The following is a 136,026-nucleotide window of genomic DNA, read 5'->3' on the forward strand; positions in this document are numbered from 1 at the left end:
TGCCCAGAGCCTTCAGCTGGTGACAGAAGGGGAGCACAGAGGAGAAGGCCACCCTCTCCTCACCATCATGGCCTCCAGCACCGTGAGGTGTGGCAGAAGCATGTCGTCTTGCATGATGTAACAGGACATCTTGCGGAAGGTCCTCAGATCTCGTGGCTTCCCATTAACCAGGATCTGCCCCTTCATCCCCGACTCCCTGTGGGGAGAATGGTTGATGATCAGCACCGAAACCTCTTAGAACACCTTCTACACCCCTCCGTCAAGAGGTTCCCCCTCCTGAGTCCTGCTCCACTCCCATTCCTCATGCTCACCTATACCCTGCCAAGATGTTCATGAGCGTGGACTTGCCAGCCCCGGAGGGGCCCATGATGCCAATCAACTCTCGGCGGCAGAACTTACCAGACAGGCACTTGAGGAGGGTCTTGTAACCTGCAGCAAGAACAGGAAGGGGTCACCGGTGAGGGCTAATGATCTCACGCATCCTCAAAACATTTAAAGAGGAGGCCTGGGGAGATAGCTCAGTCAGTAAAAGGCTTGCCACACAAGCACAAGGAAGGACCCTCGTTCCATTCCCAGAACTCTCTTAAGCTGCCTGCCTCAGTCTGTGCATAGTGATCCCTGCATGTCATCCCAGGACTTGGGAAGCTGGGACAAGGAGATTGTTGTGAGTTCAAAGCCAGTCTGGACCAGAATCTGAAACCCTGTCTAAAGCAAAACAAACCAAACAAACAAGCAAAAGTGCAGAAGATATGGCTCAGCAGCTGAGAGTGGACATTGCTCATGTAGGGGACCCTAGTTCTGTTCCCAGCACCCACTCTCAGTGGCTCACAACTCCCTGTAACTCAGACTCCAGGGGATATAGTGCCCTCTTCTGGATTCTGCAGCCACCTGCACTCACATATCAGCGCCCCACCACCACCACGCATACGTGTTTTAAAATGAAACTTTATTTTGACAACAGTAAGCAAAAGGTTGGAACTGAGGTTCACACTTGTAATCCCAGTGCCGAGAAGGCTAAACCAGGTAGCTCCCCAGACCTCACAGGCCAGCCAGAGACCCTGCCTCAGAGAGCAAGGTGGATGGCTTTTGGGAAATGACATCTGAGGTTGACCTCTGCCCCACACACACACGTGCAAGCACACACACACACATAGAGGTGGAGAGAGAGAGAGAGAGAGAGAGAGAGAGAGAGAGAGCTCGTAGAGGAGGGTCAGTCATAGATGAGACAGCCATTGCTGAGTGGAATTGTTAGGATGGGCAGACAGGGCTTACACAGACGTTCCCACCCTCTCACCCTGTCCCCCTAGAAATGACTGCCACTAGCATTAGAGTCCAGGGGCGCCACAGTCTCTTGAAGGCTGCGGGAAAGCTGGCGCCCTCCTGAATGACTATAGCGAGAGCACTGGTCCTAGAAAACCAGGCTCTCTCCTCACCAGAGTGCACGCCGGCTTACACACACCGAGGACACCTCCCCGGAGCAGCCCAAGCTGCTGCCTGTCCTGTGTTCCTACAGAATCTGTGTTCAGATGCCAGCATGTTTGTCACTCAGTGTGCCTGTGCTCACCCCCTCCCCCAGCCTCTGAGTCAGGGAACATCTTGGGGGAGGGTCTGTGTCTTATTCATCTTTCTTGTCTGTCTGGAATGTAATAGGTGCTCAGTAAGTGTGTTTCGCGGAGCTTTTGCTCTATTCTGGAGAGGGGGGGGGGGAAATGCCTTCTTTCTATTGTCTCTGCCCCACAAGCTTGTCTCTCCAACCCCAATGGCCAGAAAAACCTCACCTGTCCTTCGCTCGCTCACTGGAAAGTAGCCTGTGCATAAGGCATAGCAGAAGGAGTCCGGTGGATCTGGGTCAAACTCTGGTTCCACATTACCAGCTGTGTGACCTGAGGCGAGTCGCTTAACCTCTCTGAGCTCCAGGTCCCTCCTCTGTGAGATGGGGATGATGGTGCCTAGCCCACGGAGTTGTCGAAAGAGTCACTCGGCTAACATATGTAAAGCATACGGCTTGGCACATACCATGCATTTCACAAGGCAGATTGCGTTACAATTCTATCTGACAAACGCTTGTTGAGATCTATGCTGTGCTAAGCTCGGTACCAGACACTAGACAACAACTAAAACGAGGGAGGACGTGGTTTCTGCATCCAAGAAAGTTACAGACTAGGTAAGACGGACGGACGAGAAAACCCCTGCGGTGGGAATGGAAGAGAGAAGAGCGGACTGCAGAGATGGGGCGACAGCCATGCACCCTCAGAGGGAGACTTCATGCAAGATGTGGCATTGGAGCTGAGGAGGAACAACAGACGCCTCCAGGCTTTAGGAGAGAAAGCACAGCTATAGCATAATCCAGGGGACTGGGACAGGCAACTGATGAGCAGGGGAGTGGAGCCGGGAGGTGAGGCCAAGAGCCAGGGCCTTGCCTGCTAAGCGGGCAGATCTGCTGTGCTGAGGAGAACTCAGGCCTTCGTCCCTCGCCTAGTCCTTAGCGGAGACAAGGGAAGTTTCGCTCAGGTAACTGCTGTCCTGCCACACCCCCTGTTGGACCGGAGCACACCAGCTGCCTGCTCAAGGTCTAATCGTCCTCAGCTGTTCCTCCCAAGGCCACACAGCCAGGTCTTCACTGGGAGACGAGGTCTTGGGGCTCAGACCTCTCCTAAGCTCTCCTCCTGGCCAATTAGAAAAAAGATCCTGGCGCGCGCACACACCCTCTCCAGCACATACTCCTCAGAACAACCACAGGAAGTGACTTCTTGTGCAAGGGGAAGAAACTGCAGCTGTGAACCTTCCCCTCGTCTGATGCCAGAGCCGATGCCAGCAAAGCCAAGACCTAGCACAAATATCATCTTACGCTTGTTTGTCTTTAAAGCACTTTCGGAATACCAACTCGGCTGAGCTCCCCGAGAAGCCCATGAGGAGAGTTAGGCCAAGAAAGGACATTTGGCCTACCAAAGGCCACACAGCTTCCCAAGGGCTGCAAATAATTGTTTCTTAACTCCCCCTGTATCACAACTGTTTGACGCCTGAGGGACCTGCAGACCTCGCCCTGGAGAGACATCGATGTTCTAGTCTTACTTCAGTCAATAGCTCTGCAATCTTGTCAAATCACTAAATCTTTTCATTTATTTATTTAGGTTTTTGGAGATGAGGTCTTTCCTATGTACTCCAGGCTAGCCTTGAACTAACGATCCTCCTGGGAGCCTCTACTGTGTTGAGCTTACTGGTGTGTGCCCTTATGACTGGCATTAGGGTCTGTGATTCCTCATCTAGAAAAGAGCAATAGTGGCGGGGAAGAGACAGAAATCTTTAATAAATAAATAAATTAAAAAAAAGAAAAGAAAAGAGCAATAGTGGGCTGGGATGTAGCTCCGTGGTAGAGTGCTTGCCTAGCATACGGAAGGCCCTGGCTTCCGTCCCCAACACCATTAGAAAACACACAGTAGTGTTCCCTCCCAAAGACTTAATAGGGTTCTTACGTTATTAAGTGGGATCACTAATAATTAATTGAATGTATTTGAAAAAAATATAAATGTCATACACAGAGGAGACTGGTGACAGATCCTCACCCAGGGAAGGCAGTGCTCTCTCCCAGATCTCCTACACTTCCTGTCTCTGCCACCCTTAATCAGGTTCTGCCCTCTCCAGAGGGGAGAAAGAGCCAAAGAATGAAGTAGCCAGGCAAAGGAGGGCAGAGGGCAGAAAAGGGACCAGGACTAAAAGATAGCAAAACGGATGGATAAGAGGGTAGCTGAGGCTGGCAAGGTCGAAAGGGAGGAGTCCCTAGCCAGGGCTTCCACCACCCTGATAAGGTGAAGTACCTAATCTAGCCACATTTCTTCTTGCCGTAAAGTTCTGAAGGCCAAGGAAATAACAAGGACCTCATCGTCCCACCCGGGGCCTGGTCTGAGAACTGAAAGAGACTGCTTAGGCCTAGGGTATTGGCTAGGGAGCCCAGACGCCACGAGCTCAAACCCCCATGACCACTTGGGTCACCCATGGAAGTGAGCCAACATGTAGAGACAGCTCACACCGAGCCCTGTTCTGAAGCACCTCAAAGCTATGACACGGTCTCAGCTCCACCCCTAGCCCACACCCAGCTCTGGGAAACAAACCCAGCCTCTAGGTTCCCAGCCCAGCTAGGACAGCTCTGGGAAACCTGTCCTGACAGGGAGGAGAGGGAAGGAGGTGGGGCTGCGAGGCTAGGCTTTGGACCCTGCTCTTCTTCTTACTAGCAGGGGACACTTGCCAGGTTTTCAACTTCCCAAGCCTCAGTTTCCTTATGGGTAACCATCTCTCCTGACCAACCTCCACCCTTCCAGCGACTGTGGCGGGAGTGAGAGAGCAGGAATGGTACCGTCTTTAAAAATAGGAGTAAGGATGCTGTTGGACATTGAAAAGAGCCTCCATAGATAGAGCATGCCCCTTCCCCAAAGCAACCTTCATAGGTGCGAATACAGAGAGAGAGAGAGAGAGAGAGAGAGAGAGAGAGAGAGAGAGATTGACTAAGAGGAAGACTGAGAGACTAACTCAAGGACCAGAGGTCATAGGGTCTATTTCAGAAGAGAAAACTTCAATATTCAATTGAACTTAGCTTCCTAGTGCTGCAGATGTGGGGAGCAAGGATCTTGTACCCCAACAGCATGCAGTAAACGAGGGTTAGGGCCTACAAAGCTCACAGCGGGGGCCTTATGATACTGAAGAGGCAATTCAGGGAGAACCCCCAGGTCCCCATGGGACTGCCACATACCCCGTTTGCGCCAGCAGGACCCCTCCCGCACGGAATAGGACAGTTCCACAAACTCGATGTCCACAGCAGAGCGCTTGGGCAGGTGAGAGAAACGTTGTGCTTCTGTAATGTGGTTCTCCACCTTCTTTAGATGCGTGGGCAGCACGGGGGGCTCTGTCCCGTCCTCCAGCGCCACAGCCATGGCCACAGCCCCAGGCCCCAGTCCACAGCCCACGGCTTCCAGTGCCTTCTCCGCCATCACACAGCTGGCCTGCAGGAAGAGGGCCTGCTTAACTCCCGGCAGACCCTCCAGCCCTTGTTCAAAGCGCCTTAGCTTTCCGATGCTGCCCCGCCTCCACTCCCCCTAACCCTGCCTCCTTTTCAGGGCAGATCCCCAACTGTCAGCACCCCTCTTCCCGCCGGGTCTTCTGCAGCAGGCAGCACACTCCCAGGGCAGTGACACTCAGTCGCGACCTCTCCTCGGTCCTGGGCAGTTCCAGCCTGGCCTGGCCTTGCCTGCTCCTCCCTCCCCGCCGCGGCCTTAATCTCCTTATCCCGCAGACCGGCAGTCCCTGGGGGCCGGCGAGGGCGGCCACCGGCTCGGAGATCGGGGAAACTGAGCAGCACAGTCTGGGCCCCGGGAGGCCTTGGCTCCGCGCCCCCCTCTGCACGGACTGGCGCCACTCCTCGGCCGGCCTCCCCATCCCGCGCCGGTGACCGTGTGCCTCCGGACAGTCACAGACCCCATACCCTCCATGTCGACCCTCTTGTCCCCCACTCGCCTGGTCACCTTGACGCGCCTCCGGCTCGCGAGACGCAAGGATGCTCAGCAGAGATGCTCAACCGGGATGCTCGACCCGGATGCTCAGAGCCGCAGAGCGGGAGGTGGACACTCCCGGCTCTCCTCACCTGCCTCCGGTGCGGCACCGGCGCCCCGGCTCCCCTGTCCCGGTAGCCCGGGCCGGGGCGGGGCCAGGTCGGGGCGGGCAGTAGAGGAAGGCCGGGCTCAGGTCAGAAAGGATGACACGGTTGCAGAGGGTTGGTTGAGGTTTCGCCCTGACTTCTCTTGGATGAATCCGCCCGGTCCTCGTAGTCTGGTCCCGAGCGCTTGTCCTCCGGAGCTATTCGAGCAGCGACAGCGTTCTCTTCCAAGCTTCTGCTCGCCGCCGGTCCTGCTGCTCTTAAAGGGCCCGTGCCTCCCCACATCCGATGGATGGCAAGGATGGAGGTGTCGAGAGCAACGCCTGCAGCGCGGGGGCCAAAAGGGGCGCTTTTGTGAACCCGGGACTAAGAGTTAGCTACAAAAGGTCAACCGGAGGTCGCTAAGGGAAGGAGACTTGAAGTCACTCAGAGGAGCAGATCCTCGGGCAGTAGGGTGCAGAATTCATCATGCCCAGGGGGTTGGGAAGCTGTCCGTCTATCTGCACGCACAAACCTCTCATTGCTTATCTCTTCCAGTTCAGCTTTGGAGCTCAACCCCACCCAGTCCTAAACTACAAAGGACTTCGATGTTTAAGACTGAGGGTATAATTCTTGGGACTTTGAGACAGCCTTTCTCGCATCTATTCACATCTCCCCTCTCTAAGGGCTCAAGACGACTTTAGTTTAGTTATGAAGAGATCGGGAACAGTAGTTATGACAAAGCTTGCAGGCATCTCCAAGGTTAACTTGGGCCCCGGTCACAGCCTGCTTTGGCCATAAAAATCTTTATTCCACCAGCCAGATAGGTACAGGTCTCGGAGCCAGCATAGGCTGATCTGGGAGGCTCCAGGGCATGCACAGGACTCTCCCGACACTGTCTTGGACGTCTTTTTTTTTTTTTTCTTTGGATTTTTCGAGACAGGGTTTCTCCGTGGCTTTTGGTTCCTGTCCTGGAACTAGCTCTTCTAGACCAGGCTGGCCTCGAACTCACAGAGATCCGCCTGCCTCTGCCTCCCGAGTGCTGGGATTAAAGGTGTGCGCCACCACCGCCCGGCACGGACGTCTTTTTATACACATAGCCTTCTTTCTCTCAGCCTACAAGCTTGGACTCTTGAGTCCTCGGAGTGCTTACACTGGCACTCGCCCTCCCACCCCTACACACGCCTTATTTTGGCCCTTTTCCAAACAATTACTCTTGGCCCCTGCCTGCCCTATCTTCTGTGTCTTCGAGGGGTAAGTAGGTTAGCCAGTCAAGACACGTGACTTGAGCTTTTTAGTTTCCCACCTGTCACACGGAGAGACAGGAGGGAGGCTGCTTAGGCAGCTGTGACTGCCTAGGCTTCTACCGCAGCAGGAGAGAGGTTATTAGCAGTCAAACACCTGCCCCCATCCCCACCCTAAGCCTTTCTGCAGCCTCGGGAAACCAGCGACTCCTGCAGGGCATGTCCATGCCCCACCCTGTAACTAAGGTTCAAGGGGCTTTGGGATCCAGGGTTTCCCAACTTCCCTTCACTGCCTGACCCGCCTTTCGCCATTCCTCAGAATCCACCTTCCCATTTTCCAGATGGACCCTCCGTTCTTCAAGTGAATCACCAAAGGCCCATGACAGACTCTCACATCCCCTATGATTGCAGTGTGTGTGTGTGTGTGTGTGTTTGAGATAGGGTCTCATGTAGTGTGAATGTTCTCTGTTTGAGATAGGGTCTCACATAACTCAAGTTGTTACTGAGGCTGGCTTTGACCAATCCTCATTTACCACCCCTTGAAGGCAGTTATTACAAACCTATGTCACCAGGTCTAACAGCTGCATTTATTGAACAACTATTATAAACCAGACATTCTTTTTTTTTTTTTTCGAGACAGGGTTTCTCTGTAGCTTTGGAGCCTGTCCTGGTACTAGCTCTTGTAGAACAGGCTGAACTCACAGAGATCCACCTGTCTCTGCCTCCCGAGTGCTAGGATTAAAGCTGTGCACCACCACGGCCGGCTGCCAGACATTCTTCTTAATGTTATGCCCAGATCACAGGGTCCCCCAAAAAACACCACAGAGTTCACACTCACATGCAAAAGCAAAGAGCCTTTATTCAAGCTCAAGTTTGGACTCTCTGCGGTTGAGAGCAGAGAGTGCCCAGGCCTATTGAGGTAGGCTTTTTTTTTTTTAATCACAGTAGAGGTTGGGTGAGGGGATTTTCAGGGTTCAGGACCCTGATAGGCTGACATGTGGGAGGTGATGTATGCTGTGAATGTTATATTGACATTGGTTAATAAAGAAGCTGCTTTTGGCCAATGGCTTAACAGAGTAAAGCCAGCCTGAAAGAGATATAGAGAGTAGGCAGAGTCATGGAGAAACCAAGTAGCTGCCCGCAGGAAACAGATGCACCTGAACCTTGCTGGTAAGCCATAGCCATGTGGTGATACACAGATTAGTAGAAATGGGTTAATTTAAGATATGAGTTAGCCAAAAATACACTTAAGCTATTGGTCAAACAATATTGCAATTAATACAGATTCTGTGTGATTGTTTCGGGAATCTGAGTGGCCAGGAAATGAATAAGTAGCCTCCAACAACATAGGGGGTCTTGACAAAAGGGGAATAGGTGAGTCCTGGGCTCAGGGGCATCTGACAACCTTCTCTCATCTTATCTGATGGTTGGGATGTCAGGTACTTCCCTTTAGATGCTGGCCCTCCCTCGGAGGTGTCAGCTTATGACTCTTTCTGGAACCCAGTACTGCCTGCCAGTAAACCAAGAAAAGAAACTCAGGCCTACTTTTTAGCTGGTCTCTATCAAGCCTGCCATGGCAGTTGTGTGGCCTGGGCTCCACACTTGGTACATCTTAATATCTCTATGAGGCAGGGTTTTTGTTTTGTTTTGTTGAGACAGGGTCTCACTGTGTAACTTTGGCTGGACTGGCACTTGCTATACAGACCAGGCTGTCCTGGAACGCCCTAAGTGGACCAGGCTGACCTCGAACTTCTAGGGATCTGCGTACGGGGCAGGTCTTACAACCTTCCTTTGGTGAAAAGAAACAGAGAAATAGGAAGGTTAAACAATATGGCTGAGGGACAGGCATAGCAAATCCAAAGGACAGGCTAAGAATCTAAAGTCCCTGCTCTGCTTTTGCCCACTCTGCCAATTGGTCATCTCAGAATCTTATTCCCAAATGGACACCAGGAACCCAAGCCCAAGCTGGCCTTGAACTCACTGTATAACTCCTGATCTTGCCTCCACCTCCCAAGTATAAGGGTTATATCAGGGCTGGTGATGGAAGGGCTTTGGAGCTTCCTGGGCAAGTACACTACCAACTGAACTCTACCACCTTCAGCCCCCTTCCTGATTGTATATTATCCTTTTTTCATATCTAAATTAATGAATACATAATATTTGCCATATTTAAATTTTTAAGTTGTGCTTATTATTGTGGTGTGAGTGTAAGCGTGTTCCCAGGGAGCTCATGGAAAAGTCAGATACGCAGGTCACAGCAAGCCCTTTTACCCATGGCATCATCTCACTGGCTTAATCCATTATCATCATGGCCGAGAGCACAGGGGCAGGCAGGTGTGGTGCTGGAGAAGTAGCCAAGAGAGACATCCTGATCCTCAGTAGAGAGATGACAGACAGACAGACAGACAGAGATCTCCACACTGGGCTCAGTGTGATCTTTTTGACATCTCCACACCCACTCCAACAAGGCCACACCTCCCAGTCCTTTTTAAATAATGCCACTCGCTGGTGACTAAGCATTCAAACACGTTAGCCTATGGGGGTTGTTCTTCCTGAAACCACTGCACCAGAGTAATGGCATATAGTGTCTCCTCATTTATTTATCATTTCTTTTTGTTGGGTATATCCAATCTACTAGCTTTTTTGAAATATCTAATTACTGTCACCCACAGTTAGTCTACTGAGTTATAATGCATTAAGGAGGTAGAAGCAGGTGGATCAGGAGTTCAAGGTTACCCTTATTTCACAGTGAATTTGAAGCCGGCCTTAGTTAAAAGCAGGGTTGGCAAGATGGCTCAGGTGATAAAGACACTTGCCACCAAGCCTGACACCTGAGTTTGAACTCCAGAACACAAATGAAAGAACTGATTCCCACAAATTCAGATTGTTCTCTGATCTCCATATGTATGCTGTAGTTAGTGTACATGCACACACACACACACACACACACAGAGAATATCTAAAACAAAATTAAAACAAAAAAATTTTTTCTCTTCTTTTTTTTTCGAGACAGGGTTTCTCTGTAGCTTTGGAGCCTTTCCTGGAACTAGCTCTTGTAGACAAGGCTGGTTTTGAACTACAGAGATCTGCCTGCCTCTGCCTCCTGAGTGCTGGGATTAAAGGCGAGTGCCACCTTTGCCCTGCTAACAAAAAAAAAAAAAACTTTCTTTAGGATGTAACTAGATCTTTACACCTCCTTCTGGTGTTAGAATCATCTTTCAGCACTGTAGACAGGAAAACCAAGACTCAGAAACATGAGGTTCCGCTGTGAGGGGACACGTCCAGCCTGATGGTGAACCCAGCTTCAGACCCAGGGCTTAGGGACCCCATTATTTCTACCATGTCAAACTTATATCCAAGTATCACTTTCCTGTCTTTAGTTTTCTTAGACAGGGTCTCACTGTGCACCCCAAGCTTGACTTCAAGTTGTGACCCTGCCTAAGCCTCCCAGATCTTAGATTTACAGATGAATACAGCCATGCCATTCCCACTTTATTTTTATTTATTCTTAGACAGGGTTTCATGTAGTCATGTAGCCCAGGCTAGCCTCAAACTTGCTACATAGTCAAGGACAACCTTGAAATTGTATCTTCCCACCACCACCACCTCAACGCTGGTATTACAGTGATGGACCCCTACACCCTGTTTCATGAAGTGCTGGGGTCAAACCCAAGGCTTTCTGACTGCTATACAAACCCTATACCAACTCTTCCCTCTTTTCAGAGACAATCCACCTTCCCCTAATATGCTAAGATACAAACCTTTCTAACTTGGCGGAGATCCACTACTGTAAGTCTTTCCCATTTGGAAGACCCTCCCAGAAAATAAATTCCTAGATAGACCTTGTAACTTACTAACAGTGGTCAATGGACTTTAGTGTATACCTCAAATCCTCCAGAGGGTATAAGACTGAGTCTGGGAGCCGGGCGATGGTGGCGCACGCCTTTAATCCCAGCACTCGGGAGGCAGAGGCAGGCGGATCTCTGTGAGTTCGAGACCAGCCTGGTCTACAGAGCTAGTTCCAGGACAGGCTCCAAAGCCACAGAGAAACCCTGTCTCGGAAAACCAAAAAAAAAAAAAAAAAAAAAAAAAAAAGACTGAGTCTGGGTTCCATCCCCAGGGTTTCTCATTTAATGTCTAGAGTGGGTCTTTGCTTAGTGTAGACTGATGTGGGAGTGTCATATATCAATCTGTTTCATTGGTTAAGTAATAAACAAACTGCTTGGGCTCATAGCTTAGAACATAGGTGGGTGGAGTAAACAGAACAAAATGCTGGGAGGAAGAGGAAGTGAGGTAAGACGCCTCAGAGAGACGCCATGCCCCGCTCCCAGGCAGACGCACGCGATGAAGCTCCGACCCAGGATGGACGTAGGCTAGAATCTTCCCGGTAAGACTGGTGCCCAGAGATTATTAGAGATGGGTTGATTGGGATATCAGAATTAGCCAGTAAGGGCTAGAGCTAAAGGGCCAAGCAGTGTTTAAAAGAATACAGTTTACGTGTAATTATTTCGGGTAAAGCTAGCCGTGGGGGCGGCTGGGTGCCAGGGACGCAGCCCCGCTGCCGCTCCAGTTTCAACAGTAGACCTCACCGCCCTTAGAATAAAGCCATATACCAAGTGTTTCCCTGTCAGAATGGATCCTCCCCACTTCTCCAGATACATATCTGCCTATTCCCTAGGATTTATTTATTTATTTATTTATTTGTCCTTTCTACACCCACCACACCCCCAATCAAGCAGTTTACTTCCAGAGCAAGTTTCCTAGGGCCAGACATGCAAGAGTTGATAATTCTCATCTCAGCTTAGGGCTAGACGTTATTCTAACCAACATTGCTCTGGACAAGAGTTTGTGAAAGCTGTTGGTAAGATGGTAAAGAGTGTGGTGGGGTCCAGCGGGATCCAGAAAGTACTTAACCCGGAGACTCGGGAACCAGTCCAGCTCTGTCTCCACTACCCAGATTCTTTGTCCTCTGAGACTGCTCTTGCCCAAGACTGCTCAAGACTTTTAAACTTGTCGAGGAGGGCACCCTCTGCTGGCCACTTGGGGAGGTGCTACTCAGAACAGAAAGTGGAGGTGGCTAAAAAGGAGCACGCTTCCTTCCTCCCTTCCAGCAACAAAGTTAATCTTCTCTTTCTTGGCTCCCTAACAGGCAGGGAAGTGGTGGCCATGAAGGGGTGCCTAATGTTACCTTTCTTAAACTATGACACGACAATCTTCAGAGACAAGGTCTTGCTTTTAAAGAGAGTATCTTGTCCCTGTTCTCCTGTTCCCCTCCACCACAGGCCCAGAAAAAAATGGCCTGAAACCTCTAAAAAATGAGCAAAAACAAGTCCTTTTTGCCTTGTATACCTTGTAGGTTGTTTGTCATAGCAACAGAGACTAATATACAATATTTTGGGTTTTTTGTTCTTGTTTTGAGACAGGGTTTCTCTGTGTCACCCTGGCTGTCCTGGAACTCACTCTGTAGACCAGGCTGGCTATGAACTCAGAGACCTGCCTGCCTCTGCTTCCTGAGCACTGGGATTAAAGGCCTGTGACATCATACCCGGCTCCAGCACAGTAACTTAACAGAGGCGCTTAAATGAATGTTCTACCAGTGCTACACTCATGGCTCCTGAAGCAGCATTTCTTTCTTTTTTTTTTTTAAATATTTATTTATTATGTATACAATGTTCTGTCTGTGTGTAAGTCCGCAGGCCAGAAGAGGACACCAGACCTCATTCCAGATGGTTGTGAGCCACCATGTGGTTGCTGGGAATTGAACTCAGGACCTTTGGAAGAGCAGGCAATGCTCTTAACCACTGAGCCATCTCTCCAGCCCCCTGAAGCAGCATTTCTTCCTCTCCTGTTGTATGATACTATCTCCTTTGATAGGAAAAGAGTCAGCGGTTTTATAATGCTGCAGAATGTAGAGTTCTTTGCAAAAGTCTCTTTCCGTTTAAGAAGATTTTTATTAATTAATTTTTTTTTTTTTTTTTTTTGGTTTTTCGAGCCAGGGTTTCTGTGTGGTTTTGGAGCCTGTCCTGGAACTAGCTCTTGTAGACCAGGCTGGTCTCGAACTCACAGAGATCCACCTGCCTCTGCCTCCCCAGTGCTGGAAGGCATGCATCATGGCCTGGCATTAATTTTTTTTTAAAGACGTTATCTATTTAGTGTTTTGCCTGCGTGTACACCTGCAGGCCAGAAGAGGGCGCCAGATCTCATTACAGATGGTTGAGCTACCATGTGGTTTCTGGGACTTGAACACAGGACCTCCAGAACAGCCACTGCTCTTAACCACTGAGCCATCTCTCCAGCCCTGATTTTTATAAATTTACGCGTATGGGTGTTTTGTCTGCGTGTGTGTCTGTGCACCATATGCACATTTGGTGCTCAGAGGACAGAAGAGGGTATTAGGCAGACCTTTAACTGGAGTTTTAAGATGGTTATGAGCCACCTGTGTGTGTGTGCTCAGAATTGAACCTGCATCCTCTGGAAGAGCAGCCAGTGTTCTTTACCACTGAGCCATCTCTCCGGGCCTGCGCATACACACACACACACACACACACACACACACACACATATATATGTTCCTGTCTATTAGTTTCATTTTGTTGCTGTGACAAAACATCCTGCTAAAAACGCCTTAGGGGACAAAGGGTTTATTTGGCTCATAATTCCAAGTTACAGGCCAAGCATTTCGGGAAGTTAGGGTAGCAGGAACTTGACACACATCCAGTCAAGAGCTGAGAATGAATGCACACGTGCCCACCAGTGCTCAGGACTGGGAGAAAATGAAGAGCACGTCCTTCCACGTATTGTAGCAGGGAGCATTTCCTTTATCCAGACTGGTAGAGCCAAAAGGGCAGTATGCTGAGGAACGGCTCAGCAGGGTTAGGGAGATGGCTTGGTCAGTACATGCTTGCCCTACATGAGGATCTGAGTCCAGGTCCCCTGCATCCACATAAAAACTATAAACAGGATTGGCATGTCAGTAACCTAGTACTGGCGCAGGGAAAGAAGACAGGCAAATTCCCAGAGCTCACTGCACTAGTCATAGGTGAATTTGAGACTCTGAAACTGTCTCAAAAATCAAGCAGACATCAGCTGACACCGATCTCTACCCCCCACACACGCTCACACAACTGCAGACCACATACCTGCTCACATATACGCTACACACCTTTTTGTTTTTTAGGACAGGGTTTCTCGGTGTAGCCCTGGCTACCCTGGAACTCACTCTGGAGACCAGGTTGACCTTGAACACAGAGACCCTCCTCCCTCTGCCTTCTGAGTGCTGGGATTAAAGGCAGGTGCCATCCTGTCCAGCCAACTTAAAAAAAAAAAAGTTCTTATTTTGAGGCGTTTCGACTTCTCTAAGGATCCAATGAAAGGTGTTGGAGAGATGGCTAAGCAGGTGAGAGCACTGATTGCTCTTGCAACGACTCAGATCCAGTTCCCAGTTGTCTGTAATTTAGTTCCAGAGGACCTTTTGACCTCCACGGGCACACCTGTGATACACTTACATACAAGCAGGCAAAACACTCATACACATAAAAGTAAATGAACACATATGTGTAATATTCATAAGAACATTTTTAATCCAATGAAAATAGATCCACTCTCTAGGAAAATGTAGACACAGTTTTCTAGCTTGACTCCTGGCCCCTGAGCACTTGGCAGTCTCTGGGTGACCTCCCAACCCACCTCTACTTCAGAGCCTTTGCAGTTCCAGAAACCCAGCCTGCTCTAGAGGCACAGGGTTCTAACTAGGACTAAGGGTGCAGTCCCAGGGCCGTTCATATCCATTCTGTAACACTGCTAGTATTATACCATGGACAAGTACTGGGCCTCCTTCCACAAAGCTGGTAGATGCTCTGGAAGCAATGGACAAACTTCAAACGGGTACATGAGAGTTAAAGAAACCACCCTGGTCTCTAAAGGGGTAAGCCTAGTTATTCAGCCCCACTTCTAGACAACTATATCTGTTACCTAGGAAACTGCCACCAAATTTGAGAAATAAGTAACAGCCCAAGTGGTTTATTACCAAAAACAACTGTCATACACACAGTCTCCAATCCTGAGCCTTAAGATAATCACAAGTGTTCCTGGAACGTAAAAGGAAACCTAGAGAGAAATGGCACCTGGTTCTTAACACGTAACTTTTCTTTTCTTCGGGGGGGGGGGGCAGTTTTGAGACAGGGTTTTTCTGTAGCTTTGGAGCCTGTCTACCTGTCCTGGAACTCACTCTGCAGACCAGGCTGGCCTTGAACTCAGAGAGATCCACCTGCCTCTGCCTCCTGAGTGCTGGGAGTAAAGGTGTGCGCCTCCACCACCTGGCCTCTCAAGGCATAACTTATAGTGAGGAATCGGCTCTCAGAAGGAACAGTCGCTCATCATCCCTGGGCCAATGGACCCCCTAAAGACAGGAATCGATGTGAACTAAACATTTACTCACTGCATCTAGCACGACTAATGAGAACACACATGTCGAATTTCTTCAATGACTCCTACTCCTCAGGTTCCCCACAAACATCAGTGTGGAGAGGGGAGGGGAGGAATTACTCAGAGTCCACAGAATGACGTTGCCTGAGTCAGATTGGAACATACTATTCTCAGCACCACTTCTAAAGGCATCCAAAAACAAAGGCTGCCCACCAGGGGCAATGCTGCCTGGCTGGCTCAAACTCCAAGGTCTGAAGAAGGTCAGGCTCTGCAACCTCACGCCATCTGGACCTCCGGCTTCTCAGGTACTCCTTGAAGCTTTTCCATCGCTCTCGAGGGTAGCTCAGAGACTGGAGGGGGCTCTCCTGGGGTTTCGGACAACACATAGTAGACAATTTCTCGCTGGCCTTGGCTGTCTGTCTGATCATCCGTATGAACAGCAGAACTGGAGTTGTCCTGAGAAGCTGAGGTGGCTGTCCCCTCAACCCTATCTTCCTCTTCCATCTCTTCCTCAGGTCCTGCTCCCGCAAGTACTGTTTCTAAAACAATGCCCTGCAGGCTGCTTTCATTGAGTGCCACTCCCGGATCTGATCCTTCTTGGAGCTGCTGGAGGAGCTGCTGTGTCAGCTCCACACTCTCATAGCGAACCAGCTGCAGTCGCATGTAGCCATCTTCATGCTGCTTGTACCTGGAGAAGGCAGCAGAGCAGCAGAGGATGAAGAAATGGCCTGGAGACAGAGGGTGAAGATACAGATCCACTAGCTGGAAGAAGTCTCAGGACTCCATGTGACAGAACTGAAGATTAAGAAAAGGGTCAGAGGAGAGGACTCAAAATGAAAAACTTAGTGCAGAAGCCCAACCCAGTAGAGACTGACTGACTCTGTAGTAGGCAGAGTGTCAAAGTTTATGAGGCCATGAAGCTCACAGGCAGGACCCTTAGCCTTTAATTCTTGCTCTGGCTGCAGGACTTCTGGCATTACTTGTTGAATCTGAAACCAAGCTTTCATTAGAAAACCCACAGCCTTGCTGGGCGGTGGTGGCACACACATTTAATCCCAGCACTTGGGAGGCAGAGGCAGGTGGATCTCTGTGAGTTCGAGGCTAGCCTGGTCTCCATAGCAAGCTTTAGGCCAGTCAGGGCTATATGGAGATCTGGTCTCAAAAACAAACAAAAGCTAAGTATGGTGGCACACACCTTTAATCTCAGCACCAGGAAGCAGAGGCAGGTGGATCTCAGGGAGTTCAAGGCCAACCTGGTCTACAAAGGGAGTTCCAGGACAGGGACAAAATAAAATAAAATAATAATAAATAAAACCCCCCAAAATAATCTTTGCTCCACTATTATTTTTAAGGCTGAGCCTAAACATAGATGGTAGGCATCAAAATACCATAAAATTCAAAGTTGTTAAAAGTCTGTCATCATTGGGCGGTGTTGGCACACACCTTTAATCCCAGCACCCAAGAGGCAGAAGTAGACAGATATCCATGAGTTCAAAGCTAGCATAGTCTACAGAGCAAGTTCCAGGTCAGAGTTACATAAAGAGACCCTATCAAGACAGATGGACAGACAGACAGACAGAGTCTGTCGTATGACTCAGGGTGTAAATACTTGCCATGCATGCCTGATGACCTGAGTTCAGCAATTGGAACCCACACAAAGGTAGGAGAGAAACAATCCCACAAGTTGTGTCCCGACATTTACAGGAGCACGGCACCCCCCCAAATACTCACAGCAATAAACAAAAACAAGGAAAGTATCGTGGGGATTTATACATACCGAAAACGAGGGTGTCCCGATGGCCACTTGAACTGGTGCTTCTTGCGAAGGTGCACAGTGAGGTTGTTGCCACGTGTGAAGCACTTGTCACAGACATGACATTTGTACCTTGGCTCTGAGTCTCCCTGGTGAGGAAGAGAAGGCAATGAGGTCAGCTCTCCACTCACACCTGAGAAGCCTCCCCACCTGGCACTTACTTCATGCACTTTGCGGTGATGGGACTTGATGGAGCTGAGAGAGCGAGCACTGAAGCTGCAGTTCTCGAACTCACACCTGTAGGCTGACTCCTTGCTGTGGGTGTCCAGGTGCTTCCGGAGGTCAATCAAATTCTTGCAACTGCCAGGAGAAATCAGGAGGGGGTTGAAGAGCAGAGAGAACCCTGAAACCTAAGCCCTGGATTTTGACCCCCAGGTCACCTCACCTGTAGTCACAACAATCACATTTAAAGGGCCGGTCGTCACTGTGTCGAAAGCGCATGTGATTTCGGAGGGAGGAAGGCAATGGGCAGGTCATGTCACACAAAGGGCATTTATAGTGATTCACTGAGGAGCAGAGAAGAAGCTATGACCTGTGGACTCACAGGACCTCAAAGGGAGGGCAGGGAGGCTTGGGTGCAGGCCACTCACCATGATTCCGCATGTGGTCACGCAACAGCCTCTCTGTGGCAAACCTCTTAGAACAGTGAGAGCACTGGAAACGCTGCTCTGGGGTGGAGCGGACAAAACAAAGGACGACTGATGAGAACAGTGAGGGGCAGAGGAGGGGGAGCCATCCCAGACAGAAGGGAGCCACCCAAGGGTCAAAGGGAAGCTACGGGTGGGATTTGGAGTCCAGACCTGAGTTAGAAGCCCAGCTTTACCACTTACTAGCTGTATGATCTCAGGTAAGTGATTTAACCTCTCTGAGCCTCAGTTTCCTCATCTGTAAAAAGGGGAATAAGAAGCCTACCTCATGGGGCTGTTGTGAGGATTCCTGAGATAACTGATACCACAAACAAACGTAAGTGCTAACCAATGTCTAAGAGAGGTCTAGGAGGTGCCTGGTCCCAAAAGGAGAAGAGGGCCAGGGCACAGATCTCCCAGCAGCACCTCCCCTGGGAATATACTCTCGTCTTTAAATAAGATAGCCCACGAGCTCCAGCTGCTTACGATCCAGTGAGGTCTGGCGACGGATGTGATCTAAGAACTTGGTGTTGTTGGCAAACATGCCCCCACAGGTGGGACAGGCCACCACCTTCTCCTGGGTATGGCTGCGGAGGTGTTCTCGAAGTTTGCAGCGGTCTTTGAAGGTACAGGTACAGTCTGGGAAGGAAGATCTGATCATGTTCTATCCCTCAATCCCCTTCCCCAACTTGGCTCTGGTACCCCCAAGTTTCATCAGCCAGCAGCCTTTGTCTTGTAGGATGGTCCCATCCCTGGCTCCTCCAGACCCTTAACACCTCCAGAGTTTAAAGCAGAGGTCAGAGCAGATGGGTGGCCCTACCTTTCCAGCCACACAGCACCACATGGTTGTCCTTGCTGACAGCTTGGTATTCACAGCACAGGCTGTGCGCATCCACGTGCCGATAGAACCATTCGGGATTGTCGAAGGTACTCTGTGCCAGGGCAACTTGGGGTGAGGACTCACAGTGGTTAGAGGGACTCTTACCCATGTCAAAAGGGGGCTTTTAGCTCTCTCCCTAATCACCTTCTGGGAATGGGAAAGTTTTAAGATAAAGGTGTTACACAAGAATAGAGGGGAGATGCTAGTAGGAGTCTCTGAAATATGAGGCACCCCGGAAAGCTCTTGAGTCCAGATCCCCAGCTTCCTTCCACCCCTATTTCTGGCACTGTCTGCTGACCTCGCAATGTTCCCATAGACACAGGAAATGGTCAGGGATGTCAGGGATGACGTTCCGGCTCTGGAAGTCCAGGATGCAGGGGCTGAGGTCAGCTTGGCTTTGCAAGGCTTGCAGCCCCCACTGTTTCAGCTTGGTGTGATAGCAGTGGAAGTAGACATGGCGAATGAGGTCAGCAGAATTGTCCAGAGAGCAAAAGCCACACTCCTGCCACAAGCAGGAGAATTCTTCTTCTGCAAAAAGGGGTTTAGAAGGAACGGTCTGATACTTTCCAAGGCTCAATTCACTTTCCATCTGAGACATTAAGCAGGACTCTGACCAAATTACCAGTTCATTCAGTATATAACAGAGTTCAACTGAATCAGGTATGGAGTCCCAGTCCTTGTCCTCACAAGGCTTTCAGTCGGAGATTTAGTAAACACACCTACAAAACTACAACTAATGGCAAAGGATATGGGGTAAGGTAGGTGACAGCAGACAAGGATTACAGGGCTAGGCATGCTGGCTCTGATCTATAAGGCCAGTGCTCAAGAGGGGTTGGCTGGTGAACTGTCATGATTTCCATGCCAACCAGGGCTAGAGAGTAAGACCCTGCCACAAACCAAGTGTGAAACAGAAGTGACAATGCAGACTGATGTTAGAGAGAGTCCCTGCATTAAAAGTGAATGTAAGGGCTGGAGAGATGGCTCAGAGGTTAAGAGCATTGCCTGCTCTTCCAAAGGTCCTGAGTTCAATTCCCAGCAACCACATGGTGGCTCAGAACCATCTGTAATGGGGTCTGGTGCCCTCTTCTGGCCTTCGAGCATAGACACAGACAGAATATTGTATACATAATAAATAAATAAATAAATAAATAAAATTTAAAAAATAAATAAATAAAAGTGAATGTAAAAGAGAGGTGTAGTCTAGGCTGAGGTTAAGAGCGTGTATAAGACCCAGGAGAGTCAGAGACCCAGGAAGAACAAGTTAGGATCCCGTAGCAAATGTACAACCTCTGCTCAGTTTCTCATAGTCCCGAGGAAGATTGGGCCTCCCAACACTGGTTTTCCAGTTCTCTTTTCCCTTCTAATCTGTTTACTTCAAGGCCCATTATCTCAACTCACTTCCTATCTCACCAGCACCTCTAACTAAGCACCACATTCTCAATGTTTGACAGGAATCTGCTTATTTTGAAAAGCTGAAACTCAGAAAGTAAAACCAGCCCTTAATTTCTCTTTTGTGTATTATTTGACTTTGGAAACAGGTTTGGTATATAACTATGATGATCCCAGAATCTCAGAAAGATCAGGACTTCAAGTTCAGCCTTAGCTACATAACTAGTTTAAGGTCAATCAGGGCTAGTTGAGACTCTATCAAAGAAAGGGAAAAAGAGCAAACAGAATGAGGGGAGCATTCTGAGTACACTGAATAAAGCTGTTCAATTATTCTCTTAGTTTGTGATATGCAGTTATGGTATAAATTGCTCCAAAACCTGTTTCTCATGCTAGAAATCCCAGCATTTGGGAGGACTTTGGTGGTATGAAGCTAGACTGAATTACTGAGATCTGTCTCAGCAGTAAACAGGGGCAGAGAATGGCTCAAGTGTTAAGGGTACTTGTTGCGTTTGCAGAGGACCTGATTTTGGTTCCCATATGTTGGCTTACAACCATAACTCTAGTTCAAAGGAATTCAACATCCTCATCTGATCTCTGTAGGCACCAGGCACACTCATGGTATACATGCATATATGAAGGTAAAACATTTAGACACAAGGGCTGGAGGGGCAGTGGTTAAGAGCACTGCCAGCTCTTCCAAAGATCCTGAGTTCAATTCCCAGCAACCATCTGTAATGAGACCTGGTGCCCTCTTCTGGCCTGCAGGCATGCATGCAGGCAGACCACTGTATACTTAATAAATAAATTTTAAAATAAAAATTTAAAAAAATTTAGACACATAAAACAAAATAAATATTACAAATAATTAAGTTAATAAAAAGGGAAAGGTGGACGGTGGTGGTCTATGTCTTTAATCCCAGCACTTGGGAGGCAGAGGCAGGCAAATTTCTATGAATTAGAGGCTAGCGTGATCTACAGAACAAGGTCCAGGACAAAAATAATAACAAAAAAAAAAAAAAAAAAAAGAAGGGGAGGTTGGATGTGGTGACACACACCTTTAATCCCAGTACTTGGGAGGCACAGGTAGCCGGACACCTTTAAGTTCAACACTAAGATCATAGTCTACATAGTGAATTTCATGCCAGCAAAGAATACAAGGAGTCACTGTCTTAAAAAAAAAAAAAAAAAAAAAAAAAATTGATAGAATGCACTCGGGAGGCAGAGGCAGGCGGATCTCTGTGAATTTGAGGCCAGCCTGGTCTACAAGAGCTAGTTCCAAGATAGCCAGGGCTATTATACAGAGAATCCCTGCCTCAACAAACAAAGAAAGATGGTTCACCAGGTAAAGGCACTTACTGCCAAGCCTACTAATTTGAGTTTTGATCCTCAGAACCTACATGGTAGAAGAAAAGGATAGACTCTCACAAGTTGTCCTCTGACCTCTACACATATGCTATGGTGTGCTCACACATTACATACACACAAAATAAACAAATAAATGTGCCCCCCCCCCAAAAAAAAAAGTTTAAGAGAAGAGGTCCAGCAAGGTAAGGTTTAGCAGGTCAAGCAATGGTAGCACATGCCTTTAATTTCAGCAATTAGGAGGCAGAGGCAGGTAAATGATCTCTGTGAGTTCGAGGCCAGCCTAGTCTACAAAACAAGTTCCAGGATAGGCTCCAAAACTACATAGAGAAACCTTGTCTCAAAAAAAAAAAAAAAAAAAAAGCCGGGCGATGGTGGCACACGCCTTTAATCCCAGCACTCGGGAGGCAGAGGCAGGCGGATCTCTGTGAGTTCAAGACCAGCCTGGTCTACAAGAGCTAGTTCCAGGACAGGCTCCAAAGCCAGAGAAACCCTGTCTCGAAAAACCAAAAAAAAAAAAAAAAAACAGCTTTCCACTAACAAAAAGAAAAGACAGTTTAGCAGGTAAAGGAGCAAGTGTCAAGCTTGCTGACATGGGACCTATAACAGTGGAAGAAAACAACTGACTCCTACAAGATGCCCTATGCTCTCCATACTTGATATGCATGTGCCCCCCCATGACAAATTGCTTCTAATGGTGATCATCCTTTACATTTTCACTGACTGAATTCTCAAGATCTGACGACTTCATAATGTTTTTATGAACGAATCTAAAGCACTGTTTCCCGAGCCGCCCTCTTTCTCTAGGAGTCTGACTTCCCACCTGCACTGAGCTCTTTCCTGTTCCCTTACCAAGTGGGTCCTCTTCTTCCTCCTCCTTGGAGCCATGCACGTGTTCCTGCAGGTGCTGAGTGACATGCTCGAAGAACTCCTCCATGGCTGAACATACAAAGGAGCAGGACCCCCATTCACACTGGAGCCCCAGGTTCTCTTTCCGGGGACCTTTTCCAGGAGGTGACATGGCCTTTATCTTAGAGCAAGGGGAAGAAATCCAGAGTTGTAAGATTGTAGTCCGGTGCTGCTGGAGGCAAAGAAATGGCAGCCTGCTGAGAGTCGGTATTCTTCAGTATCCTGTGCTCTTCTCAGTAAGGATGGACCAGCAGTTTCTCAAGCCCTGGAGGCTGTCTGATTTCCTGGGAAGAGACAATACTGAGCACATGACAAACACTAAGCTAAACATTTTAACATTTTCTTAAATAGCTTCAGAGCATATACCCATGGGAGATAAACAATACTCAGTTTCAAAGAGAGGCCTATCACCTACGAGCTGTCTGGTTTTGCTAGAAACAGGAATAACAAAACTTTTTTCTGAATTTCACACTTACTATACATCAAATACAATACTATTTATTTTTTTAAACACTTTATTTATTTTATGTATGAGTGTGCTATCTGCATGTACACCTTTAGTCCAGAAGAGGGCATAAGATCCCATTGGAGAGAGCCATGAGCCACTTTATGTGGTTGCTTGAAATTGAACTCAGGACCTCTGGAAGAACAATCAGTACTCTTTGTAGCGAGCTGTGTGGTGTCAAACCTGATGGAGATGTATAATCAACTCCTGAGAGAGCTAAGGACTGACCTATGCTATGATCACGCAATGATTATCAACTGCTTGCATATGCGTGGGCCTATGGGCAGTGCCCACCTGGCAATCCGGGATTGGCAGCCTGTGCCTACTTAAGGCTGGGAGAGGTTTGCAAGGAGAGAGAGGAAAAAAGGAGAGAGGAGAGAGGTCAACGGAGAGAGGAAAAAAGGAGAGAGAGAGAGAAGTGTAAAAAGTCCTGGAATAAACTGCAGTGAGAAGAGCTCCGGTGGTCGTGTCATCCTTGCGGGACGAGGGTGGCCGTGACAGCTCTTAACCACTGAGCTATCAGTCCAGCCCTAAATACAATACTATTTTGTATTTTGGTAGGGCTTGAGATGGCTCAGTGGTTAAGAGCCCTGACTCTCTTCCAGAGGACCTGGGATAGATTCCTAGCACCCATGTGGCTGCTCACAACCATCTGTAACTCTAGTTCCAGGTGCTGCAACACTCTCTTTTGTCCTTCTATGGCATTGCTGGCATGTGATGCAGACATCCGTGTAGGTAAAACACCAAACACATTAAAGTAAAAATAAATCTTGAGGGCCTGGAGAGATGGCTCAGTGGTTAAGAATATTGGCTGCTCTTCCAGAAGACCCAAGGGTTCAATTCCCAGCATCCTCATGGCTGGTCACAGATGTCTGAAACTCCAGTTCCAAGGGATCCACACATACATGCAAGTAGGACATTGTGTAGGAAATAAGAGTAAATAAGTTTAAAAAAACACTATTTTAATGTTGTTTTGAGTATTTTTGATACTGAAGATTGAATCTAGAACCTTACACAGGGTATTTTGGGACAGGGTTTTCCCTAAGTGGACCAGTCTCGCCTTAAACTCATCTGTAGCCTAAAGTGTTGCAATCCTTCTGCCTCAGACTCTCAAGTAGCTGGGATTACAGGTTTGTCTCACTAGGCCCTGCCATAGTAAGCAGTATGTGTGTGAAGGGGCAACCTGCATGGATCCTTAGGAATCAATCCTCTGAGGGTTTTGTTTGTTTGCTGTTGAGGGCCTGGAGCTCACCAAGTAGGATAGACTGGCTGACCAGTGAGCTCCAAGGATCCTACTGTGTCCATTTCCCAGAGGCAGGATTACAGGGACTCACTGACCTTTATACAAGATAGGGTCTCTCTATATCTTGTACCTCGGGCTGTCCTGAAACTCACCATGTAGATGAGGCTGACCCTGATTTGCCTGCCTCTGTCTCCTGAATACTGGGATTAAATGCCTGCGCCACCACTACCAGCTACTGAACTTTTTAAAACGTGGGCTCTGGAGATCAAACCCAGGGCCTCCTGATGTTGGTGAAGCAAGCACTTTACTGACTTCCTCTCCAGTCTCATATTAAGCATTTTATTTGCATCATGTAATTGTTGACACTACCCTATGAGGTAGGCACTATTAAACCTAATGGAAAACCTGAAGCTGACAAAGATGAACTGATTTATCCAAGGCCACCTAATGATGGTAGGTCAGGTTAGGCTGAGCCCGAAGCTCATATTCTTACTCCATAGAGCCCACATGGACCCAGAAGCTTTCCATTCCTTACTAGAGTAGGTCATTGTATCTCTTGCCAGACTTTCGATGCCATACAAACTGACTTTGCTTTGCCTGCCCAATGCTCGACCCCATCACTCCTTTAATATTAAAATGAAGATTCCAGCTGGCCTTTGTTTTAATCCCAACACTCGCAAGGCAGAGGCAGGCAGATCTTTGTGAGTTCGAGGCCAGCCTGGTCTACAAGAGCTAGTTCCAGGACAGGCTCCAAAGCTACAGAGAAACCTTGTCTTGAAAAACCAGGGCTGGGCTGGAGAGATGGCTCAGAGGTTAAGAGCATTGCCTGCTCTTCCAGATGTCCTGAGTTCGGTTCCTAGCAACCACATGGTGGCTCACAACCATCTGTAATGAGGTCTGGTGCCCTCTTCTGGCCTGCAAGCATACACACAGAAAGAATATTATATACATAATAAATAATAAATAAAGCCGGGCGATGGTGGCGCACGCCTTTAATCCCAGCACTCGGGAGGCAGAGGCAGGTGGATCTCTGTGAGTTCGAGACCAGCCTGGTCTACAGAGCTAGTTCCAGGACAGGCTCCAAAGCCACAGAGAAACCCTGTCTCGAAAAACCAAAAAAAAAATAAATAAAATAAAAATAAATAATAAATAAATATTTAAAAAAAAAAAGAAAAACCAGGGCTGATCTGCAGAACAGGAGACAGCTCAGTGAAGCCTGGGGGTGGTGGTCCACACCGTTTATCTCAGTATTCGGGAGGCAGAGGCAGATCTCAGTGAGTTTGAGGCCAGCCTGGTCTACAAAGCAAGTTCCAGGACAGCCAAAACTACACAGAGAAACTGTGTCTCAAAAAAACAAAACAAACAATACCCCACAAAACAGAGAGGGCTCAGTGGGGGAAAAAAATGCATGTTACAGTAGCCTGACAACCTGAGTTTGACCCCAAGAACCCATATAGAAGTGGAAAGAATCGACTCCATAAAGTTGTACTCCACCTTAGCATATGTGTGCCCATCATAATACACACACACACACACACACTCACATTAATTTTCTTTAAAGAGGGTGGTGAGGTTTGGGGTGGTGGTGCTGGCCTTTGAGACGGGATCTCTTTAGAGTTTCAGGTCAGCCAAAGCTACAAAGACTGTCTCAAAAACAGAAAGCTACCACGTACTATACATTATGTATATGGTTATGTCTGTGGGGAGAGAGGATCAGACAAATGATGGAGAAGGAAAATGGAACCAAACTCCTTAGTTTTGACCTTAAATTACTTAACCCATGAAGGCCCAACACATTACTCGGGCTCAACTACACGTATGTATCCTTGTTTCTGAGCTGACTGGGGAGGGGGGTTGGTACCTACCCTCAGGATCCCTACCTAACGTTTCTTACATTTCATCGGTAGTCACAGTACGAAACCATCCCGTCAACAAGACAGTACATAGTGTCGCTCGGCACCAATGAACTCCGAGCCGTAATCCAGAAAAAGAAAAGCCTAGGTCCTCAGCAAGGACTCAGGGACGAGGAGCTCACGGCTGAACACGGTAACCAAAACAAAGCGCGCCGACGAGGGCGATCAGGACACGGTAGGCAGGCCTCCGGGGAAGGCTCCCCTAGGCGGCTAGAACTCCGGGGAGGAAGGAGACGGTCCCGGGGCGCCCAGCCTGGAGGACTTCTCGGAAACCCCGGCGCCAAGCGTGGCGCTTACCGAGTCGAGCCGCAGCGACCCCTTGACCGTGAGCGCGGAGGTCGAGGCCCGGTTCGGATGCCTCGCCGAGCCGCTCCAGGAAGCCGAGCCTCTGGCAGACGCCAGAGAGTCGCCTCGGCCGCCAAGCCACCGAAGCAGTTCCCCCTACTCACCTGCCAGCGCCGCGGGGCTGCCCGCGCCCCACCCACCTCACACCATATACCCGGAGGCGTTTGCGAGACGACCAGCGACAGCCAATCGCTGCTTTCGAGTCGGCCGACAGCCAATGGCCGCTGCGTCGGACGGAACCCGTGCGCACCAAAACACGGAAGAGGCGGGAACGACGGGGGAAGTGGGCTCCGCGTCTCAAGAGGTAGCGTGAGGGACGACCGGATGTGGAAAAAAGTAGCTTCGCCCGCCAAGGGGGTTGGGGGTTTTGTCTAGGCTGTGCACAGGCGGGAAGCTTTGAGACTTGATTGCCCTCTACTGTGCAGACTCCGCGCCTACAACCACGTACTGGGCTTGAGCCTCGATTGGGCTCTGGTGACTTCTTCCTGTCTGTAATTTAGTTAGCTTACTGGGTGGTGGGACCCTAGCTCCGTCTTTGGTTTTCTTGGTCTTCTCTGTTCCTCGTAACCCAGGCTGACCTTGAACTCACAGAAATCCTCCTGTATTTGCAAATCCAAGCGTTGGTATTAAAGGCACAGATCAACGCGTTTGCCCAGTGACATTAACCTTTGGATCCGTCTGTTCTACCACCGCATGGTGAGATTATAGACTTTGCCAGCTCACCATATTTATGTGGTGCTGGGGATTCAACCGAGGACTTCTGCTTGTTAGACAAGCTTTACAAACAGCCACACACCCAGCCCTGGATACTTTTTTAAACACATGATTACGCATATTTCATTTATCTTCGCTCTCATTCTAGCCTGTGAAGGATAGCCATCCCGGATTTCCACACTCAATATGTCCGACTGTGCTCTCAACAAGGCTTCCTCCACAGAGCTCAGCGAAGACATCTTTAAGGAAACCAGATCTGACCAAGTCACCACCGTGTGAAAATAAATATTCAGACACTGAAAGGTCCCAAACAGAACTCCAACATCTGGGCCCTGCCTACAACAAGTCGTATCTTGAGCCTTCTACCTCATTTTCTGCATCTCAGCCACAAATTTCAGTTTCCCTACCACACGGTAGCTGCTTTTACTTCAGAGGATTTGCACTTGTTTTTCCCTGAGTGAAAGTCTCCCTTCCCCTTCCAATTATGTAACTGGCTTCCTACCCATTCTTGGGTTTTCAATGGTGATGGTTCCTTCTCCAAGAATTGACTCCTTATTATGGTATAGTATATTTGTGTGTTTTAATACTTGGTTGTCTCCTTATTATGGTTATTATATTTGTGTATTTACTACTCTGCATTTTATACAGTGAGGAAGAACAGTTGTGTATATTTCTTCACTTTTTTTTTTGTTTTTGTTTTTTGAGACAGCGTTTCTCTGTATAACTGGCTGTCCTGAACTCACTTTGTAGACCAGGCTGGCCTCAAATTCACTGAAATCCACCTGCCCCTACCTCCCAAGTGCTGGAATTAACGGCGTGTGCCACCACTGCCTGACTTCTATCTTCACTGTTCTATACCAGTCACAGTCCTATACAGACTATATGCACAGTCCAGTGAGGGAACTCAGTAAGTATTTAAAACCGCCGGGCATGGTGCTGCATATCTTTAGTCCCAGCACTCCAGAGACCGCAGTAGGTGGACCTCTGAGTTTGAGGCCAGCCTGGTTTATGGAGCAAGTTACCAGAACAGCCAGGGCTACACAGAGAAACCCTATCTCAACAATTTTTTTAATTAAACTTTTTTTTTTTTCGAGACAGGGTCTGTCTATTACATAGTCCTGGCTCTCCTGGAATTCATTATGTAGACTAGGCAGGCCTCAAACTCATGCAGATCCACCTGCCTCTGCCTCCTGAGTGCTGGTATAAATGTGTGCACCACTACACCTAGTTCAATACATTTGTTAAAGAATGTATCTGAGGGCTGGAGAGATGGCTCAGCAGTTAAGAGCACTGCCTGGTGTTCCAGAGGTCCTGAGTTCAATTCCCAGCAACCACGTGGTGGCTCACAACATCTGTAATGGGGTCTGGTGCCCTCTTCTGGCCTGCAGGCATACACACAGACAGAATATTGCATACATAATAAATATTTAAAAGAAGAATGTATCTGAGTATTAATATTCATTAGGATTGATGATTTATTGCATTATCACTTCTACCTCTTCTAAAAATAAACCTATATAATTTTTGTAATCAGGAAACACATTAAGGTGAGGGGGGAGTCAGAGGAAGGGGAAAGGAGCAGATGGACATGCTTTTAATCCTAGCACAGGGAGGAGGCAGGGTAGATCTTTATTAATTCTAGGCCAGCCTGGTCTACATGGTGAGTTCCAGGTCAGCCAGGTTTACACAGTGAGACCTCTCCTTAGAAAACAAAAACAAAACAAATGAAACCAACCACCACATTAAGGTTGGTGCGCGACACCTACACACCTGTAACCCAGTGCTGGGGAAGTGGAACCAGGAAGATCACAAATCTGAGGTCAGTTGAGGGGAGGGAGGACTGTACAGTACGTGACAAGACAGCCTAGCTGGGCTATGACACACCTTCTCAAAAAGGGATTTTTAATGTCCCACATAAATAAAAGTTTAAAGACAACATAAAAATAGGTCAAGTTGAGCTAGGTATTCCAACGCCTGTAATCCCGGGTCTTCTGCCTCTGAGGAGGCAGAAAGATCCCAAGACCTGTCAAAACAATTTAGTGAGATATTATCTCAAAAGTAAAATGAAAGCAGGCTGGAGAGATGGCTCAGAGGTTAAGAGCAGTGCATGCTCTTCCAAAGGTGCTGAGTTCAATTCCCAGCAACCACATGGTGGCTCACAACCATCTATAATGAGATCTAGTACCCTCTTCTGGCCTGCAGGCATGCATGCAGACAAACCTCAGTTTACATAATAAATAAATCTAAAAAAAAAAAAGTAAAAAGAAAGCAACTGTGGTCATGGTGGCACACTCCTTTTATCCCACATAGACCAGGCTAGCCCTGATGACACCCCTGTTATCCCACGTAGACCAGGCTGGCCCTGATGGTGCACTCCCGTTATCTGCCTCTGCCTTCCGATTGCTGGGATTAAAGGCGTGCGCCACTACTCCTGGCTAAGATTTATTTATTTACTGTCTATGAGTGTTTGCCTGCATGTATGAATATACACCATGTACGTGCCATACCTGCAAAGGTCCCCCGGAATTGGAGTTACAGATGGTTGTGAGCTGCCATATGGGGGCTGGGAACCAAACCTGGGTCGTCTGCGAGAGCAATAGTACTCTTAAACACTGAGCCATCTTTTTTTTTTTTTTAAGATTCTTTTTTTTGGAGGGGGGGGGGCTGGAGAGATGGCTCAGTGGTTAAGAGCACTGACTGTTCTTCCAGAGGTCCTGAGTTCAATTCCCAGCAACCACATGGTTGCTCACAGCCATCTATAATGAGACCTGGCACCCCCTTCTGGAAATGTGGGCACACATGGAAGGAATGCTGTACACATAATAAATAAATAAATCTTTAAAAAAAAAGATTCTTTTTTTAAACTCTTTTCTTATATTTATTTATAATGTATACAATATTTTGTCTGTGTGTATGTCTGCAGGCCAGAAGAGGGCACCAGACCTCATTACAGATAGATGGTTGTGAGCCACCATGTGGTTTCCGGGAATTGAACTCAGGACCTTTGGAAGAACAGGCAATGCTCTTAACCACTGAGCCATCTCTCCAGCCCGAGCCGTCTTAATACCATCTCAAAAACTAAAAACTTCTCAGTGTTTCACCTAAATGTGTGTGCATCACGTGTGGCCTGGTACCAGAAGAGGGCATCAGATCCCCAGAAACTAAAGTTACAGATGGTTACAAACCGCCATGTGAGTGCTGGTAACTGAGCCTGGATCCTCTGTAAAAAAGAACAAATGTCCTTTTTGGCTGAAGCTTCTCTTCAGCCCCTCCTCTTCTTGTTTTTATGAGTGCTGGAAACAAAGGCATGTGCCATCACAAAGTTATTTTATCAACCTTATTTGGAAATTCATGATTCCAGCACCACTTCATAAGATGCTAGCTCTTGTTTTAATTGTGGGTTATAGCACTGAAAACGGTCCTTAGCCATCTTAGTAATTCCATGCAGAAAAGCTTGTCACGAAAATGTGTGAATTCGTAGTTTTCAGAGTACAGATCTCAGTATTTTTATGGACCTGTGCTTCCAGATTTTAATTACCAGGATATGGTGAGCTATGCCTTTAATCCTAGCACTAGGCTATGGGGGTGGGTGGCAGAGGCAAGCGGGTTTCTGGATCCAAGTTGGAGGCCTGTCAGGTAAATACAGTGAGACCCTGTCTCAACAAACACATAAATGAATAATGTCCACATCTTTTAAGACTCACTGTCTAGTGTAGCTTTTGTTTGTTTTTGAAACAGGATTTCTTTGTGCAGCCCTGGCTGTCCTAGAACTTACTCTGTAGACCAGGCTTACCTTGAACTCAGAGATCCACCTGCCTAAATTAAAACATAGAACTCTTTATATTTTTTATTTCTTCTTCCTCTTTTTTCCCTTTTTTTTTTTTTGAGACAGGGTTTCTCTATAGTTTTGGCTGTCCTTCAACTATCTTTGTAGACCAAGCTGGCTGCAAACTCAGAGAGATCTGCCTGCCTCTGCCTGCCTCTGCCTCCCAAGTGCTGGAATTAAAGGCATGTGCCACCACTGCCTGGCAACTTTCATCTTTTATAGAGAAGAAACAACAATTTTGACTGGATTATCCAGACACTGAGGTTAGTTTTCTAAAAGCTGCAGCCCTTCCCATCATCATTTACGCTCATTAAAAGGTATAGATTGGGTCAGATGTGAGTACTTATCTTCAATCCCAGCACTAGAGATGTGGAGACAGGAGGATGATACCAAGGTCAATTTGAGCTACAGAGGAGTTCAACACCAGCCTGGGTAAGTTAGACCCTTATCTCTAAAAGGCAAAAAGGGCTTTGGGATACAGGTAAGTGGAAGAGTTTATGTGTGCTAAGTGGTGGTGGCTCACACCTTTAATCCCAGCTCTAGAGAGGTAGATGCAGGCAGATCTCTGTGAGTTTGAAGCCAGTCTAGTCTAAAAAGCAAGTTCCAGGACAGTCAGGGCTACACAGAGAAACCCTGTCTCAAAACAAAACAAGTAACAGTCAAGTATGATGACACACACCTGTATTCTCAGCACTGAGAAACTCTAAGGCCAGTGTGGGCCAAATAGCAATACCCTTTATCAGGAAAAAAAAAAATCCATGCTGTCTGTCCACAAACCCAATCCCGAGTATGTTATATGTCAAGGTTAGAAGTGACCTGATTATCCAAGGCCACTGTCGAGTTAGAGGTAAAGAAACTGGTGTCCAGGGCTGGATAGATGGCTCAGAGGTTAAGAGAACTGACTGCTGTTCCAGAGGTCCTGAGTTCAATTCCCAGCAACCACATGATGGCTCACACACATCTATAATGAGACCTGGTGCCTAGAACACTATATACATAATAAATAAATTAAAAAAAAAGAAACTGGTGTCCAGAAAGGAGAAGTAGCTAGTACCGATAAAGAGATGCTTGTGGCAGGCATTTCCTTCCTATTGGTTCTGCACTCTGCACAACTTCCTGCAGCGGTTCACCTGGCTCAGGTCGTGTGTGACATCCCAAAGGAGAGGAGACAGAGACGTGTCTGTAGATCCTCCTGCTTCTGACTCCCAGCTACTGAGATTAAACGTTTATGCCAATACACCTGGCTCCACCTACTTTATTAAATGATGCGAGACAAAATCCAGGTATGCTAGGATAGTGCTCTACCTTTGAGCTAGCTATGTCCCCAGCACATAGTCCCCATTTTACAGAAAAATGAAACAAAACGAAACTGAGCACACAGCCAGGCGGTGGTGGTGCACACCAAGCACACCTTTGATCCCAGCACTCAGGAGGCAGAGGCAGTGGAATCTCTGAGTTCAAGGACAGCCTGGTCTACATAAAGGAGTTCCAAGCCAGCTAGGGCAACATATATGAGAGTCTGGATAAAACAGCAACAAAAACAACTGGGTACCCATATTTGGCCATGGTCATGAAGGTAACCAGTGAAGCTAGGTCTCAAATCAAAAACAATCCAGGCCCAGCGTCCATACTCTGAACTCTGTTATGACCTAGAAAGAACAGCCTATTTGAGAGGGGGATGAAGACAAGGGAACTAGCAGATTAGCTTTTTTTGTAGCAACTTTTCAGGGTGTTGTCACTCAAACCTCTCTACATGTCTCTTTGTCTTCTGGAGCATCTTTGTCTCCTGTCCTTCCTCATTCCTAGAACAGTGCCAACGATCCTCTTATTCTATCAATACCACAGCCTCGCTGCCCGTTTGCCTTTCAAAGGATAACCAGCAGCTCTCGTTTATAAATTCCAATTTGACTTTAATTAAATAAATTAAATTCCAAGCCATCACACAGCAATGGACATCATCATCCCCCAACATAGAGGTGCAACCTCGCTCTATGATCGCACAGTCTTTAAAGCTCCTAACACTACCTCTCTAGGGAAGGCTTCCTACCAGCTTCCTGGCTCCCTCCTAACTGAGCCACTGCTCATGGAGAAGGCATCAAGTACAAAATGGTAATAAAGGGGAAGGAGAGAAGAGGAGCAGTGTGGGAGGTAGGGAGGTGGGGAGTACCTGCCCCCCATCCTGGGCACTAGCCCGGCTTCCTATGATCTGCCAATGTCTTCCTGAGACAGACACTGGTGCTGGTCTAAGTGGGAACCCCTAAGAGACGTGTAGAAACCCTCTTGGAGATTTCCTTACCCTCCTGGGACAGAAAGGGTCACCTGGGAGAGATGCCCTCTAGCATCTGTTGGCTGATGCTAGATGCTAGGGTCCTAGACCACACATATAAATAGAAAAGAGAATAAATAAGGGAGGAGGATCTGCCAAGGAGATGAGTGCCCCGGGGCTCCTCTCTGGGGGCAGTACCAGCAGAGGGCACAGACTTCTGAAGAATGTCCACACATGCCAAGACAGAGCCTGCCTCTGACTCCCAGCTGCCAAACTCTCTTCTATGTCCACAACCACGAGTGCCTGCCTCTCAAATGCTTCCCATGTCAAACATCCTTCCAATTCACCCCACAGCCCAGAGTGCCGGGGCTTCTTAGAATCCGAAGGCTTTCCTTGCCCCAGCACTGGGAATCCAAGGAGGGGTACAGAAGGGGATGCGGGGAATGGGCTGAGAGAACTCTTGCCCTCTCCTAGTTCAGGAGGCTCTCAGAGCTGGGGGTTGGGGTTGCCATTGGCCTTGGGTTTGGATTTGAAGGAAAACCGCTTGATAAGGCGACGGGAAAAGCTGCCAGCCTTCTTCCGGACGCTAGGTGTGGCTGTCGTGTTGGAGAGGTCATCGTGTGACTGGCTCAGACCAGCTTCCTTCTGTCGTGGCCTCCGGCGGAAGATGAGTTTAGTGCCGCTGCGCAGGAAACTCACTGTGGGGAAGAAGGGAAATTGAGGCAGACGGAGAGGCACAGGAATGGGGTGAGGATGGAGATCTTGCCTAACGCCTGCCTTTCTCAGGAAAGAAAGTGGAAGCGCACAAGGGCTTTACCCATCCTGAGGAAGGAACAACATTCTAGGGGAGGGATCTGGGTGCACTTCTGACCCTATCCCCAGGAGAAATAACCCAGGCAGGGGCTGCCGCGGTGCTGGGACTCAGCCTCCTTCTGTGGAAAGACAAAGGCTGCACAGAGGGTGTTCCTCAAAGCCTATAAATCATAAAAGGAAAGATGGGTTAACACATGCATTCCAGGGTGTGAGCAGTGGGGAGTCTGGAAACCTCAAAGAGGTAAATATGGGTATGGGTATGGGTGTGTGTGTGTGTGTGTGTGTGTGTGAGAGAGAGAGAGAGAGAGAGAGAGAGAGAGAGAGAGAGAGAGAGAGAGGAAGGTGCTTACGCAGCAGGCTTTGGACTTAAAAACTCCTTTACCTCAAGAAGTGAGGCAAGCCACAAATTGAAATTCTTTTTTATTTAGTTTTGTTTGAGGCAGAATCTGGATTTGTAGCCCAAGCTGAACTTGAACCCATTATGCAACCCTGGCTGATGTTAAACTCACAGCCATGCACTTGCAGTAGACTCTCAAGTACGAGATCACAGCCTGCACTTGCAGTAGACTCTCAAGTACGAGATTACAGCCTGCACTACCACTCTGGCTTTTGAATCCAAACAGACCGCAGCTGACAGGCTTCTTGGTCAAAGGGTGAAGATGCATGACAGCAAACTCTGTCCTTTGAAGTTAGGAATGTTGTTGGCAACCTGAGTCACTACCAGAGGGAGGATTCCCTCCTTTCCTCTTTGACAGCCTCAATATGCGGTCTGTAAAATGAACTTACTCAAAACCCTGCTTTAGCCTCGCGTGCTGGGATAGCTCAGTGCCACCATCCCTGGCTCAGAGGAACATTTTTTTTTTAAAAAAAAAAACAGGGTCTCACTACTATGTATTTGTTGCCATCCTGGAACTCACTATGCAGACCAGACTAGCTTCAAATTTACAGATCCACCTGCCTCTGTCTCTGGAGTGCTGGGATTAAATGTGTGTACCCGGCTCAGAACAACAACTTTAAGATTGGCATGGAGTAGAATTTCTTATATCCATGCAACTGGGGATACAGAGTAAAGGAGGAGGGAAAGCCAGTGAGTTCCAGGCCAACCTTGGGTATAGTGTGAGACCCTGTCTCAAAACAAAACAAAAAATAAACAAGAGTTAGTACATATCTCAGCAGGACACTAGAGAGATGGCTCGGTGGTTAAGAGCACTGGTTGCTCTTCCAGAGGACCAAGGTTTGATTCCCAGACTTCACATGGCAGCTCATAACTGTCTATAACTCCACTTCCATGGCATCCAACAACCTCTTCTGAACTCTTTGGGCACCAGGCACACATGTGATGTACAGATACACATGTAGGCAAAACACTCATATACATTTAAAAATAATTGTTAAAGATGTCTCAACAGGTATTTGTTGCCAAACATGACAACTACAGTTAAATCTCAGGAACCTACATGGTAGATTGTGTGCTATGATGTGTGCTCATGAACACACACACATGCACAAAAATACAATAAAATAAAAAAAAATGTAATGGTTTTTAAAAAGAATGGCTGGGCATGTTGGTGCCTCCTATAATCTTAACAACAATGGCTGGGAGGTGGAGGCACGAAAATCAGATAGTTACGGCTGACTTCGGGTATCTAGCAAGTTTGAGATAGACTGGACTACATGAGACCCAGTCTTCAAACAACAAAAGCAAGTGAAAGAAAACAAGCCTGTTAACCCAGGAAGAAAGGTCAATGTGGTGACTTCCCATGCTGTCACCCCAGTTTGTCATAGTCAGGCTAGGAACTGAAGCACCGAGTTCCTTGCTCTACTGGAGTTTGCCTGACCCTCAAAGGCAAGTTAGCTGAGCCTACCAGCAGGACTGAGGTGACAATACGGTGATATAAAAAGTGGTAGACAGCTAAGAGTAGTGGCCCATGCCTAGAATTTAGCACTTGGGAAACTGAGACAAAGATTTATTTCAAGTTTGAGGCTAGCCTGGGCTACATGGTGAATTCCAGGCCAGAATCTGTCTCAGCCCTGCAGTAGGGGGATGAATTGTCCATTGCTCCCTACCTTTGTGATCCTTGAGGCTTCGGGTCTCCAGGGCACCAGTCGACCCTGTTTCTGACTCGACATCATCCACTGATGGCCTCTCAGAGATGTCTGAACGTGTTGTCTCATCTGCTTCCTGGACACTTGTGGGACTGGAGAGGGCATCGAGGGGTCCTGGGGATGTGGCTGATGGGTCTGAGGGAGGTGACGAAGGACCACCACTGGCTCCTGCATCATCTTGCATTGAGGCTTCCATAGAAGCTGCATAACCCAAGGACAGTGCCAACTCGTCCTGAGCAATGGGCACCTGCCAGAAGGGACAGGTTTCAATGGGCAAGAATGACCCATTAGGCCATTCTCCCCATCTTAGCTTTCTCCCCAGAGCTCTGTTACCTTGGAAACACCAGAGATGATAAGCGTGCTGCGCTTGGTGGGTGTCTTCTTGGCTGCCCGCCCACTGGGCTCAGTCAGCTGGCGAATTGCTGTCTCTGCTACTGGGTCCAAGCCATTAGAAAGGTGGCTCTCTCCTGCTGGGGGATACAGAGGACGCATAGCTTGACTTCTGCCTGACTTCTTGGACTCAAACTCCTCTTGCTCCACCCAAAGCAGTTCTTGACAACAGGGGCATTAGGGCTCGCCAGTGCTCACTCATCCCGTTCCCCACTCACGGCTGCTGCTGTGGGAGGCATTGCTGGGGCCGCTGCTCTCGCTCAGCACAGTTGTCATCTTCTCAGTCACCTCCACCTTGGACGGGGAGCGGGAGGGGGAGTCTGGTGGGCGGGGGAGGGGGAGTGAGCTGGGAAGTGCTTTAGAATGGCCCCCACCCCTGTCTTTATTGAGATGCAGCCTTTGGTTGACTCAGAGGGCAAGGATGATTAAGAGGGATTAATCACAAGGGTGATTAAGAAGATGCTGTACAAACGGCAAAGATGCTAGAGGGACCAATGACAGTGTGGGAAAGCGCCATGGGGCCCACTGACAGTACAGGGAGATACCAAACATATATGGAGAATGGTTAGGGCTCTGTAAAGATAGGGAAATTGCCATGGGATTCCCAGAGAAGGAACAAGTGTGAGGTTAAGGCCACTGGAGATAGAAAAATGTCACAGAAGCCCCCAGGTTTGCCCCACATAAGGTTGGGAGTAGAGGTGGGACAATTAGCCAGTTGGGGCTAGATTCAAGGAAGGAAAGACACCCATGGAAAGATAGAAAGGAACTTAGAGCAAGAGGAGAGATGGGCAGATTCCAAAGGAGTAAATGGGGAGAGGCTAGCTGACGGATGGAGGGGCTAGCTGATGGATGGAGGGGCTAGCTGATGGAGAGGTGCAAGGGAAGTCTGAGAGAAGAGGAAGTAGCTGGTCAAAGTGTGTCACCAGGAAACAAGATGTGCTGCTGTTAAGGCTTCCCTTCCCCTTTCCCTGTCAGGCAATGCGCTTTAGTCTAAGGCCATGTCTAGGGCTACTCCTCTTTACCTAATTTGCCATCTACACGGGGCCGGGACTGGACAGTGGTGACAGTGGTGACAATGGTGCCATCAGGCATGATGGTCCGGTCCAGCTCAATCTTCTTGGTAGGTGTGATGCTGGTGCGAGGGGTGGATGAGGTGGGTGTGCCCAGGTTCCGAGGGGAGCCCTGCTCATAGTGCAGCTGCCAGGTGGTGAGGAGAGCAGGGGTTAGGATCTCAGAGACAGCCCAGGCTCCATCTACTCATCTCCCCAAAGCAGTCCCCTTCTCACCTCTGCTGTCATGGTAGCCGCTGGGCTCAGGGAACTCCCGGGCCCTGGAGTTAGTGGGCACACTTGTCTTCGTGACAGTGGTTTGGAGGGTGAGCCCACAGGCAGTGTGGCTTGGCCAAGGAGTTCCGCTGGAGATAAGGGTGATGCTGTGAGCTGGACCCATGAGCAGGACCTGCTGAGTACCCACTCAGAAGCGCCCCTTCTACCCCGCACTTACCGTCTCCACACCCGCTGTTCCTGAGCACTTTGAGGGTCAGTTCCCGGCTCTGGGGACCAAGATCCCTGAAGGCCAAAAGAGGATGGACATGTCAGGGAAGAATGGGCGTAGCAAACTGAACCCACCCTCGAGTCAGTCAAAGGCTAGAAACAGAGACATGGGTAAGATAGCACTAGGGCTCCAACCAAGTCATCCATTTTCCTAGGAGCATGGAGCAAGTCATGCGTGGAAACCACTTTCCTCAGCCAGACATTCATATCCCCCATCACTCTTCCACCTCGTGTGCCTCTCAGTCTGTAGCTGCCATTCGTTGATTATTATTATTTGTAAAGTAAGATTTATTTATTTATTATGTACATAGTGTTCTGCCTGCATGCCAGAAGAAGGTGCCAGATCAAATTACAGATGGCTGTGAGCCACCGTGTGGTTGCTGGGAATTGAACTCAGGACCCCTGGAAGAACAGCCAGTGCTCTTAACCTGTGAGCCATCTCTCTAGCCCTAGCCATTTGTTTGTTTGTTTTCTCCTCAAACTGTTCCCATAGTCAAGATGTTCACTGGTCAATGCTATGCTTGCTTGAAGGTCCGATTTAAATGTATCTCTTCCGTGAAGACTCATCAGATCTTTATCTCATTATAAGAATTCTTCTCGCCAGGCAGTGGTGGCACACACCTTTAATCCCAGCACTCGAAGGCAGAGGCCAGGTATATCTTTGTGAGCTTGAGGCTAGCCTGGTCTACCAGAGCTACAGAGAAACCCTATCTCGGAAACTCCCTCCCCCCCCCCAAAAAAAAAAGAAAAAGGCTCCATCTACTATTTAGGCACTCCCAGGTACACTGTGCATGAATCTCAGCTGGTACTCTGCCCTATCTCCCTAGGAACATGTCTGTCTCAGCTTCAGACCTGTGATGTACCCAGAGGCAGGGCTGTATCTCCTCTCCTCTCTATCCCCAGGGACTTGGCACACAATAGAGGTCTACACTAAAGGCTACTGAAAGCAGGGCTGGCTGGCTCATGCCAAGACTAACCTGGAAAGGTTTCTAAAACCTGACTGCCTATGAGGACAGCGGCTGGGAGCAGGGCCTGACTTACAGTGCCAGGTCTTCTGTCCATTCCACCTCAGGACCAGCTTTCATGGGTTTGGTCCACTTCTGTTGCATGGGGTTGTCAAGCTCAGCGGCACAGCACAGCTCCTCAGTACCTGAAAGGAACCAGAGGTTAGAGGATGCTCAGGCAGAAGACACACAGTCCAACGAACAGAGAAACTGTGCTACTGGCAGAGGGGAAGGGGCTGCCTGTACCCATGGCAAGGGCAATGGAGTTCTTACCTCCCAGCTCACTTCCCAGGTGAGATGCTCGAAGCTGCCGTAGGAATAATCGCGTAGGTCTGGGGATGACTGGCTGGGCCTGAGACAGCATGGGCGGCTTCTCACTGGGTCCCTAGGAGCAGAAGGCGGTAAAAGGAGCAATGCTCCTGATATAGGATCCTGGAGACGGGATACACGCAAATCTTTCCCTTTGGGTGTCCACACTCACCAGGCCTCCCGGGGCAGGGCAGGCCCTGAGGTTGACCATCATGGCAGGCTGAGTGCTAACTATAGCATCCTTGATCAGTTCTTCAACTGTTGAAAGTTCTGCTTGTTCTTCATCTCTCTGCAGAGAGGAAAGGAGGTGGAGTCTGTGCCCTGCTCCACTGCAGTGACAGCCTCTTCTCTGCCTGCCCCCTTCTTACCTCTCTGGTCTGCAGCTTAGGAAGCACCGTTAGGCTGAGATCTGGGCGGTCAGTGAAGGCCCAGGACACCAGCAGCCCCTCATCAGGGATTTCCTCTAGGCTGACTTCCAACTAGCGACAAGAGCCAAAGGATTAGGGTGACCGGCCTCATTCTTCCAAGAACTCCTCTGGACCCGACCCTCCCTAATTCCATCCCAGAGAGCCACCAAAGGAAAAATCCTGGGCCAATTCAACTGTTCTCTGCCCAACTTAGTTTCCCACATTTCCCTCCACCTGTGTTGGTGGCAGTGTCAGAGTGACGTGGTAGGTCTCCATGGAGACGGCAGCGGGAGACTGCTGGGTCACAGAGACTGGGAAGCGCACCTCCTCAGCAGAGAGCTGGCAGTGCAGCACCTGAGAGGGAGGCAGGGTCAGGCATTGAGGAAGATGCTTACCTTGCTTTGCCCTGCCCCATGATGCTTCAAAATAAACCCCTCCCCACTTCTGTTTTCCTTGGGATACTACCTTGTTGGGGTCCTAAGCTTCTCAATGAATTAGCTAAAAGCCCAAAAACGCCTACACACACACACACATTTTGTTTTTGCCTATCACTTCAGTGAGATTCTTAGACCTCCTGAAACAAATCCTTAGATCCTCAGGCACACAGAAACTCAAAATTACAAACCCTCAGACATATAGGGAACCTTTAGGTCAACCCCCCCCCCCACCACCACCACCTAATAGATAGTCCCCACCAGACCCTTACCATGGTACGCTCTGATTGGTCTACGCAGGTCACATGACTAATGCTGGCTCTGGGTGGGAGTTGGGGTATCTCCTCAAAGGCGATTTGGATGGAGCTCTGAGGAAGTAATATGGGCACAAGATCAAGTCTCTGCAGCTGTCCCCTCCAGGGCTGGTCTGCTCAGTTGCTGGCTGGATTCTAGCACTGCAGAGGCCTCCGCTACAGGCTGGCCTTGCTCCTCCTTGGCTCAGGACTTTAAAATAGAAGGCATTCCTCTTAAGACCCACTCTGCAGGAACCTGCAGCTTCCAAGAGGCTGCTGAGTACTTGGATCCCGTCTGCCTTGAAAACGAACTTGACTTGAACCTTGGATACCTCTTCAAATTCCAGGAACCTTCCTGTCCTCCCTCTACCTAACTCTTCACTCTAATCACAAATAAAGGTGAACAACAACAAAAATGGGCGTGTTGCCGGGCAGTGGTGGCGCATGCCTTTAATCCCAGCACTTGGGAGGCAGAGGCAGACAGATCTCTGTGAGTTCTAGGCCAGCCTGGTCTACAAGAGCTAGTGCCAGGACAGGCTCCAAAGCTACAGAGAAACCCTGTCTCGAAAAACTTAAAAAAAAAAAAAATGGGCGTGTTCATTGCCATCTGTTGCTGGGCAGGGTGGAAATGGTTGTGTCACTTACTATAAAATAAGATGAAGAAATAAAGCCTGGACTTTTCACAAATACATAGAAGGTATCACTGCCTAATTTCTTAGACGTGAAGGCTGACTTAGCATGGCTTTGAGGGAGGGCTCAAGCGTCCCAGGCCCGGTTAATTCCTTAAGTCGGACATCAGGACGGTAATTAGGGAGCTGACGGCTGCTTAGCTGTCAAAAATAGCCACTCCTATTCTACAGCAGGGGAGAGCAGGACGGAGGAACTGAGGAGGGGGCACAGCCCGGGTTGGCAACTTGTCCTCAAGGCTTAAGATAGAGAAAACAAATTCTCAGGGCTCACTCACTTCCCCTGGCAAACCAGGGGACGGCAATTTCCCTGCTACGGTAGCTGTCTTCTTCAAAAGTTGTGCCAAAGTGGCTAGGAGGTGAGAACTTCGAATCTGGATCTCCCCCTCCCCCTGCAAGAGAGGCCAATGTCCAGCTGAGTCAGCTGTCCCAGGGAGTTGCTTCTGACCCAGGGACAAGGTCCAGGAAGAGCCAGGTTGGAGGGATAGGTTCAATGTGTAATCTGACAAATGTCATCTGGTTATAGCCGGCCAGCCGGGAAGAGGAAACAAGACAACTTCTTGGAACCACTTCTGTTTCCAGGCATCCAAGCTCTTATGGCTGGAGACAGAAGGAGGCCTCTGAGAAAGGAGCGGACAGGTGGAGGGCCAGGAGAGGTTGCTGGGCCAGAAAAGGGAGACCTCTGCCTTCCAACTTCAGTCTCATGATTCTGTTTCCTACCCACTTCCTGGGAGGTCAGATGCCCATGGTGCAACGGGTGGGGAGGTAGGCTGAGCTGGTTTATGGCTGACCCTCAAGGGGCAGCCCAAGTTCATTTAATTAGAAAGGACACAGATTATCAGCATTGCCCTCTAACTGAACTCCTTTCCCTTCAACACTACCCTGCAGCCCAGCCTGGGGGGGGGGGAGTGGGGAGATGTTTGGCTGTAGTAGTTAAATTGCTGATAGGTGGAGGAATGATTCCGTTACCTTGGGGTGTGTGTGGGGGGGGGGGGGAATCTACCTGACCTCCAGGGCTTAGGAGTCTGAAATCTTAACTGGGTGTGGTGGCATGAGGACCAGGCAAATTCCTTCTGCAGGTGCACCTGTCTCTCGGGCCAGCCAGCCCAGTCTAGGCGGAAGTACCCTCAGGCACACGGATTAGCGTTGCTATGAGAACAGTAACTTGTACTAGGTTTGGAACCGGAGTACCTTGCACATAAAAATAGAAAATGTGCTACATAACTGGACTTCTACAACCCCCAGCCTCACTGCACGCTTTTCTCTGATCTGAAAGAGAAGCTATGGGGTTCTGCAGGTGATCTCCAGCCCTAATCCAGCCCTCCTAACACGAGCAGGCTCTTCCCTAGAAGGGGCAAAGCTGAAGAGACGACACAGGGACTCCATGAGACTCACCCCGTCCCTGCAGGCCTGCTCGTTCAGGGCTCGCACCCAAGCCCGTTGCCAGTTCTCCCGGAAAGACTTGAAGGCAAAGAGAGAAGCCAGGAGGCCCCGGACGCCAGTTTCCTCAGAGGCGCCGGTCCGAATCGCCCGCAGACGCAGCAGCGAACGCCACACACCCAGCTCGCGGAGTGAACCCCCGGGCTCCGTGGCTGAGGTGGGTCGGGAGTCCTGGCCCCCACCGGCCCGCGACAGCCACAAACCCCGAGCATACTGCAGCAGCCAGCCCAATACCGTGAGCAGCGAGGCGGCGAAGAGGACCAGCAGGGCCGCCCAGCCCACGTCCCGCTGCTCCCAGCCCGGATCCATGCTCCCGCGGGCTCGGGTCCCGGCTCGGGCTCAGCCGCTGCCCCGGGGGAGCATGGCCCGGGCGGGCCGCGGGGCGTGGGCGAGCTCCCCCGGGGCTGAGCGCGCGGGCTCCGGGGTTCGGCGCCGCGGAGATTCCAGAACCGGTGGGTGCCACGGATAGAGCAGAGGTCCTCCGGGGTCTCGACGCCTGGCCTCTGTCTCCGTTAGCCCGGGATCCGGGTCGCTGGGTCCGGTGATGTGACCCCAGCTAGTCGCTAGCTAGTATCAGACTCCTCCCACGGCGCGGGCCCCCTGGACTCGGGCGGGGACCCGTCTGCAGAGACACCGGGGCTCGCGGGCCGGCACCAGCTCCGGGAGGGAGGGCTGCGTGCGCAGAACTGACACTGACAACACCGCCAGCGCCCCGCCCCCACACACCCTTAAAGGAGCCGCGCCCGCAGCGGGCGGGGCCTAGCCAGCCTGGCGCTCAGAGCAGGAGCAGGGCTGGGAGTTGAGCTGCACACGTAGAGGGTTCCGGGATGAAAATAGGCGGAGTCTTTAACCGCCCCGCCTGCCCTGAAATCCGGGCGCACCCCTTCAGTACCAGGCAAGGGAACTTCACTTATCTGAGATATTGCCTGTTTTCCCTTGCGCTCCTAAGATTTCTACAGGTTGGACGCCTGTGGGGTTAAGAATGAGTTGGTCCCTGTGGAAATCAGCACCCACTTCCAATACCTGGCTCAGCAGCTTCTGGTCTTACTCCGTGGTAGAAGCTAGGCCCTGGGTAAGGAGGGGTTAGGTATTCCTCCCAGATAGAGGTGCCTGGCAGAAGTCCAGCTAATATCAACGGCGAGAAAAATGAACCTAAATCTGGTAAGGTTGCAAATAGAACACTACCATCGTCCTCCTTCCCCTTGGAGCTAGGATTCAGGAACCCCCTATTAACCTCCTTGCTTGCGTGGGTTTGTTCTCGAGATATTTCCCAAGCCCAGGGCTGTCTGTTTTTAAAAATAATACATTTCCATAGTAACAGCTCCTGCCTGTGGAGCACGTGTAGAGGGGATGGAAATGAGAAAGGAGCTGGCATTGTAGCCCTGGACTATCAATAGATTTGGTCAAAAGACTCTCGTCCAAATATGTGGCATCTCGTGTAGGGCCACCTGACTGTCCTTCTGGCTACTCGGTAGGCTGAAGCAGGATGATATATTAGTTGAGGCGTTTGAAACCAACCTGGGTGAGACCTTGTCATAGCTAACCCCACCCCACAAACCAAATAAGTGACATCCTAGCCAACTCCAAAGAAATGGTGTTCTAGGGACACTGCACACTTACAGGCTCAGGATGGACCTACCCTTTCCCTAGATTCCTTGAAGTCTAGATATCATCTTTGCTTCTTGAGGACAAGGGAGGGTATCAATTACAAGATTCAGAGGCTGGGCAAGGGTGGTGCAAGCCTTTAATTCCAGCACTGGGGTGGGGGGGGGGGCGCAGAGGCTGGAGGATCTCTGTGAGTTTAAGGCCAGCCTGGTCTACAGAGCTAGTTCCAGGACAGCCATGGCTACACAGAGAAACCCTATCTGGAAAATCAAAAGCTAACAAACAAACAAAAAGATTCAGAGGAATCTATTCTTGGGGAACCTATTCCCCAAGAACCCATCTTCATGACATATGGTGAGGTCTCTGACACAATCCCTTCTACACACTAGACAGATGAGAAGATGTTAAATATCTCTCAAATTCACGTGTCTAAGGAACAAGCCTGTGAGAGCAAACAGTGCTTTACAAGGTCAAAGGTTGTAGGGTTAGGTAAAACACTGACTGTCGGACACAGAGCTGTCTGACCTGGGGGGGTTATGAAGCTTGAGGTGTGCTTGATTTCACTGTAAGGAATGATGGACAGAGGTGAGATGTGAGCCTTACTAGACACAGTGAACTCCAAAACTAACGGTGGCATGGAAGCAAGGGAGGAGAGAACTCTGGGCCGTAACCTAGGAGGAGGACGTCAGTGGGAAGTAGAGCCATGATGGGGAAGCCAGTAATGTAAGAAGTTGTTGAAATGCCAGGCCATTTTCCATCAAGAATTCTTGTCTGGGAGCATTTGGAGTCCCAATAACTCTGTTCTCTAGCTATGAGTAGGGGCTCACCTGTAAGTCCAGCACCCTGGAGGCGGAGCAAAGCTTGTGAATACAAGGTTAGCCTGGGAAATAGAGGGATGCTGGGCATGGTGGCACATGCCTTTAGTCCCAAAACTCGGGGGCAGGGGCAAGCTGATCTCTGTTACTTGGAGGCCAGCCTGGTCTACATAATGAGTTCTAAACCGGTTAACACTGCATTAACACCTTGTCTCTCTACAATCTTAGGTTTATTCCTTCAGCTTCTTTACTGGACGCATGGTCCTGTGTTGCCCGATCCTGCTTCAAAATTGTCATACATGATCTCCCTGGCTTCCACATCTCCCTTCCACTTATTACTTAGCTTTGGAGTGCTTACTTCATTCTTCTTTATAGTTTAGCTGGGTGCTTATATGAACGCTTTGTTTTCCTCCTCAGGAAACTCAGAATAGAGATGATGTCATGACCGACTCTCTTGCCTCATACTCAGTGAATGATGCTGACTATGCTGAGGCCGTCTTTGAAGGCAGCAGCCGCACTTCTATCACTGTATTCCCTACAGCACTTAGGAGTTTCTTATGCCACAGAGATGTGCCGGTTATCATGTTAGTTGTTGTTGTTATTTTGTTTTCTGAGACAGGGACTCACCAGGTAGCCCTGACTGGCTTGGGACTCCCTATGTAGATCAGGCTGCCCTTGAACTCATAGAGGGCTAAACGGGTGCAACCACCATGCCCCCACCTCAGTTAGCTCAGTTGGTAAAGTGCTAGCTTAGCATGCACAAAGCCTTGAGATGAACCTCAGCACCACATGAACTAGGCATGGCGGCACACAACTGTGACTCAACCCTCGGGCAGTGGAAGCAAGGTAGCAAGATCAGAAGTTCAAGGTCAGGCTGGCAATGCGGACTACTTAGTAAATTCAAGCCTAGCCTGGGATGTGAAAGATCCTATCTTAAAATGTCTTAACAGAAAACAGTGCAGTAGGGTTTGGAGTATAGCTCAGAGGTAGAGGCCTGGCCCAAATTGCACTGCAAAGGGGCGGGGTAGGCTGCATCAAGGCAACCTACCATAAGTGGTACCTCAGTGGTTGAGGTTCAAATAGCCTCAGAAGTGAGCTTCGCTTGGACAGGGTATGGTGGCTCACACCTATAATCTCAGCATGCATATGGGAGGCAGCAGCAGGAGATTCTGAGTTCAAGACCGATCTAGACTACATATCAAATAAAACAAACAAAAATTAGAGAAGACAAGACATCGTACTTCAAAGGGAACACTAGGACAAATATGAGCAGCATAAAACTAAGCTGATGATTACCACTCGTTTTAGAGTTTAGGTTGACCTTTGTTAGCATTCATTTTGTCCAAGTTCTTTAAGAGGAAAGAGGTGTTGTTGGTTGTTGTAAATGGAGACTGCGTATTGGTGTCCTGTTTGACAAATAATCACACAGAAACTATATTAATTACAGCACTGTTTAGCCGATGGCTCAGGCATATTTCTAGCTAGCTCTTACATCTTAAATTAACCCATTTCTATTAATCTGTATAGCACCATGAGGCTGTGGCCTACTGGTAAGGTTCTGGCATCCTTCTCCTTCAGCTGCTACATGGTGTCTCTCTGACTCGGCCTACTCTATATATCTCTATCCAGATTTCCCACCTGACTTAACTCTGCTAAGTCACTGGCCAAACATCTTTATTCATTAACCAATAAAAGCAAAACATATCCCGAAGGACATCCCACATCATCTCTTTTTTTTTTTTTTTTTGGTTTTTCGAGACAGGGTTTCTCTGTGGTTTTGGAGCCTGTCCTGGAACTAGCACTTGTAGACCAGGCTGGTCTCGAACTCACAGAGATCCGCCTGCCTCTGCCTCCCGAGTGCTGGGATTAAAGGCGTGCGCCACCACCGCCCGGCTACAATATTTCTTTATGAGCTAAAAGTTTCATAAGTAAGAAAAACTATAACTATCTGTCTTCAACTCTGTATATAATATTATCTAAGTAAACAGGAAGTACATTGTAAGCAACTTCCAAAACTTTAGAAGTGACAGAGACATCCTGCTGCCTCGACAGTCGCCCAAAGTTCTTTTGTAACATTGGGGCACCCATCTTCAGCCTACAGGCCCATAGTGTCTGGCAGACTTTTCCGTGAAGCAGGAAATTTGAAAGGCTGTTTCACACATATGTAGGACATTCCACATCAGGTTGTTTTTTACTCTTTTACTTTTTTGGCTCTTTTGAGGGACCCGCCACCCAGCTCCCAAATAAATCACACATGGAGGCTTATTTTTTCTTATGAAAGACTGACCTTAGCTTGGCTTATTGCAAGACAGCTTTTCTTAACTATAATTATGCCATCTACCTTTTGCCTCTGGGCTTTTACCTTTCTCTTACTTCTGTAAGTCTTACTTTCACTCTGTGGCTGGCTGTGTGGCTGGCCGCTACTTTTCTCACTACTTGAGCTACTTGCTCTCTCTTGCCTACCAATCCCCCTTTTTCTCCTGTTTATTCTCTCTGCCTGCCAGTCCCACCTATCTTTACTCCTGCCTAGCTATTGGCCGTTCAGCTCTTTTTTTTTTTTTTGGTTTTTCGAGACAGGGTTTCTCTCTACCTTTGGAGCCTGTCCTGGAACTAGCTCTTGTAGACCAGGCTGGCCTCGAACTCACAGAGATCCGCCTGCCTCTGCCTCCCGAGTGCTGGGATTAAAGGCGTGTGCCACCACCGCCCAGCTCCGTTCAGCTCTTTATTAAGTCAATCAGGTGTTTTAGACAGGCAAAGCAACACAGCTTCACAGAGTTAAACAAATGCAATATAAAAGAATGCAACACATCTTTGCATCACTAAACAAATATTCCACAGAATAAACAAATATAACACATCTTAAACTAATATTCTGGGCTGGAGAGATGGCTCAGTGGTTAAGAGCACTGCTTGCTCTTCCGGAGGTCCTGAGCTCAATTCCCAGCAACCACATGGTCACTCACAACCATCTGTAATAAGTTTTGGCACCCTCTCCTGACCAGCAGGCATATATGTAGACAGAACACTATATACATAATAAATAAATATTTAAAAAATAATATTTTACAACAAAAGGTATCACTTGAGTCCATACTTTCCTTCCTCTATTTGAGTAATATTGAGAATTTCTGCCCTGTTCAGAAATCTGAGAGTCTTTCCCAGCCTCTTTACTATTCCTATTGTGGGTCAAGTTTAAGAACCAGAACTCTGGGCTGGATGTGATGGCATGTATAATACCAGCATTCAGGAGGGAAAAGCAAGAAGAGGATTGCACAAGTTCAAAGTCAAGCTGCTCTACACAGTGAGTTGCAGACCAGCCAAGTGGACACCAAGCATTTCTATATTATTCTTACTTTTCATAATCCATGTTAGTCCTTTGAATGGGAGATGTTAGGTTTTACTTCCTGATGGTGAGCTTTGCTAGCCAGAGTGAACGGAGAAAGGTAGGAAGAAAAGGACGGGGCCACTGGCAGAGCTTGCAAGTCTCAGGGCCCCGGACTTTGCAGAGCTCTCTCTCGTGAACCATTTCTGAGCTGGGCTTTGTCAGGCAATTGATTTCCTAGTAGGCTGGCCTTGCTCACTGGGAGGCACTCTGCTGCTCAGGAGATGCGTGCTGTCTGCTCAGCACAGGGACGACTGCGGCTCAGCAGACCTGTGAGTCCCTGACTGATGACTGGCTCTCCAGGATTCAGGTGCGTGGTTAAACTCTTACCAGGAGAGACCCAAAATTTCTAGTAAGCCATGTATTTGTTTCTTTCTCTATTAATCAAGGCAGCACTACTATCGTGGATGCAAGATTATTCCGATTATATGACAAGTATCCGGGTAACCACTTCTGATGGTAGCATGTCCATGTAACTGATAAATCCCCGGTGCTTTGTCTTTAGACAAATCTTCTCGCCCTCCTAGGTGGGTGGTGGATAAGATAGTGATTTCTGGAGAAGAAAAACACACTGGGATTTTATGGGTTAAGCCAGGTTGGAAAAGAGTTACTAGGATTGGACTCCAAATAAAAATAACAATTAAAAGAAAAAAAGATACAGACTGTCCCTCCCATCTCCAGGGAGTCTCAGCCTCCTCCTGATCAACAAGAAAACTGAATGCTCCTCCTCTGGGGATCCTGCAAGCTCCGCCTTCCCACCTGCTCCCTGTTTGAAAGACCCTTACCCTCTCACTACAGAAATATTATAAGATAATCCCCCAGGGCGCCCTCACTTCCGTGTCCTTCTATGGTTCTCTTTATCTTTTCTAGACTCACTCCTCATGTTCGATGACGCCTTGGACACAGATATCTTTGCGTTCTAACCCTCAGGGGACACCATCGGAAAGGGAAACATTTGCCTCCCTGGTGTTTGCTTGAATGTGGACACACACAGAAAAACAAAACTTAGTAAACTATCAAGTAAATTGTGTGTGTGAGTGTGTGTGTGTGTGTGTGTGTGTGAGAGAGAGAGAGAGAGAGAGACAGACAGACAGACAGACAGACATATAGGGCTTTAGTGTTAATAAGAGCCATTTTCAAGTAAAAGGGACATTTTCTTTTTTTTTTTTATTTATTTATTTATTTATTATGTATACAAGATTCTGTATGCATGTATGCCTGCAGGCCAGAAGAGGGCCCCAGACCTCATTACAGATGGTTGTGAGCCACCATGTGGTTGCCGGGAATTGAACTCAGGACCTTTGGAAGAGCAGGCAATGCTCTTAACCGCTGAGCTATCTCTCCAGCCCTAAAAGGGACATTTTCATACCTGACTTGGAGGAAAAGAAAAGATTATCTTTGACCTAAAAAAAGTCAACGTCACCCTGATTCTAGGAGCATGCTATATTTAAAAGGAATGGACAAAATACCACACTGTTGCCAACTCCCTAATTCTCTGTGGTGGATTCCTCTCTGAGAAATGGAAAACATTTGCCACCTAAGATATCAATCTGCTACTTGCAGAACAGATGTCAAAAGGCAAGTGACTTGGAGGAAGAAACCTTACTAGAGAGACCCACAGGCTCACCGGAGGTATGGTTAAGCTCGCCTGCCTCATTAGCTCTTCCCAATGCCTCAGTATGTCTCCGTGTTTTGAGAGCTTGGCACACTGCTGTGATCCAGCACCAAGTTAAAGTCCTTGCTCAAATCCAACACCCGAATGCACAAACAGCTCTCTCAGTGGCGAAATGCAGCCGTGGGTTGCCCAGCAACAAACTGCTATCGTGGAGGCATAAGGTGGGTGGGTCGTTGAGGGTAATGTACCTGGATCGTGAGCAAGAAAAAGAATGGGAGGGGCTTTTCAAGCGTCTGAGCTTTCGAATTTACAAAATCCCTCCAAATTGTGGCTGCGTTTCTGGAAGCGGTGTTTACCTTGGCTTCCTACTGTGTTGGCAACAGCTTTCCTGCAAAGAGCAGGTGTGGTTCCACACTCTCTCTTCCCCCCTGACGAAAGGCTCTCAGTAGCCATATTTTCAGCCCCGTGGCATCCCAGACTAATCTCAGGCTGCTAGCCCTTTAAGCCCGACCGGCCGGCGGGGTGGGATGGGACACGACGTGGAACCACAGAACAAGCTGTGTCAGCCACGTGGTACAAGGAAGCGTTCATGTTGAAACTGGGCAAAGTGTATTTCTGCTCTGAGCTGTATAATATGATGTTCCGAGAGTATCCACTTATCTTTTCTTTAGTTGCGTTTCCAAAACTCTAAAGATGTCGCTCCTCTCGAACAAAAGCTTAGTTTAAAATACCACCACTCGTCCGGCTCTGGTGCCCGTTTTAAAAATGGTGCCTTGGTCTTCAGCGGCAGTAGTTCTTTTGCAATTAAGATCCGGGCGGAAACAATGGGTAGCTGCAACGGGGCAGAACCGAGGTTGCTTCTTAGATCCTCTTGCAGGTCAGGAGGGAGGGTCAGGTCATAGTTGGGTTTTGTTCCTGCTGGCGCGGGAATACTCCGCGAGTAGGGAGCGGCGCTGCGGACTGCCGAGGCCTCTGAGATTGTACCCGGTTTGCTAGTTAGCTGGTTAGGCGGCGGAGCGGCGGCCCCTGGCGGGTCACCATGTGGGCCTTCCCAGAGTTGCCGCTGCCGCTGCTGGTCAATTTGATCGGCTCGCTGCTGGGTTTTGTAGCTACTGTCACCCTCATTCCTGCCTTCCGTAGCCACTTTATCGCCGCGCGCCTCTGTGGACAGGATCTCAACAAGCTCAGCCGACAGCAGATGTGAGTAACGGCACACGAGTTTGCTGGGGTAGGGTGCCAGGTTGTGCAGGACAGGGGCGAGAACTGAGATGCTTGGCTTTGCTGGAGACAGCTAACCCAGGCAACCCAGAACTCGGGGTGGGGTGTGTGTGTGTGATAGAATTGTCTATCCTGGGAGGGACGGAATGGGATCTTTGGGTGTCAGAACGTCTAGCAGTGGTAAACTCTTCCCTGTGCACAAACTCACTACTCCCCAACAAACAAAACAAAATCCTGGGAAGAAAGCCACTTTGGGTTACCGGAACCCTTACTTTAGTGAGTGACCACGCCCCTTTCCTCTTCCTCCCCCGCCGCTGCAGCCCAGAGTCCCAGGGAGTGATCAGCGGTGCTGTTTTCCTCATCATTCTCTTCTGCTTCATCCCTTTCCCCTTCCTGAACTGCTTTGTGGAGGAGCAGTGTAAGGCATTCCCCCACCATGAAGTAAGTGCGTTAGTGGGGCCGGGTGGCTTGGGCCGGGTACTTACTTGGGTTGGGGTTATTTGGATTACAGTGGACCCAACTGTAGAAATACTTGGACTGGTGATACAGCTCAATGATAGAGCCTCCCTAGTATACCCAAAGCCCCGGGTTCAGGGGTCAATCCTAAACTCCAAAAGAAAAAGACAGGGGAAAAAAAAAAAACCGAAAAAGACAGGAAGCAAGAATTCTTGAAAGGCAGAATAGCAGGCTTGAGTCGTGACTTGTCCAAACCTTCTCCAGTTTGTGGCCCTGATAGGTGCCCTCCTTGCCATCTGCTGCATGATCTTCCTGGGCTTCGCTGATGATGTACTCAATCTGCGCTGGCGCCACAAGCTGCTACTGCCCACAGCTGCCTCGCTACCTCTCCTCATGGTCTACTTCACTAACTTTGGCAATACAACCATTGTGGTACCCAAGCCCTTCCGCTGGATTCTGGGCCTGCATTTGGACTTGGGTGAGTAGCCCCGTGGGACCTACTTCAGGGTACCTTTTCCTCTGAAATCCCAATAGAACACCCTTCCTGGTGGTCCATATTCTCCATAAATATTCCTTTTCTGACCCCGTGTCTACTCAGATTTCTTTTTCCTTCCCTCCTTCTTTCCCATCTCTTCTTTTCTTCCTGTATAAGGAATTGAACCTAAGACCTCATGTTTGCTAGACAAACACTCTGAACTATACCAAAGCTTTTCCTTTCTATTCCATTTTCTAAAAATTTCAAAACAGGAAGCCTGGGCTCAGTGGTTAAGAGCACACACTGCTCTTCCAAAGGTCCCGAGTTCAATTCCCAGCACCCACATGGCAGCCATCCACAGTCTGATGCCCTCTTCTGGTGTGCAGATGTACATGCAGACAAAGCATCCACATACATAAAATACATAACCACATAAATAAGTAATATTAATACTTATAATATTTAATATTAATAAATTAAAAAATTTCAAAACAGGGGTCACATACTAAGTAAGTTGCCTTGAACTTAGCCCAGGCAGGTCTTAAACTGGTAATCCTCCTATCTCAGCTTCCAAGTAGTTGGAATTTTAGACCTGTGCTACTAGGCCTTGCCTGTTCAGATCCTTTCATTCATCCCGTTCTGTTTCCCCAGGGATCCTGTACTATGTCTACATGGGACTGCTTGCGGTGTTCTGTACTAATGCCATCAACATCCTAGCAGGAATTAATGGCCTAGAGGCTGGCCAGTCACTGGTCATCTGTGCTTCTATCATTGTCTTCAACCTGGTGGAACTGGAAGGTAGGTGGGATTGGCGATCAGGAGGAAGACACACCTGAGAGCTGAGGGAATCGCCTGCTGTGGTTAGAGAATTCCTGGAGGAAAGTGACAACACAAGGGCGAATTTAGAATGGAAGCTATTTACTCTGCAGACAACCGTGAGGGGCTGAGCACGAGACGGAGAAACAGCAGTGCTGTCATTTGTAGCCTGTCGTGAATAGCTAGACCAGTGATTTCTCTCAGACATACAGTTTCAGAGAACCCCAGCATCAGAAAGGGTCACCCTCTGACCACCGTGGAAAAAGACCAAAAAAAAAAAAAACCCACAAAGACACCCCCCCCCCCCCCCAATAATCATGTCTTGAGTACAGACAAACCCAGAACACTAAGCAACATGAAATGACCGGGAACCTCTCTCAGCTAACATGAGAGGGCACAGCTTTTTCCAGTAACAATTCATTTGTTTTGTTGTTTTGAGACAGTCTTGCTATGTAACTTGGCTGGCCTCGAACTCCTCATCGTCTTTTCCTGTCTCCTGCATGCGTGGATGGTAGATGTGTGCACCACACCTGACTTCCTCCTACTGCTTAGATTAAAATATATATATACTAAAAATGACTCGTGCCTTCCGAGAGCTCCCAGTGCAGAGCATACCTCTCCTTCCTCTCTTCCTCTCCCAGATCACACAAAACAAATCCTAAAACAAGCCCCTCAGCACCCCTGAGAAACGTTTTATGGTTCCCTGTGTGGTATATGGTTTCGGAAGTCTTAGTTTCTAAGTAAACCCAAGTTTGACTACTAGATATTTGTGGTTGTCTTGAGTTGATAGACCTCAACAAGTGCTTAATAAAACTAAGAACTTTGTTTTGGGGCTTGAGAGATGGCTCAGTGGTTAAGAGCATTGCCTGCTCTTCCAAAGGTCCTGAGTTCAATTCCCAGCAACCACATGGTGGCTCACAACCATCTGTAAAGAGGTCTGGCGCCCTCTTCTGGCCTTCAGACATACACACAGAATAAAAAGTCTACGGCCATACCACCCTAAATGTGCCTGATCTCGTCTGAATCCATACATATGTGATTAAAAGCTTTGAGTGTTGTGTCAAAAAAAAAAAAAAGAACTTTGTTTTGTTTTGAGATAGGGCCATACCATGCAGCCCTAGCACTCAGAGATCCAAGTGCTGGGATTAAAGGCATGGCACCATTCCTGACCCTAGCTAAAACTCAGCGCTTTTAACGCATTATCTCGTCAATCAAATCAAATCAAATGTTGACTCTGTGTAACCGGCATTATCCAGTTTGACAGACGGAAGCTTAGAGAAATTCAATGTGTCATATTCAAATCCACACAACTAGGAAGTAAAACTGGTATTCAAACCCCTGCTGGAATTTCTAAACCGCATTTAAGACAGTCACTAGCTTTTTTGAAGGCTCAATGAAAGTGCTATAGTTTTGGGAATCGCCTGGGTGGTGTGAAAGGGGAAGTTAAAGTTAGGCGTGGTGGCAAGTATGCCCAGCGCCCAGCGGGCTGGAGGTGGAGGCCAGCGGGGGCAGGGTGGGGTAGAGTTGATCTGGAAAGTGAATTGCCTGAGGTGTTCCTAATGGCTGGGAATGTAAATCAGACACAGGTGAGACCGAGATGCGTGTAGGGTGTGTGGGTACTAACTTTGCTTTTTACTCTGCTCCAAAGGTGATTATCGGGATGATCATGTCTTTTCCCTCTACTTCATGATACCATTTTTTTTTACCACCTTGGGATTGCTGTATCATAACTGGTAAGTAGGCCTGTGGATAAGAGAGAACGTGATTGGCATATGTGGGAGAGATGGTCTGGACATAAGAGACTAAAATTGTTCATACCTTTGTTGAGTATTCTCTGGGTCTTCCATTGGTAGTGGTTTGCCATTCCTGTTCGTTTTGTGTGTGAGTGTGAGCATTTGTGTATTTATGGTACAGGGGATTGAATCTGGGGTCTGGGGTCTTAGAAATGCTAGGCAAGCTCTCTACTAGTTAGCTGTATTCCTGACCTTTTTCTTTTTTCTTTTGAGATGGGTGAGTGAGGGGTCTCACTTAAGTTACCCAAGTTGGCATTGCACTTACTGTATTATCAAGCTGGACTTGAACTTACAATCATCCTGCCTTGCCTTCAGCTTCAGTTTCTTTCTTTCTTTCTTTCTTTCTTTCTCTCTTTCTCTTCTTCCTTCCTTTCTTTTGTTTTTTTTTTGAGACGGAGCTTCTCTGTATAACAGCCCTAGCTCTTGTAGGTCAGGCTGACATCAAATGCACAGAGATCCGCTTACCTCTACTGCCTCCCGACTCTGCCTTCAGTTTCTTCAACAGCTGAGATGACAGGTTGTGGTATTAGATACCACCCCCACCACACGTATACCATGCTGGGGATCAAATTCATGACTTTGTATACGCTAGGTGACTGCTTTATCACTAAGCCACACATCCAGCCTGGTTGTTACTGTAGAACTACAGTTTGCCCTGCAGTAGTTGGGAACAAATGCTGTGGCTCCCCCAGAAGTAGATGAATTTGGGGCTTTGGGTCCTGCAGAGTTTCCGGAACAGCCTTTCTCTTAGAACTCAGGTCAGGACAAGGCTGCTGCCGAGAGTGCGTGATGGGAAGGGAAGGGTCTGTAATGACTCTGGCACTGGCTCAGATCCTCTCTCCCATCCAGGTACCCGTCCCAGGTGTTTGTGGGAGATACCTTCTGTTATTTTGCTGGCATGACCTTTGCTGTGGTGGGGATCTTGGGACACTTCAGCAAGACAATGCTGCTCTTCTTTATGCCACAAGTATTCAATTTCCTCTACTCGCTGCCTCAGCTCTTCCACATCATCCCATGTCCGCGGCACCGCATGCCCAGGTAACCACTCTGGGACTGGAAAGGGTCATTATAGTTTTTCACCTGGGTTAACTAAAGCCAGCCTTTCTTTCCATTTCCTGGGTAAGAGGTGGAGGGAAAATAAGGGATCACTCTATGTGGGTAGCCCGCTCTAATTTATAAAGCACATTACCTTTCGTAATGTGTCGTGCTTACAACAGTTTCCATCACCCAGCTCTAAGCAGCAGAACCATAAACAAACGTCAGTGCTTAAGTGATCTTCTTAGTAACCGCAGGGGGAAAGTTCAATCACACGGAATCGTCTTCTCTTCACAGACTCAATGCGAAGACAGGCAAACTGGAGATGAGCTATTCCAAGTTCAAGACCAAGAGCCTCTCTTTCTTGGGCACCTTTATTTTAAAGGTAACAAGGTAACAAGGAGGTAAGGCCCCAGGCCACCATCCTTAACGTGTGAAAAGGGAAACCTAGGCCTTCTCAGACCCAAGGGGAGTTTGGAAACGTCAGGAAGACCCACTGTTGATGGGATGTATATAACTGAAGCTGTCTTTACCTCTGGTCCCTCCAGGTCGCAGAGAACCTTCGGCTAGTGACAGTTCACCGAGGTGAGGATGAGGATGGTGCCTTCACTGAATGTAACAACATGACCCTCATCAACTTGCTACTCAAAGTCTTCGGGCCCATACATGAGAGAAACCTCACACTGCTCTTGCTGCTACTACAGGTAAGATTGATGGTGGGGTGAATTATGCAAATTTTCTTAACTCTATTTCAATGCAGTTCTTATTCCAGTCCATTTTTCCTTCTAGATCCTGAGCAGTGCGGTCACTTTCTCCATTCGTTACCAGCTTGTCCGACTCTTCTATGATGTCTGAGTTCCCTGAAGATTGCCCTTTATCCCAGTCTCCACTGGACCTCACCCAGGACCAGCCTGTCTGGTCCAAGACTGCCTTCTGGTCCAGGCCTCTCTGACTGGCCATTTTTGTTTTATTTTCAGCTTCTCCCATCACCTGTGATTACTGTTCTGGACCTTATTGGACTTAAAGTCCATCCATTGGACTTTGCCAATTTTCTTCAGCTCACTACTCTCTCCCTTTCTGTCTCATCTGCAGTCTCATAAGGGGGTGTAGCAGCTTTTGCGGATATTTACAGCTCAGCTTTCAGAGCCTTGACTCTAAAGGAATTCGCCAGACCTTGAGAGAGAACCTGGGCTAGGGCTAGAGTTAGGGCCCTTACTCCAAGGTAACCTCACACTTGACTTTAAATGTTCCCATTAGGAAGAGCCAAGGCAGGCCATGTGCTCAAAATGGTGACAATAAAGGATTGTCTTTTACTTTCTCCTGTAGGTGTATCCACTCCTCTCCCTCTTTTTCCTGACCTTTGAGGTGCTTGAGGATTGAGCTCAGGGCTTCCTTGTACCTAAGTGCTGTACCACTGAACTGTGGCCCCGGCCTCTATTTATTTTCTGTATGGGCATTTTAGGATCAATCGGAAGAATTGGGGTGGGAACCTTCTCCAATAGGATGCCTACCTCTGCCCCATCAGACCCTTTCCTGCGAGAAGCGACAGAACTGAAACCAGACAGACCATGTTGAATAAATACTGAAATACTAAACTTGTGGTAGCATAAAGGATCACAGTGCTCAGTTTTGTGGCGTAGAATTGAACTCTCAGGTCTCATTTCTTCTCTTTGAAACCCTCCTTTTGCCAGATCTGAGGAGGGAGTGGGAGTATCCTGACCCGGAAGGAGAAAGGCTGTAGTGGTTTATAGCCTAGTCCTTTTAACTTTTTTTTTTTTTTTTTTTTTGCTTTATTTTTCGAGACCGTGTTTTCCCGTGTAGCCCTAGCTGTCGGGGAACTCACTCTGTTCAAGGCTGACGCTGAACTCAGAGATCCACCGGTCTCTGCTTCTGCCTCCTGAGCTGGGATTAAAGGTGTGTGCAGTACCACCGCCTGGCTGACCCTTTTCCTTTAAAACCCTAGGCCGGCCCAGATTTCCCATAGACAGTAGAGGGGGCTCCAGACTCCATCCTCCTTGTCTTCCGGTTTTGATGGCGCGCAGTAGCGTTTAAACTTCGCGCGCTTAAAACGGATTGGCCACTTCCCCGGCAGATTTGCCTCCAACGATGCCTCTCCGCCTTGCTTTCTTCCCCGGGTAAAAGGTTTTCAAATTGGACCAATCGCTGGGCGAGCTCTCTCCGCCTAGGCACGTCACCGAAAGGTTAATTGCAACCAACCAGAGACCGGTATCGAAGAAAAGAGCCAATCAGGCGGCTGCGGGGGCGTGTCCAGGCAGTTTATAAGGGCGGGCTCGCCCGCGCGCGGCGACAGTTGACTGCGGCGGTTGGTGGTGTTTGTCTTCATTGACTTCGCGCTCTGTTCTACCTCGAACACGATGTCGGGTCGCGGCAAGACCGGAGGCAAGGCCCGCGCCAAGGCCAAGTCCCGCTCGTCGCGCGCCGGCCTGCAGTTCCCTGTAGGCCGAGTGCACCGGCTGCTGCGGAAAGGCCACTATGCCGAGCGCGTGGGCGCAGGCGCGCCGGTGTACCTGGCGGCCGTGCTGGAGTACCTCACCGCCGAGATCCTGGAGCTGGCGGGCAACGCGGCCCGCGACAACAAGAAGACGCGCATCATCCCGCGCCACCTGCAGCTGGCCATCCGCAACGACGAGGAGCTCAACAAGCTGCTGGGCGGCGTGACGATCGCGCAGGGCGGCGTCCTGCCCAACATCCAGGCCGTGCTGCTGCCCAAGAAGACCAGCGCCACCGTGGGGCCCAAGGCGCCGGCGGGCGGCAAGAAGGCCACCCAGGCCTCCCAGGAGTACTGAGGGAGCCCGCGCCGTGGCCGCCCAGCCCTCCCCACACCTCCACAAAGGCCCTTTTCAGGGCCACCACCTCCCTCACAGAAAGAGCTGAGCCACTGAGGGCCGGGCCGCCGCGTCCCCGTCCTACCCTCTTTCCCTGCCCTCGCGCATTTTTTGCCTCCCCTTCCCTGTACGGCCTCTGGGTCAACCACGGAGGACGCGGGCGCCACGGCGCCTGCCCACCGCGAAGCTTCGCCGGTCTTGTCTCGGTTTTTGATGGGCCGCGCGGAGAGGCTGCGACACCTTCTGCTGTGGCGGACGGCCGAGATGGGCCTGAAGGTGAGTCTCTCCGCAGCTGCAGCTCGGGCGTCTCTTCAGCTTGGTGCTTAGCCCTCGCCTGGACCTTCGGAAGTGACTTGATTACCGGGCTTTGGTGAAGAGAAATGCATCATGCTGCTTGGTCCTCTATGTCCCCCTTCCTGGCCTCTGACCATTCTCACCCATCTCCATTCATAGGCCGGTGTGTGGTGTGGCTGGGACAAAATCACGAATAGGAACCGATTTTCTCCAGGATGCCTCCTGGAACGGTACTGGGAGAGACGCGTACAGGCCTATGGACAGAAGACCTGTGTTCCTGCCGCAGGAGACTGGCAGCGGGGCCTAGCCATTCCCTTTTCTCCCCGGCGACTCACCTCACGACCTGAACATCTAGATACCAGCACATGTCAATGAAACCCTGTATGGACTGAGCCTCTCTTGGCTTCTGAACTGGAATTTTGCAGCTATCCCAAGTTTAGAACCTTAGGTAGTGGGGAGATTCAGTGGGCTAATTTTATTAAAGGATTGTTTGGTTTTTTAAAAATGGAGTCTTTGATTTTTGGATTGCTGTAGGTTCGGGGCTGGGGATAGCTCCATGATAGAGCCATGTGACAGGCATATGTTGTGTTGGGAGGTGGGAGTGGAACTATATAGTAAGTTCCCTCCAGGGGAATGGGAAAGACTAATACAAGTGGGTCTGTAAAATGGAGACAAGCAGGCTGTAGGAATTGAAGGCCGTTCTCTTTGCTTGTTTGGTACTTCTGGGATACATTCCGAGAACATAAGGCAGTCACAAAGTGTATGTGTATGTATATATATATATATATATATATTTTTTTTTTTTACACAGAAAAGTCTCACATTCAAAATTCAAGTTTAAAAGGGCTTTGGGTTTATTCATATCTTCCCCAACTCCACCAAAACAACCACATTCAGAACTGGTTTAATTATTAGTGGCACTGGTTACATTCAAAAGTTGGCTAAAGAGATGAAGCCCCAACTATTGAGGGGGGAAGGCAGTCATTGAGGGCCCCACGGTGAGACATGTCTCTCGAAGTCTCAGCACCCTGTGGTTCAATCTCCTGGGATAGTCACCCCCTAAGTTGGGGAGCACAGGGCACTTGAGACATGTAGGCACTGGAAAGTGGCAACAGGGTTCCTGGACCCTACACAGTTAGCGCACATCATTAAGCTGCCGTGCAACATCCAGGATGTTCTTGGCTCCTTTGTTCAGCAACAAGCTGGCCAGGCTGATGCCCAGGTTCTCAGCAGCTACCTGGGCTCCTCTGGGAATGTTCCGGGCAGTGATTCCAACCAGCTGTGGGTCATCCTCTGGACCCTCTTCATGCTGGGTGACAGAAGGAATTACAGTTTGGTGAGAGGGAAGCCTACAAGTACTTTAGTTTATTCCTCCCTCATCTCCCAGCCAGTACCTGGACAGGGACCTGGATGGTGGCCTGCATAGTCTCTTGCATGCTATCTGAGCCGTCTAGACTCCAGACTCCTCCAGTCAGGTACAGCTAGGAAACAATGGGTTGTAGCACATATTCAGGAGAAAGTGTTAGCTGTTTGGGTGCACACGGTAGTGCCACAGCTGTTCCCCACCCCCATCCATTTTCCCTGCTTACCTGTCCATCGCTCATCACCGTGTGCACTGCTACTGGCACGCTGCAGCCCCCTTCCTGCAATGAATGCTCTTTGAGCTCTAAGGGCCTTTAACACCACTTTTTGACCACAAACCTCTAAGAATATTAACTGAAAAGCCTGCTGGGGCCAGACCAAGGTTCTCTCTCCACACTTAACAAAACATTCCGCAACTCTTGAGTTACCATTACATACAAAACACTTATCTGAGAAGTCTTCCTACTGCCCTTCTGATTCCCCAAGTCCTCGCAGCACCATGGGAGGAGCCCAAGTCTTACCAGGTGCCTCAGAAAGGCCCTCTCAGCGATGCAGCGAAGCAGAGTCTCGGGGTCGTGCAACACACTCACTAGATCCAAGATATCCTGGTCCTTGGCTCGGACTTCCACAGCTAGGGCTCCCTGAAAGAAAAACAGGCTTGATCTTTCTCTAGTCGTGAAGCAGAACATGGGAACAACCCCTCTTCTACCTGCTTCCCAGGGTCTTCTGCTTGCCAAAGCCTGAACATTTTATTTGAGGGGGAGCAGATGCCAAAGATTATAAACGCAGATTTATGAAGAGGCACATGAACAAAGCCTCTCCAGGCAAACTTACCTGACCCACAGCGTACATACATTCCTCTGGATGCAAGATCTGTGGAGGCAGACAACAGAATGGTGGGCAGTGAGCTAGGGTTTGCCACCAGGAAGCCTGGGGAAGGCACGAACAGGAGTCTGGTCTCTAATCTCACGCCCTAGCCTGAGCTTACTCTGGCTTGTCGTGTTATTGACAGAATGGTCACGAAGATAGCAGGAGAGAGGCAGATTAAAATAGAATGGAACAGGGCAGCGCCTACCTGCCCCACCCGGTTCTGCCAGCCCATGCGCTGCAGGCCAGCCACAGCCAGGACGATGGCACTGAACTCCTGCTGCTCATCTAGCTTCCGCAGTCGGGTGTTGAGGTTGCCCCGCTGTGGAGAGATGCTAAGGAGAACCGTGACCCACACAGTGCACCCTCTGGCCCACAGTCTCTTGTCCCCCTCTAGCTGACTTTTACAGACTCTTAGACAGGATCTCACGGTGTAGTCTGACTGTACTGATACTCACTATGTAGATCAGGCTGGACTTGAACTCACAGAGATCCGCCTGCCTCTGCCTCCAGAGTGCTGGGATTAAAGGCGTGCGCCACCACACCTGACTGGTACATACTACTTTTAGTTTGTTTGTTTTTTGTTTTTTTGAGGCAGGGTTTCTCTAGCTTTGGAGCCTGTCCTGGAACTAGCTCTTGTAGACCAGGCTGGCCTCGAACTCAAAGAGATCCATCCGTCGCTGCCTCCCGAGTGCTGGGATTAAAGGTGTGTGCCACCACTGCCCAGCTGGAACATACTATTTTTATTTATTTATTTATTTTAGTTTTATGTGTATAGGTGTTTTGCATGCATGTATGTCAGCAGAGGTCAAAAGAGGGCATCAGATCCCATAGAGCTGAAGTTAGAGACAGGTGAGCCACCAAGTGAGTGCTGGGAGTTGAACCAGAGTCCTCTGGAAAAGCAGCCAGTGTTTTTAACCACTAAGCCATCTCTCCAGCCCCAGGTCATACTCTTTTTAAAATGAGTTTTATGAACCACAAAGCCACTGTAAAAATCAAAACTGCTTAGTAGCAAATAAAGTAAAAACGGGAGCACCTTCAATCCTGGCCATCCAGAAGCAATTACTGATGGATGTATTGTCAATGCCTGTCGTCTCCCTAACTAACATGCACTCTATACGCAGGAACAATGCTTATTTTACATTTATCCTTGTTGCCAGGCACCTGCCAGAGTTTAAGAAAACATTAAAGATGGATGGGTGGGTGGATGGATGGACAGAAATACAGAAAGACTGATAACCCACTGCCCTTCCCTCCTGTAGAAGGATACAATACTCTTGAATTCCAGATGTGGGAATTTTCTCTGCAACTGGGCCACTCTCCTCAGGGAGCTGGTTCCCACCGCGCTGCTCAGAGAGAGAGTTTAAAATTAAATTTAATATGGGCTGCCCGCTGCTCTCCACTGTCCGTCCCTCTGTCTTCTGTCCACCAGGCCCCACTCACCTTTTCTCTGGCAAAGTTTCTAGAGTCTTCCCAATAAATTTTGGGTGAAAGACAACAGCATCACAAGGATTTTCCCGTCTGGAGAGCAAATGATGAAATAAATTTATTATTATTTGGAGACAGAGTTTATCTAGCCCTAACATTTGTGATGTACCCCAAGCTAGCTCAAATTCACAATAATCCTCCTGTCTCAGCCTCCAGAATGCTAAGATTATAGGTGTGATCCACTAGGCTTGACTTTTTATTTTTTTTATAAAAGGTTTCCTGTTTTTGCTTTCTTGGTTGTTTACATTTTCACTTCTGGGGCCGGAGAGTATGCATGCCATGGCACGTATGTGTCCGTCAGATCACAACTTGTGGGATTCAGTTCTCCCCTTCTACCATATGAACCCCAGGGACTGAACTCAGGTCATCAGGCTTGACAGCAAATGCCAGCTAGGCCATGGTAAGCTAGCCTTCTTGCACCCCACACCTTGAGACACAATCTCACTAAATTCACTCTAGCCCAAGCAAGCCGGGAACTTCTGATCCTCTTTCTTAGCCATCCCTAGTAGCTGGGATCACAGGCCTGTGCCGCTGGGCCCAACTCCATGCACCCTAACTAGCCGACCAACTGGCTTTTCCCAGAGCTTCCTGCCCTGCTTAATGACTGACAACCTTCCCAGCAGAGGGCTAGGTGGCCACGTCCCAAAGGGAAAAAAGTCAAAGACTCCCATGGTGGGATCCACCCCGCCCAGCCCCTCGCCATAGCTCTTACTTGCAGATGGCTCCAATGGTGAAGCCAGGAGGTAGTATAGTGGGCACATCCTTCAGCGAGTGAACAACCAGGTCCACTCTAGAGAGAGAGGGGAGGGCATGCAGAGAGGAGTTGAGTAGTTGACCTTAAACTTCTCCACCTACCTGAGCTATAGCCATCCAGGAAAAGGCAGTCCTAAGACCTAAGGACCCTGAGGCCTGCTTTCCTCTCAATGACTCTACCCCGTTTCCCAGACAATCTTATGTCTAGGCAGCTAGGTGGCTCCAAAACAAGCCACTCCCCTGTGTGGACGCCTAGGAGCTCCTTAGCCTAACACCAACAGTCCTGCTAATATTGGAGGGCCACTCTGGGGTTCAGCGAGAGACTGGGGAGGGCCATGCGCTCCATTCTCACTTACTCATTCTTCTCCAGGGCGTATTCTAGCTCCTTGGTAAACAGGCTTTTCTCTCCAATCTGCCAGGGAAGAGAGCCTCAGAGTGCAACCCCTTGTGGGAATGGGGGGGAGGGGGCGGGGGGAGAGGGACTGGAAGAGCAGGGACAGGGATGGCCATTACCTTAGAGAGTGCAGTATCGAGAATCTTGTCCCCCGTGGTAGACATGGCAACTGAGGAGAGAGTCAGTCAGGTACCGTTAATCAGCATCTACGGCCACCATTGGATCAGCACGGCACTAAGAGTCCCACAAGCCCCAGCTCCTACCCTCGAGGAATACACACACTAACAGAAAAAGCAGACCCAAGGAAGAAGGTATGCCAGGCTAGCCCAGGCAGTTGGAGGTAAACGTGTTCACAGGAGGTTAGCCCTCCACCTGCAAGCAGCTAAAACAAGACTCTCACAAACAGGTTTTGACAGCCCGCAGAGTCCAAACTGCCGCCTTCTCCCATTCACAGGCCTCCCCCTCGCTGCCATTCATTCCTCTCAAGCAAACTTACTGATTTCAGCCGGGCGGTGGTGGCGCACGCCTTTAATCCCAGCACTCGGGAGGCAGAGACAGGCGGATCTCTGTGAGTTCTAGGCCAGCCTGGTCTACAGGAGCTAGTGCCAGGACAGGCTCCAAAGCTACAGAGAAACCCTGCCTCGAAAAACTAAAAAAAAAAAAAAAAAAAAAACTTACTGATTTCAAACTGCATGCCCGGGTGCAAGGTTTTCAGCATCGCCACCACCGTGTCCGTCTGTATGCGAGCCAGCTGGGGATAGAGATCTGGATTGTTCCTGCCCTTCCCTGGCCACTACCCCAGCTCAAATCCTCATATGGGTCAAGAAAGATAAAATGGGTCTAGACTTCTCACGTGGGGATGAGAGTGAAGGGCCTGGCCTGGGAGTTCTTTCTGTGTCTCTAACCACTTCCCTGGTCCAGGGACTTTCTTTTCAGAGGAAGTCAAGGTCCAACATCGGTAAGGCCGCCATTCCCGAAGAGACTGACTCCCCAGACATTCTTGTGTCCTCTATGCTAGGAACTAACCCTCTGGGTCCCGTCAACTGGCGGCCTTGTGAGCATTAGTTAGAACTCTTATGGCAACCCCATGCGTCTGCACTCACCTGGCTCTTACGGGTCCCCACGCGAATCACCCTCATCTTTGAGCCGTTTTCTCCCTGCAGAAGAAAGCCCCCAGGTTAGAGTCTGTTCCACGGCACCTTATCCAAGAACCAGGACCACCGGCTTTGGAGAAAGGATCCCAGGCTCTGGCCAGGGAGTCTTCAAATAGGGAAAGATTCCCACGACTGGTCCTCTAACCTTCCTTGGTACCTTCTGCCCTCCTACAGGATCCAGAGAAGCAGGGACCAAAGAAAAGCTGTAAGAGACTCCTTCGTGGTAACGGCAGCAGCAACTACGAAACTGAGCCTCAAAGCCCAGCCTGGCCAAAGCTGTTCTCACTGGGAGGGTTGCACAGCCAGGTGGGGAAAATGATAAGGCCCATCAGCCTAAGCACAGCAAGGGTGGGCCCTGCCGGAGGGTGGGACCTGCAAGAGGCTGGGGCTTGACAGCTGAAGCCACACACAGAGGACAGGTTTGCTGTCCACAACAACTCAGGTACTTGAGAAAGTCTCACTTCCCACTAGGTGAGACACTAAGGGTTCCTTACCTGACCTACAAGGACTGAGGTCAGCCAATCTAATATATAGTGCTCTGTTCACCCTCTTGACTGGGTGGCTTTGGGGACATCATCCCATCAAGGTCTTGTTAAATGAAAGGCCACCTGATGCCAAGATGTCTCATTGTCCCATAAGACTATGAGGATAGGGGCTGAAGAGATGGCTCAGCAGTTAAGAGCACTGACTGTTTTTCCAGAGGATCCGGGTTCAACTCCCAGCACCCACATGACAGCTCACAATTCTCTTAACTCCAGTTCCAGAGGACCTGACACCCTCACACATATATGAGTGCAAAGCACCAATGCACAGGCTGGAGAGATGGCCCCATGATTAAGAGCACTGGCTCCTCTTCCAGGGGTCCTGAGTTCAATTCCCAGCAACCACATGGTGGCTCACAACCATCTAGAGTGAGATCCGGTGCCCTCTTCTGGTGTGCAAGCATACATGTAGGCAGAACATTGTATACATAATAAATAAATCTTAAAAAAAAATAAGAGGCCAGGCCAGACAGTGGTAGTGCATGCCTTTAATCCCAGCACTCGGGAGGCAGAAACGGGCGGATCTCTGTGAGTTCGAGGCCAGCCTGGTCTACAGAGTAAGATCCAGGACAGACTCCAAAGCTACACAGAGAAACCCTGTCTCAAAAAAAAACCAAAAAATAATTAATTAATTAATTAATTAAAAAAAAAAAAGGTCGAGCAGCACAGGTGCAAACTTTTAATCCCAGCACTTGGGAGGCAAAGGCAGGGGGATCTCAGTGTGTTGGAGGTCAGCTTGGTCTACCAAGTGAGTTCTAGAACTGTCAGGACTTTTACACAGAGAAACCCTGTCTCGAAAAACCAAAAAATAAAATAAAATGAAAGTGAGGATAGTCTATGAGGAACTGCCTAACATTAATTTGTCTAAATGTTTTTTTTCTGATGTCAGAGCTAGAGCCAATAGCTCAAAGGGACACACCTCTTCCTCCTGTCACGGAGCCTTGGATAAAGGTGTTTAGTGTCAAGCAGGTAGAACTGGGTTCTGCAGCCTGACACAAAGCTCTTATTTCTTCCTGCTGTCTGGAGCCACTGTAGAGACCGTGCGCCCTCCCTGCATTGGGTCCCTCTCCCTCCTCTCACAGGTTCTTCTGCAGCAGGCAGACACTCAGGTTCTTGGTCACTGGAGGGGTGAAACTTACCCTTGGACTCCAATCTACTCCACTGTGATAATTCCTCCCTCGAACGACTCTGAGACAGCCTCTCCCGTTTAGCTAGGCTTGAAACACTCAACACAGAAATTCCAGGCCACAGGGAGCCCACAGGAAGGAATTACTAGGTTTAAGCAATTCCTTAATTGACCCCATACAGAATTTTCAAGTCCAATTGTTCCATTAAAAAAAATAAGTATCACTCGGGAGGCAGAGGCAGGCGGATCTCTGGGAGTTCGAGACCAGCCTGGTCTACAGAGCTAGTTCCAGGATAGGCTCCAAAGCCACAGAGAAACCCTGTCTTGAAAAAAAAAAAAAACAAAAAAAATAAGTATTGGGTGATGGCCTTTAATCCCAGCACTCAGGAGGCAGAGGCAGGCGGATCTCTGAGTTCTAGGCCAGCCTGGTCTATGAGTTCCAGGGCAGCCAGGACTACACAGAGAAACCCTGTCTCAACCACCCCCTACCTCCAAAATAGTACTGTGATGTGAAGGGCTGCAGAGATGGTTCCCTGATTAAAGCACTGGCTGTTCTCCCCGAGGACCTAGGTTCAATTCCCAGTACCCACACAGAGGTTTCAACGGTCTGTAACTCTAGTTCCAGGGGATCTCTGGTTCCCTCATCTGGCCTATGCTGGGCACACACATAGTTCACAAAGACATGTTTTCAAGCCAAACACCCATACATATAAACAAACTACTTTTGTTTGGTTTCCGGAGACAGGGTTTCCCAATGTAATCCTGGCACTCCGGGAACTCACTCTGTAAACAAGGCTGGCCTTGAACTCAGAGATCCTGCTGATTCTGCTGGGATTAAAGGCACACCTGTGCCACCACTGCCAGGCATAACAAATTAATTTTTAAAAAAAGTATTTGTTGTTGGACATGTGGCATATGCCTTTGTTCCCAGCATTCAGGAGGCAGAGATAGGCAGAGCTCTGTGAGTTTGAGGCCAGCCTGGGTCTACAAAGCAAGTTCCAGGACAGCAAGGGCTGTTCTACAGAGAAACCAGGTCTCCAAAACAAACAAACAAAAATAAAAATTTGGGCTGGCCTGTCAAGATGCTGTACAAACCTGATGACATTAAGTTCTAGCCCCAGATACTGTGGAATGAGTTATCCTCCACTGCACACTTGCACTATGGCCTGTGTCCATGGGCACAAACACAGACGCGGTAACAAGAAACAGTAATCAAATAAAAAGAAAAATAAAACACACAGGGCACGGTGGCACATGTCTAGTAACTGGGAAAATAGGCCCAGCCCAGGAGTCTGAGTCCAGCCAGGTGAAGGGAGTATTATCATTTATAGGCTTGGGCCATTGTTTCTGCCTACTGTCCTCACAACAACCCTACTGTGTGAGACAGCGCAGGTACTTCCAGCAAGTATCACAGAGCAAAGATGCAGAGAGGTCAAATGAATGGCTGAAAGTCTCACAGCAACGCACAGGCAGAAAGTGGGCACTGACATCTCGATCTTCCTCCTCCCAACCTGAAATGTCTACACTAACAAAGACTCTTGCGGCTTCCAGGCTGGGCTAGAGATAAGCAGGCCCCACAGCTCTGCCTTATCTCAGGCAGTCAGTGGCCTTAGAGCTCAGTGTAAGGCCTGCCTGCCAGTCCAGAGCTTTCCAGCAGGTTAGGAATGACAAAGCCCAAGTGGCTCCCAGTGGCAAGAGTAATTCAGGTGTGTCTTAGCTGGTGGCTGGGGTTGGGTGACTTTTATAACGGAGAAAGGGAGAAGGCACACCTCCAAGATGTTTGCATATACTTCTAAGTCATGGGGTTGGGGGTGCTCTCCTATGAATCAACCGGCTAGTGTTCCAAGGCAGCTGGATTTGCCTTGACCCCTACCTAAGTCATGAAAGAATCTTGTCTGTGTATACACTTTTACTAGCCCACTATCCCTTAAGCTAAGGGAAATCCCGGCAGAAGCCCAAAGATCTTTCCACGCCCAACCCTCCCCCTACTGCTCAGGATCACCCCCTTCCCTTCGTAAGGGCAACTTAGTTACTGGCCCTTTAAAATGTCTGGGCGGGGGGGGGGGGGGGGGAAATGACAGCTAGCTGTTCTGACCAATGGACGACGGAGCATGGCAACTCGGGACCAATCGTTGCATCCAAAAAAACCCAGAGGCGTGCGGGTCGCCGGCTCAGGACTCACCGCCGTTGCAGCCGCGCTGCCGTTACCGGACATGACTCCGCTTAGGGCGCAGGCGCGGCGCTGCCGCTGCAGCGCCCTGGAGGCTGCAGAAGCCGGCGACCTGGACCGGTGGGGACTGAAGGCACATGGGGGCCGAGCCCGCACTCCAGCCGAGCTGCAGGACCTGCCGAGCTCTGCGTCACATCCGTTGCCCTCTCTCGAAGGGGCGGCACCTTCCTCTGGGCGGGAATTAGGGTTGCGACATAACCGGCCTCATTGCCGGCATCCACCTGGCCTACTGCACAGAATAACCAATGGTTTTAATTTTATGGTTTTAATACTTTTTTGCTTTTCTTTTTTTTTTCATTTTGTTTTTGACAGGGTTTCACTGTGTAGCCCTGGGTGTCCTGGAACTCACTTTGTAGACCAGACTGGCCTCGAACTCATGAGTGCTGGTATTAAAGGCTTGCGCCGCTACCATCCGGCTATTTTTCATTGTATTTATTAAATGTGTATAGTGTGGGTGCGCGTCAGCCATGGTGTGCATAGAGAGGTCAGGATAACTTAAGGGAGTCTGTTCTCTTCCCTCCATTATGTCCCGGAGAGTTTGAACAAGTTACCATATCTGCTGAGGTGCATTCAACATCGACAGATGACAGGGCTCGAGACGGCTCCTTAGACTTTCACAGCTTCACCTCTCCAGCACTGGTGTAAGCAATTAGTGTAAATGTGCTGTTTTTTTCTTCTAATCAAACTAAACTTTGCTATACTGTAAAGTAAGCAGGTCTTTTTTAAGGCAAGGTTTGGGCTATTAGGAGCTCAGGCTGGCCTTGAACTTTTCCATTCTTCAGGCTCAGTCTCCCACAGCAGACAGCAGTTCTTGTTTGTTTGAGACAAGGGCCTTGTGTGGCCCAGAATGTCCTTGAACTCCACCTTGGTACGTGCCAGGATTACAGCCTGTACCACCATTCTTTGTTGACCCCCTGCAGCTGGAAAGGCTAAAAATTTATCCAAGAGTGCCTCTGTGTCTTCCTCCCAGAGACCGCGTGAGAATCACACCCAATACAACAATGCTTGAATTTCTACTTTAAGAAAATGAAACTAGCTGGGCAGTGCTTGCACACACCTTTAATCCCAGCACTCAGGAGGTAGAGACAGTAGGATCTCTGAGTGTTGACTTAAAATGTGGGTTCCAGGATAGCCAGGGTTACACAAAGAAACCCTGTCTCGGAAAACAGAACACACAACACACCATGAACGTAGTATAAAGAGGTGAATGGCTCAGGAGTTAAGAGCACTTGCTGCTCTAACCGAGGACCTGGGTCTGGTTCCCAGCACCAATATGGGGTTCTCAGGCACCTGTAAGTACAGTTCCAGAGGCTGTTACCCTCTTCTAGTCACCCTGAGCATTAGGCATCCATGTGTACACATACATACAGGCAGGCATTCATATGTATACATGTATGTATATACCTTCCTAAAGGAAAAGGTCCTGGCTACTCCTGTAATTCCACCACTCAGGAGTTGGAGGATCAGAACCTCAAGGTCATCTTCAGTTACACAGTAAATTTGAAGTTAATCTGGGCTACAAGAAACCCGATCAAAAAGAAAAAAAGAAATCCGGCTGGGCTGGGTGGTCATATCTTTATTCTCAGCACTCAGGAGTCCGAAGCAAATCTCTGCAAGTTTGTGGTCAGACTCTTTGTCTCAAAAAGGGTGTGTGTGTGTGGGGGGGGGGGGGGGCTGGAGAGATGGCTCAGCGGTTAAGAGCATTGCCTGCTCTTCCAAAGGTCCTGAGTTCAATTCTCAGCAACCACATGGTGGCTCACAACCATCTGAAATGAGGTCTGGTGCCCTCTTCTGGCCTTCAGGCATACACGCAGAAAGAATACTGTATACATAATAAATAAAAAAAAAAAAGGGTGTATGGGGTATGCAACCCTAAAGACGAGTGGGATGACAACACGTATGTTGATGAAATTCAAGGCCTCACATGTGCAAGGCACACACTGCCCACTGAGCAGTATCCCCAGCCTTGAAGAGCACTTGTTAGGTGTGTGCTGGCACTGGGGAAGCTGAGGCCAAAGCATTCTGAATCCAGTGCTATGCCGATGACAAGACCCTGTCTCGAAAACAAAACACACACACACACACACACACACACACACACACTGCACTGGCATGTATGGCACTTGTTTCTTGTTTTTTTTTTATTTGTTTGTTTTTGTTTTTTGAGACAGGGTTTCTCTGTGGCTTTGGAGCCTGTCCTGGAACTAGCTCTGTAGACCAGGCTGGTCTCGAACTCACAGAGATCCGCCTGCCTCTGCCTCCCGAATGCTGGGATTAAAGGAATGTACGGCACTTGTATATAGCATGCCCAAGACCTTGGGTTAGGTCCAAGAAACACACACATGGATCTTCCCACTACTTTAACAGTAACAAATTGAGCATTGTTCAAAGACATAGATGGCCGGGGGCTGGAGAGATGGCTCAGAGGTTAAGGGCACTGACTGCTCTTCCTGAGGTCCTGAGTTCAATTCCCAGCAACCACATGGTGGCTCACAACCATCTGTAATGAGATCTGGTGCCCTCTCTGGCGAGTAAGCATATATGAAGACAGAACACTGTATACATAATAAATAAAAATATTTAAAAAAAAAAGACATAGATGGCCATTTGTTTCATAAGTCTGTTAATATTGTTCACAATAATGTACAGATGAAAACATTGAGGTTCTGAGAAAGTGAATTGTCCTAAGTTGCTGGAAGGAGCGGTGCATATCTATGATCCCAGCTACGGGTGATGAAGACAGGTGAGGATGGCTTGAGCCTAGACAACACAGGAAGACCCCATCTCAAAATAAAAAAAAATTAGCTTTCAGAGCTGTCAAAATGGCTCAGTGGGTGAAGTATTTAAGAGAGCAGTTGTGATGACCTGAGTCTGACTCCATGGTAAAGGTGGACGGAGAGAATTCATAAAGTTGTCCTCTGACCTCCACATGTATGCCATCTCATGCCCACTCTACCTCCACCTCTCTTTCTCACACACACATTCTCTCTCTCGCTCTCTCTTACACACACACACACTAAATGAATGTAATAAAAGGGTTTTTTTTGTTTTTTTTAAACGCTTATTTATTTGCTATGTATACAATATTCTGTCTGTGTGTATGCCTGCAGGCCAGAAGAGGGCACCAGACCCCATTACAGATGGTTGTGAGTCACCATGTGGTTGCTGGGAATTGAACTCAGGACCTTTGGAAGAGCAGGCAATGCTCCTAACCACTGAGCCATCTCTCCAGCCCCTATAATAAAAGTTTTTAAGAGTAACCCTAAGTCAAATAATACAACTAGGATTCAATCTCAGGCCATCTGATTCAGTCTATCAAACTGCTATAGAAAAGGTAGCGGTACCTGTAAACCCAACACCCGGAAACTCACTAGATCAAGGTCAGCCAGGGATAAGCTTGTGTCATTCTAATCCGAATCCTAACCCTAACCTTTAACAAAGCTTAAATCACAGGGCCCATGATTTTTTCTTCCGAGACAGGGTCACGGTAGCCCTGGCAGGCCTAGAACTCACAGAGCTTCTAGGACACAGCTTGTCTCTGTCCACTTAGTGCTGCATGCCCCACCATGCCCAGCTCCTGTTACTTTCTTTAAGCAATCTCACAGGAGCAATTACTGATGGTACCCCAAATAACAATCACAGTAATATAACCTTTAGCCTGACTTCAAAAGGGGGAAACAACGTCTAAACAAAATATCTTTTATCCTGCTTATCTGATATTGAATTCAGAAAAATACTAACCTTTCACGACTAGGTCCAAGGCTTCTGTTTATTTTAAAACACTCTATTATTATTATGTGTGTGTGTGTGTGCACTCACGTGCGTGGATATGCAAGAATGTGTATGGAGGGAAGAGGCCAACTCGAGGGAGTCCTTTCCTTTCACCTTGTAGCCCCAAGAGATCAAACTCAGATCCTCAGGCTGGGCAAGCACACCTACCTGCTGAGTCAGATCACTGAGGTTTTGAAACGCGTGCAGCCCACAGAGAATTCGCCATCAACTCTCTACTGAGGCTGGCTTAAACCCGACCCTCTGTCTCCACCTAGAAAATGCTGGGTCATAGGTGGGGGAGGAGTGTAATTCCCAGTGTCTGCTGGACTCTTTCTTCCTCCTGAACTCGACTAAACAAGAGCTGGGCTGCATGCCTTGCTCAGTCACTTTTTGTTTAGAGACAAAGGTCTACGTAACCCTGGCCTGGAACTTGCCGTGTGGTGAAGGCTGCTCCAGTGTGCACCACCACACCCAGCTTCACTAGTCCTTCTGAAGCGGCTCTTCAGGAGGCTGTGGGTATAGAGCACAGTGTGGACTTGCCTAGCATGTGTAGATAGAGTTCTGTGTTCAAGTCCCAACACAATGAAGTTCTTCAGCGAGTTTAACTTCCTAGATGCTATCAATCCCACCCACCAGTGAAAAGATGTGGGGTTAACCAGACAGGAAGACCACAGGCAGAAGTCTAGAACCCCAGAACACAGGGTGGTTCTTGGATATACTTTAGAACCACCTGATGGCTAGGTGTGCTGGTGCATACTCATGCTTTTAATCTCAGACTCAGCAGGCAGAAGCAGGAGGATATTCGGGAGTTTGAGACCAGCCTCCTGGTCTACATGAGTTATAAGCCAGCTAGGGCTACCCAGTGAGATCCTGTCTCAAAAAAAAAAAAAAAAAAAATCACCTGAAAAGTTCCCATAAAATATTCTTCAGCCCTCAAGTCATTATACTCTTTTATTTATAGGCTCTGAGAACAAGGACCCAAGCACAGCCTGGTGCCCTTGAACAGAGAATAAAGCAGCTATTGTCCACAGAGAGGTTGCTGAGGTGCCCTTCCTCACTGGTGTGGAATAATCTATATTGCTGGTCAGCAGGAGGGGAGCAGGCTGGCAAAGGAGGAAAGAAAAGCAGATTCCGTCTCGAGTCCTGAGGGTCTGGAACTGTGGTCTTGTCCACTACAACAGATCACCTGAGGCCACATGTGTGCTTTAGGGGCCCAGAGTTCCAGGCTTTCCCAGGAGCTGGTGACTAAGTCCCTCTCCTGGAGTGCATCAACAAGTCCCGCTGCAGCCCAGCCTCCAGGCTGGTGGTCAGTCTGGCTGCAGGAGGGTCTGTCAGGAGAGTCAACTTGTTGAAAACCCCTCGGCCAAAGTAGTCAGCAATCACGGAGAAGCTGTCATTCGAGCATTTGAGCTGGAAGGAAAGAGGAAGAATCAGGCCCAACTGAAAAGGAAACAAATGCTCTGGTACTCCAAGGACACTGTGTGACACCGATGGTGGCCCTGGTCTTGGGTGTCTGTGTGTGCACACCAACAGAGGCCAGGAGAGGGCATCCGATAGCAAGGAACTGAATCACAGGCAACTGTGAGCCTCCTGATGTGGCTCCAGTCCTCTAGACGACAGGAAGTGTTCTTAACTACTGAGCTATCTCTCCAGCCCACCCTCTCCCCCAACCTTTTTAACCTACTCATCCTCACCTGGTGCTGGAACTGATCATGGAGATCTCGTTTCTGCTCCTGGGCCCGGATCATATCCATCACCTTGCGGTTCTCCGGGAGGCAGGTGGGGCAGTCAGCATCGCTTTCTGAGTAACTCTCAAAGCAGTGCTGGTGGAAGGAGTGGCCACACAGGAAGTGGACTGAGGGCAGCTCCAAGGCACTGTTACAGATGCTGCACTTGGTCTTCTGGAAGATCTTTGGACTGCAAGCAGGAGACAGGATCGGTGGCAAAGAGTGAGGAGGGCAGGGCCAAATCCCAGTGGAGAGAGGAAACAAATGAAGATCTGTAAAGGTCACAGAGGCCCTGTCTGCGTTTATCACCCAAAGGGAATCAAATAGAGACAAAAGCTCCAACCTAAAGTGAAGGGTTTGTTTGTTTTGTTTTTTTAAGACAAGGTTTCTCTGTAGTTTTGGAGCCTGTCCTGGAATTAGCTCTTGTAGACCAGGCTGGCCTCAAACTCACAGAGATCCGCCTGCCTCTGCCTCCCGAGTGCTTGGATTAAAGACATGCGCCACCACCGCCTGGCCCACCACTTTTAATTTTTAAGCTTTTTATAAAAGATTTATTTATTATTTATACAGTGTTCCGTCTGCATGTGTGCCTGCAGGCCAGAAGAGGGCACCAGATCTCATTTCAGATGGTTGTGAGCCACCATGTGGTTGCTGGGAATTGAACTCAGGACCTCTGGAAGAGCAGCCAGTGCTCTTAACTGAGCCATCTCTCCAGCCCAAGATTTCTTTCTTAAATCACGTGCACAGAACTTCAGGTATCTGCAGGAAAAAGGTATCAAGGCCCTGGAGTATAGGTGGTCGTGTACCTGACACGTGTACTGGAATTGAACTTGAGTCCTCTGCAAGAATAGGACAAACTCTTAACCACTGACCCACGTCTCTGGTCCCCTTCTCTTTCTCCATTCATTTTCTCCTCAGAATTTACAACTACCTCAAACACTAATTATCTGCCTATTTGTTTTCTAGATTTATTTTATGTGATTTATGAGCCTGAGTGTATATACGTGTATCACTAGAATTAAGGTGCCTGCAGAGGTCAGAAGAGGACATCAAATGTCCTGGAGCTGTTGTGAGCCATCTGATGTGGGTGCTGGGAACGGAGCCCAGGTCCTCTCTGAGTGCAGCGAGCACTTTAACTGCTGACGATCTCTATCATTCCAAGTCCACTTATTTAAAATGTTCACTGTGTGTCTACAGAACAGAGGCCCATAAAGGCAGGGCTTCTTGTTTGTGCTATCATTAAAGGCTTCAGAGACAATAAAGGCTGAGCGGAATTAAGAAACCATTTCATAATAAACATTTTACAATGTAATGGGAAGAACAGACAGAACACTTGATAGCTGGGTGTGGAAGCAAATGTCTATGATCCCAGCACTTCAGAAAGATTAAGGAGTCCAGGGCCAGCTTCAGTTACATTAGACTGTCTCAACAAAACAAACCCCTAAAGATTTAACACTTGAGAACAATTTCTGTTATTAATAACTCCATCCAGGCATGACAGCTCATTCCTGAAATCCTAGCACTTAGGAGGCTGAAGCAGAAAGATTGCTTTGAGTTAAAGGTCAGCCCAGGCTGCAGGGCAAGATTATATCTCAAAAATAGGGGCTGGAGAGATGGCTCAGTGGTTAAGAGCACTGGCTGCTCTTCCAGAGGTAGTGAGTTCAATTCCCAGCAACCACATGGTGGCTCACAACCAACTGTAATGAGATCTGGCGCCCTCTTCTGGCGTGCGGGCATACATGGAGGCAGAATGTTGTATACACAATAAATAAATACATAAATCTAAAAGGAGCAGGGTTCAATTCCCAAGCACCAATGGCAGTTCACAACTGTCTGTAACTCCAGTTCTAGGATCTGACATCCTCACACAGATGCATTCAAGTAAAACACCAATGCAAATGAAAAAAATAAATAAAGCAAAATAAATTAAAAACAAAACAAACAAAGCCTACAGGTATAGACTGTAATTACAGCTACTGAGAAGGCCAAGGCAATAGAGTCAGAGTTCACCATCAGCCTGGCACTACAAAGTGAGTTCAGGAAGAGGCTGGGTAATTTAGTGAGATCCTGTCACAAAAACTAAAAGGAAAGGCTGGTAAGATGACTCAGCAGATAAAAGCGCTTGCTGTGTAAGCCTGACAACCTGAGTTTGAGCCCCAGAGGCCACGAGGAACAGTGGGACGTGGTAGTGCATCTGTGATCCCAGCACTCCTAGGGGTGGAAACCTGAGGTAGACTGTTAAATGCAGCACGGCAGAAATAAGACGGGAATTGCCAAATGCAGTCCTCTGACCACAGCTCCCACGGCACATATGTACCCTCCCTCACACACAGTGCATGGTGCTGCGCTTGCCTGGCAGTTAAGTGGTTCTGGGTTCAATCTCCAGAACTTCCAGTTAAAATGTTGAGATCTAAATTATCCACTTTCTGTACTTTCTAAAATCAAATTTTATTTCAAAACATTTCACAACTTGGATGTTTCCTTAGAAATGTAAATATTACGTATGCAGAGAACTGGCTTGGCCATAAAATAACCTCCTCCAAAGCCCATTAAATAATGACTTAGGAGGCTAGAAAGATGGTTCTGCAGTTAAGGGTTCATACCGCTCTTGCAGAAGAGGGAATTGAATTCAATTCCCAGTACACATGGGGTGTACGCCAGGGGTTCAGCACTGCCCGGAACGCTAACTCCTGGGGATCTAGTGCCTTTGTCAAATGCAGGCACCTACACTCAGGTACACAGACTTACTTACACACACACACACACACACACACACACACACACAACTTAAACTAACAAAACATTTTAAAAGAAATTAATAGGGCTGAAGAGATGGATCACTGGTTAAGCATACACACTCCTCTTGAAGAGGACCCGAGTATAATTCCCAGCTTCAACAATAAAGGGCTTACAACTGCCTGTAACTCCTGTTCCAGGAGATCCAATAGCCTCTCTGGCCTCAGTAGGCACAGGATCTTAAAGCACACTAAAACACACATGATGTGGGATTCCCCTCTGTATGCTGTGAGTTTGTTTTATTACCATTGGTTAATAAAGAAGCTGCTTTGGCCTATGGCAGGCAGAATATTTTATAGCAAGGCAGGAAATCCTAGCAGAGATAGAGAAGGAAAGAAGGCAGTCAGGGAGACGCCATGTAGTTGCTGAAGGGGAAAAACATTAGCCAACCACTGAAGAAACAAGACATGTAGAAAATGACGTAACGCCAGTCACGTGGTAATACACAGACTAATAAAAAGGGATTTAGTACGTAAGAGACAATTAGAAATACACCCGAGCCATACGCCAGTGTTGTAATTAATATAGTTTTTGTATGATTATTTAGGTCTGTGTGGCTGGAAAACAAACGTGCAGTCTCCACTTACACACACATACACATTTGCTCTCACATACACACACACACTAAAATCTTTTTTCTTTTTTCCTGTTTTGTTTTTCTGAGACAGGGTTTCTCTGTGTAACAGCCTTAGCTGTCCTGGAACCACTTTATAGACCAGGTTGGCCCTGAACTCACAGAGATCCACCTGCCTCTGCCTCCTGCGTGCTGGGATTAAAGGTAAGTGCACTGGGTGGTGGTGGCACGTTTGTTTGTCGTCCCCCCCCCCCCACATACACACAAAAATCTTTAAAAATAAGATCTATGGTGGCCATGGTGACACACACACACACACTAAAGATAAGATCTATGGTGGGCATGGTGGCACACACACACACACACTAAAGATAAGATCTATGGTGGGCATGATGACACACACACACTAAAGATAAGATCTATGGTGGGCATGGTGGCACACACACACACACACACTAAAGATAAGATCTATGGTGGGCATGGTGGCACACACACACACACTAAAGATAAGATCTATGGTGGGCATGGTGGCACACACACACACTAAAGATAAGATCAAGGGTAGATTGGTCTACAAATAAGTTCCAGGACAGTCAAGGCTGTTACACAGAGAAACCCTGTCTCGAAAAGCTTAAAAATAAGCCAGGTGACAGGCGGTGGTGGCGCACACCTTTAATCCCAGCACTCGGTAGGCAGAGGCAAGTGGATCTCTGTGAGTTTGAGGCCAGCCTGGTCTACAAAGTTCGAGGACAGACAAGGCTATTACAGACAAAGCCTGTCTCAAAAGACAAAACAAAACAACAGTAAAACAAACAAACAAACAAAAACTTAAAATAAACCCACATGTTGAGTAAGAACCACTGACCTAGATTAATCCTCGAAGAGAAAGAAGGGGGAAGAGAGAGAGAGAGAGAGGGAACTCAAACAGACTTTACAGATCCTCTATGTGGAAAGCACATAACACCACATTGTGATAGCCGAAGTCATCCCTGTCCACTCTACCTCGACTTGAGTTCCTGGATTTCTTGGCGGATGCGAGTGGTCTCCTCTCTGTACCGCCTCACCCGCAGCTCATCTTGTGCAATCTGCTGGCTCTGTTTCTGCAGTTTTTGGACCAGGTAGTCTCGGATGATGGACAGGGTAGCTGTGGAGTTGTGGGCCAGGGTCTGTACCACTGATATTGGAGGACAGGAAGAAATCAGATAAAGAACCACGCAGCACGCACTGAACAGAGCCCGTCTCTGCAGCAGCCTGTCCTCCCCAGTACCTAGAAGGGGGGGCATGAGGTTCTTGTTCTCGATATGCTTGAGCACAGCGGCCACATACTCCTTGCAGTCTTCCTCCTTGCGGGCAAAGTAGCTGAGGGCCTGTTCCCACAGGGAGGGGTCCTGCTCCCCATGGCGCTCGCACACGGCAATCACCTGGCGGTACTGCTCATGCTGCATGTGGTAATGCATGATCTGCTGGAACCTGGGGTCAGGGAAAGGAAATACCTCAGCGCTTGTCTCTGGAAAAATCGCCTCAATCTTTCTTTTTCCCTGGAAGTCCCCTAAATCCTTACAGCTTCCCCTGCTCGTAGAGGTAAAGGACCCCATCCTGGAAGTCGTGCATCTGGCACAGGACCAGCGCCTTGTCAAACACATTGCAGAATCGGCCGCTCTTCAGCAGGGAGATGGCCTCTGCGTGAAGCTTCTCCTTGGCCTACAAGAGAAGGTGGGCTGTCAGTCATCAGAGGGCACAAGACTTTTTAGACTAGGCAGACTTCAGTCTCTTTCAGTCCAGTTTCCCATCAGTGAAGCCCATATAGCTCCAGAGGTGAGGTGCTACTCTCAAAATCAGCTGTTCTCAACCTGTGGGTCATGACCCCAATAGCAAGCCTCTGTCTCCAAATTTTTTTTTGGCAGGGGTGGGGGGTGGGGGTGGGGTTGTTGAGACAGGGTTTCTCTGTAGCTCTGGAACCTGTCCTGGAACTAGCTCTTGTAGACCAGGCTGGCCTCGAACTCACAGAGAGCCGCCTGCCTCTGCCTCCCAAGTGCTGGGATTAAAGGTGTGCACCACCACCTCCTGGCTACATTATGATTAATAACAGCAGCAAAATTACTGTTATAAAGTAGCAAGCAAAAATAACTCGATGGCTGGGGTCACCACAACATGAGGAACTGTATTAAAGTGTCACAGCATTAGGAAGGTTGAGAACCACTACTCTAAATAAAGCAACAAAAGACATCCAAAAAGGATGGACAGGCACTAGAGGAACTCTTCTTTATTCGCTGTGAGGGAAGGAACCCAGGCCTCACACATGCTAGGCCAATGAGCACCCAAGCCATCTTTCCTGTGTCTCCCATGGCTCTGGCCAGATATTACCTGTGGATCCTTCTCGTGGGCCCAGTTCTGCAGCCGCAGCTCCAAGAGTGTGTCATAGATGCCCTGGGGGGCGTCTGGCTGCACTCCGCTCATGTGCTCCAGGAACGCTTTCAGCTCTCTCGGGTTGTTTGCAAAGATGGGGATGAACTCCTCGGAGTTGGCCTAGGATGGAGGAAAGAAAGACATGAGGTAGGGGCTGGAGAGATGGCTCAGAGTTTAAGAGCAGTGACTGCTCTTCCAGAGGTCCTGAGTTCAATCTCCAGCAACCACATGGTGGCTCACAACCATCTATGATGAGATCTGGTGCCCTTTTCTGGTGTGCAGGCAAAACATTGTATACATAATAAGTAAATAAATCTGGAAGGAAGGAAGGGAGGGAGGGAGGGAGGGAGGGAGCGAAGGAGGGGTGAGGTGGCTGAGTGAGCAGGCATCTAAAGTCATCCCTGCTACCAAAAACTGTTTACCCAGGTCTCACCCGGAAGCCTGGAGCCTCCTGATCACCTCGGCCTTCCAGACTGGGCCGATAGTCAGTACACAGTCCTTTCAGCAACTGGGTTGTCTGCTCCGGTATGTGGTGCATGAGGATCTTGCCGTAGCGCTTCATGTTACTTTCTGCCTGCTCAAAAGGCAGCTTACCAATATACTGCAGGGCTTCTTGATAGTTCTGTGGAGGGGTGAAAGGTGAACTAGTGCTCTTTCTGTCTCATCCAGCAGGATGAGTTTTTATCATCCCCAGTACATCCTTCCAAAGCAAGAACCTCACCCACCTTAATGTCCTCTAGCTGGATCTTTAAGTACCACTCATGATGTGCGTGGTTCTCAGCCAGATAGAGGGCATGGGAGTAGTAGCCGGCCTGCCGGAGGACCTTGATGGCTGTCTCCACATCAAAGTGGACTTCACTCTCGCTCTTTGTCTGCCAACAAGATGTTAAACAAAGTCATTTGCACAGAAGTGGCTGGAGAAGGGAGAACAAGCAGGCATTTAAGGCATATTTCTAAAGGGCAAAGGCATCTTGGCTTTGAAAACATGATAGCCAGCCTCTTGCAATATCGGCTTGAAAAACCTAGGCTTTCCTCTGTCCCTATCATTAGAAAGTCATTTATAGGGCTGGAGAGATGGTTCAGTGGTTAAGAGCACTGGCTGTTCTCTTAAGAGGACCCAGGTTCAATTCCCAGCACCCACATGGCAGCTCACAGCTGTCTGTAACTCCAGTTCTGGGGGATCTACCCTCACATAGACAAAACATTAATGCACATGAAATAAAATTAATGTAAAAAAAAGAAAGAAAAAAGAAAAGAAAGACATTTCTAGGGATTGAGAGCTTCTTTAATGGCACTTCCTGGGCTTAAGCACCATGGAATGTTCTAGACAACTAGTAGGAGCAACTGCTCTTCTTCCTGTTTATAGAGGAAAGAGCATTGGTTCCCAAATAAAGCTGGTCCCCTGCTTTCCTGTGTCCTGCTGAAAAACAGCAAGTCCTGGTAAGCCACTTCAGGTTCAGTGAGGCTTACTAGGAATCGTCCCATCCAACACTGCCCTTCACCTTGATGAATTCCTCCAACTTCGAGCTGTCCTTGAGCTTGGTGTAGCAGTTCAGAAGCAGAGTGGTATGATCAGCATTAGCCAGTGACTGCCGATGCAGGGTCTGTAGGTAGGCAGTCAAGTTGTGGATGCGCTGGGCATCCAGGAACTTACGGATCACGTAGGATGGCTCCAACCTTCCAATGGTTCTAGAGAAACATCAATACCATCAGGGTTAGAGTACTTTGTCAAGTTGGCTGTACAGGGATCACTGCAGCCATGGTATCAGTGTCAAGGTGGTATCAGTGATTAGACTATAAACCACACTGTGCAAGGTCCACAAAACTGGTTCCTATGTTGTGGTTTCTGAGGCAAGGTCTCACTATGTAGTCATGGCTGGCTTGGGAAATTATTAGCTGGACCAGGTTGGCCTTGAATTTAGGGTAATCCTCCCACCTCTCTTTCCCAAGTGCTGGGATTATAGACAAGTGTCATCACAACCAGCCTAGTACACTGGTTCTTATTTTTAATGAATCACTTCACAGACCTGCAAGTTATCCTTGCTGCCAAAGTAAGCATGAACACAGGATTGGGAAGGCTTTGTTGCTGGTCGGGTTTTTTGGTTTTGTTTGTTTGTTTTAGTTTTTTGAGATAGAGTCTCTACGGGTAGGTCTGGCTGTCCTGGAATTCTCTACATAGACAGGCTGGTCTTGAACTCAAAGAGATCTGCCTGCCTCTGTTTCCCAAGTATTAGGATTAGCCGGGCGGTGGTGGCGCACGCCTTTAATCCCAGCACTCGGGAGGCAGAGGCAGGCGGATCTCTGTGAGTTCGAGACCAGCCTGGTCTACAGAGCTAGTTCCAGGACAGGCTCCAAAGCCACAGAGAAACCCTGTCTCGAAAAAACAAAAAACAAAAAAAAAAAAACAAAAAAAACCCCAAGTATTAGGATTAAAGGTTAGTGCCACCATGCCCTGTCTTGTGTTTTAAGATAGGTTCAGTGTGTAGCACAGATTAATCTTGAACTCAAAATCCTCCTGCTTCAGTCCTGAGACTATAGGCATGTATGAACCATGCCCAGTCACCATCTCACTGTTTCCATAGTAAAAGTGAATACTTCCTGATGAAATACAACACCCCATCCCATGCACGCGCATACATGTGCGCACGCGCGCGTGTGCACGCACACGCACTCACGCACATACACACATATACACACACACACACACACACACGGGTCCTGAAATCTAGCTGCCTGTTCTGCATCCAAGCTCCATTCCCCAGCACATCCAGACTAACCGGATATACTGCTGAACAGCTCCATCATGGTTGCCCTTGCTGTAGAGATGGTCTCCATACTGCATGAAAATCTGAGCTAGTCCATCACTGTCCAGATGTTGACTCTTAGCCAAGTTAATTGCCATCTCAAATAGATTCTTCTTAAATAACATCTAGAAGAAGAGAGATTAGAACATTGGCAGAAGCAGTCCTGAGAGTAGACCCTCCCAAAACATACCCATAACAGACATAGTAGATAATCCTGGAGCTACAACCTGCCTACAGTCTAGACAAAGACCTCAAGGTAACCCCAAGATCAACACCAACATCACCTCACCTCATCCAGGGCTCTGTAAACAAGGAGGGCTGGCTTAGGTTCCCAGCCATTACTTCTCTCCAAAGCCACATCCTAGGCCATTTCCTTGTTATCCTATCCTAAGGAAACTGAGTAAGGCTGTGACCCAAAGGAAAGAAAGTCACTGGGCCCAGGGGACCTAAGAAACCCATTCCTGCAACTACTTCTAGATGCTTGTGCCAGCTCTGAGAACCTGGTGGCCTTGCCTCCAGTTTGGTCTGTGTGTCCTTCTCCTGCAATGCGTGGACCCGCCCATCCCGCGTCAGCACGTACAGGGAGCCCCACTCAGCGAGCACATCCACTACATCCTCAAAAACAGCACTGTAGGCTATGAACTTGTTGCACAGGTCATAGATGTTGAGAATTTGCTTGTCAGAGCTCTGGGAATCCCTGCTGGTAAACTCTGACCTGCACAGGAAAGAAAAGCACCACTATTTAGACCACCTCTGTCTCAGTTCCCTTATGGTTCCTTCACGTGACGACTCTGGTGCTGCCCCACTCCAGTTAGAACAAATCGCCTCTCTGGCCCCTCCACACGCACAACTGTGTGGCCACCTGTGCAGAACACAGTCCTGGTCTCACCCTTTAGCCTCCTACCATTAATCCTGGCCAACAGAGTAGAAAATTAACATTCAGATGCCTACTCACTGAACAAAATCATCATCATCACCCATGGCCTGGTGTGTTAGACAATGAGTTTGGTACTGAATGAAATAATCCAACAGGGGCTAGCAGAGGGCCCTGCTGATAAAATGCTTGCTTTGCAGCATGAAGACCTCAGTTCAAACTTAGATCCCACAAAAAAAAAGTACAGGGGTTGGAGAGATGGCTCAGCAGTTAAGAACACTTACTACTCTTTCAGAGGTCCCCAGTTCAGTTCCCAGCACCCGTATCAGGTGGCTCACAACCACCTGTAACTCTAGCTCCAGGGGATCGGATGCCTCTGACCTCCTTGAGCACCTGCACATGTATGCACAAAATCCACATAAATCCACACACAAATACATACACATAATTAAAGAAAAAACTTAAAACAATAAGTACAGTGGCACACACTTGGGCTAGGGAAGTGGGTGCAGGCAGATCCTGGGGCCTCACACACTTGGGCTAGGGAGGTGGGTGCAGGCAGATCCTGGGGCCTCACACACTTGGGCTAGGGAGGTGGGTGCAGGCAGATGCTGGGGCCTCACTGGTGGCCAACTTGCAGCCTACTATACTTGGTGAGCTCCAGGCCAGGATGAGACTATCTCCAAAATAAATAATGTGGATTGGTCTGGGGAATGACACCTAAGGTTGTTGTCTGGCCTCTACACACATGCGTACATACATGCACCTGACACACATGAACATATATACACACAAAACCCACCAGGGAGTGCTTTCACTATGAAAAAGACCCACTCTTCCCTTTTAGTGCTCTATCAACAACCACGATGACGACAAAAAACTCAAAAGAAAAAACTCATGCCTTATCCTTCCCAGCACTTTGTAGTTCCTCGCCACCCAATCCTCTGGCTCCATCTAACTTATGTTAACCAAAGAGCAAAAAAGTCCAATCCTAAGTCCAGATTCCCTGAACCATTATACATTTCCACAGTATTTTCACAGCAACTGTCTGAGCAAAACCAGATTTTTCAGTAAAAATAGTTAATTGAATCTAGATGGAAGATCAACCTACATAAAACTCAAGTGCCAGACTGGCTGGCTCCAGGCATTGGGGCTTTAGAACTACAATGGTTTTGGGGCACAGTCTAGTCCTCTCTGGTTCCCCTTTCCCTGGTCTTACTTGGGAGAAATCTTCCGGTCTCGGGAGACAATGACAAGGTAGCCTCTGAACCAGTGGGTGATGAGCTTATGGCCCTCAAAGGCAAAGCAGGGCCCACGTTCGTCTGGCTGATAGAGGTAGACACACTCATCTCCCGCAACAATGAACTGCAGGTCTTGAGAAGGGTCACTCAGGGCGGAGCAGCGCAGACCACAACCATGGGTGTCCAACTCCACACGGGGGTAGTCCTTTCCAGAAACTATATAGGACTGCCAAAGGTAAAAAAAAAAAGTTAGCAGGCTCCCTTTGAAGAGGCAGCACCTAAGCCTTCATACAGACAATTCATTTCTTTTCTTTATTTTGTTTGCCTTTCTTCAAGATAGGGTTTCTCATCGTAGCCCTGGTTGTCCTGGAACTTGCTTTGTAGACCAGGCTGGCCTCAGAGATCCACCTGCCTCTGCCTTCTGAGTGCTGGCATTAAAGGCGTGCCCACCACGTCAGGCTACAGATACTCATTTCTACCTTAAGTCTTTCACATTTTCTCCACTTAGCGTTCTGTTTGCCCTCGGCAACCTGCCTTCTCCAGTCACCAATACCTAGATACTAGATGAATGTATCGGGGGCTAAGCTATCACTAGAATCACGGGAGTTAAAGAAACGCAATGATCCTTTGCTGTTTTACCAAAAGTGTATTCCTACTTTAGGAGGCAGTTCAGTGGCAGTGTGGGCACAGTGAACACGGGGCTCTGGGACTGACCCCTGGCACAAACATTTCCCAAAGGCAGTTCATGATTGCCTGTAACTCCAGCTGGCCTCTCAGGGCAAATGTACACACACAGCCTATACATAAATAAAAATTTGGTGGAAAATTTTTAAAAATTAGTTATGTAGTAGAATACCAGGAACCAGAGAGGTAAAGCCATTTGTCTAACTGTGCTTAACAACGGAGAATTAAGTTATTCTACTACAAGCAGAGTTCTTTCCCTAAACCTACCTCTTCTACCGTCCTACATGAAGAAATAAAATATTAAATTGGGTAAATGACTCAAGGCTCTATGTCTAATTTTAAGACTCCCACCTCTCCTGTTAGTTCCTTACCCTATTGCCCTGAGCCCTGGAGAGACGGTGAACGTTATTCCCCTGAGTGCGACCTTAGTCCTACCTGGACACTTTCAGTTGTCACAACAAACAAGTGGGTGGTCTTCCCCGCCTGGCGGAAGGCCAGTCCAGTAACAGGATAGTTGCCCTTGTGCAAGATCTGGGTCTTGCTATGGCGGTCCCGGGTGATATCTCCCTTGTTCAGAGTCACACTGCCATCTGTGAAACCTGAAGACCAAAAAGCAGTGTTTCAGGGTGGATGAAAAGGGAGTGGAGACAGAGAAAAAGGCCATCAGCGGCACTCATGAGAAATGACATGCTTTCTCCTGCACCTGCATCTTCTCTAATGGTAACATGGCAACCTCAGTATCTGTATTCATTGACTCATTTTCATTCTCTTTCTCTTTCTTTTTTCTTCTTCTTTTTTTTGTTTTTTGTTTGAGACAGTGTTTCTCTATATATCCTTGGCTGTCCTTGAATTTGCTCTGTAGACCAGGCTGGCTTGGGACTAGGAGATCTGCCTGCCTCTGCCTCCCGGTGCTGGGATTAAAGCTGTGCATCACCACGCCCAGTCCATTCACTGACTCATTTTCAAAGAATAATAGTAAATGTCTTCCTATTATAAACTTTAATAGACCTACAAGGCCTTGGGTCAGTACCATGAGAACACCACACAGGAACTGAAGAAACAGCTTCCAAGAAAACGTGTTTAAAAATGTAGGAATGACGTTCTAGGACAGTCAAGGCACACAAAGAAATGCTGTTTCAGGAAAAAAAATCTAGGAGTTGGCTTTCCTCTTCATTGCTACTTACCAATGGCCATAAAGTTGAGATTTTCATGAACCGTCAAACAAGACACCACAGTTGGCTCTGTCCCTGGGATGGCAGGGAAGATCCGAGTGCACAGCGGATTGCCACCATCCCTCTTTTCCAGGTTCCAGATCTTTACCTGGGGACAGACCGCAGACATGTAAATATTGGTCTCCAACCAAAACACAGTCTCGGCTTCTGGATCTTCCGTTTCTGGGACTTACCAGGGGGTTAATGCCCTCTTCATCCTCCCCAACTGAGGCCAGAATATTGTGCTGCTTCAGCTGGTACAGGTGTGTCACACGCAGTTTGTAGGCCTGGAAGCCTGTAAGATGTAGGGAGCGTGGCAGGAACCAGATCTGGCCTTCCATATGTGCAGGATGGTTAAGAAGCTTCCTTTCCAAGGAGTAACATGTCCCATCCCCACCCTCTTAGCCATGGTTGCATTTTCTATGCTTTAAGTTACTTGCAGACAACCATACTCTGAAAGTATTACTACAGTAGATGAGGAATTAAAATATTTTATGGTGAAATAAAGTTGGAATTGAAAAAGAATGCCAGGCAGTGGTCGTGCACGCCTTTAATCCCAGAACTTGGGAGGCAGAGGCACGCGGATCTCTTCAGTTTGAGGTCAGCCTGGTCTACAGAGTGGGTTCCAGGACAGCCAGAGGTACACAGAGAAACGCTGTCTTGAAAATACAAAAACAAAGACAAAAAGAAATGAAGCACACACACACCTTAAGAGAAATCACATTCACATAACTTCAAATTATAGGATACTATTACAACTGCTCTGTCTTAGTATTATCATTGCTAATCTCCTGCCGAGCTTAAATTAGAAATGAAAGGTATGGTCAAAGTGTTTTGACTGATATAACCATTTTGAATTTACCATGCTACAAAAGTGACATGTAGAAACCCTACCTTGGAGGGCTGAGGGGCAAAGCAGTTGAGAAGGCGGCATACTTTGAAGTGTCAGCCTTTCCTGAGGTAAAGGTAAAATGCTTTCTTTGAGGTCATCCCCTAATCCCAGGGTTCTCCTTACAGACAAGGGCAGATTTCTGTGAGTTCAAGGCTAGCCAACCTTAAAATGAAACCCTGTCCAAAATTTTTTAAAAAGATTCTCTCTTGTGGTGCTGAGCAGGTCTAACTTCCCGTCAGCAATGGAGTCAGAAGGGAAAACTGATAAAGTACTGAGTACTGTGTTGCTATTTACACTGGTAGACTAGGAATGCTAAACGCATTTTTGGCTTGTAATACTTTCCATTTATGATGGATTCACCTGGATGTAACCCCATCATAAGTTAAGGAACATCTCTACAGGAAAAAGTAGTACCCACATCACTTGTCACAACCTGTGGCTTCAGACGTCACCTGAGGGCTGACTGTACTTACAATAGAGGGCTGACTGTACTTACAACAGAATCTAGATGTCAACGGACGTGCACATAACCTCTTTAACAACTCCAAGGCCTTTCCCCCAAATAACTTGTAACAAAGCAAACAAACTCCTTGTCTCATTTGTCTCCTTTCCTACAGTATCAGTCAGGACAGCCAACACCTTATACACACATCCTAGGCAAGTGGCATCTGTTTGGAAGGGGACTGAGCTTAACCTTGTCAAATTGGCATTAACAATAGTTTCACAGAAAAGGAAACTGAAGCGAATGTTGAATGACTTGCCCAGAACTGCTCGGTTGACAAGTTAAGAAATGGACTTCCTTCTTTCTCACAGCAGACCACAGCAGAGGTCTGGGCTCGCATCTAACTGCGAGGGCACAAAACACCAAGGACAGATTCCATTCCAGGTGGAGGAATCTCTTCGGGCTTCCGCGGAGGAAAGGGACAACTCCACGAGAAGGATATCTCCAAAGACCAGGCTCCCGCGGCCAGAGTCACAGACAGTGATGCCAGGAGGGAGGCAAAGGAACTTGGAAGCAGACGATCCAGAGGCCGGCGCGGCCCCGGGAGCGGCCCCATCATTACCCAGCGGCTCCTTCACCAGCTCCTTCTCGAAGAAAACGAAACGCCGCCACTGCAGGTAGGCCGCCATCTTGGCCGAGGGCCCCCGCCTCTGGAGCAACATCACGTGAACAGCACAGGCGAGTCATGTGAGGGACATCCTCCGGGGGCATGCGCACACAGTAGGCGGGGCCTGCTTCGCAAAGCTCTGGGGGTGGAGCTTGCTCGGTAGCGCCCTTGTGCTTTGATCTTGTTATAACTCCGAGGGTCCTTCATCTCTGCGTTGTTTTCCCCTTCCTACGAGTTGGTGGCGCGTTTCGAGGCCAGCATACCCTCCACAGCGGGACCTTGTCTCGAAACTAAAATACTCAGCTCTGTTCGGTGTCGCTGTGCAGATGGAAATGTTTTGGGAAACTGTCTAATGCATCAGCTTTTTAATGTTGTTTTTCTTTTTTCTTTTTTTTTTTTTTTTTTTTTTGGTTTTTCGAGACAGGGTTTCTCTGTGGTTTTGGAGCCTGTCCTGGAACTAGCTCTTGTAGACCAGGCTGGTCTCGAACTCACAGAGATCCGCCTGCCTCTGCCTCCCGAGTGCTGGGATTAAAGGCGTGCGCCACCACCGCCCGGCCAGCTTTTTAATGTTGAATAGAGCTGAAATTAAATGCCTCCTTTTAAGAAGTGGTTAAAAAAAGCCTGATTAAATTCAAAGCTTTTATATATATATATAAAACTTTACAAATGGATCTATTCCATTAATAGGCAACTAGACGGATAGTATGTGATTTATCTGCAATTCTCTTTAGTAAATACATCCCTGTATGCCAATTAGAAATCTTATTTCAACAAAGGAAGTTTAGAGTATTTTGTTGTTGTGTTTTGGCAGGGGTGCTGGGGTGGGGTAGCGGACAAATCAATAAAATGCTCAGGCACTGATGGCTCTTGATGAAGGATGGCACACATTTTGAGTTGTAGCTTGCTGTGCCTAATTGGGTTACATTTTAACCTGTCAGAAATATTTTTAGGTCAGAAATGAAAGCAGGTATCCAAAACAGGTTTTTTAACTGTTGGAAAGGCAGTTTGTGTCTGCCACTGACACATTCTGAACCAACCTTGTGTTGTGTATTTTTTTTTTTTTTGGTTTTTCGAGACAGGGTTTCTCTGTGGTTTTGGAGCCTGTCCTGGAACTAGCTCTTGTAGACCAGGCTGGTCTCGAACTCACAGAGATCCGCCTGCCTCTGCCTCCCGAGTGCTGGGATTAAAGGCGTGCGCCACCACCGCCCGGCGTGTTGTGTATTTGTGCATCTATCGGAATATGGAGCACCTGATACACTCAAAGCCTGTTCACTGAGATGGGAATTACTGATGAAACAGAATCTCCCAGGGCAGTGTTAACTCTCTCACCCTTTCTATAGAGGCAGGATGTAGGGCAGGGGACAGTAGCAAGCACCAGGGGGTGGCTGTTTTCAGAGCGGAGTGGTTAATAACTGGTAAGTCGAGGCTGTTCCGTGGCTGTTCTAGCACTGCTGACTAAACCAGCTGTGTAGAGACAACTCTGTGCCCTGTTGGTGTGCCAGAGAGAACCAGAGAAGCCTTGTAAGGAATGTAACCACGTCAGCTGTGACATCTTGTTCACCAGGATTGATCTAGTTAACTTAGTTGTTTAAGCAGATGTCCCCTTCTCTCATTCCATGTGTGGCCCTCCTACAGTATGAAGGCCCTGACTTTCCAGGTCAGAGGAGAACCATTTCTCAGTTTAAGCACACGCGTAGCTGAGCTACCTACTAGACCCTCCAAACGTACTCTCGAGAAGTATTGTGGTTCCAGGACAGCTAGGGCCTCACAGTGAGACTCTGCCTTAAAACAAACCAAACAGAAGAGAGCAGCCCACGGAAAGCACGCCTGGCTATGCTCCTGCTCCTGCCCAGGGCAGAAGTCTTTCTCTTTCCCATGTCTGGATCCGGCCCTGACAGTGCCTTTAGGGTCCTATAGGGAAGTGACACCAAGGCAAAGGTGGCCCTGCCAGCGTGACTTACAGCACCTCTTTATACCCACTACTTTGCGTTCCACTTCTTCACAAATATATTTTCAGCACTCCCCATTCCTGGCACTGTACGAAATCCCCAAATGGTAAATGAGCAAAATGTGATCTTTGACCACCAACCACCCGAGGGAAGATTTAAAAACAACTGACTAGAGCCAGGGTTGGTGGCTCATGCCCATAGTTTGGAAGGCTAGGGCAGGAAGATCGCCCTGAGTTCAAGGCTAGCCTAAGAGACTCTGTCTCAAAACAAAAGAAGAATCAGCTAGCCGGGCAGGTGGTGGCGCACGCCTTTGATCCCAGCACTTGGGAGGCAGAGGCAGGCGGATCTCTGTGAGTTCGAGGCCAGCCTGGTCTACAAGAGCTAGTTCCAGGACAGGCACCAAAAAACTACAGAGAAACCCTGTCTCGAAAATCAAAAAAAAAAAAAGAATCAGCAGTAAGCAGCCCTCAATTTCATTTGGCAAATTATACCTAACAGTGTTTTTTGCTTTTCATAGAGTCTTGTAGCACCCAGCTGCAAAAAGAGGTATGATTATCCTGGGGGAGAAGTGATGCTCTGGCCAAAAACATCAAAGTTATCTTAAAGTGAAACATGAGTTCTTGGTTTTCCTGATCTTTAATTAGACAGTTTTCTGGGGCATGAGGCTAAGGCATACTTGTCAGAACACACACCAGGGTTAGTCCATCAGTTCTGCTTTTCTAACCTAGGATCGTCGGTCAGGTGAAGAAGACAAACAGGTCGGGTACAGATTCCCGTACAGTTTTGAATACTGAGAACTCTGGTTATGAAGGAGTTCAAGAATCATACAAACTTTAAATTTTTTTATTATATTATTTTGTGTATGGGTATTCTGTCTGCATGTATGTGTACTGTGTTCCTGAGGTAACCACAAAAGCCAGAAGAATGTGGTAGATGTCCTAAATATGGATTTACAGACAGTTGTGAGCCACTATGTGGGTGCTGGGACTCAAACCTAGGTCCTCTTGAAACACATGTGGTGCATGAACATATATGCAAGAAAAACATTCATATACACAAAATGAAATAAATAAATCTAAAATTATTTTTAAATAGTTTAAAAGGCTAGAGATCGGATGGGCAGTGGTGGCTCACACCTTTAATCTTAGCACTTGCGAGGCAAAAGCAGGTTGATCTCTGTGAGTTCAAGACCAGCCTGGTCTGCAATAGCTAATTCCGGGACAGGCTCCAAAGCTACAGAGAAAACCAAACAAACAAACAAAAGGTTAGAGGTGTATCTTTGTGGTGGAACTCATATCTTGTATGGAACTAGCACTAGTTTCAACCCCTAATGCTGGAGCTAGAAAATGAATTTAGAGAAGTCAATATAATTCCACCAGGTGGTGGTGGTGCATGCCTCTAATCCCAGAACTCTGGAGGCAGAGGCAGGGAGAGCAATGTGAGTTCAAGGCCAGCCTAGTGTACAAAGTGAGTCTTAGGACAGCCAGGACTGTTACACAGAGAAACACTGTCTCGAAAAACCAAGAAAAGTCCTGGTGGTGGTGGCACACACCTTTAATCCCATCCATCACTTGGAAGGCAGAGGCAGGCAAATTTCTGTGAGTTTGAGGTCAGTCTAGTCTACAAAGTCAGTTCCAGGACAGTCAGAGCTACACAGAGAGACTGTATCAAAAAAGCAAAAAACAAAGAAAAAAAACCCACATAAAAAACAAGAAAGAAGAAAGGGGGGAGCTAGAGCAGTGGTTCTCAACCTTCCTAATGCTGTGACCCTTTATTTATTTATTTATTTTTGAGACAGGGTTTCTTTGTGGCTTTGGAGCCTGTCCTGGAACTAGCTCTTGTAGACCAGGCTGATCTCGAACTCATAGAGATCCGCCTGCCTCTGCCTCCCGAGTGCTGGGATTAAAGGCGTGCGCCACCATTGCCCGGCCTGCTGTGACCCTTTAATACAGTTTCTAATGTTGTGGTGACCTCATCTATAAAATTATTTCATTGCTACTTTATAACTGTAATTTTGCTACTGTTAGAATTTGTAATGTAAATATCTGGCATGCAGAATATATGCTATGTGACCCCTGTGGGATTACACCCCACAGGTTGAAAACCATTAGGCCAGCAAAATGACTCGGCAATGAAGAGCTCTTATTTTTTCAGAGGCTCCAGGTTTGGTTCCCAGAGCAAATGGAGCAGCTAATGGCTGTCTGTAACTCTAGTTCTAGAACCTATGATCTGACACCATCTTCTGGCCTCCTAAGGAACTGCACATTCATTGCACATACATACATACATTCAAACATACATGCCAGCAAAACTTCCTATACATACGTTACGCCCAGATCACAGAGTCCCCCAAAAATGAACTAGAAGACTGAGTCCCATATGTAAAAGCAAAGAGCCTTTATTTTTATTCAGGTTTGAATTCAGACTCTTGTCCAATATATTGGAGTGCTTGGCATTGGCGAGCCCCGAGGTCAGTTGGGGTTGGGTTTTTATAATAGCAAAGGTTGGGGTGAGAGATTTCTAAGATTTAGGACCCCTGATTGGCTGACATTTGTCTAGGGGTGTCCTGGTGAACAGCGATAGGTGTGTGCTGGCAGGTGATCCTATCTACAATGGTTGGTACATTAGGAATTTCCTTTGGATGGTCTGTTCCTGGGTGGTGCCTAGGTGGTCCCAGTTTGTGGTCTTTCTTGGAACAAGGGTAAACTAACGAGACTCAGGCCTCTTTTGAGCTTATCATGGCTGGGTCCTATAATATATGAAAGAAATATAAATAAAAATTTTTTAAATGAAAAAAATAAATATGTAAGAAAGAAAAGAAACTAAGCCAAAATAACCCCCCTGGCCTCCCACCGAAGAGGGGGAAAAAAAGCCAGAATAGTGGCACATACCTATCTACAATCTTAGCAGGAGACATGAAGAAACAGAATTCAAAAACAACCTCAAGCCTGGCGGTGGTGGTGCACGCCTTTAATCCTTGCACTCAGGGAGAAACAGGCAAGGGGATCTCTGCTGAGTTCAAGGTCAGCCTGGTCTACAGAGAGAGTTCCAGGATGGGCTGAAGAAATAAAACCTCAACTATGATCAGGCTGAGCTAGAACTTCCTTAAAAGACTTTAGAAGAGCTGGAGTGCTCACTAGCATTTAAGAACATTTGAACATTTATTGGTCTTGAAGAAGACCCAAGTTCTGTTTTCAGCACCCATATGATGACTCACAGCCATTCAGCCATTCATAACTGCAATTCCAGTTCCACGGAATCTGGATCTGATCTCTTCTTCTGCTTTTTTTTTTTTTTTTTTTGTCTTTCAATACAGGGTTTCTCAGTAGCTATGGAGTATAACTGGTTCTCGCGCTGTAGACCAGGCTGGCCACTGGCCTCGAATTCACGGAGATCCACCTGCCTCTGCATCCTGAGTGCTGGGATTAAAGGCACACCACCACCCAATCACACCTCTTCTCATTTCGTCCTTGGGTACCGTACATACATGATACATAGGCATGCAGGTAAATTCTCACACACATAAATTAAACGGAATAAACCTTTTTTTTTCCCCATTAAACAAAAAAAGTGAAGCTGGGGGGGGTGGGCAGTGATGGCGCCCACCTTAATTCAGGAGGCAGAGGCAGATCATCCTGGTCCGCAAAGCAAAATACAAGAAGGTTGCAAGAGAAATACTGTCTGATGGGGGAAGGGGTGATGGCAATTGGCATATATAATTTCAGCATTTGGGAATGTCAGAAAACATCCATGGGTGGTTCTTTGTTACCGGAAATCGTCGCGGGTCCGCTAGCCAATGAAAAGAAGGAGATTGGTCCAAAGGGCGGAGTTTTGACTGGGAAGGCGGAGCGAAGGAATGCGCGGGCGCTTTTGGTCCAAGAACGGCGAGTGGGTGCAGCAACTGAGCTGCTGGTGACTCCTTTCGCACTCCTTGTTTTTTGTGGTTGCTGAGCACGGATTTTGCTTGATATAAACGGGTAAAGTAATCCTTTGGCTCCCTTCATCATCCGGTGCCACTTTAGCAGGCTGCCGCAGGGCCGGCGCTCACAGCCTCAGGCGCCCGGTGCACTCACGTCCCGTGGCCTCCTGAGCGCCAGCCCCTCTGCTGCGGAACTCCCCGCGCACCCGCCCGTCCTCCCCGTCCCTGCCAGCTTGCCCGGAGTGCCAACTCTTTACCGGGCACGCGCGGTTCCGCACTCGCCCCTCTCCGGAGGCCCAGGCCTCGGGCCTCAGGCTAGGGCTGGAAAAGCCGGGAAAAGTCCGGCTCGCGTACTCGGGGGCTGGGGTCAGAAGGAAACTAGCGCTCCCAGCCGGACTCCTCCCTACCTCGCCCCACAACACTCCAGAGCCATTCGGCACTCAGCCTGTGGCTCTCTTTCTCATCAAAATTGTTTGTGTAGTTTAAATTCTGCTCTGAAATACAGGGCAGTCAAACTTGGGACCACAAAACCAGAGCAGAGTTCCAGGGCCTTCTTTGGCGCCACAACTCTGACATCTGCTGACCAAACATGGTTATTAATAACGTGCCTGCTGGTCAATTAAGATTATCACACCTACAACAATCTTACGAAGATTTTAACAAAGGTAAATTATTTGATAATTTTAAATAAATAAAATTTTTGTGCCAATAGCGTCTAACATCACCATTCACGCAATTAGAGACCTCATTTCTGCTATGGGTGCAGTGCTAGGAGAGAGATGCCGCCTAGCTGGGATGAATACATTTCTAGATATAATTGTTATTAATCCGGTAATTCATATCTTATCCTTTAAAAAGTGGTTTGATAACAGTGCTAAAAATGGGAATCTGACTAAGATGGTACAGACTGCAATATGTCAATGAGAAATTGACTGATAAAGTACAGGCAATTGAAAAAGGTTATGACAAATTACTAGAAAGAATTAGGAATTTAGAAAGTCATTTGCATGCTGTACAGATAGTCACTCAGGAAGACAAGGCAGCCTTGAGAGAGAAGTTAAAAACTTTAGACACGTATATGAATGATCAAAACAAGAATCTAGGGCTGGAGAGGTGGCTCAAAGGGTAAGAGCACTGACGCTGTCCTGAGTTCAATTCCCAGCAACCACATGGTGGCTCACAACCATCTGTAATGATATCTGGTGCCCTCTTCTGGCATGCGAGCATACATAGAAGGAATATTGTATACATAATAAATAAATAAATCTTTAAAAAAAAAAAGACTGATAAAAAGGAAGTTCAGACAGATGAAAGAAGTCAGAGGAAAGTCAGCCTTACCTTTATTATATGATTAGAGATGAGCTAATCATATGATATAATATGAGACAAGAACCCTGTCTCATCCAATTATTCTTCCTATTAATGTTTATAAAAGGCCAGCAAGCCAGGCGGTGGTGGCGCACGGGGCTTTAATCCCAGCACTTGGGAGGCAGAGGCAGGTGAATCTGAGTTTGAGGATAGCCAAGGCTACACAGAGAAACCCTGTCTCAAAAAAGGGAGCAGGGGAAGACCAGCAAATCACAATTACCACAAAGGATATGTAGACTGCCAGTGGAAACCTAAACATACGAGAGATTTAAGAGCTATTAAGGAAGCCGGGCGGTGGTGGCACACACCTTTAATCCCAGCACTTGGGAGGCAGAGGCAGGCAGATCTCTGTGAGTTCAAGACCAGCCTGGTCTACAAGAGCTAGTTCTAGGACAGGCTCCAAAACCACAGAGAAACCCTGTCTCGAAAAAACCAAAAAAAAAAAAAAAAAAAAAAAGAGAGAGATATTAAGAAAGCAATGGATTCTTATGGTAGACATTGAGCATATGTGAGACAGTTTTTAAATGCTTGATCTTCTAGGAATAGGATCACCCCAAATGACTGGAAGCTATTAGTCTCAGCTCTATTAAAATATGGTCGTTACAGTGTGAAAGCTGTAACAGTGGAAAAGAAGCTAAGGCCCTTGAACAGGGTAAGATTAGAGGTTTTGAGGCTTCCCAAGATCAGATACTTGGTGAGGGCCCCCATGCTGATGTGGGTACTCAAGCTACATTTCACATCACACTTTGTCCTTATGCCATACAGCAGGGTTCAAGATTTGTTGACCTCAGAATGGAAACAATATTTGTTAGATTGGGGACGGTGTTTTGCCTTTGTTTCCACAGGTGAAAAAAAGCTACAAATACGATCAAAATTAATAAAGGTTTGGTTTGATTGATTATGAGAAGTGATAATTCATAACCGATGTGGTGGTTCGACCTGTTGAAAAGAAAAACTCACCCAATCAGGTTCAGGGCAGGGTTCTGTTTTTATCTTTCCAGGAAAATAAAAACATCCATCTTAGCCGGGCGGTGGTGGTGCACGCCTTTAATCCCAGCACTCGGGAGGCAGAGGCAGGTGGATCTCTGTGAGTTCTAGGCTAGCCTGGTCTACAAGAGCTAGTTCCAGGACAGGCTCCAAAACCACAGAGAAACCCTGTCTCGAAAAACCAAAAAAAAAAAAAAAAATCCATCTTGAGGAATTTAAAAACCTTTGGACAAATAAGCATCTAAAAAAGGGAGAACTATCCCAAAAAAAAAATTACCAAGAAAAGGAATGATCTGGCCTAATGGTATAATATACTATCAGCAGGGTAAAAATTCATATACCTTTCAAAATATTTGTTTTGCTGGTCTCTACAGTCATGTTATCAGGTGGTCTTTATGTAGTCCCGACTCACTTCAAAACTAAAGCTGGCTTTAGTTTTAGTGTTGGATTGTGGCTCTCTCCTCCTCTAAATCTAAGCCTGTTGTTAAAAGAAAAATTCAGAGGTTCTGTCTCATAGCAGAAGAGCCACCTGGTATGGGACAGAAGAAAACCAAAAATGTAGGGACTATTGTTGTCAGGACACTTATGTCCCCAAAATTCTGTTTCTCACCATACTTATTTTTGATTCTTTAGAACCTTTTTTTTTTTTTTTCGTTTTTTCGAGACAGGGTTTCTCTGTGGCTTTGGAGCCTGTCCTGGAACTAGCTCTGTAGACCAGGCTGGCCTTGAACTCACAGAGATCCGCCTGCCTCTGCCTCCCGAGTGCTGGGATTAAAGGCGTGCGCCACCACCGCCCGGCATTAGAACCTTTCTTTAGATACAGTGCTATCTTAAAATTTAAACGTTTTGATATTAATAATGCTTAAGTTTTCCACAGTGAATAATTTTCCTAACAGCGATCTCTGAAGTCTCCAGAAGGAAGATGCGGCCCAACAGCAACTCTACCTGGTTCATAATGATGCCTTTTTTTGTTTGTTTTGTTTTGGTTTGATTTTTGACTTTTCGAGACTGGGTTTCTGTGTAGCTTTGGAGCTTGTCCTGGAACTCACTCTGTAGACCAGGCTGGTCTCAGACTTACATAGATCCGCTGTTTTCCCTAAGGTTAGGGAATACCCCCAGAGTACCAGGCCCATAGATACTTTCACTTTTTCACCAGGACTAAACTTGACTTTTTGTTTTTTTGAGACAGGGTTTCTCTTTGTAGCCCAGGCTGACCTTGAACTCACAGAGATCTTCCTGCCTCTGATTCTCCAGTGCTGGAATTAAAAGCATGCACCACCATCGTTGAGCATAGATGCTCGACTTCCTACAGTACCCTAGACAGAACTTAAGAACTTCAGATAAGCCTTAATCATTAATCAGAGACTGGCTATAAATGTTACATCTAGTCCTGAGTTAAATCCTAGACTTAACTATTACCTTAATTTTTTTTTTTTTACAGGATCCAAAAGAGATACATTTGCCCCCTAGACAGCAGGAAGCAATTCTCCCTCTCCCAATAGGTGGGATGGATGTGTGCTTGGTTTTTCTTGGGATTATGCATAATAGTCATCTGTTAGGGTTGGTTACAAATGTAAAATTATTTTCTCATTCATGTTTAAGATAATTTGTATATTGTTACAAAATTAATATTTATAATACTGTACATGTTCCTACCTCTGCTTACAATATTTTTGTAATACAGAAGTAAATATTTTGTATACAGAAGTAAAATTATTTTTGTCATGTTGTATATGTTTCTACTTCTGTTAAAGATATTTTATATATTGATGCAAATTAAGGGTATTTTTGTCATATTGCACTAAACATTCTACCTCTGATTAAGATATTTTTGTATATTGTCATGAGGTCATTGTCCTTACTGTACATCTGTGTACAGATTACTTTATAATGTGAAGTTTTAGTCTTTAAGCTATGTAGGTTATTAGGAATTACAGGTTAATAGTCTCCCAGGTTTGTCATAATTATAATTTGTTGGTTAGGTTCTCCAGACAAACAAAGTTGTATTCTGTGTAGATAGGTAATCTTCAAACACTTCAAAGACCTACAGAATAGGGCATTTAAATGTTTTAATAACTGAGAATTCTGTTGATTTGAGACACAACTGCTCCTGGCAGCACAGATCTACTCCCGAGAGAATGATGGGCATAGAAGACACTCCACATGGAGCTTGTTTTCTCCTTGCAAAACTGGCCTATTGGGCAAAGAACTGCCCTTGCCTTGCTGCTGTCAGTAAGCACACTGTCCAATCTGGACAAGCAGGATACAAGGGAAAGTGACTGCTGAACCTTGCCAAGATAGGGGGGACAGTCTTTCAAATTTTCCTGCTTCTGAAAATGGTCTGTTAGATATTGTAGGCCTAAAGCTAAAGTTGGAGGCCCCAATGCTACAGAGAAACACTGGGTGATTGTCCAGGCAGCTAGCTGTTTCATTTCTTGCATCTTCAGAAGTTGTTTGCTTGCACTTCTTGCTTACTCAAGTAATATTTTCCTTCTCAGGTTTGTGATGGGTTTGAAGATTAGGTAGTTACTGTTACAATCCTCTTATCTTAGCTAGAGCATATTCGGCACAACACAGACTTTCCAGAATAGGACAGCTATTGGAGTAATTTCTGTAATTTGCCATTTTTTAGTGTTTCTTGCTTAATGTTGTTGTTGTTTCATTTTTTATGCTATTATCATTTCTTCTGCACAATACTTGATAGGTCTTATTGTAAATAGTTTCATGTTATTTAAAAATAACCTTCTTAATTAGAAATAAAGGGGAAGTGTTGTGGGATTTTGATCCAGCCAATGACTTTTGTGGGGAGGGCAGCAAGCCCTAAGATGTGGTTTTGTCTGCCTATGGAACAACTTAAAACCTGAAGGACAGGTTTGCACACTCTTACACTTTCTTGGTTGGTCGGAGTGGAGAGGCATATCTTGCTGTTGGTGCTCTTCACCCCTGGACAGATGACTGGACAAGGCAGCTGATCAGATGTGGTATCTAACTGGTTCTGTATCGTGTTTATCCTATCCTATACCTAATTCCTGAGACCCCTTGGCAGACTCTCATGGCATCTCGTTATCCTTCCCAGGTGTAGGAAATAGGAGTGGGTTTGCTGGGGATTTACACATTCCCACTTTTGCAAACAATGATGTTTCCAAGCTCGGGTTGTCCTTGTGACTGTAAACAACCTAAACCTACATGAATGTGCCTTGCTCTTGTAACTGTTTGCAGATTGAACTCAGGTGAACTTTGCATATATGACACTGCTTAACCCTCAGAAAATAAACTACCTGGTGCTCTGAATAAAGTTGGCTATGGCATGAGACTTCAATCTGCCTCATTTTTAGGCTCTGCTCTCCCAGGTTCCCCTGCCAGCTAGGGCCTTAACAAGGAGGCTAAAGAAGACTAGCTTGAAGCTATCATTATGTATCATTAGATACATAACTACAACAAATAAAAAGAATCAAATGCCTGAAAATATAAGTGTAAACAGAGGCTGAAGAGATGGTCCAGCCATGAAGAGCACTGACTATTCTTCCAGAGGACCAGGCTTGTCTTGAATTCTCCAAGGTCCACCTTCTTCTGCTTCCTGATATTGTTTTTGCATTCTTTTTCTTGTGATGTTCCAGTTTTCTTCAATAATTTTGGGGTAATTTTTTCTCTCTTCTAAAAGAAAATGATAATCTGGTTTCTGTTCTGTTGAAAATAGCTTCTCTCAGCTGGGCACTGGTGATACAGGCCTTTAATCCCAGCACTCAGGAGGCAGAGGCAGGTGCATCTCTGTGAGTTTGAGGACAGCCAGGCATACACAGAGAAACCTGGTGCTAGCACACACTGAAATTGCACAAATAGAACATACCATTTGCAATCAGGAATGTGAGTTGCCAGCTCTCTAGAAGCTGCCTACTGACTTCTTTGGAACACTATCTTTCCTTAAGGGAAAGCACAGCCCTCCCTTCCATAATCATTTGTTTTTAAATTTTGTATAAATTAAACACGTATGCTTTGGCTGGGTGTCTTTCTGGCTAGGTAGCCTAGTTAGGTCTTAAACTCTAGATCCTACCTCATTCTGCTAACTCTCAGGAGTCCTGGTCTGTACAAGCTGCTACCCTCCATTTGTGTCTGCTGTAATCTTGTCACTTTCGGCCCTACCCTTGCATAACAGTGATGTTCTTTTCTTCAGATTTCTGCTTAATGCCAGAGAAAGGGCTATATGAACAAGTTCTGGATTGGAACAGTGAGTTCATCAGCCAAGGTCAATCCAGATCAGGTGTTTTTTTTTTTTTTTTTTTTTTGGTTTTCCGAGACAGATCAGGTGTTTTTACTTGAAAATTTTCCATCGTTCTACACTTGTGAAATTCTGTTCTTTTCTGGCTAAAGAACAAAACAGGTGGCTCCCTAGAGCACTCACACCTGCTACAGCTCCCAAGGGGACAGAGATGGAGGCCGAGGACTGTGATGGCAATAGCACTGTTTCCATCGAGGGTGTTCTGGGGCACAAGTCCTCGGAACAGGAAACAGCCTCCAGGTCAGCAACAACTGGTAGGTTAAAAAGTACAAGGAACCATTGGACATAGTTGATTGAAACTTCTGTGGGCAATGCTAAGTTATAACTATTTCTGGAGAGCACTTAGAACACTGCCCATCACAGGCTCAGTAAGTGTTAAACGCAGTCTTTGTCCAAAACAATTGGAATTAGTCTGCTGACTCTTTGACCAAAGTGGAGTTATTATTGAGAAACAAAATATTTTTCCATGCAACTATGCAATTGGGTAGAGCCAGGAGGACTGAGTTCAAGGCCAACCTACATGAGACCCTGTCTCAAAAACAAACTAGGTGGTGGTGGTGGCACAGGCCTTTAATCCCAGTACTCTGGAGGCAGAGGCAGGCAGATCTCTGAGTTTGAAGGCAGCCTGGTCTACACAGGGAGTTCTGGGACAGACAGGACTGTTTCACAGAGAAACCCTGTCTTGAGCCTCCCCGCCCCCCCAAAAAAATAGAAACAAAGCAAAAATAGAAAATTAGAAGCACATACTCATAATCCCAGCACTCAAGAAGCAGAATTTTTGGCAAATAGGTTGCCTCAAATTCATGGTCAGTAGCAAAACTTCTACATAGTGAGGGCCTGTCCATTACGGACTAGCACTATGTAGTAGGGACCTTGTTTAAAAAACAAAATAGGGTGTGATGACAGACATTTAATCCAGCACAGAGAACGCAGAGGAGAGGCAGGCAGATCTCTGAGTTTGAGGGTAGCCTGGTCTACAGAGCAAATTCTAGGACTGCCAGGGCTACACAGAGAAACACCAAAGAAAAACAATAACAGAACATGAAGGTGCAGGGCAAAAAGAAAGAACAGGGTGCACTAGAGAGATGTCCGGTGGGTAAGCATGCTTCCTACACAAGCGTGAAGACCTGAGTTCAGATGAAAATGCATAAAAAAAGAATTTAAAAACAAAACAAAGCCCCCATGCACCTACAACCAAGTACTGTTGAGGTTGGAGACAGGACAGTCCCCTGGGGCTTGGGCACTAGCCTAGCTCCATGTTTCATGAGAAACCTGGTCTTAAAAAATGAGACAGAAATTGATAAAGCAGGACTCCTGACATCCTTTCTGGTCAGTCTCTGTGCACACATTCCATGTATGTGGTAGAAGTGACTACTCATATCCATCACTGGCAAACAACCCCCACATTATGCAATGTTGTACAGTACTAACAATGAGGTGAATCCCACCAACATGGAAAAGTCTCTGAGTTGAAAAATAGTGCCAGGCAGTGGTATCTCATGCCTTTAATCCCAGCATTCAGAAGGGAGCGGGGCAGGTGAATCTCCGAATTTGAGACCAGCTGGTCTACAGATCCAGTTCTAGGACAGCCAAAGCTACACAGTGAAATCGCGTTACTTATACTACTGACGAGAGTGGGAGGTTGTGGTTGATGTCAAGGGATTTACTTTTTTTTTTTATTTTTTTATTTTTTGAGACAGGGTTTCTCCGTAGCTTTTGGTTCCTGTCCTGGAACTAGCTCTTGTAGACCAGGCTGGCCTCGAACTCACAGAGATCCGCCTGCCTCTGCCTCCCGAGTGCTGGGATTAAAGCCGTGCGCCACCACCGCCCGGCAAGGGGGATTTACTTTTATCTAGAAAACTTTCCAAGATTGCATCTCTGTGTTAGTGTGATTACAGTGTTAAAACTTTAAGCAGAGCCGGGCGATGGTGGCGCACGCCTTTAATCCCAGCACTCGGGAGGCAGAGGCAGGTGGATCTCTGTGAGTTCGAGACCAGCCTGGTCTACAGAGCTAGTTCCAGGACAGGCTCCAAAGCCACAGAGAAACCCTGTCTCAAAAAACCAAAAAAAAAAAAAAAAAAAAAAAAAAAACAAAACAAAAAAAAAAAACTTTAAGCAAAGGTCTAAGGTCTCTTTGTTTCTATTTTTTATATCACCTGAATACCGTTTATTTATTGAATGGTGCTGTTGAAGGAATCCAGAGCTTCAAGTGTGCCTGGCAAGAGCTGTATCCTGACCTACTTTCCCAGCCTCAAACCATTCCTAAAAAGAAATAGACTGCCCTATAGCAATACCAAGGGTTTCCCTAACACAGACACCAGACTCTCAGCTCTTAAGCATCATAAAACCGTAGAGAGAACAGACAAGGCCTAGGTTTTGCCAAGTCTGGCAATGACAGAACTGGCACCAGGGTTCTATTTCTAGAACCGAAGGAAAACAAACCAAAGAGTCACAGCATGAAAAAGACCTGCGCAGACACCAGTACTAATTTAGTGAGGAGAGCCAACCTTTAAGCAAAGATCTCTGTATTTTTAATTTCTTTATTTTTGTTTTTTCGAGATAGGGTTTCTCTGTTTAATAGCTCTGGCTGTCCTGGAACTCACTTTGTAAGACCAACCAGGCTGGCCTTTAACTCACAGAGATTGATTGATCTCTGCCTCCCGAGTGCTGGGATTAAAGGCGTGTGCCACCATTGCCCAGTCGTAATTCTATTTGTTTTTTAAAATTTATTTACTATTTACTTTTATGTAATTGGTGTTTTGCCCGCATGTATGTCTGTGTGTATCAATTCTTGGAGTCAGTTGTTAGTTGCCGTGTGGATGCTAGGAATTGAACCCGGGACCTCTGAAGAGCAGTCAGTGCTCTTAACTGCTGAGCCATCTCTCCAGCCCCTGTATTTCTAATTACACCTGAATACTGTTTTTTTGGATAGATGCTGTAAAAGTTTGTGCACTCTCCAAGGACCACATTTTCATGGGACCATAACTAGAAAGGGAAATGAGGAGTGAAAATAGCTGGGGAGATGGATACATTAGAACTTTAATCCTACGACCCCACTAGTTAAACCGAAAGGAAAATACAATACTTAATGGAACAGGAATACCCAGAAGGATGATGTATATGATGTAGTCAACTAAATCCCTGTTTTAGTTTGGAATATCGTCTCTCCTACTAATGGGGTTCAGAGTTAAAGCCAAGTTCTGTCACAAACACGATTTATCTCCGGCCCATCAGCGAACATCATTTTTGTGGCTTAAGTTTCCTCAATGAAACAGGAAGGTTGGAGTAAAGCAGCGGTCCCCTGGTGTCTAGCCAAAGCCCAGGGCAGTTTAGAGCCCCCAACGCACGCGCCTCTTCCGCATCGCCGCAGCGAGTGCGGCGCAGTTCCAGTCCTTCGCGCCGACGCCCCGAGTGACTCCAAGAGGACCGAACCCTCCGCCAGCACCGGCTCGCACGCGGGGTTCCGCGGGCCGCCCCACCGAAGAGTCTAGCACTGGGGCTGGCACACGGCCCGCGAGGAGCGACCCGGCCGCGACCCGTGACGTGGTCCAATCAGCGGCCGGCGCCGGCGGTTTTGTTCCAACTGGTACTGAGGCCCCGCGGCCGCTTCGGGGGCGGGGCCATGAAGGGGGCGGGACTCCCACGTGGACCAATGGAGACGCGCGCCGGGCCGCAGGGGTGGGGCCAGGTGTGCGGCGCAGGGCCGGGCAGCGGAGGCGCCAATGAGCTTGCGCCGCGTCCGGGGCCGGCTGGTGCGCGAGACGCCGCGGAGAGGTTGGTGGCTACTGTAACAGTTTGCAAACGGAGGGGAGTTGCGAAGGGCCTGGGGTTAGGGTCGTGCTGTTGGCCGTGTGGATACGTCCGCGCCGCGTTGATCCTGGAGCGAGGGACACGGGAGCTGAAGGCCAGAGGGAGCGGGGGTGAGGATGGAGCAGCATCCGGGCCGCGGCTCCTAGGGGAGGCAGCGTGCTAGCTTCGGGGGTGGGCCGGTAGCGGGAGTGAGGGCCGTACGGATACCGGTGCCTTCGGCCCTGCAGTTCCGTCGCTGGGCTGGCCCCTCGCTCTCGGGGTGGGCCGAATCCATTTCCGGGAGTGGGATCTTCTACCTTCGTCAGGTGAGGTTTAGGTGAACACTCGGGGCCGGTAACCTTAGCCCGTACCGCGTCAGCGTGGGCAGCGGGGCCCAGGAGTGGGATGGACAAGGAGGGTGGGCCGGGCAGTATTCAAGGGATGCTGAGGAGGGGACATGCCCTTCCATGCCAGCCATCCCCAACGTCATCACCTTCCAGTTCCTGTGCAGGTTCAGCCTGGCTTTCCCCACCACCAGGGGAGCTCCAGGTGTGAGGTAGTTGAGCAGGTTTCGAGGGTCCCTGGCCCAGTTCCAGGTGTGTGACAGCACGCACAGTGCTGTGGTGCGCCAGTTACTTGCCTTTGCATGGACGGAAAGAAGGTCAAGTCTCCTTCCTATTTTTCTGTCTAATGATGTCGTGGAGCTAAGCATCGGGGCCCTTTTGCCTAGGCCCAAATGTGGGACACTCGGGAGGATGTGTAGAATGACTGAAACTCCTCGGAAGGGGAGGGGAGGAGTCCACGCTGCTTTGCCTTTAGCCTCAAGTGCCACAGATAGGAATCTTAGAGCTTGTCTGTTCTGGGATGTGGTTTTCCTTCTTCACTCGGCATCCAGTTACAAGTGTTTTTCCTTCTCTGCAAGGTTCACGATGGCAGCCACAGTAAGAAGGCAGAGGCCAAGGAGGCTACCCTGCTGGGCCTTGGTGGCTGTCCTCTTGGCGGACCTGTTGGCACTGAGCGGTATGTACCTGGCAAAGGGATCAAAAGAAGAGGGCCTGAGGTGCCCACTCGAGTGTGTAGGGTTGCCAGAGCTAGGCTCTTTTCTTTGTCTTTGCCATCTTTCTGTCTAGATCATAGACTGCTTTATTTGATTTAACTCAGGAAGGTGTGGGAAGCAGAGAGCTAAACAGATAAGTGTACTTTTCTATTTTCCCTTCAGACACATTGGCTGTGATGTCTGTGGACCTGGGCAGTGAATCCATGAAGGTGGCCATTGTCAAGCCTGGAGTGCCCATGGAGATTGTATTGAACAAGTAAGGACAGATCTGTGTCGAGGGTGTGTGTGTAATTTGTAGTGTCCAAAACAGACGTGGGTGGCTGAGCCCACTGTGAGATCTTGAGGCTCCTAGATTCATACTGTGCTGCAGGAAGCTAGGCTAATGATGCTTTTCTTTTTTTTTTTTTTTTTAGGGAATCTCGGAGGAAAACTCCAGTGACTGTGACCTTGAAAGAAAATGAAAGGTTTTTAGGTGACAGTGCAGCAGGCATGGTGAGTAGCAGCCCCACCTCCGGGTTGGCTCTTCTGGAGGCTGGTCTCTTGTCTATTTCTATGATGTAAGAGGCAGGCTAAGCTGGGATTGGGCCTAAGAACCTGCTGGGTCTTCTTTCAGGCCATCAAGAACCCAAAGGCTACACTCCGTTATTTTCAGCACCTCTTAGGAAAGCAGGCAGATAACCCTCATGTGGCCCTTTATCGGGACCGTTTCCCAGAACACGAGCTAAACATTGACCCACAGAGGCAGACTGTGCGCTTCCAGATCAGTCCGTGAGTGTCTAGTGGGGGAAGGTGGGCTCAGTAGCCCTCTTGGGCTCCTTACTGGCATGTGTTCATGACTAGTGGTCTTGCTCAACTCCTCTCTCCAGGGAGCTGCAGTTCTCCCCTGAGGAGGTGCTGGGCATGGTTCTTAACTACTCCCGGTCCTTGGCTGAAGATTTTGCAGGTGAGTATCAAGATGGGGTCAGTGGCAGCGAGGTCCCCAAAATCTGCACTGACTGTCAAGTAGGGACACTTTTATCTCTTAGTGAAAGTTGGCCTCTTGCGTGAAGATACATTTGGCTGTCACAAACAGGAGATGAGCTATGGGCATCTAGTATGTAGAGGGCAAGGAGGCCAGTAAACACCCTCATGTACAAGATCAGCCCCAGCCAGAGAGAATTCCCTGCCTCAGAGTCCGTTGCACTAAGTCTGGAAACCCTGGTCTGAGGTTTGGAGTTGCTGAGAGCCTGATCTTTTGTCCTCTGTAGAACAACCCATTAAGGATGCGGTGATCACCGTGCCAGCCTTTTTCAACCAGGCTGAGCGCCGAGCCGTGCTGCAGGCTGCTCGAATGGCTGGTCTCAAAGTGCTGCAGCTCATCAATGACAACACTGCCACTGCCCTCAGCTATGGTGTCTTCCGCCGGAAAGATATCAATTCCACTGCACAGGTGAGCCAAGGAGGCCTCCTGAGCACTGGATACACAGGATGGTCAACTGAGCATAGAGGGTCCTCGACCTGCTTTGCATCTCGTTTGCATGGCCTTCCCTTGGCAAAGTGTGGCAGTCGCCTCCTTTCAGTCCCCATTGGAGTTGGTCGGCTTTATGGTAAAAGGCGATAGTTCTTTGTTTTCAGGTAGGCAGGGGGACAGGCAGCCTGCATTTGATAAAGTTCCCGTGACAGTGCCCTTGGTGTCTCCACAGAATGTCATGTTCTATGACATGGGCTCAGGCAGCACCGTGTGCACCATTGTCACCTACCAAACAGTGAAGACTAAGGAGGCTGGGATGCAACCACAGCTGCAGATCCGGGGTGTGGGGTAAGTTACTAAGACTTTAGGGTTTGCTTTCTGCCTGGATCTCAGGTGCTTTTCTTCTGCTCCCCGAAGGAACACACTTCCTGGATATAGCATCTGCTGCCTGCCGTGGGAGGCGGCTGCTCTCAAAGAGGAAGTGGAAGCAGGAGAGAGAAGGGGACACTTTAGGGAGTTTGAAAAGCAGGGAGCTTCCTGCTGAATGTGTTCTAAGGAAACCCACGAGAGTGCATGCGAGGTTGAGTGTCAGGTGCAACCTGCTTCTCGGCTTTCTTGACATATTGAGGTTATCTGTATCACTGTCATTATCTGTCTTTCTTCTTACTGAGGTTGAACTTAGGGTCTCACATGTGCTTCATAGGCATTCTGCTACCAAACTGTATATTCCTGGAATTTACTGTGTTGTCCAGGTCTGTCAAAAACTTCTGCTAGTCCTGCGCCTGTCTCTTGACCTACAGAATTTAAAAAACAAAATAATAATAATAATAATAATAATAATAAACCATTCCTAAAGAAGGCTTGGTGGTGTAATCCTGGCACCGGGAGGTGGAGGCAGGAGGTTCAGAAACTGAAAATCACCTTTAGCTATTTATGGTGTCCTGGCCAACCTAGAATTTATGAGACCATGTATGAAAAACACAAAGCCTCTCTCCTAGAACCCCCTTTTTCAGCTCCTCGCTGTTCAGCTAGTGCTTATGGGCCCTGGTCTCCATCCACAGCACCACTGAAGAGAGGAATAAATGAAATACCGATATGATAGTAATCCATTTCTTCAGTGCCCTCTCTGCCTCTTTGAGCCCTGCCTCCTGCAACTGTACCTGAGCTCTTTTACTCTTTTTTGGAGGTGCTCTCACTACATGGCTCTAGCTGTTTAGAATCTCTATGCAAACCAGGCTGGCCCTGAACTCACGGAGCTCTGCCTGCCTCTGCCTCCGTCTCAAGTGCTTGGCTTGAAGACAATGAGCCATGATGCCTGGCTCCTATTATTATTATTATTATTTTATTTTGCTCCTTTTATTCTTACATTCCCCCCTATTTCCTGCCTTGGGATCTTTAGCAAAACTATTCTGTATAGAATGTTCTTCACTCTTATTATTTGGTTTTTCAAGACAGGGTTTTTCTGTGTAACAGTTGTTGACTGTCTTGGAACTCCTTTTGTAGACTAGGAACTCTACTCAGAGATTGCCTGCCTCTGTCTCTAGTGTTCTAGGATTAAAGGCGTGTGCTACCACTGCCGGCCAGTCTTTTCACTCTCTTCTCTACCTAATCTACTCCAGCTCTTCTTGAGGTTTCAGTTCCAGTATACTGCATCAAGGAAGGTTCCCCTGACTATTCTGAGTAGTGCAGACTTCCTGTGTGTTCCACTAGCTTCATCTGCCTTTCTTCATTCATTTTGAGACAAGGTTTCACTATTTAATCCTGGCTATCCTGGGAAGTCTGTACATAGAGCAAAATAGCCTCAAACTCACAGAAATCTACCTCTGCTTCCCTAATGCTGGGTGCTTTTTTTTTCTTCTTTCTTTTTTCTGTTTTTGGTTTTTCGAGATAGGTTTTCTCTGTAGCTTTGGAGCCTGTCCTGGAACTAGCTCTGGTAGACCAGGCTAGCCTCGAACTCAGAGATTCTCCTACCTCTGTCATCCAAGTGCTGGGATTAAAGGTGTATGCCACCACTGCCTGGCTATGGTGCTTCTTTTTTAAAACATGTGTATGTTTTCACATTTGGGAGGTTATTCATATTTAGATTATAAACTCCTTGACTTCAGGCCCCTCTCCTGCTCCTTTTCCCACCTACATTCAAATAGTTGATACTCAGCACCCTGACTGAACAGGCGGATGAGCTACTCTGAGCTGCTATTTATGCTGTTGAGAGCCTGCAGGCTCAGTGCTGTTGTCTCTTGTGCCAGTGGGAGGACCCTCTACATTCTTACACTTTACCTGCTCCCTTTCTTGAACAGGTTTGATCGGACTCTGGGTGGTTTAGAGATGGAGCTTCGGCTGCGAGAACACCTGGCTAGGCTCTTCAATGAACAACGCAAGGGCCAGAAAGTCAAGGATGTTCGGGAAAACCCACGTGCCATGGCCAAACTGCTTCGGGAAGCCAATCGTCTTAAAACCGTCTTGAGTGCCAATGCAGACCACATGGCACAGGTGCCCGCATGGGAGCCTAGCGGAGGGCAGGCCTGGGGCTCTTCTCTACGAGGGTGTTGGGCCTTTCTTCTTGAATTTTGTCATCTTTTGCCCAGAGGCAGGATCTGGTCAGAACCTCTCAACAGGTTCTTCTTCCCACAGATTGAGGGCTTGATGGATGACGTGGATTTCAAGGCAAAAGTAACTCGAGTGGAGTTTGAGGAGTTGTGTGCAGACTTGTTTGAAAGAGTGCCTGGGCCTGTGCAGCAGGCCCTCCAGAGTGCCGAGATGAGCTTGGTGAGTGCCTGAGGGAGGCAGAGGTGCCTGCTGAGGGACCCGCAGGGTGTCAGAGGGAAGGGCCAGTTCTGAGCTGGGCATTCACTCCTGCATCTCGCCTTCCCCTTCTGCAGGATGAAATTGAGCAAGTGATCCTGGTGGGTGGGGCCACTCGTGTTCCCAAAGTTCAAGAGGTGCTGCTGAAGGCTGTGGGCAAGTGAGTACTGTGTGGGAGCTAGGCATGGAGTCTAGTTCTGCCTAGCTGTAGGCTGGGGACAGCCCCTCCCGGGCGGATAATGCTAAGGCTTGTGTCTCCTAGGGAGGAACTAGGAAAGAATATCAATGCAGATGAAGCAGCCGCCATGGGGGCTGTGTACCAGGCAGCGGCACTCAGCAAAGCCTTCAAGGTGAAGCCATTCGTTGTGCGTGATGCTGTCATCTACCCCATCCTGGTAAGCTTGGCCATGGGGCATACTCCCATTGCTTCTCGAAGTGAGATCTCTGTTCACCTCAACCTGCCCCTTTTCTTAATACCAAGAGATCTCATGCCCTCACTCCTACCCACAGAATCTTCCCTGGTTCTCCATTGTACCTTCTCTTTCCTGTTGAGTAGGTGGAGTTCACAAGGGAGGTGGAGGAGGAGCCTGGGGTTCGAAGCCTGAAGCACAATAAACGTGTGCTCTTCTCCCGGATGGGGCCCTACCCTCAGCGCAAAGTCATCACCTTTAACCGCTACAGCCATGATTTCAACTTTCACATCAACTACGGTGACCTGGGCTTCCTGGGGCCTGAGGATCTTCGGTGAGGGGCGGGGGCAGGATGGTGCAGGGAGTGTGGGAGGTGTGCCTATTGGATGACTGACCTAAGGAGGGGAGGAGAGTGCGGGGCTTAGAGGGCTGAAGGTGGATTAGGGTCAGGTTGTGAACAGCCTGCCTTGGAGAGAGGGTCCATCCTTCTGAGTGTCCCCCTGACATCTCCTGCCAGGAGAGCATGTGTTTGGGGTTGGGGCAGGTGGGTCTCCTCAAACTCTTCTTTTCCTTCCCAACCAGGGTATTTGGCTCTCAGAATCTGACCACAGTGAAGCTAAAAGGTGTGGGAGAGAGCTTCAAGAAATATCCTGACTATGAGTCCAAAGGCATCAAGGCCCACTTTAACCTGGATGAGAGTGGGGTGCTCAGTTTAGACAGGGTGAGAGCAAAAGAGAACCCTTATCAGGGTAGGGATGGTGAACCCTGGCCCTCCCAACCCTCCCAGAGAGGGTTCCATAGGATGGATAAGCACAAAGCATTTTGGGAGCAGATATAATGAGTCTTGGCTTTAAACACAGTGAAACAATGGGGCTCTTTGTGGTCAGCACGTGTTGGTGGTCGCTTTAACTTGATAAAAGGGACATACAGAACTTTTTTTTTTTGCTTTGTTTTGTTTTTCGAGACAGGGTTTCTCCAAATAGTTTTGGAGCCTGTCCTGGATTTTGCTTTGTAGACCAAACTCACAGATATACACCTGCCTCTGCCTCCTGAGTGCTAGGATTAAAGGTGTGTGCTGCCACTGCCCAGCACAGATTTTTTTTTAATAATTATGTGTTTTGCCTACCTGTACATCTGTGCTAGTGCTCTTAACTGTTGAGCTATCTGTCCAACCCCCTTAATTTTTTTTTTTTTTTTTTTGTTCGAGACAGGGTTTCTCTGTAGCTTTAGAGCCTGTCCTGGAACTAGCTCTTGTAGCCCAGGCTGGCCTCGAACTCGCAGAGATAAATTTTTTGAGTATATGTATATATGATTGAGTGTGGGGTGGAAGCAGACTACAGCACAAACAGAGGCCAGAGGAAATGAGTTGGTTTTCTTCCTTTTACCTTTTGATGAGAGTAAGCACCCTTTACCTGCTAAGCCATTTTGCCAGCCCAGAAAAAAAATAAAATATGTATGGGTATTTTCCATGCACATGTCTGCATCATATGTGTGCCTGGTGCCCAAGGAGAACTGAAGAGGGTGTCAGATCCTCTGGAACTGGAGTGAGAGCAACCATGCCAGTGCTGGGAGTAAACCTGGATTCTCTGGAAAATCAGCCATGTTGTTAGCTGCTGAGCCAGTTCTTCAGCCCCCCAGATGAGCCCATTTCTAAAGAGTAACTTTGAATTAATATCTTCTGGCACACTGGGAGACTGTGTTCTAGTAGAGTCATTGACGGCTATAAGGAGAGCAGTGAGCCTGTCCCGAGAGTGCCAGCACTCACAGGGGTTGTGGCTATCCAGGAGTCCTAGAAGGTGGGACAGCAGTCCGCCACAGCTGCAAGTCATTTTGTATTCCTAGTGTATGCACAAGCAATGTGCTTGCGAGACAGTGTGGGTTGATATGCAGTTCTTTATTTTGAACCTATTTCAAAATAGGTGGAGTCTGTATTTGAGACCTTGGTGGAGGACAACCCAGAGGAAGAATCTACTCTTACCAGTAAGATGCAAACGGGCTCCTGTCTGTGCATGCAAGTGTGCGTGAGCAAGCAAAAGTAAACATACATGTGTGCTTAGGGGAGGTGATGGCATTGATGTTGATGGGAAGTGGGTTCACTGCTTGATTTTTCTCATAAACCTCTGGACTTCCTTCCTCCTAGAACTTGGCAACACCATTTCCAGCCTGTTTGGAGGTGGTACCTCATCAGATGCCAAAGAGAATGGTACTGATGCTGTACAGGTAAGGGTAGAGAAGCATGGGGAATAGAGAGGGGGTTGGGTTGGATTAATGTAGACAGAAGCAGAATCTGGTGGTTTTCCAGTTTCCTGGACTTGAGAGGACCTCACTGGTCCCCATCTTGTCTTTTCTCAGCCTGTGGCAGGTTGATCTACTCCTGCTTCCATAGACTTAAAGCTATTACCAGATCCCAAGGCTTAATTCTCATTCTTGCCTACCCTCCCTTTGTTAACCTATATTTCTGCAAATTCCAACAACCCCTGACTGTACACACAGGTACCATCTGCTTGTCCCCAAGCTAAGGAGCTGATATGGTCAAGGCTAAATATGGCCATAGGCTGAGTTAGTAGTATATATAACCTCTGGGGTTTCTGTAATTATCTCCCAGGAGGAAGAGGAGAGCCCTACTGAGGGAAGCAAGGAAGAACCTGGAGAGCAGACGGAGCTTAAGGAGGAAACTGAAGCCCCTGCGGAAGACACCTCTCAGCCTCCACCCCCTGAGCCCAAGGGTGCTGCAGCCACTGAGGGAGAAAAGCCTGATGACAAAGGAAGTAGCGACAAGTCTGAGGCCCAGGTGAGCTCCCGCAGGGCAGACTGCCATCCAGGGGCTGATGAGTGAATGGCGGCTGCTTGGTTTATGCCCCATGAAGGAGGTGCAGCCAATTTTGCCTGATATCACTACTCTTTCTATTTAGAAGCCTGAAGAGAAAGGACAGTCAGGGCCTGAGGGTGTCCCTCCAGCTCCTGAGGAAGAAAAAAAGCAGAAACCTGCCCGGAAGCAGAAAATGGTGGAGGAGATAGGTGTGGAGCTGGCTGTCTTGGACCTGCCAGACTTGCCAGAGGATGAGCTGGCCCGTTCAGTGCAGAAGTGAGTGCTGCGAAGATGGGCAGGATGTGGAAAGGTGATCCTGGAAGGGCGGGGCGTTCAAAGCCCACCTTATCCCTGTCTTGTTCATCCCACAGACTTGAGGACTTGACCCTCCGAGACCTAGCAAAGCAGGAAAGGGAGAAAGCCGCCAACAGCTTGGAAGCTTTTATCTTTGAGACCCAGGTTAGCAGGCGGGGGCAGCAAACACACCCTGCTCCCGGAACTTGCACTTGGGGGCATGTGGCTCTGATCCTTTCCCCAAAGCTCACTCCATATATGGATTTGTGTTCTTTACTAGGATAAGCTCTACCAACCTGAGTACCAGGAAGTGTCCACTGAGGAGCAGCGGGAGGAGATCTCTGGGAAACTCAGCGCTGCTTCTGCCTGGCTGGAGGATGAGGGATTTGGAGCCACCACTGTGGTGAGGGGCCCTCTAGGATGTGGTAGGCGGATGGGAGTGCTGGCCTCCCTCCTAGGACCAGAGTGAGAAGAGCTGGGGTGTCAGGCCATGAAGCAAGATGCAGGCCTGGGTCCAGGGTGCTCCTGCTACAATTCAACTCTCCTTCTCCTCCTCATGTCCATCAGATGTTGAAGGAGAAGCTTACTGAGCTGAGAAAGCTGTGCCAGGGGTTGTTTTTTCGGGTGGAAGAGCGCAGGAAATGGCCGGAGCGGCTCTCGGCTCTGGACAATCTCCTGAACCACTCTAGCATCTTCCTCAAGTGAGTGCTCCTGCCTCCCTTCCTTGTGTGGTTCCCTCTCTGTCAGCTCCCTTCCTCTGGCCCGGGCCCTTTGCACTGGGCTCATCCGTCTTCTCTTTGGCTTCTAGGGGTGCCCGATTTCTCCCAGAGATGGACCAGATCTTCACTGAGGTGGAGATGACAACCTTAGAGAAAGTCATCAATGACACCTGGGTAATCACTCTGAACGTGTGACTGGACACTTTAGCTGGGACGCTGAGGGTGGCAGGGTGGTTTGCAGTCAGCAGGAGTTGCCTTAACTGGGTGAAAGTGACACCTGCCAAATCTCTGGCTAGTTCTGAGTCTTATCTGGCCTCACCCACAGGCCTGGAAGAATGCAACTCTGGCCGAGCAGGCCAAGCTTCCTGCCACAGAGAAACCTGTGCTGCTTTCAAAAGACATTGAGGCCAAGATGATGGCCCTGGACCGTGAGGTGCAGTATCTGCTCAATAAGGCCAAGTTTACCAAACCCCGGCCACGACCCAAGGACAAGAATGGCACACGGACAGAACCTCCCCTCAATGCCAGTGCTGGTGACCAGGGGGAGAAGGTCATTCCACCTGCAGGTGAGGGGAGAAGGTGCTGGCTCCAGTGTACTGTGGGCAGAGAAAAGCCACCCATCTCTCCTAGGGCTGCTGCTGCTAACTCTTGGTTTCCCTCTAGGTCAAACTGAAGAGGCAAAACCCATTTTAGAACCTGACAAAGAAGAGACTGGTGAGTTGGGAAAACTGGTTTGGAATGTGACATTTCTTAAGTCAGGCAAACTGGCAGGCATGGTCTGGTTCTGCTCAGCCCATGAACTGTGGGTGACCTCTAGTTTTAAAAGTATTGTGTTTTTTCTTTGTAAGAAAAAAGGGCACAGACATGCTGGGGAGATGCTCAGTAGGTAAACTGTTTAATTAAACAACGTGAGGATCAGAGTTCAAATCCTCAGCACCTATGTAAATGCCAGGCAGGCATATTGCCCACTTACCCAGAATATTGAGAAGGCAGTTGTCTAGAGTAGGCTGGTTAGCTAATCCAGATGGATTGCTAGTTTTGGTTCAAGCCAGAGACCTTGCTTCAGTATGTAAGGTAGGAAGCAGTGAGGGAGAAACGCTGCATCACCCTTGGGCCTCCATATGCATGGGCAAAACTTTTTTTTTTTTTAAATAAAGATTTGCTGGCCATGGCATGGTGCCCAGCACAGGACATGCAGATGCAGGCAGATATCTGAGTTTGAGGCCAGCCTGGCCTACATTAGTGAGTTTCATGGTAGCCAAAGCTGCTGAGAGATGGTTTAGCTGTTAAGAACACTTGTTGCTCTTGCAGAGGACCCTGCTTCATTTCCCAGCACCCACATGATGGTTCATAGTCATCTGTAACTCCATTTCTAGGGGCTCCAGTGCTCTCCTGTCTTTTGCAGACATCAAGCATAGGTGTGATGCACAGACATACATATTTGCAGGCAAACTACTCACACTTAAAGTGAATATGTCTGATTTTTAAAATAAAAAAAGTGTAGGGGGGAGGGGCTGGAGAGATGGCTCAGTTCTTAAGAGTTCTGGCTGCTCTTCCGGAGGACCCAGTTTGTATTTCCAGCACTTACGTGAGGACTCACAGCTGTCTGTAGCTCTAGTTCTAGAGGACCCAGACCCTCTTCTGGCCTCCGAGGCACATATAAAATACACAGGCATACATGTAGGCAAAACACCCATAAATAGTAAATAAAATTTTTTTTTTTTTTTTGATTTTTCGAGACAGGGTTTCTCCGTAGCTTTTGGTTCCTGTCCTGGAACTAGCTCTTGTAAACCAGGCTGGCCTCGAACTCACAGAGATCCGCCTGCCTCTGCCTCCCAAGTGCTGGGATTAAAGGCGTGCGCCACCACCGCCCGGCTAAAATTTTTTTAAAAAGTAGGCAGAGACCCTAAATGTGTCTCACAAGTGTTATAATATTTACCACCTGGGTTTGTATCCTCTGTGTTAGCATCTCACTTCTTTATGACTGATGTTTTTCTTCTACACTGCAGCTGCGGAGCCAGCAGACTCTGAGCCTCTGGAATTAGGAGGTCCTGGAGCAGGTAAGAATGAAGCACAGGGTACTGGGCAGCTTGTTAGGGTTGGAGGGAAAAAGAGGAACTGGCTGTTGAGCCTTATGCCCCCATCCTCTCTCCCCTGTCTTTCCCCACCACCCAACAGAATCTGAACAGAAAGAGCAGACAGCAGGACAGAAGCGGCCTTTGAAGAATGACGAACTATAACCCCACCTCTTGTCTCCCCACTTGCCTCCAGCTCCTTCTCCTACCACCTCTATTTATTAAACATCAGGGTTGGGGCCGGGTTTGCTCCTGCGGTTAGGGGCTCCAGTTCCTTCTCTTAGCTGGGACAGGAGTGGCTGCTTAGCAGTCCTTCTGGAATAGCTCCATGGCTGAAACCGGATCTAGCTCTGTCCCCAGCTCCACCCTCTGGTCTCCTACTCTCTGGCCCTGTGTTTGGGAAAAATCACTATTATGTCTTAATTATTTGCCTGTGGGTAAGTGAGCTAGATAATGGCTGCCCGTAGTTGTTGGAGACCTGGTAGTGGGAAGGATGTTTTGGGACACTAAAGAATGCCCAGTCTTCTCTGAGCATCCTTTCATCCTCTCCTGTTCCACAGAATCAGTGTCCTGTCTGGGCCAGTGTCTGCAGAGCCTCAGTCACCACCTCTGGTTTCCGAGTGCCTCTTTTCTTTCCTGTGTCTTCTCTCTCCCTTGCCCTTCCTCCTTGGCTCTTTCTGTCCTTGCCTTCCCAGTACAGATTGGGCTATAGTTTTCTAGCCCGAAGCTTTTAGTCATCAGGACTGTGTAACTATATTCTCTGGTTCCTGCGACCCCTGGTGGCCAGAGCAAACAGGGAGCAAGTAAGAGAATCCCCTGCCCAGGGGAAGGAGAGAGAATGTAAAAGCCCTGTCACCCCTTGGTTGGGCCCAGGAAGTATGTAGCACGGTTGGCAAGGATGCAAGTATCCTGCAGGCACTTGCAATCCTTATCCCCATCCTTATCCCTAGTTCCTGTGACACCTACCCCTTCTCTCATGTTCTTTCTCTCTTTCTCCTGGGCTGACCAAAAGACGTGCTATCTACTGTGAGCCCCTTTCCCGAGACTGAGGGACAGAGTGACCATGGTATGAATGTAAAAATGCCACCTCACTCTCAGGCAGACTTTGTGGGTAAAGAAGTGGGGTCAGGGCTCAGCTTCCCAGCGTACTTTGCTAGGAGGGAACGCCCCTTACCCCTATGCCCATGTCTAGAGTGCCTGTCCTCCAGTATTGCACCTGTAGCAGGAGCTAGGACTTCTCCACCCTGGGGCAAAGCAAACCTGGTATGTCAGTCATTTTGTCTTTTCTCCCCTGCCCTAACAACTTCCCCTCTTTTTTTTTTTTTTTGCCACATTGGCAGAGGGACCTAAAGGTCCTACACAGTCCCCCTTCCTGTATGTTTGAGTTCTTTCATTAGTAGTTCAGGCTGGTTGGACAGGTTTGAATCGAATTGTACTTTGTTCCATTGTTAATTGAGAAACTGTTTCAATAAAATATTCTTTTCTATAGATTGTATTGCTTTCTCTCCCACTCCCCCTTTTTTCCTTTTTTTTTTTTTTTAATTTTCAGGACAGGATTTCTTGTGTAACTCTGGCCATCTACAGATCTTGCCCAGTAGACCAAGCTGGCCTCGAACATAGAGCTCCACCTGCTTCTGACTCCCAAATACTGTTTAGTACTGTTTTTTCCCACCCTGAGACAGGGTTTCTCCGAAGCTTTGGTGCCTGTCCTGAAACTAGCTCTCGTAGACCAGGCCAGTCTCAAACTCACAGAGATCCACCTGCCTCTGCCTGCCGAGTGCTGGGATTAAAGGCGTGCGCCACCACAGCCCGGGCCAAGCGCTGGTATCAGAGGTGCACGCTATCACTGCCTGGCAACATGCTTACATTTCTGACACACTCGTGACTTGTGTGCATGTGTTGAGTGTGATTATGGTGTTATGGTTGTTTAGGAGAATATCCCTGTTTTTACAGCAGTACAGTCCCAAATTGAAGTTTAATGATGCCAGCAACTAGCTTTCATGTCTTGGAAATGGGCATGTTTATGTATATTTATGCAGAGGAATTAGGTAAACTTCACAGTGTTAACATTTGTTGAGAAGTCTTGATTATTCTTGGAACTTTGGAGTGGGTTTGCAACTTCCCCCAAGTAATCTGTTTAGATCTGTTAATCAGTGGTAATTACAGGGGTGATACACAGACAAGGTGGGTGGGACTTAATTGTCCCCGTGTCTCACATCTGTTAAAGAGAAGTTTTTGGTTTTTATTTAAATTATGTCTTAACATATTGAATAAAAGCCAAATTTTTAAAAATCATTTATGTGCATATATACATAGGTGTGAATGTCTCTGCATACCATGTGCTCATGCAGGTACTTGTGGAAGCCAGAAGAGGGTACTAGATCCCCTGGAGCTGAAGTGAGATTATTGTAAGCCACCCAGCCTAGGTACAGTTATCCAAATTAAGGTTGTCTGGAAGAAAGTACTCCTAGATAGCACTCTTAACCACTGAGACACCCTTCTACCCCCAGTTAAAAATTATTTGTATATGTGTGACTATGTATATACCTGAGCAGATGCCTGATGAACACAAAGGGGCCGGTTACAGGTGATATGAGCCATCCCACATGATGCTAGAAACCAAATTCAGGTGCTCTGGAGTATGTTCTCTTAATTTCTAACCATCTCTGTCTTACAAGTGCTGGAATTACACATCTGAACTACTATGCCTAAGGGAATCTTCATTACACACACACACACACACACACACACACAGGCTCCTGTATCAAATCTAGAGGCTGATATTCTAGTGTTCTAACATTGAGTTACCTCCCCAACCCTAGAGCTTGCTTTTTGTTTCTTGATTCTTTGCTTAGCCCTGGCTGTCCTGGAACTTGTTTTGTAGACCAGGCTGGCCTCAAACTCAGATTCCCCTGCCTCTGCCTCCTGAGTGCTGGAATTAAAGGCGTGCACCTTGGAGCTTGGTTTTGAGGGAGTACAGGCCTAGGTTCTGTCATCTGCCTACGGGCACAGAGCCTGGGCTGCAGCAGGCCAGCTTAGAAGAAGTTCAGCACCTGTAGAGTCCCATTTTATCTCCTCTTCCTCTCTGGCTTTCACTATTCTAAAAAGTTCTTTGCTCTCCAATATGGGGTGCTTAAAAAATCTCCAGCCATTTTCCTGCGGGATGGTGTAATAGAAAATCCCAAGATGCCCTACATTCAAGGCAGAAAGAGAGAGGAGAGGAGAGAGAAGTTAGTGAGCTCTTGTTTGCATTAGATGGGGTCTCACTATGTCTATCTGCCTGACCAGGAGCTCACTGTGTAGATGAGGCTGGCCTTGAATGTACAGAGATCCTCCTGTTTCTGACTTCCGAAGTGCTGTTGTGCCGGTTTTTGTTGTTTTACGTGTTTCAGGTTGCCTCAAACTTGCTGTTCAGTTGAGGATGACCTTGAACTCCTGATCCTCCTGCCTCAGTCCAAGTCCTGGTGTTGTAGATGAGTGTTACTGAAACTAGTTTACAAGAATTCCTTGTAGACTGTCCATCCATCACAAAACTTTGAGTTGTTTCGCTATTTATAGCCAACATAGATTCAATGCAATTTATGATTTCTTTGCTTCTGCTTCAGCTTTTCCTTTTCCTTCTCTTCCTTCCTCCCTCCCTCCCTCTCTTTTGTTACTGTTTTGAGGTGGTTTCTCTGTAGCCCTAGCTGTCCTGAAACTCACTCTGTAGACCAACTCAGAGATCTGCCCGCTTCTGCCTCCTGAATCCTGTAATTAAAGGCATATGCCACCATGCTCAGTTTCCTCCAGTTACCTAGTTTAGAAGCTGGTACCCGGGGAAACCTGTGCTAAGGTGACTCTTACGATGTAATTGTTCAGCTGGAACCTCCAGCTCACTCCTGCTTGATCTGCAAAGCCTATTCCTCTCTACACTCAGAGATACAGCCAGAGCTACACAATAAAACAAAAAAGTCCTGGATTTTTGTTTGTTTGGTTTTGGGAGGGAGGCTGTGTTTTTTTGTTTGTTTTGAGACAGAGTCTCACTGTGTAGCTCTGGCTGTCCTGGAACTCACTCTAGAGACTAGCTGGACTCGCACTCACAGAGCTCCGTCTGTTTCTGCTAAGATTAAAGGTGCCTGTCATCATGCCTGGCTAAGAGTTTTGATTTATTAAGTAAAAACCACTTTTGTGGGGACTTCTTTTTTTGTTTGCTTTTTGTTTTGGTCCTGAGAAATTATGTCTCTGAAAACAAAAACACCTCATAGTGAACAATGAGTTCTGGATTTCCAAAGAGGACTTATTTTGCAGTTATCTAACCTGCCTTTGTCCACCAGTTGAACAGACAAGTGTATCTATCTTTTTTGTTGTTGTTGTTTTGTTCGTTTTTTTTTTTTTTTTTTTTTTTTCCGAGAACTGATTTCTTTGTAGCTTTGGAGCCTGTCCTGGAACTAGCTCTTGTAGATCAGACTGGTCCTGAACTCAGAGATCCCCTTGCCTCTACTTCCTGACTGCTGGGACTAAAGTGTGCTGCCACCGCCTGGCTCTCATCATTATTTCTAATGGATGCACTTTCTCTGTCCTTTTCTTCCATAATTGGGTCTTGCCAAGTTATCCATCCTCATCTTAAACTCATCCTGTAGCTCAGAGAGGCCCTGAATTCGTAAACTCCCACGTGTTGAACTTACAGTTGGTCAAGGTCAGGTTTAACTTTCCTGCTCTCTCATGCAAATCATCTGTGGAGCCCCTAAGGGATCTAAGGTTGGCGCCTGGTGTGAACTGGGAAGGCTGCTGTTAATCTGCTGTCTCCTAGTCAGGTTACAGGCCTGTCTGTAATCGTAGATACTTGAAGGCAGAGGCAGGAGGATCACCCAGAGTTCCAGGCCCGCTGGGTCTCTCACCGTGTCTCCACAAAGTCATGGCTCCAAGGATTAGAATGTGAGGTTGGGGATGGCTCAGACAGTAAAGAGCTTGAGCAAACCTACACTCCATCTCTAGCTCCCATGGGAAAAAGAAAAAGCCAGGTATGTTGCCTAGCCTAATCAGTTAGAGACCGGTCTCAAGGAAGTAGACAGCATTCTGGGGGAGGATGACACCTGCGACTCCCTTTCGCCGCCCCCACCCCTAATGTACATACATGACTATTAAAGAGATTTTAAAAGAACCCAAAGATAGGATTATCTATCTATTATCTAATCTATCAATCTATCTTTCAGTTTTTTGAGGCAGGGTCCTGGAGCTCACTTTGTAGACCAGACTGGCCTCGAACTCCCGAGTACTGGTATTAAAGACGTACGCCACCACCGTCCAACAGGATTCTGTCTTTTAAGTACTAGGGCTATATTGTTTGTCTCTATTCCCATTTGCCTGACCACAACGTAGAATTCCAATGCTGAAGATTGAATTTATTTCTAAGAGAAAATGCCAAGCCCCTACTAGCAGTGATTATTTTAGTTTTCTGAATGTGCACAGTAACCGGAGGCACTCTATGGAAACTGGTCGGTGGAACGAAATGGACATGTGGTGCTCAATCTGTAAGCGTCACTGTCCTTACGCAGGGAGCAGCGTGATAGGCAGAGTGACGCCTTCATCCCACAGCCGATAGCAGTCAGTCGCTAGGCGAAGCCGAGGCCCGCCCATCTCTGTGCGTGCGCACCGGCCTTCCTCGAGCCCCGCCCCCGTCCTTGTGGGGTTACCGCCTCCGCTCAGGTAGGGGTGGCATGCGAGGGAGGGGCGTCGGTGAGGGCGGGACCGGAGGGCCAGCATGGGGCCTTGGGGCTCCCCGACTTCCGACTGCGGAGGTTGTCCCTGTGACTGCCCTTCCGGGATGGCGACAGTTCCAGGGGCCAGGGACAGCGGTCGTGGACGCCGCGCCCTCGTGGCTGCAGAGCTCGGTTACCGCGGCTCTCCTGCTCCTGTCCCCAGGACTCGCAGTTCCCAGCCTGGAGTCGGGTGTCCCGGGTGGCTTGAGGACACAGGGTGCAGCCCGTCCTGACAGGCCCAGCCTGGGCCGCCAAAGCAAGGGGCCTCCCGAGGCGACGTTCGGCTCCCTAGCGCCCACTCCATCTGCTCCAGCGGCCTCGCAGCCGATCCGAAAGCTGCGGTGCCTACAGCCCCGCGGGACCGAAGCCTGACTGATGTCGAGGGTAATAGGGACCCAGAGGCAGCTCCGAGGGCTCTTACCCAGACCGGAACCATTAGCTCGCCTTCTACATGTCACTGTGGAGTGAACTGAGGGGTTTGCTTCCCCCCGCCAAAATTCTGCAACTATTACAGCTAGCTAGCTAGCTCCCTCTTATCTGCTGCTGTGCTTTGCACATTTCAGTGACCCAGGCGAGCCGCAGTGGGAAAATGAAATGGGAAATTCCAGAAATAAACCATCATTAATAGGCTGTAAGAACCTTATTATGGTGTATTGTTGTAATTTCTTACCGGGCCACATTTATATATTTAAGTTTTATCATTATGTATAAGGGAAGTGTATTCATTGTTCATGTATGAGGGGTTCATGGAATGGTTCCCGCGATAAGGGATCCGCTACCTATTAGGGAAGTTATACCCCAGTGTGTACTAGGCACTGGGGCAGTCAGCTCTAGAAGGCTCGGAAGTGGGGTTTTTAGGGTATTGATCGGAAGAGACTGAGCATAAAACCAGTCTAGCGCCTTCCATGATGCCTGGCAACCCGGAAACCTCACTGAACCTGAGTGAATGAGAAAGTTCATTGACTAAGGGAGTAGGGCTATACTGAGCTCAGCTCTCTCTGCTCATCCTACCCCTGCCTCCCCTGGGCTCAGGCAGACAAAAGTAATTAGGCTGAGCCTTTAATCACAGCTGATTTCACAGGCAAGAAGCTGTGGAAAAGGAGGGAAAGGCAGAAGTCCTGGGGACAGGCTTGCCTCCCTCTGGGACCCCCCTCCTCCTCTCCGTTTGGCTCTCAGTAATCTACTGTTTTCTTGTCCCTCTCAGGACACAGGGTTCCCTAGTTGTTGCCCCAGGCTTAATGATTGTCCAGAAGGCGGCTATAAAGAGCCTGGGTGGAGGAGGGAGCAGAAAAACACAGCTCAGCAGATCTGGGCGTTAAGAGAGCAGCAAGCAGGAGCCGTCAAGAGGCTGTGATCAGAAGCACCGTGACTTGGCCTGCAGGGCCTGCTTTTTCAGCCATGGCAGCCCAAGGCTACGGCTATTACCGCGCTGTCATCTTCGCAGCCATGTTTGGGGGCTACAGCCTGTACTACTTCAACCGCAAAACCTTCTCCTTCGTCATGCCATCTCTAGTGGAAGAGATTGCTCTGGACAAGGACGATTTGGGTGAGTCTTGGAGGGGTAGAGTAGTGGGCCGTGGCATACACTGTTTGGAGTGTGGTGTGTATAGCATGAAGTGTGTGCATGGAAGTCAGTCAAGCATGTACCAAGTACAAAGGCTGAGCTCCTTGTGTGTGGTGTGGGTGAAGGACTGGGGCTCGTTGCTTATCTGGTGTGTATGCCTGTGACCCTCATGTACCGGGGAGGCGCAATGTAGGGGGACTCTGAGCCTGGGGGTACATGCTGTACCTGCAGGTTAGTGAGCACTACAAAGGTAGCATCCGTGATTTGAACAGCCTGCTATGCTACCTCCAGGAGGAGTAAGATCTTTCACTAGACCCCTTTCCTCCACGGTCAGACATGGTAGGGCAATAGCACTTCTTGAGGCCTTTGGTTTGGCATTGGGGTGAGGTGGGAAATGCAAATGCTAGGGAGGAACACATCACCCTCCTAGTTTGGACAGTTGCAGATAGAATTACCCAAGAGGTGGAGAAGTCCCAAGTCAGCCTACATGGTTCAGCAGGCAAAGTGTCCGACATATAGCACGGGTCCTTCTGTTCCTCTGGGAAGGAACCTGTTTTACCCTGCCAAGCACCTGTACACACCTGATCCCTTGCCTTCCTCCACCCGTCCTGTGCCTCTGCCCTGCCCCTAACACCTCAGGTGTCCTGCTCCCTGCTCTCCTTCGCTGCAGGGCTCATCACCAGCAGCCAGTCCGCAGCCTATGCCATCAGCAAGTTTGTGAGTGGGGTGCTGTCTGATCAGATGAGTGCTCGCTGGCTCTTCTCCTCTGGGCTGCTCCTGGTCGGTCTGGTCAACGTCGTCTTCTCTTGGAGCTCCACAGTACCAGTCTTTGCTGCTCTCTGGTTTCTTAATGGCCTGGCACAGGGGCTGGGCTGGCCCCCTTGTGGGAAGATCCTGAGGAAGGTAAGTGCATCTGCCAAACCTGTCTGTGGCAGAGGGTACCTAGACAGGGTTTCTCTGTGTAGCCTTGGCTGTCCTGGAACTTGCTTTGTAGATCCGCCTGCCTCTGCCTTCCAAGTGCTGGGATTAAAGGCGTGTGCCACCACTGTCCAGCTGGGAGCACCCCTTCTTACACACCCCTTTCACCCCTAACCCATAGCAGGTTTCTTAGGAGGTCTCTGCCAGCTCCTGCTGCTTGTCAGGATATTTTAGGAGCTTGAGAGTGGGGGGATCGGGTGGCAGATGAGGGTATTGGCTCTGCCAAGTAGAAGCACTCTTTCCCTCATCCCTGTAATGTGAGTCTCTAGGTCTGCTGCACTTGAGCTGTTCCCTCAATGTAGACGTAGACCAGGCTCCTATTCTGCCCCCTTCTGTCTCTCAGTGGTTTGAGCCATCCCAGTTTGGCACTTGGTGGGCCGTGTTGTCAACCAGCATGAACCTGGCCGGAGGTTTGGGACCTATCTTGGCAACAATCCTTGCCCAGAGCTACAGCTGGCGCAGCACACTGGCTATGTCTGGGGCACTGTGTGTGGCTGTCTCCTTCCTCTGCCTGCTGCTCATCCACAATGAACCAGCTGATGTTGGACTCCGAAATCTGGACCCTACTCCCTCCAAGGGCAAAAAGGGTGAGCATCTAGCAAGCTGACTCCTAAGGCACCTTCATTCACCTTTTACTTGGCACAATTTTGTTAGGACTAGCCTAAGCCTTGCCCTGTGTTTGTCAATAGATGGAGGCAAAGGAATGGGTGGGGAAGTAAAGTTCTGTCCTTGAAAGGCAGAGCCAGGCTTCTCTGGCAGCACAGACCTCTCTGTTCTGGATAACACCTTACGTTCAAGAGGTTTGAGTGCTTTGTCTATCCGTACCAATATTCAGTTTCTCTTTCATTGCTAGGCTTTTGCAGCAAGGTAGAGGAGAGAAGAGCAGGGGTTTGAGGGTTACCCTTCATCAGTCCTGGTTGTGCCCACAGACTCTAGCCTTGCCGCTGGTAACCAATGGTTGTGGTAGTGTTCCAGTGGGGGACAGGCCAGCAGGAGCAGAGCCCAAATCCTATTTCTTCTCTGCCTACATCCAGCTTCATCAAAGGAGGAGAGCACCCTACAGGATCTGCTGCTGTCCCCCTATCTGTGGGTGCTGTCCACTGGCTACCTTGTAGTTTTTGGAGTAAAGACCTGCTGTACAGACTGGGGCCAGTTCTTCCTCATCCAGGAGAGAGGGCAGTCCGCCCTAGTGGGTAAGATGAGGGTTTGAACAGGGAAGGGTGTGAAAAACAGGAGCTAATGCAGACAGGATATCTAGGCTCTGCTTTCATTTATTCAGATTCCTTCCCTGAGGCTGGGCACCCTTGGAGATATCTCTGTATCTTGGGATAAGCCGTTGTGGGATATCCTCAGTGAGGAAATGTTTCCTTCTTTTTCCTCCCATCTCCCTACAATTTTCCATGCAGGTAGTTCCTACATGAGCGCCCTGGAGGTTGGAGGCCTTGTGGGCAGCATTGCAGCTGGCTATCTGTCAGACCGGGCCATGGCCAAGGTGAGTTGCAGGAAAGACTATTAAGGAAGAGAGGCTTTTCGTCTTCCTTGCATGGCTGGGCTACCTAATGGAGAGATGGGAGTCCTGGCATGTGGGCTGGTTGGCACCAGCTGTGTGAGACAGGAGTGATTCCAGGCTTCTCCTGTCTGCTTGAGATGTGGAGAAAAGACCGGTGGGATAAGTTTTAACTGGTGGCAAAGGGAACCAGACTCTCTCAGTAGGCTTCTTCTCTACCCCAAGGAAACTAGTGGGGGGCAGTGGACTAGGTGCAGCTCCCTAGCACGTGTCCCGTGCCTGCCCCAAGGTGGAGGAAGGGATGTTGTGGAATTTGGCCTCAGATCATGGAGCAGCTCCTAGGGCCTCCCAGAGCTGTCTCGGGCCAAGAACTGTGACAGATTGCCAAAGACCTGTCAGCAATAGCCCTGTGTCAGAGTCCATGGGTGGCGGTGTTTCGCCTTGCACGGAGAGCCTGATACGGCTGGCACTGTGTCCGTAGGCAGGGCTGTCTGTGTATGGGAACCCTCGTCATGGCCTGTTGCTGTTCATGATGGCTGGCATGGCAGCATCCATGTTCCTCTTCCGGGTAACGGTGACCAGTGACTCACCCAAGGTAAATATTAAGAGCCTGGCAGGCTGCAAGGTACGAGGAGAGAAAGCAGGACGCTCTTCCCCGGCCAGCTCCTTCTCCCTTTGCAGCTTATACCTTACTCTCTCTCTCTGGTACTTCCCCTCCACTCTGGGCCTGGTTTTCTTCTCTTTCCTCTGCTCTCTAGGATGCTGCTTTCTGGACTTCTGCTCTCCATCCTCTGGCTGAGCTCACAGGCTTTACGGAGCACGAGGTGCCTTAAAGATATCTCTGGTTTTTCTCCTGGTCTGTCTTATTTTTGTTTTCCCTGTCTTGCCCCTAACTCACCATGCTTGAACCAATTCTTAAATAGCCAGCATCCAACTCAGAGAGATGACTCTTAACTCCCCTAACCCTGTCCACCTAGGCCCTTGGGGCTGGCTCACTGCCATCTCTGTCATCAGCTGTACTGGGAGTGGGGTGAGGATGGCTAAGGACTATGGCTTGACTAAGGGCTAAGTACATTTTTCTCCTTAAGCAATTGTGGGCAATAATTCTCAATGCTAGCTCTCCCTGCCCTGGCAGATCTGGATCCTGGTGTTGGGAGCTGTGTTTGGTTTCTCTTCTTATGGTCCCATTGCCTTGTTTGGAGTCATAGCCAATGAGAGTGCACCTCCCAACTTGTGTGGCACCTCTCATGCTGTTGTGGGCCTCATGGCGAATGGTAAGTAGTACTTTCTGGAATAGCTGCCTCCTGGCATTGCCTTGCTCAGGCCTGCTAGAGGTAGAACTGCCTACCTACTTTAGCTTCACATGGGACTTATTCTTATCTCTCCCCAACAGTGGGCGGATTTCTGGCTGGGTTGCCCTTCAGTACCATTGCCAAGCACTATAGCTGGAGCACCGCCTTCTGGGTGGCAGAAGTGATTTGTATAGCCAGCACAGTTGTCTTCTTCTTGCTTCGGAATATCCGCACCAAGATGGGCCGCGTACCCAAGAAGGCAGAGTGAAGAGAGTACTCACTATGGAGCATCCCCAACCTCAGCCTCCCTGGCAGGGCATAGAAAGGGAGAAGCTGCTCTAGTTAGCATGGAACCTTCGCCTTTCTGTGTCCACACTGTCTCCTTGGACCTCCATGGTGCTACAAGTTATCAGTGGCTAATGAGATCCTAGCTCCCATTCTATGCTCTATTTAAATGTTTGTTTTTAGACTCCAGCTTCTATTTCTACCTTCTAGCAGACAGAGAAACTCCTGCATTCAGATGTCTCCTATACCCTTCTTCCTCTCCTAGGTCCTGTCCTGTCCCCATCTCCTAGTGAGGTAAATCTGTTTCTGCAGCTGCAGAACAGTAATGCCTGTGCTTTCTGGTGTACCCCAAGGCTTCTTGGCAGGGGACAAAGTTATTGCCAATACCTCAGTCTCAAGGGAAGAGAGGAAGCCACCATTCTCATCAATACCCTGGGACAAAAGGGGGGAATATAGTGGGCAAGCCGACTTGTTATAGATTTAATAAAACTAGATTTGATACTAAACAGTTAGTGGCTCATCCTTTCAAAGGGAGACATAAGCTGGACACAGCTTTCCTTGGGAAAGTATTCTTATCAGTTTCTGCTCTTTCCGCCCCCAAAGGGAAAGACTTTTCTCTGGAGTGAGACAGGAGAAGAATAAGTGGAGCCTTTTAAGTACAAGCCCAGCATCACCTGGACACTGTATACTCTGGGGTTGCAGGCAGGTTAAATAACTTAACGGAGGGAAGTCAGAAAGCATGGATCCAAATCCAGCGCGGGCCATCAGTGACTGGCTTGAGGACTTTGAAGCACAGCTATTCTGTACTTTGCTAAATTCTGACTGTAGTAGTTTGTACATCCTAGGGTTAGAGTGCATACTGAGATAAAACTTAGCTTGAATCTAAGTGCTAACAAGTACTCCATCATCCACCAGCACACTTCAGGCTCTCGGGAAATCAGTTCTAGGACTCCATCCAGGGCTCAGGAATCAAACTACTATGTCAGCTAATGAACATCAATTTATTTTGTTTTCTGCTAGGAGATAGGACCTCACCTTTGCAGAATGCCCTTACCATTTCTGCCTTCCCCTCCCATGCCTTTCTCCCAAACCATACATACGCTAGGACAACAAACACTAGAACAAAGGAATGTTTATTAAAGCACTGCTAAGCCAGCATCCTCCATAAATAAATCTGTACAGAGTAGGGCGTAGGACTGTGATATATACAGAAGGGCAGGGAACAAGGCATTCTAGCCCAGGAGCTGTCCCTATCACCGGGCTCAGTGTTCTCCCACTTTCAAGTATATTAACAAGGCTACTGCAATAGGATCCTCACTGGAGTGGAAACAGCAAAGCCCTTCTGCAGCATGTCTCAGAATTTAGGGCGTTCATTCCAGGTTCAGCCTATGACCCAGGTCCAAAAGTGCCAGCCTTCTCTGCCACCTCTAGAGCTAGCTTCAGGTTTTGATCAAACAGCTCACATCTAGGCCAAACCCAGAAGACAAAAAATTGTGAGGTGTCAGACCCCGCCACAAAGGGTAGAGGGAGAATTAGTAGAAACTACTGAAGAACACAAAGCACAAGGAAACCCCGTGTTCTCAAGATAAATAAAGCTGGCAACTGTTGGCCTTACCTAAAGGCAATACTTGGTCACACTTGGGAGACCACGTAAAGCTTTGACAGTATCTGAGGAATGGGACTACCTACCTGATAGGCATTTCCAAGGAGTAGAATGGATTCTTGAGGGCAAAGTCTGAGTAAATCTCATAAATTTTTCGGAGAAGAGAATCTATTCCAGCTTGCCTAGGATCTGCCAGGACCACAAACTTGATCCCTGGAGAAAAGCAGGTCCGGTTACCCAAGAACAGAGAATGCAGCAAACGTCATCCTACGTTTTGTGCAGCCCTTTCATTTCGTAAGACCCATAAACCCATTTTTATTTTGTCCTATTGCTACATCAAGCAGCTAACACAGGAGGCTAGGGATGAAGTGACTTCACTGTCACCAGGTGACCGAATGCCCAGACTTGGGATCTAAATGCCATTTTTTAGTCTTGGAATCTCTCAGCAGAAACAAGACAGGCAGAAGACAAAACTCTGGCAGTTCAGTTATCTGCAACAAGGAGTGAAGCAATGAGAAGCAGAATTGAAAGGCCATCTCCATTTGGCTTTCAAATTTTATTTGGAACAACACATCTTCCAAAATGTGTGAAGCCTAACTGACGTGGATTTTATCCAAACTCAGATAACCAGGGTTGAGCATACTGGGTGACAAACAAAATCAGCCTCTGATTAAATATTGGTTTTGGATTCCCAAGACAAATGGATGTATTTGCACAATTGTCCCTGGAAACCTGACACCATCCCTGCCCTTATTTACCAGAGCTTTCTCTGGTCAATCCCTTGGTCCAATCTGCCCCAACCATCCCTATAGGTGCCTACCTGTCAGTGTTTGGAAGCAGTGCAGTTTGAATGTGTCTGTCTCTAGCATCTCGATGCCTGAACTTCCCTGTTCCGGAGACAGCTGGGAGCCAATGGCAAATAGCCTGTACGCGAGGGAGGTAAAGTTGGCAATGTACCAGGTGAGGTGAGGGAAAAATGCTCCTGAAGCTGAGGAGTTCACTACAGCCCAGGACAGACAGGAGAAAGAGTGTGAACTACCCAGCAGCAGTGTTCCCCTCAGATTTATTTAATTTTTATTTATTCTTTTATTTATGGTCTCAAGTCTGGTCACTCAGTCACCTGATGACAATGAAGTCAGTTCATTTCTACGCCTCCTCTATAGGCCGCTTTATGTAGCAGAAAGGACAAAGTAAAAATGGCTTACAGGAGTGTGTGAGGTTTTTGTATGTACGTGTGTATACCACGTGTGTGCCAGGTACCCACGGAGGCCAGAAGGTGGCATCAAATCCCTTGGAACTGGAGTTGCGGTTGTAAGCTATCATATGGATGTTGGTTCTCGACAAGAGCATCAAGCAGTCATCTCTCCAGTCCCGATATGAGACATCTTACACTAAAAATGTTAGCTAAAGCCAACACGCTAGGGAACACATGCATATCTTCTTAGTTCATGACTATGCCTAAGCCGACACACCTCACACGGCAGGTAGTCACAGGAAGACTTTGAATGTCTACTTAATTCAATTACCGAGCCGAGCAGTGCTGGCGCACACCTTTATTCCCTACACTTGGGTGGCAGAGGTAGGCTGATCTCTGTGCATTGGGGGCCAGCCTGGTCTACAGAGCAAGTTCCAGGCCAGCCAGAGTTACACAGAGAAACCATATCTCAAAAAATAAAAAAAAAAAATTCAACTCCCTTATGTTAAAGAAGCTAGGGCTAAGATTAGGAGGTGAGAAGCTGAGTTAAAACTACTTCAAACCTGGATATGTTCTATCAGTTATTTCTTCATGACACCAGAATTGAGCCACTTAAGAGGTACAAAATGATTGTCAGTACAAAGAAAACACGTTAGGCATCCTAGAAAAAGCTGCTGGGGAGTAAAAGTTTAAGGGGGACGGGGAGAGGACTTACGAGTGGAACATGGAAGCCAGCATGAGCTTTTCGTTAGAGGTAAGGCGGGGCCGACCGAATCGAATGGACACGGGGTAGTTCGCAGAGTTACCCAGATACTCCAGCACTTCTTTCCCGTCGGCCGTGTACTTGCCATTCACGTCCATGCCATTGATGGCCAGCACGGCATGGCCCACTGCAGAAGAGACCAAGGATCAGAGGCGCTCCGATCCACGCCCCCTTTCAGCCCGCCCAATCCTGCACCCGCCCACCAGCCCACTTCCGCAGAGCCGGCCCCGCCCTCGAGCCGAGCCCAGCCCACCCCGGATGCCGTCTCGCTGGCCGAAGGCGACCAGGACTCGCTCGTCGTGCAGTTTCAGGAGCAGGTCCAACGGGTAACTGAAAGTTTTCTCGGCTTCAGCCCGTGGCGAGTAGCTGTCCCACTGGTAAATCAGGCCGCCGGCTTTGTTAACCACGTACACACTGAAAATCGCCATCTCTGCGCTACCGCTGAGGCGCTACCATCCGGCCTCTTCCGGACCTTCCAGCCCCGGAACTGGCGTCAAAGCCCCGCCTTTGCTCTCCTCCCATCTGCCTGAAGCGCACGCGCAGACCAAGCCGCCATAGTTCGAAGAAACGAATTTCTGGGCATTGGTCTACTGTGTCTCTGAGTCGGAGAAGAACGTTAGTGTCTGTCCGGTGACCCTCAGCACAGCCCCGCATTCACAACCAGCGCCTGGGGGCGTGGCCTGCAGGCTGAAAGCCACGCCTCCCATCCCCATCTCGCAGGAGGGTGAGGCGGAGTTTGCGTAAACTTGGCCCCACCTCTTGCCCCGGAAGTACTTTCGCGTGGCTGAGGTTTCTGGGACTGTTGGCGAGCCGGGCTTCCTTTTTTCCCGACATCTTAGGGAGGCTGCAGTGGTCGTCGCCACTCTCCGAACTTCATCATGGTGAGGCTCGCGGGTGTTGGGCGGCGGGGTTCAGGGGGCCGAGCGGTGCTGCGGGGCGGTGAAGGCGACGCTACACGGAGCGCTTTGGGATCTGCGTGGCTGCGTCTCAAGGCTGCTGCGGGCATTGCGTCCATGTGCTCCGGCGCCGCAGCCATGGGTCGGGGAGATGCAGCCGTCGGGGCGACTGGGGCCGCGCTATGACCAGCCCGCACTCTCGCTTTCTTCCCCTAGCCGCCCAAGGATGACAAGAAGAAGAAAGATGCCGGAAAGTCGGCCAAAAAAGACAAAGACCCAGTAAATAAGTCCGGTGGCAAGGCCAAAAAGAAGGTACGGGGTAGCCATTTGTAATAGAGGAGGATTCTGGGGGGACCTTTCATGAACCTGTACTGTGGGGTTTTTTTTTCTTTAGATCGTGAATTTCTAGAAACGTAAAACATATTGTTGACTTTGCGCCTCTCTACTGATTCTTGTCCTTATTTCAAGAATTTGGTGGTGGCCGGGCGATGGTGGCGCACGCCTTTAATCCCAGCACTCGGGAGGCAGAGGCAGGCGGATCTCTGTGAGTTCGAGACCAGCCTGGTCTACAGAGCTAGTTCCAGGACAGGTTCCAAAGCCACAGAGAAACCCTGCCTCGAAAAACCAAAAAAAAAAAAAAAAAAGAATTTGGTGGTATATATTCCCTTAAAACAGTGGTTCTCAACTATCTTTTTTTTTTTTTTTGGTTTTTCGAGACAGGGTTTCTCTGTGGCTTTAGAGCCTGTCCTGGAACTAGCTCTGTAGACCAGGCTGGTCTCGAACTCACAGAGATCCGCCTGCCTCTGCCTCCCGAGTGCTGAGATTAAAGGCGTGCGCCACCATCGCCCGGCGGTTCTCAACTATCTTAATGCTGAGGCGTTTAATACAGTTTCTGATGACCCCAGCCATAAAATTATTTCCGCTACTACCTCGTAACTGCTGCTTTTAGCTTTTCGAGACGGTTTTCTCTGTGTAGACCAGGCTAGGCTACCTCTACCTCCTGAGTGCTGGTATCAATCCTGGCGTGATTTTGCTGCTGAATAAAATGTAAGTTTCTGATAGGTGACCCGTAGGTTGAGAACCACGGCGAACATTGTGTAAAGCCACAGCATTTGCACAGCTGCTGTCGGGACTGTTAGCAGTCTCTGACGCTGTGACTTAGTGTGAAGTCTTTACCTGATATGATATGATAACCAGGGGGTTTCTCACAGTTGGGATATTTGGGAAAGAATGATTCTGCCGGGATTGCTGACTAGTGTTCTCTTGTTTTTCTTATGAGCAGAAGTGGTCCAAAGGCAAAGTTCGGGACAAGCTCAACAATCTAGTCCTGTTTGACAAGGCTACATACGACAAACTCTGTAAGGAAGTGCCCAACTATAAACTTATTACTCCAGCCGTGGTCTCTGAGAGACTGAAGATTCGCGGTTCCTTGGCCAGGGCAGCTCTTCAGGAGCTCCTTAGTAAAGGTAAAAGATGATGTGCTTTGTTTGGGGGACTAGGTTGTCTTGTTAGTGATCTGTTTCTGCCGCCTAAGTGCTGGGATCAAAGATGTGTGTCACCGCCGTCTAGCTTACTGCTGGTGTAATATGGTTATTGACATGGTCTTGAATTCCTGACCTTTTCTGCTTCTCGGGTACTGGGATTAAAGGCAAATACCACTGTGCCCTATTAGGGAAACCGTGTCACTGTAGCCCAGGAAAATTATTCTCCTGCCTCAGTTGTTTTGGTTACAGTCATTTTTACTAAATACACTGATGGGGCTGGGTGCTGGAATAGAAGTGCGTGTCCTACAGAGAGACCCTTGTGCAATGACTCTTAGTTTGTAATCCCAACATTTAATGGTAAGACCAGAGAATCAGCCAAGAGCTCTCAGGCCAGTTAACCTCTTAGGGGAGATCCTGCCTCAACAGAGTGGAAGAAAAGTGACTTCTCAACACATTAGCATTCTGATACCGCCACTCACACACACTTAGTCCATAGTAATGGGGGGGGGGGGCGCAGACAGGGTTTCTCTGTAGCTTTGGAGCCTGCCCTAGAACTTGGTCTGTAGGCCAGACTGGCCTTGAACTCACACAGACCCACCTTTGTCACACCCAAGTGTTGGGATTAAAGGTGTGCCCTCACACACAAAGTAAATCTTAAAAGTAGCTACACTGATTCATGCTTGTGACCTCAGCTCATTGAAGGTTGAAAGGATCCTAATTTCCAGGCCCGCATAGGCTACGGAATAAGACCCTCTTTCAATCACCACTCTAAGAACTTAGGGTCTAATAAAAGTCATGTCCTTGGTGCTGGAGAGATGAGTCAAAGCACTCTGTAAGAGCATCAGGTGGCCTTCTAAGATCATCAGGCACACATGTGCCATACATTCATGCAAAGTCCTTCAAACACAAAAAAGTTAAGATCTTACCCTTTCTCCTCAGGGCTTATCAAGCTGGTTTCAAAGCACAGAGCCCAAGTAATTTACACCAGAAACACAAAGGGTGGAGATGCCCCAGCTGCTGGTGAAGATGCATGAACAGGTGAGAGAACCAAAGGGCTCTTGGCATTGAAATACTGCGTGGTCCCTCTGAGATACTAATTCTGACTTTATCTCTCTTTATCCTTTTGCAGGTTCAATCAGCTGTACTTTTGGAAAAATAAAGCTTTATTAAATCAAATCAATGGGTGCTCTGTTTCCTAAGAAATACAACTGGAGAGGATTTGGCTTTTGAAGTAGTAGTTGGAATGGGTTTGTTGGCTCTGAGGTCATAGGATTATCAGGCTAGGGCTCTTCAGCTTTTTCCCTTGTGTGATTGCTTGTTTCTCGTTGCGGCTTCAGTTTTGAATTGATGCCTGAAAGGAAATGAAGACTTAGCAAAATTAATAGAAAACATAGGAGGTAGCTGATTAGAGTATGGACACATACCTGGACTGCCAACGGCGTCCATTATTCCAGACTCTGCCAAAAGAGGGCAGCCAGCCTGCACTGGTATCGGAATTGTGGTCAAAGTTGGCCCCAACTCGTTCTGGGGGGAGTTTCTTCAGTTTTTGTTTCTCTTCTGCAAATAGGAAATATGGTGACCTGACTACTTGAGTAGTTTTGTCTCCGAAAGCTAAGTCGCTGGTTCCCTTGACACATGCCACTATACTGCAACCAGCTCAGAAAAGTGGCATTGAGTGTGAAGCTAGCTTGCTTACTTTCTTTAAGGAATTCTTCATAGGAAGGTCCTATTGGTAGGTTTCCAGAGCTGTGTTCCTCCTCTTGGATCATCCATGGAGGTGTGGCACCTACAACAAGCAAAGCCCTTTACTATGTGATGCGGCCCAGCCAGTGGTGCTCAAAATTAAAAATCTGAGGTTTCTGGAGCTTGAGAGCTGGTGGCACACACCTTAAGTCCCAGCAGAGGGAGGCCTATCTCTTGAGTTTGAGGCCAGCCTGGTCTACAG

The 136,026-nt window shown here is 48.2% G+C and overlaps 12 protein-coding genes across 23 annotated transcripts in view; 5 read left to right on the forward strand and 7 right to left on the reverse strand.

The window, feature by feature from the left end:
* Positions 1-6,066, reverse strand: part of Abcg4 (ATP binding cassette subfamily G member 4) — a 15,072-nt gene extending 9,006 nt beyond the window's left edge. Inside the window, exons 1-4 of one of the 4 annotated variants that reach the window (XM_041638707.1) lie at positions 5,633-6,065; positions 4,745-4,994; positions 312-429; positions 64-196 (exon numbers count right to left, since the gene is read on the reverse strand). In XM_041638707.1, the coding sequence (XP_041494641.1) occupies positions 64-196; positions 312-429; positions 4,745-4,982 (489 nt within the window). In that variant the 5' untranslated portion in view covers positions 4,983-4,994; positions 5,633-6,065. Of the gene's footprint in view, positions 1-63; positions 197-311; positions 430-4,744; positions 4,995-5,505 lie in introns of all 4 variants that reach the window. The other 3 variants (XM_041638706.1, XM_041638705.1, XM_041638708.1) reach the window with 3 other exon arrangements.
* Positions 6,067-14,424: 8,358 nt separating this feature from the next.
* On the reverse strand, positions 14,425-26,485 carry LOC121438410 (histone H4 transcription factor). 2 transcript variants are annotated; one of them, XM_041638746.1, is made up of 10 exons: positions 26,381-26,485; positions 22,214-22,554; positions 18,909-19,138; positions 18,551-18,662; positions 18,217-18,369; positions 17,695-17,772; positions 17,490-17,610; positions 17,266-17,404; positions 17,069-17,193; positions 14,425-15,979 (listed from the first exon to the last, which is right to left on the reverse strand). In XM_041638746.1, exons 2-10 carry the CDS (start codon positions 22,380-22,382, stop codon positions 15,568-15,570), a joined length of 1,539 nt encoding a protein of 512 aa, XP_041494680.1. In that variant the 5' UTR covers positions 22,383-22,554; positions 26,381-26,485; the 3' UTR covers positions 14,425-15,567. The 2 variants fall into 2 exon arrangements, with proteins under 2 accessions (XP_041494680.1, XP_041494681.1); XM_041638747.1 differs by lacking the exons at positions 18,217-18,369; positions 18,551-18,662; positions 18,909-19,138; positions 22,214-22,554; positions 26,381-26,485 and adding an exon at positions 17,935-17,956.
* Positions 26,486-32,705: 6,220 nt separating this feature from the next.
* C2cd2l (C2CD2 like) lies at positions 32,706-43,261 on the reverse strand. Of its 2 annotated transcripts, none has more exons than XM_041638657.1 (14): positions 42,473-43,261; positions 40,371-40,466; positions 39,899-40,018; positions 39,626-39,736; positions 39,430-39,546; positions 39,222-39,333; positions 38,986-39,094; positions 37,895-37,959; positions 37,678-37,805; positions 37,414-37,588; positions 36,610-36,711; positions 36,335-36,471; positions 35,963-36,248; positions 32,706-33,780 (listed from the first exon to the last, which is right to left on the reverse strand). In XM_041638657.1, exons 1-14 carry the CDS (start codon positions 42,824-42,826, stop codon positions 33,569-33,571), a joined length of 2,124 nt encoding a protein of 707 aa, XP_041494591.1. In that variant the 5' UTR covers positions 42,827-43,261; the 3' UTR covers positions 32,706-33,568. The 2 variants fall into 2 exon arrangements, with proteins under 2 accessions (XP_041494591.1, XP_041494592.1); XM_041638658.1 differs by having other exon boundaries at positions 36,335-36,468; positions 42,473-43,255.
* A 7,476-nt stretch (positions 43,262-50,737) lies between these two features.
* On the forward strand, positions 50,738-57,045 carry Dpagt1 (dolichyl-phosphate N-acetylglucosaminephosphotransferase 1). Its single transcript, XM_041638439.1, has 9 exons — positions 50,738-51,134; positions 51,473-51,593; positions 51,873-52,086; positions 52,735-52,881; positions 54,548-54,632; positions 55,542-55,730; positions 56,025-56,112; positions 56,276-56,431; positions 56,517-57,045. The coding sequence occupies exons 1-9, from the start codon at positions 50,974-50,976 to the stop codon at positions 56,580-56,582; spliced, it is 1,227 nt and encodes a 408-aa protein (XP_041494373.1). The 5' UTR covers positions 50,738-50,973; the 3' UTR covers positions 56,583-57,045.
* Positions 57,046-58,020: 975 nt separating this feature from the next.
* LOC121438247 (histone H2AX) lies at positions 58,021-59,372 on the forward strand. The gene is made up of 2 exons (XM_041638442.1): positions 58,021-58,849; positions 59,027-59,372. Exon 1 carries the CDS (start codon positions 58,103-58,105, stop codon positions 58,532-58,534), a length of 432 nt encoding a protein of 143 aa, XP_041494376.1. The 5' UTR covers positions 58,021-58,102; the 3' UTR covers positions 58,535-58,849; positions 59,027-59,372.
* Positions 59,373-59,697: 325 nt separating this feature from the next.
* Hmbs (hydroxymethylbilane synthase) lies at positions 59,698-68,911 on the reverse strand. The gene is made up of 14 exons (XM_041638440.1): positions 68,736-68,911; positions 64,835-64,888; positions 64,410-64,482; positions 63,851-63,900; positions 63,694-63,749; positions 63,297-63,374; positions 62,540-62,617; positions 62,367-62,442; positions 61,305-61,418; positions 61,064-61,102; positions 60,751-60,870; positions 60,457-60,510; positions 60,262-60,348; positions 59,698-60,176 (listed from the first exon to the last, which is right to left on the reverse strand). Exons 1-14 carry the CDS (start codon positions 68,766-68,768, stop codon positions 60,003-60,005), a joined length of 1,086 nt encoding a protein of 361 aa, XP_041494374.1. The 5' UTR covers positions 68,769-68,911; the 3' UTR covers positions 59,698-60,002.
* A 4,580-nt stretch (positions 68,912-73,491) lies between these two features.
* On the reverse strand, positions 73,492-89,002 carry Vps11 (VPS11 core subunit of CORVET and HOPS complexes). Its single transcript, XM_041638699.1, has 16 exons — positions 88,708-89,002; positions 87,066-87,214; positions 86,845-86,980; positions 86,096-86,259; positions 84,955-85,202; positions 83,375-83,576; positions 82,835-82,986; positions 81,560-81,746; positions 80,783-80,929; positions 80,491-80,679; positions 80,016-80,177; positions 79,213-79,352; positions 78,919-79,121; positions 78,654-78,825; positions 74,249-74,471; positions 73,492-73,964 (listed from the first exon to the last, which is right to left on the reverse strand). The coding sequence occupies exons 1-16, from the start codon at positions 88,925-88,927 to the stop codon at positions 73,800-73,802; spliced, it is 2,859 nt and encodes a 952-aa protein (XP_041494633.1). The 5' UTR covers positions 88,928-89,002; the 3' UTR covers positions 73,492-73,799.
* Positions 89,003-105,095: 16,093 nt separating this feature from the next.
* On the forward strand, positions 105,096-118,264 carry Hyou1 (hypoxia up-regulated 1). 3 transcript variants are annotated; one of them, XM_041638597.1, is made up of 26 exons: positions 105,096-105,145; positions 106,083-106,180; positions 106,380-106,473; positions 106,631-106,709; positions 106,831-106,985; positions 107,084-107,160; positions 107,465-107,646; positions 107,900-108,015; positions 109,965-110,157; positions 110,299-110,433; positions 110,547-110,629; positions 110,732-110,864; positions 111,026-111,213; positions 111,462-111,600; positions 112,799-112,859; positions 113,020-113,099; positions 113,485-113,670; positions 113,792-113,964; positions 114,060-114,147; positions 114,263-114,385; positions 114,550-114,683; positions 114,791-114,875; positions 115,027-115,267; positions 115,365-115,415; positions 116,711-116,761; positions 116,880-118,264. In XM_041638597.1, the coding sequence occupies exons 2-26, from the start codon at positions 106,090-106,092 to the stop codon at positions 116,939-116,941; spliced, it is 3,000 nt and encodes a 999-aa protein (XP_041494531.1). In that variant the 5' UTR covers positions 105,096-105,145; positions 106,083-106,089; the 3' UTR covers positions 116,942-118,264. The 3 variants fall into 3 exon arrangements, with proteins under 3 accessions (XP_041494531.1, XP_041494530.1, XP_041494532.1); XM_041638596.1 differs by lacking the exon at positions 105,096-105,145 and adding an exon at positions 105,152-105,486; XM_041638598.1 differs by lacking the exon at positions 105,096-105,145 and adding an exon at positions 105,152-105,291.
* Positions 118,265-122,495: 4,231 nt separating this feature from the next.
* On the forward strand, positions 122,496-128,646 carry Slc37a4 (solute carrier family 37 member 4). Of its 3 annotated transcripts, none has more exons than XM_041638640.1 (10): positions 122,496-123,145; positions 123,719-124,060; positions 124,749-124,981; positions 125,400-125,643; positions 126,091-126,249; positions 126,463-126,548; positions 127,045-127,158; positions 127,322-127,387; positions 127,699-127,837; positions 127,957-128,646. In XM_041638640.1, the coding sequence occupies exons 2-10, from the start codon at positions 123,913-123,915 to the stop codon at positions 128,121-128,123; spliced, it is 1,356 nt and encodes a 451-aa protein (XP_041494574.1). In that variant the 5' UTR covers positions 122,496-123,145; positions 123,719-123,912; the 3' UTR covers positions 128,124-128,646. The 3 variants fall into 3 exon arrangements, with proteins under 3 accessions (XP_041494574.1, XP_041494575.1, XP_041494576.1); XM_041638641.1 differs by having other exon boundaries at positions 122,496-122,898; XM_041638642.1 differs by lacking the exon at positions 127,322-127,387 and having other exon boundaries at positions 122,499-123,145.
* A 616-nt stretch (positions 128,647-129,262) lies between these two features.
* Trappc4 (trafficking protein particle complex subunit 4) lies at positions 129,263-132,259 on the reverse strand. 2 transcript variants are annotated; one of them, XM_041638651.1, is made up of 5 exons: positions 131,955-132,259; positions 131,654-131,828; positions 130,564-130,667; positions 129,830-129,956; positions 129,263-129,605 (listed from the first exon to the last, which is right to left on the reverse strand). In XM_041638651.1, exons 1-5 carry the CDS (start codon positions 132,127-132,129, stop codon positions 129,527-129,529), a joined length of 660 nt encoding a protein of 219 aa, XP_041494585.1. In that variant the 5' UTR covers positions 132,130-132,259; the 3' UTR covers positions 129,263-129,526. The 2 variants fall into 2 exon arrangements, with proteins under 2 accessions (XP_041494585.1, XP_041494586.1); XM_041638652.1 differs by lacking the exons at positions 130,564-130,667; positions 131,955-132,259 and having other exon boundaries at positions 131,654-131,789.
* Positions 132,260-132,358: 99 nt separating this feature from the next.
* Rps25 (ribosomal protein S25) lies at positions 132,359-135,257 on the forward strand. Its single transcript, XM_041638653.1, has 5 exons — positions 132,359-132,582; positions 132,814-132,909; positions 133,880-134,063; positions 135,021-135,119; positions 135,211-135,257. Exons 1-4 carry the CDS (start codon positions 132,580-132,582, stop codon positions 135,113-135,115), a joined length of 378 nt encoding a protein of 125 aa, XP_041494587.1. The 5' UTR covers positions 132,359-132,579; the 3' UTR covers positions 135,116-135,119; positions 135,211-135,257.
* Cenatac (centrosomal AT-AC splicing factor) overlaps positions 135,190-136,026 on the reverse strand; it is an 8,763-nt gene continuing 7,926 nt past the window's right edge. For both annotated transcript variants that reach the window (XM_041638649.1, XM_041638648.1), the window contains exons 9-11: positions 135,778-135,867; positions 135,506-135,638; positions 135,190-135,432 (exon numbers count right to left, since the gene is read on the reverse strand). In XM_041638649.1, the coding sequence (XP_041494583.1) occupies positions 135,372-135,432; positions 135,506-135,638; positions 135,778-135,867 (284 nt within the window). In that variant the 3' untranslated portion in view covers positions 135,190-135,371. The remainder of the gene's footprint in view (positions 135,433-135,505; positions 135,639-135,777; positions 135,868-136,026) is intronic.

Source organism: Microtus oregoni, unplaced genomic scaffold (assembly GCF_018167655.1).
Source record: "Microtus oregoni isolate MIOR12 unplaced genomic scaffold, Mior012 000055F_ref0000237, whole genome shotgun sequence".
In the NCBI taxonomy this organism is placed as follows: Eukaryota; Metazoa; Chordata; class Mammalia; order Rodentia; family Cricetidae; genus Microtus; species Microtus oregoni.

Excerpts from the sequence above, each read along its gene's own strand:
- LOC121438247 (XM_041638442.1), top strand. The coding sequence starts at position 58,103 with ATGTCGGGTCGCGGCAAGACCGGAGGCAAGGCCCGCGCCAAGGCCAAG.
- C2cd2l (XM_041638657.1), bottom strand. The coding sequence starts at position 42,826 with ATGGATCCGGGCTGGGAGCAGCGGGACGTGGGCTGGGCGGCCCTGCTG. Across the intron at positions 39,095-39,221 it reads CCTGGGAAGTGAGCTGGGAG|GTACTGAGGAGCTGTGCTGT; the intron begins GTAAGAACTCCA and ends GGTTCCTTTCAG. Across the intron at positions 37,806-37,894 it reads GAACAGCGGGTGTGGAGACG|CGGAACTCCTTGGCCAAGCC; the intron begins GTAAGTGCGGGG and ends CCTTATCTCCAG.
- Slc37a4 (XM_041638640.1), top strand. The coding sequence starts at position 123,913 with ATGGCAGCCCAAGGCTACGGCTATTACCGCGCTGTCATCTTCGCAGCC. Across the intron at positions 127,159-127,321 it reads TGACCAGTGACTCACCCAAG|GATGCTGCTTTCTGGACTTC; the intron begins GTAAATATTAAG and ends TCTGCTCTCTAG. Across the intron at positions 127,838-127,956 it reads TGTGGGCCTCATGGCGAATG|TGGGCGGATTTCTGGCTGGG; the intron begins GTAAGTAGTACT and ends TCTCCCCAACAG.
- Hyou1 (XM_041638597.1), top strand. The coding sequence starts at position 106,090 with ATGGCAGCCACAGTAAGAAGGCAGAGGCCAAGGAGGCTACCCTGCTGG. Across the intron at positions 106,710-106,830 it reads GTGACAGTGCAGCAGGCATG|GCCATCAAGAACCCAAAGGC; the intron begins GTGAGTAGCAGC and ends GTCTTCTTTCAG. Across the intron at positions 113,965-114,059 it reads CTGGCCCGTTCAGTGCAGAA|ACTTGAGGACTTGACCCTCC; the intron begins GTGAGTGCTGCG and ends TTCATCCCACAG.
- Trappc4 (XM_041638651.1), bottom strand. The coding sequence starts at position 132,129 with ATGGCGATTTTCAGTGTGTACGTGGTTAACAAAGCCGGCGGCCTGATT. Across the intron at positions 131,829-131,954 it reads CCAGCGAGACGGCATCCGGG|TGGGCCATGCCGTGCTGGCC; the intron begins GTGGGCTGGGCT and ends TCTCTTCTGCAG. Across the intron at positions 130,668-131,653 it reads CTGGCTTCCATGTTCCACTC|GCTATTTGCCATTGGCTCCC; the intron begins GTAAGTCCTCTC and ends CCTCGCGTACAG.
- Dpagt1 (XM_041638439.1), top strand. The coding sequence starts at position 50,974 with ATGTGGGCCTTCCCAGAGTTGCCGCTGCCGCTGCTGGTCAATTTGATC. Across the intron at positions 51,594-51,872 it reads AGGCATTCCCCCACCATGAA|TTTGTGGCCCTGATAGGTGC; the intron begins GTAAGTGCGTTA and ends AACCTTCTCCAG. Across the intron at positions 52,087-52,734 it reads GGGCCTGCATTTGGACTTGG|GGATCCTGTACTATGTCTAC; the intron begins GTGAGTAGCCCC and ends CTGTTTCCCCAG.
- Vps11 (XM_041638699.1), bottom strand. The coding sequence starts at position 88,927 with ATGTTGCTCCAGAGGCGGGGGCCCTCGGCCAAGATGGCGGCCTACCTG. Across the intron at positions 82,987-83,374 it reads ACACACAGACCAAACTGGAG|ATGTTATTTAAGAAGAATCT; the intron begins GCAAGGCCACCA and ends CTCTTCTTCTAG. Across the intron at positions 80,680-80,782 it reads TCCAGCTAGAGGACATTAAG|AACTATCAAGAAGCCCTGCA; the intron begins GTGGGTGAGGTT and ends ACCCCTCCACAG.
- LOC121438410 (XM_041638746.1), bottom strand. The coding sequence starts at position 22,382 with ATGTCACCTCCTGGAAAAGGTCCCCGGAAAGAGAACCTGGGGCTCCAG. Across the intron at positions 19,139-22,213 it reads GGAAGAAGAGGACCCACTTG|AAGAAGAATTCTCCTGCTTG; the intron begins GTAAGGGAACAG and ends CCCTTTTTGCAG. Across the intron at positions 18,370-18,550 it reads GGTGCTGTGTGGCTGGAAAG|ACTGTACCTGTACCTTCAAA; the intron begins GTAGGGCCACCC and ends CTTCCTTCCCAG.
- Hmbs (XM_041638440.1), bottom strand. The coding sequence starts at position 68,768 with ATGTCCGGTAACGGCAGCGCGGCTGCAACGGCG. Across the intron at positions 62,443-62,539 it reads GAAACTTTGCCAGAGAAAAG|CGCGGTGGGAACCAGCTCCC; the intron begins GTGAGTGGGGCC and ends CTCTCTGAGCAG. Across the intron at positions 60,177-60,261 it reads CCATCCAGGTCCCTGTCCAG|CATGAAGAGGGTCCAGAGGA; the intron begins GTACTGGCTGGG and ends TCTGTCACCCAG.
- Rps25 (XM_041638653.1), top strand. Across the intron at positions 132,910-133,879 it reads GTGGCAAGGCCAAAAAGAAG|AAGTGGTCCAAAGGCAAAGT; the intron begins GTACGGGGTAGC and ends TCTTATGAGCAG. Across the intron at positions 134,064-135,020 it reads TCAGGAGCTCCTTAGTAAAG|GGCTTATCAAGCTGGTTTCA; the intron begins GTAAAAGATGAT and ends CTTTCTCCTCAG.